Source organism: Lepidochelys olivacea, assembly GCF_965140295.1.
Source record: "Lepidochelys olivacea isolate rLepOli2 genome assembly, chromosome: 10".
NCBI lineage: Eukaryota > Metazoa > Chordata > Testudines > Cheloniidae > Lepidochelys > Lepidochelys olivacea.
The window spans coordinates 36,059,699-36,202,397 of record NC_140420.1 but is presented as its reverse complement, the minus strand read 5'-3'; the positions used below and the strand labels follow the sequence as shown (position 1 = coordinate 36,202,397).

General features: G+C 48.8%; 4 protein-coding genes across 5 annotated transcripts in view; 1 reads left to right on the top strand and 3 right to left on the bottom strand.

Moving 5' to 3' along the window:
* MCRIP2 (MAPK regulated corepressor interacting protein 2) overlaps positions 1–8,050 on the bottom strand; it is a 12,953-nt gene extending 4,903 nt beyond the window's left edge. Inside the window, exons 1-2 of one of the 2 annotated variants that reach the window (XM_084642298.1) lie at positions 7,750–8,050; positions 7,325–7,403 (exon numbers count right to left, since the gene is read on the bottom strand). In XM_084642298.1, the coding sequence (XP_084498424.1) occupies positions 7,325–7,403; positions 7,750–7,804 (134 nt within the window). In that variant the 5' untranslated portion in view covers positions 7,805–8,050. The remainder of the gene's footprint in view (positions 1–7,324; positions 7,404–7,749) is intronic. The other variant, XM_084642299.1, reaches the window with a different exon arrangement.
* A 19,496-nt stretch (positions 8,051–27,546) lies between these two features.
* On the top strand, positions 27,547–41,439 carry METTL26 (methyltransferase like 26). Its single transcript, XM_084640550.1, has 6 exons — positions 27,547–27,855; positions 36,222–36,384; positions 37,286–37,345; positions 38,080–38,147; positions 39,384–39,462; positions 40,235–41,439. The coding sequence occupies exons 1-6, from the start codon at positions 27,659–27,661 to the stop codon at positions 40,280–40,282; spliced, it is 615 nt and encodes a 204-aa protein (XP_084496676.1). The 5' UTR covers positions 27,547–27,658; the 3' UTR covers positions 40,283–41,439.
* A 2,545-nt stretch (positions 41,440–43,984) lies between these two features.
* Positions 43,985–51,019, bottom strand: WFIKKN1 (WAP, follistatin/kazal, immunoglobulin, kunitz and netrin domain containing 1). Its single transcript, XM_084642120.1, has 2 exons — positions 50,254–51,019; positions 43,985–45,826 (listed from the first exon to the last, which is right to left on the bottom strand). Exons 1-2 carry the CDS (start codon positions 50,500–50,502, stop codon positions 44,333–44,335), a joined length of 1,743 nt encoding a protein of 580 aa, XP_084498246.1. The 5' UTR covers positions 50,503–51,019; the 3' UTR covers positions 43,985–44,332.
* Positions 51,020–69,852: 18,833 nt separating this feature from the next.
* RAB40C (RAB40C, member RAS oncogene family) lies at positions 69,853–139,004 on the bottom strand. Its single transcript, XM_084641591.1, has 7 exons — positions 138,908–139,004; positions 136,757–137,129; positions 101,609–101,669; positions 97,438–97,498; positions 76,567–76,644; positions 75,119–75,341; positions 69,853–73,167 (listed from the first exon to the last, which is right to left on the bottom strand). The coding sequence occupies exons 2-7, from the start codon at positions 136,908–136,910 to the stop codon at positions 72,887–72,889; spliced, it is 858 nt and encodes a 285-aa protein (XP_084497717.1). The 5' UTR covers positions 136,911–137,129; positions 138,908–139,004; the 3' UTR covers positions 69,853–72,886.
* Between the last annotated feature and the right edge of the window lie 3,695 nt (positions 139,005–142,699).

Here is a 142,699-nt window from a genome sequence, read left to right as displayed (position 1 = left end):
TTTTCGCTGGGAAGGAAAATGTTGCAATCGTCGTAGGAGCGGCAGAATTGGCAAAATAAATCGAGCCAGAGGCATTTCAGCCGGTGCCTCATCTTTCCTTGGCCAGGAAGTGAAATCCTATGATTGCCAGCTTCTGGCTTCACTGTGCAGCGGCTCACCCCCAACCCCCACTTGGTCTAATAGATCTAGACATTAACATGGTCACTTCCTTGTCCAAGCACCAGCATCGGGTGTGGGCACAGTGTGTGTCACTACCCATTCAAGCCAGTGGAGGGAGCCCAAGGGCAAAATATGTCAAGTCTGTGGGTGCCACTAAAACAGACTGCTCCTAACTGGTTGGGTTAGAAAAGCCCCAGTCAGCCCAGAGAGCCAGCCTGCTGGTCCCCAGTGACGTAGCTGCAGAGATGGTCACAGGCCAAACATGCTCTGGGAGAATATAGGCTTCGTACTCCGAGGCCAGGTCTGCACTAAAAAGTTAGACCCAGTCGCATCGCTCAGGGGCGTGAACAATCCTCACCCTGGACCCAGCCTCGCCCCCAGTACAGACAGCACTAGGTTGATGGAAAAATTCTTCTGTCGACCTAGCTGCCACCTCTTGGGAAGGTGACGGGGGAACCCCTGCCATCAGTGTAGGTAGCTGCCACACTGAAGCACTCCACATGTTATTTCCAAAGGAGTTGAATATTTTACTATAGGCGGAGCTGGGAGCACCACCCAGAGTAAAGGTTGCCTGATGCTTCCCATTATAAGCTCCTGTTTTTAGTTGCTTAGAACTTTGCCAAACTTCAAGCTGTTTAGGCAGAAATTTCCCATACTGAGTGTCTGCCTTAGGCTGATTTTTGGGGGAAGATTTTAGCCAAAATGGCTCAGATGTTTCTAGTAATGAGGCTTGGAAAAAAATATGTTTAAAAAAAACTCGTGACCTTTTCTTTGAAAAGATTTAGCAGGGCCCCCATCTGCTTCGGAGCCATGATCCCCTGACAGGCCCAAGCAGGTAGAGGAAACTGTCTGATCTGAATGTAGAAGTGACAAGAGCCAGACCGGAGGGGCGGTGGTGTGGGCCGGGGGGAGGGAAGGAAAGGGGAGTAGATTGGGACAAAGGGTCTGGGCTGGTGGAGAGAATCTGAGGCTAGAGATGAGGGGAGGATGGAAGGGAAAGGGAAACTAGTGGGCTGGGGGGAGACTGGGATTGCATACCAATGGGGTGGGGTAGGGGGAAGGAGCGGAGGAAGCGGGGACACAGATCTTACAAGGGGCTGGAGTGCAGGGGGAGAACTGGGACTGGCAGGGCAGAGACTGGGACAAGGAAGCAGGGTTGCGGGGAGAACGCTGAGATTGGATAAGAAGCCCAGGGAGGAAGACTGGGACTGGGATCCAATGGGGATGGGGGACTAGAAGCTAGGGTGGGGGTGAGACACAGATCAGATGAGGAACCGAGAAGTGGGAAAGTGAGACTGGCTGAACAAGGAGACCGGAACTGGGGAGCCTAGGACATGCTGGGCAAGGAGACTGGGAAGAGAAGCCTGAGGAGTGGGACTTAGACAAGGAAGCAGGTTGGGGGAAATGGGCAGAAGAGTCTGTGCCCTCTAAAGCACAGTCCCCTCCAAAGCCTGGAATGGAACCCATGATTCCTGAGTCTCTCAATTCCTATGCTGTAACCCAATATCTGTTAAACCCACTGGCAGAGTGTCCCATACCTCTTTAGAGTTGGACCCACGTAGAGGATAATAACCTACTACTGCTATCCGTTACCTCATTAGCTCAGTGGCAGAGGTCTGTGCAGTATATCTAAAGTGTCCAACCCTGCTGATAAACAATGTAGGACTAAATATGATACCACTTGATGGAATTTCTGGGGGCGGTTTAGTTTGATTTTTTTAAAAACCTAGGAAATTACACACAAACATGCCATCTTACACAAGAATATACAGGTTGCTAAGTCATGCATTCAGAAGATAAGACATACCAGAACTAAGGTTGCCCATGCAACCTTAATTTGGCCCCTTCTGCATATGCGCTATGGTACAGTCTTGAGTTACATGATCACATGCTATTTTTTCCCATAGGGCCTAGAAGGTGGAGGGCTCAACGAAGGAAAGAGACTGGGGTAATGTGTTTGAAACTGGAGTAGCTGCATCAATGTAGACCACACTTTACACAAATGCACTAAGTGTGCAAGAAGGGTCTAAACCAGCAGACCTACTAGAATTGACTGGGAATTTGATGGAAAATGCAGTTTCCACCAAAAAAAGACCCCTGATTTTGCAAAAATCTTCAATTTTCTGTCAGGAAAATAGAAATGAAATATTGTGTTTCAGGACGGGTCAACCCACATTGAAACATTTCAGTTTGTTGAATAGACTCAAAGTTTTTCAGGTCAGTATAGTATTAATCTCTTGTCTGCTTGAGCTGCCATAGTATCTCATGGGAACTGTAGTTTGGGTGCCTTATGCCACCATTCTTCTCTATTGAATGGAACCTCTGACTGTACTACATCTCCCATGATGCTCTGTGGTGGGCCCTGTAACTGAACCATTGTGGGAGGGCCTTGTGAGTCACCTGACCACAATGCATCATGGGAGATGTAATCTAGCTGGGGATCCTAGCCTCATAGAAGATAGTAGATCACAAGGCATTCAAACAGACCAAACCATTTGAATTTGGGAATGTGAAAACAGAAACATTTAAATGGAACATTTTGAAGTGAAACTTTTCAGAATTTGCTGTTCTGGGGAAAATCTCCATATTTCAATTTTTCTTCCTGATTTGGGACAAAAACAAATTTTGAAATATCAGAATTTTGGATGGGGCAGAAATTCCAATTTCACCAGCTCTCATAGTTCCCCAAGTCTAGAAATTCCATCATACTCAATGGAACATTTTGAAGTGAAACTTTTCAGAATTTGCTGTTCTGGGGAAAATCTCCATATTTCAATTTTTCTTCCTGATTTGGGACAAAAACAAATTTTGAAATATCAGAATTTTGGATGGGGCAGAAATTCCAATTTCACCAGCTCTCATAGTTCCCCAAGTCTAGAAATTCCATCATACTCAAGGCCTCAGTTAGTAACCTGAAGGCCGGGACCTGCCCTGCCACCATTTGAGACCATCAGTCCTGAAAAGTGCTTGAGACCCTGTCTGACCAAGTCTCACAAAATACTGCTAGTCTATTTTTGACTCCATTGTCTGCCCCTGGGAGCCATTCCCCTGCCTTGATGAATCTGCAGTGCAATAACACAACCTAAGAGATGTCATATGATCCAGTGAGGAAGGCGCTCAGAATGCCAAAGGAAAATTATATTCTGTATAACATTCAACACAGTGTGAATGTTACAGCCAGGATGGTAAATAAGTGACTTGCAATTTTAAAGACGGTAAATGTTTAACGACCATATTGTTTAATGTGTGAAAGACAACTGACAAAGGGGGAAAAATGGAGCTTGTGTGTCTTTTCTTGTTTGGTTCTTGAGGATGGAGAAAAATGGCCAGAAAGATGTTTTGGGATTTTTAGGGATCCCCCAACCTCCAATCTGCATGATTTTCACATTAGACACCAAAGTGTTGTCTGCCCTGGGAAATTCTATGGATGACTAGAGATCTACTAAGATTCTGACACTGAAAATAGAAAAGAAATGAAAACTGATTAATAGAGAGGGAAAGACTATATAAACCTCTGTTTCTTGTTTTAACTCCTATTCAGTATCTCTAGCCCTTTCAGTTAAGAGCAGAGAAAGTTCTAAACCATAGCACTGTGTCATCCAAGGAGTCCTCCAGCAAAAGCAGGAAGACTGACATTCCTGATGTTTCTGAACAACAACAAATATCAAACCCTTCCAGACCTCCACTGTATACCACAAAGAAGGGGCACAGACATAGGTCATCTTGACGGGAGATTCTTGTGGCTATAAGTTAAACTGAAGTCTGGTCAAAATGAGAAACAGCCTTTCATGGTTAATGAAGGCTGTGGTTTGTTTAATAGGATCTAAGGGAAATAATATATTAACTGGTGAAATCAGTGGGTTTGACATCAGCAGTAACTTGCCCAATCATCATATGGCTCTTTTGCATACTGCATTTCCATTGGTTGCAATGCTTTTAAAGTAACTACATTATATAGTCTTCTGAGGCATCATAGCAGTGCAATGTCTAAAGTGTTCCAAAGATGGATTTTTTCTATGAAATATATTATAATGTTTCCCCTAGAGTATAATCCCCTAAACATAATTATATCTATTACCCATTTGGTGGAAGAACAGAAACAAGCAGACCAGTCACTCCCAACCTGTGGTCTGCAGAGCACTTACTGGTGGCTTGTGGAGAGTTGGTTGGTCCCATGGTGCTATCTTCTCCCTGTCTCCAGCTGCTACGCTGCACTAAGAGAAAAACCACTTTCCCTCATGTTAACTTTTTATGCAGGCAATTACCATGGTGGTGTTATGTGATCCTGAATGGGAGGGCAGAGGGAACTGGGTGAATGGTACGGGAAGTACTCACGAGACAATCTCTCTAATAAGGTATGGCCCAATCTATGAAAAGTTTTGAGAGCTTCCCAAAGTAGACAATGCTATCTGCCAGGGAACAATCAGGGCCCCACTATATACATCCCATCATGAAAATGAAGATTCTCCCCACACCAGAGAATTAAGCAGAGGAACTGATGATATCATCGATAGACTAATCCACTCCTTACTGTTTGGAGGTGTGTATCCCTCCCCGCCCACCTCAGCCTGATCTGAATGGATCTGCAGTTTCCTTGGCCTTTAACTGAAACTTCTCCCCCCGCTCTTAGTTCTGTTTCATCTGCAGCTACAGAATAAAAATCAGATCTGATGGCTATGTCGTCACCAGAAATCTGTGTTTAATCATTCCAACAAGGGGCTATTTCTGAAGAACTTTTACAGTACATGCTACGGTTGGTTAAGAGTGAATATAGTTCTGCTGTTTGTAAATGGAAATACTGTCTGATTTCATTTGTTCATTGTTTGACAAATAGCATGTGATCATGTAATTAAAAACCAGTACAGTAATGGTCACTCCCGATAGGGCAGAGTTAAGGCTGTGTGTACAATAGCAACGTTGCAATATCCTGACTTTCAAATGCTTAGCTGTGCATCCCTAAGGTTTCCTTATTGCATTTTTACTGTGTCGAATTTTGAGTGATCTGATAAGGGAGTCCATGCTGGAAAGATATTGGGAAGAAAAGGGGCAGGTGGACAGGTCTGACGAGTGAGAAGGAGGCCACACAGCAAACAGGTGCTGGAAAGATCTTCTAGGTGCAATAAGATTAGAGTAAAATAAGTTTATTTTCATCCCAATTCTATGCACCATTCACAGCTGATAATTTTCCAGATGGAAGGGTTCACTGCATTCATGTACCCCAGACTGTACATGTGGGTGATCCAGCAGGGGGCAACAAAGCATCCATGGGGCTCAACGTGGGGGCCAACGTCCAGCCAGGTGGATCAGACAGCACAGCTGAGGACCAAGCATAGAGCTAAGGTGGAATACCACTCTGCCCTTGGTTATTTTTCCCTGGAGTGGACAACAGAGAGGCTTGGACATGGGCAGTGACTGTGACTTGAGCCAGTGGATTGCAGTGGCTAACTGCCTCTGGCCCCTGCACCACCTCCAGCCTGGATTTCTGGCTATGTCATCATAGTGCCACATGCTGCTCGGACCTTTCCGTCCCCTCATGTGGGCTGGGAAACTAGGTAATATTTCTTATTGCAGGCAGGAGGCTGGGTGGGCCATCCCAATGCACCTTCATTGCCCTTGCCTAGGCCACTGAATGCCTGAGGGCTGGACCCATTCTTATCTTCAGACCCACAAAGAGAGTTTAATTCCTTATCTTCAGGCTACACTATTTGGAAAGAGCTGGTTGGGGTGGGGGTCAGAGACTGGGGAGGGGGTCTCTGCTTCTCCACCATGGGAGGATCCTCTATGAGCCAGGCTGTAAAGGGCTTGAACCCCATCTGCTTGAATCTGTAGTTCCCATGGCCTTTAAGTGAAAACTCTCCTCACTGAGTTGTTTCAAGCAGAAGGGAGCTGGGGGTATGGATGAAGGAACAGAAAGGCTGCATGGGGGGGGGGGGGGAACACCTATTAGTTGCACCTGATCCTGTAATGGCTCATCTGAACCAGGCCATGAACTTCCAAAATGACCTCTGTATTTGGCAGTCCCCCACACCTGCCATGCTCAAGCACAGAAGTTTCTGAAGAGGCTCCCCTGCCTGGTACTGAGCCCCTGGGTGATGTCCTGGCCCCAATTAAGTCAATGGGAGTTATGCCCAGTGCTTAAAGTGGGGGTGGCGTTTGCAAGGTCACAGACGGAAGTTTTAAAAAAATTCTCCAGGGTCCCTGAGGTGTGCACTTTAAGGGTTGTCTTGCCAGAACCACTGCTCCCAGAGTATGACAGACACCACACACACATTCTCCCCCCGCCCCCGCATATCCTATTAGGTCCCAAATCTTGTGGCCCCACTATCCCTACATGGGTGTTGGAGCCCCGGGGGGCTGGCAATTCCAATGGGCTAGTATGGCTCCTTCCCTTGGATGGGGGGCAGCAGGAGGAAGATAGGCACTTAATTTAGCAGAGGCCCTGGGAGCAACTAGTTCAGCTTCAGGGCATCCCCATGCCTGTACTTTGGTACACCCGGCTCCTGCCCCTCCCCCGGTGGGGAGCGTGTGTGCCTGTTCACTGGGGCAAAGGCTAACTCTGGGCAGCAGCAAGAGGGGGAACTGCCAGTGCTTCTGATCTGGCTGGCACCCCTTGGGCTACCAGCTCCACACCTCCACCCCCCACGCTGTCCCCCTGCCCCGCCCCCAGCTCTCTGCCCTCGCCCCCCACGCTCCGTGCCCCCTGCCCCGCCCCCAGCTTGCTGCCTCTCCCCCCACGCTCCCTGCCCCGCCCCCCAGCTCTCTGCACTCGCCCCCCACGCTCCATGCCCCCTGCCCCGCCCCCAGTTCTCTGCACCACTCGCCCCCAGTCCCCAACTCCAGCCCCCCCGGGCAGCGGGCCCTGCCCTAGGCTGGATCCCTCTCCCCGGCCCTTCGCAGGCCTTTGCCGGCCTGGGGAAACAGCGATCGGGGCCGGTTCCCGAGTCCGCTGCTCGCCTCCACCCCCTGATCCTTCCCCGCCAGCCCCTCCTCCTGCTCCGGAGCCATGTGGCAAGGACAAGCCGGGTAACCTCTGCACAAGGTCACCCCTCCCCCGGGCTGCCGCGCCCCGCACCTGGGCACCCCCCGCGGGAGGCTGGAGCCGGGCTGCCGGCGAGCTGGGACCCGGGAGCGGCACGTGCCAGATGCAGCCCGGCCCGGAGCTCACCTTGACAGAGGCCAGGCGCTGTGCGGCGGCTGCCGGCCTTTCAGATCCGCCGCCTTGCTCTCCACCTGCTGCGTGGGACCTGCGGCGAGACAGCGGGGTCAGGGCGGGCACAAGCCCCGCGAGCCCCCAGCCGCGCCTGGGCACGACCCACAGTCCCCCGGCGGCACATCTCCCCGCCCCGGCCCCCTGCCCTCCCAGGGCAGGCAGGCGACGGGGCACGGGCGACTCTCTGCCACAGGCAACGTGGTGCTTGAGGAGGGCACGCAGCCGAGCGGGGCGGGGGGAGAGCTCAGAGGAGCAGCACCGGGGGAGGGGGAAGCAGAGTCCTCCTGGCCCCGCAGGGCAAGAACAGGGGCGCCGCCCCCCCCACCCCCCAGCCTGCTTCCACCGAAGAGCAGCAGCTGCCCATTTGGCTGCCCCCTTACCTGTCCTTCTCTGGGTGGCTAGCTTGCTAGGTCCCCTGGTAATCGTGTACATCATGTGCCCCGCAGCTCCAGCGGATCGTGTGGCAGGGCTGGAGGGAGCGCGGCACCCAGCTTTGCTGTTGCGCTGGGGAAATGCTTGCCCGGCTCCCGGAGCGGGCCGCTAGCAGAAGACGGGTCTTGCCAGAGCTTCCAAAGCCAGAGCTGCCTGTTGCAAAACTCTTCCAAGATGCCTTTGACTTTAACTTCGCTGCGCAGAGCTGGGGGTAGACAGCGATTCCCCTTTAACAGGCAGAGGGAGGCCGTGAGAGACAGCAGCGTGTATGCAACACGCCCCCCAAGCCTCTTAAAGGGGCAGGCGGCGCCTCTGCTTCATTGTCCAACTACAAAACACCTAAGGCGCCCTGGATTCTGCTCACTGAACAAGGGGAATACACAGTGGAGGAAGAAATCGGGCCGGGGCTCCTCCCTGTTCTCTCTGCGTTTGCTGGGTGAATCAAATCTTTGGTGTTGTTTAACGGTATTTTGTTTTCTGTTTTGTAGCTAAGCCTCTTTGGCGTCTGCTGAACAGTTGTTGCCAGCCAAGCAGTGCCTGATATTAATATACAGCCATTAAAAATAGTCCAGGCAAATAATCTTAAAAGCCACCACCAAAGGCAGGACGTTGGGGATTTCCCAGCCCCATGTCTGAAAGGTAGCCGCAGCGCAGACAAATCTGTGCGTCTTGATCTTTATTTACTGCACTCTGCCCTCCAGCATGGCTCAGGGAGCATGGACATAAACTAATAAAAACACCTGGAGGTACATATAAACCTATCCCTTTTCAGAGATGGAAACAGAGCCATTGTGTTGCAAAATGCACACTGTGATGAGGTTGTTTCTGCAGATTGTCATCTGACACAGCACGATTGTGATGATGTGTTGCAAGCTGCAAAGGCTATTTTGGGGCTAGGATGAGCCTTGTGCCTACCCCTACCCCAAAACCAGCAGCCGCTTTTGAAATGGGATGTGCATGAGCTGCCCGCGAGGCCTGGCCAGTCCAACTCCCACTGACATCAGTGGGGGATTGATTGAACCCTGGGTGTGGAGGACACAGGGTTTCCACAACAACAATCCAGATGACCCCCAGAGCAAGGATTAAAATCAGGACAGATGCCAACCCAAGTCTTTCCCTGGTTCTGCCTAGGGTATTGCACCACTCTTGGGATTGCACCCAGTGTAACAGAGAGCCAAATTTAGCCCACCAAAGTCACCCAGCCTTCTGAAAACCCCAGGTGCCTTATCTCTCCATGGGGTAATGGGAAGACACAAGTGCAGCAGCAGTAACTTACTTTGGAGGGTGTGAATCAGACCCATTGTGATGACCTAAAGCCTCTCTAATTTCCTTGCAGTTCTATGGGCATCCTAACCCCTGTATCTAATAGAGCAGCAAGTTCGGTCCCATGCTAAACTAACAACATGTTAGCAAAGTAGCCACTGAGCTTTCAAAGGGTTAAACTGCAGCCAAAAGCTGGTTCCTAGTGGCTTACTAAGTCTCTCCTGGAATGGAGAAAGGGCAGAGCTGGGTGAGACTTAGGTGCTCAGCGGTGAAGGTTACATATAGGACACCTCACCCCAGTGTCTATAGGGGTAATATGGAATGGGAAAATTTCTCTATTGTATTAGCCAGATTGTTTGTGAGACTGTCAGAATATAAATAGGGGAAATGCCATTTTCATCAGTCATGAACTGGGGGGGCAATGTGGCCTAGTCAGGAATCTGGACACAGGACACCTGGTTCCTAATCCTACACTACAACTGTGGGCAAGTAATTTCAGCCCACGGTGCCTCAGTTTCTCCATTGCATCAGGAGTGTAAGAATTCCCAGCTCCCAGGGGCATTTGGAAGCTTAATTTGGTCATGTTTGCTGAGTGCTTGGAGATCAGAAGGGCAAAGTATCATTATTAGTAATGATAATGGGTGGCTTGCTTTCCCAAAGCAACATTAACAAAAAAAATCCAGTCCTCAGTGGTTTTATTTACATATTTGTTCATTCCTTTTATGCAGTTTTTCTGCATTGACCTAACATTTCAGCTCTCAGTAATAAATACGTTGACTCTCAGTTGGTGTAAATCGGTATAGGCCCATTGAAGTCAATGGAGTTAAGCCGAATTACACAAGTAGATGATCTGACCCTTTATATTTGTACAGAGCTTTTCATCCATAGACCTCAAATACTTCATAAAGGAGGTACAGACGGGAAAACTCAGGCAACAGAGAAGCAGTGATTCTTTCCCAGGTGAAACAAGGGAGAAGATGGGACTAGAATGTAGGGCTCCCCTGACTCCTTTGCCCTGGCCACTGGGCACCACTGCCTCGATGCAGTCATTTCACTTCAGGTGTGAGAAGCAGCAAATAAGCCTAAACTCTCAGGGCTTGGCTACACTTGCGAGTTACAGCACAATAAAGGAGCTCCGGGCGCACTAGCTCACTACCTGTCCACACTGGCAAGGCACGGAGAGCGCTGAATCCGCGGCTACGGTGCTGCTGGTATTCCACCTCGGCGAGTGGAATAACGTTTGCTGCGCCCCCGCTGGAGCGCTGTGGTGCCAGTGTGAACGAGGTGTTGCTTTACTGCGCTCTGATCAGCGTCCGGAAATGTCCCATAACCCCCTGAAGTCAAGTGACCACTCTTGTCATTGTTTTTGAATCGCTGCAGGAATGTGGAAATGCCCTTTGAAAGCTCCATTTCTGACAGCCGGCTGCTTATCTGCTCCAAGACAAAGCAACCATTAGTGTGGAATGCTGTGTGGGAGAGAGAGAGGCCAGGGGGGTGAAGAGGGGGGTTTGCTGCTGTCTGAACTTACAAGACACCATGCTGACATGCTCTCAGCCCCCCAAAAACCCACTCTCTCCCCCCACATACACACAACACACTCCCTGTCACACTCTACTCCACCCCTCACCATTTGAAAAGCACGTTGCAGCCACTTGCATGCTGGGATAGCTGCCCATAATGCACCGCTCCCAATGCTGCTGCAAGTGCCACAAATGTGGTCACACCAGTGCACTTGAAGCTGTCTGTGTGGACAGACTGCAGCACTTTCCCTACTGCGTTCTACGAAGGCTGGTTTAACTCAAAGCGCTCTACATCTGCAAGTGTAGCCATGCCCTCAGATTTTAAACCAACTCCCAACATCTATGTATTGTAAAATCCCTACAGCTATTTTGCTGAGAACGGCTTCAGATTTCCTGATTAAATTAGCAGATCTGAGGGCAGAATGTGATCAAAGTAAGGAGAAAAACTGAATACAGATGCTTTGTCTTCAAAATTGAAATAAACAGAAGAGCTTCTTACGTGCTGATTGAAGAACTAAGAAGTGGCTGTAATAAGCAATTTCGGGCCCAAAATTGCAAACCTTTCTCTCATGAGCTTCAACAGGGCCACTGTACTGGCATGAGCACAGGCTGCAGGACTGGGCCCTAACTGGCTTTTAACAGCTGAGGGCTGTCATGGAGGTCTCTGTAAATACAGGGGAGATTGATGCAGTCAAATGCTTTAGCCCCCACCCTTCAGGTGCACTCGAGTGACTAGCATCCAAGGAGCAGGGCTAGTAAGTTGGCTGTGAGAGACTGCATACGCTGGTGATCTTCAGGCAAATTAGTTGGTTGACTGGAGAAAATAAAAGAAGTAAGGCTCCATTCACCCATAAGGCAGAGAAAATACTGTGGAGTCCCTGGCATATTCTCTTCTGTGGGACAGATAATGGAAGAAGACCAGGAGTGTGTGTGTTTCACTCCTTTAACCTCTGGGTCCCATTAGACCTGAATGGATCTTGGGGGATCTGCAGGAGATGCTGTGCCCCCTGGATCCCGTGGGATCCCTATCACACCTGTCTCCAGAGCCCTAAGGTGAGGTCCCATAGCACAGAAGGGGGGACAGTCCAAGTTAAGACAGCTCCTTCAGTCTGGCAGCCGCTGCTCACCCAATGGAGTCTCCTGTGGAGCCAGTGTTCAGGGGGGATGTGGGGGTGTAGGGTGCCTCCATGCAGGGTTGTGGAAGGGAACACAAGACTCTGAACAAAAATATATTTTGGGAGGGAGATGAGCTTCACTCCCCAGGGATACATCTACTGCAAACCCTCCCTGCTGCCCACGCCCTGGAGAAAGCCACTATTTTAACTTCCCCTAACACTCAGAGACACCCACTGGAAAAACCAGGGGATCGACTGGCTCCAAATGCCTGAAAGGTTCCCATGTGGAGAGGGCCATGTCTCATTTGCGTACAAAGACAATAGTCTCTCTGTTTGTGTAACACTTGAAAAGGGCCACGTTCAGATCAGGTTATAGCCAAGCCATTATGTGGTCTTGGGTCAATCTGAGGCATAAGCCATAGGCCTCTTATACAGTATCCACATGGAAGTGACACAGGCTTTGTCCCACCAGGAAGGCTGTCTCTATTCACTCTATACCATGGCACAGGAATACATGGGTGAAAACAGATTAGGTTCCTCTGCGCACAAACCAGTGAGATTAGAAAATGACTCATTTGAAACATAAAAGGAAATCGTTTTGCATACAATGCATAATTAACCTATGGAACTCACTGCCACAATGCATTTTTGAGGCCAAGGGTTTAGTGGGTTCACACCAGAACACCCACCATCACATTAGATAAGATACAACATTGACAAGCAACGGTAGCTCTCATGCTTCAGATACTGTGGCCATGTCTGCACTAGAGGCATTGTAGCAGCATAGCTATGGCACCGTAGCTATGCTAGCGTAATCCTCTAGTACAGATGCAGCCCGCGGTGATGGAAGGGATTTTCCCATCACTGTAGGACTCCCACCTCTCCCAGCTCTGGTCGCTAGTTCAGCGGAAGCTTTCTTCCGTCAACCTAGCTGCGTTGGCTCTGTGTATTAGGTCAGCCGGGCTAGGTGGCTCGAGGGGTGTGTGTGGATTTTTTACACCCCTGAGTGATGTAGCTATGGCAACCTAAATTTTAAGTGTAGACCAGGCCCAAGACAACCTCTAACTGGTGGGGCTGAGAAAGAAAATTCTCCTATGGGAGTTTCTTTCATAATTGTCCACTGTGGGGTTTCTTTCACCTTCCTCTGAAGTAGCTGGTGTGGGCCACTCTCAGAGACTGAATAGGATGGACCACTAGCAATTCCCTCTGTCAAATGTTAACCACCAAAATGCTGGCTCTGGAACGTGATGTCCTAAGACGCTCTGTATGCATTAAGGAAATGTCATTTCCTGGGTCTGCCCCTTTCTGCTGTTGACAACAGGTCCCCGGTCCAGGATCTTCGTCACACATTGCAAAGGTCAGTGTGGTGCATTTGGCCTGAGGCAGGTTGGGAGCCATGGAAAAGTGCATGGTAAACACCAGATTCCTTCCAGCTCCAATCTGGGTTAAATAATCAAAAGAAGGACTTTACCGTTCTGTGTTTACGCAGCAGAATCCTGCTGCTGGCTTGTTTCCTGCTGCCCCCAGGAAGACTAAAAATCCCCAGTGAAATTCTGTCTGGGCTGGAGTAACAACCTGCAGAATCAGCAATGACTTTCAAAGCCCCAAATTACTGAGAGGGGGCAGAAATTAGTAGCCATAATATTCTGCACTTCCCTTTCATTTGAGAATCTTGAAGGTGGGCTCAATATTATCATCCTTATTTTAGATATGGGGAAACTGAGGTACAGTGAGTTGCACAAGGTCACACAATGAATCAGTGGCAGAGCTGGGAACCAGGTCTCCTAAACTTCCACGCTCTTGTTCTAACTACTAGATGATGTCTCCCCCGTCCCACTGCTGGAAAAGGTTATCCAGGGGAACACAAGGCCCCCACATGCCATCCAGCATTTCTTGTGCCCCAGATCAGATCCGGTTTAAAGGCAGTTTCCAGTTCAGACTTGACAAGAAGATGCTTTAGTCATTGGACTTTTCATCAGGTGTGGCCTGCCTTTGCCTCACAGGACATCCAGGGTGACCTTGGGCATTTCTGCTTCTCTAGCCAGTGAGGGCTGGGACTCTGGGAGCACGGCTGCACTGAACCTCTCTCCAGGGGAAGGTTCATTTCCCTGTGCCCTGGGATGGCTGTGAGTGACTGGCATGTGCAGCACGGCAGCCACCACCCTTTCTGGCTGCAATTAAGGCTGGCAGCGCAGCCCAGAGCTGCCCTGTAGGGCAGGGTGCATGGGTACACAGAGAAGCAGAGACCGATTGGAATAAAGGGAGGGGGCTGCCAAAGATCAGGATTCGGACCAGCTCTCACCTCAAGTCGCTGACCCAGATCCTCAAAGGTGTTAAGTGCCTAACTCCCATTGCCTAAGCCACTGCTAATGGGAATGGGAGGTTGTAATACAGAAGGAGGTGCCCTATATGCCCCTGTCGGTCTGGGTAGGACAAAGGGGAAGCCAAGCCCTTTCTCAGCTAGCCAAAGCCCAGCATCTCTGGCAACACACGAGTATGTGCGTATTCCTGCCTTTATTTCACATGAGATCTTGTGTTCTGAAGCGCAGAATGAGGAGCTGCCGGGGTTTCCCCTTGCCCTGACGGAGCATGCAGCTGGGGCGACATGCAACCTCTGGAGTCCTCCAGCCCCGTCGCTCCTGCCCCTCGGGCTCATGTGCTCAGTGCAGCTCCTGGCCAGGAAGGTCAAGAGCTGGGTGAAAGACACTTGGATTCACTCGACAGGCTCAGGGGTGGAGGGATGAGCTCGGGAGCGGTGTTTGACGCCAGCAAGGGCAGTGAGGCGCTGTAAGACAGCATGTACTGCTGGGGAGGATCAAGGTCTCTGTATTGAACACATTCAATGTCCTTCTAACTGAGATTCTCTTACTAATGCTCCCCTGACCGGGTAGGCAGGACGCTCTAGTCCATAAGACATTGACCTGGGAGAGCTGGGTTCAGCTCCCTGCTGTGCCATACCCAGTACTGGGTTTACAATGGTGTCATGGCACCGGGCCCAGGCTCCAAAGGGGCCCCGTCCTGGCCTGCTCTCAGGGCAGGGAACACCCCCACAACCCCAGCCCCCAGCCCCATACCCTGACTCCTGCACCCCCCCCATATCCCCACCCCCACCCTGAGCACCAAACGGGAGCTCCTGCACCCCTCCCCACATTCCCACCTGCACCCCTCGCACCAAACAGGAGCTGCCCCAGGTAAGCGCTCCACACCCCAATCTCCTGCCCCCACCCTGAGCCCCCTCCTGCATCCTACCTCCTGGCCAGACCCTGCACCCCAACCCCCAGCCCGCTCCTGCACCCTAACTCCCTCCCAGACCCTGCACCCCCAGCTCTGACTCCTGCACCCCCCCTCACAAGCCCCCAGCCCCCTGCCCTCCCTGACACCTGCACCCCCCCACCTGCAGCCCCTGCCCCACATTCCCACCTGCACCCCTCACACCAAATGGGAGCTGCCCAGGTAAGCACTCCACATGCCAACTTCCTGCCCCAATCCTGAGCCCCCTCCGTCACCCGAAGTCCTGGCCAGGCCCCACACCCCAATGTTTTTTTACATATTTCTTATCCAAAGCGCTTTACAATCATTAGCTAATAGTAGACACAATATTGGGAAAGATCACTAAGTGGTCCGCCGAGACCCCCAGCGATTTTCAGGTGGTCTGTGGAAAAATAAATTAGAACCGCCCCCAAGCTCCATTCTACCTGGGGCTGGGGCTGACCCCCCAAGCCCTGCTGCCTGACACCTCGTGTCACCACCACCCCTGCACATTCCTCCATGCCCCGCTAGGGGTGCGCACCGGACTTTTTTGGTAAACTGGGCATTTGTTCATTTGCTCTTGCCAACTGATCAGCTGGCAAGAGCAAATGGGATAAATGGCCGTTTTTGTCAAAAAGTCAGGATGGCTGGGACAGAGCTTAAAAAGGGAACTGTCCTGGCCAAACGTGGACGTATGGTCACCCTATCTCCAGGCAAGTGGGTCCTGAGGGAGTCCAGCCAGGGCCAGGGCAGACCCTGACCTGGCTAATCGTGCCACTCCCGAGAGGCCGGAGTGATTCCCCGCCCTAGCACTGGACCGGCCCCGGCTGCACTGCCAGCTCAGCCTGGCAGACACCTTCCCGTTCCAGCAGGCCCGGTGAGTGTGGCCAGGGAGCAGGGTGTGAGGCAGTGGGTCTCTGGAGGTGTGTGTGGGGCTGCTGGCCAGTGCGGGGTCTCTTTGGATTCGGTGGGGGAGGTCTGTGTATTGGGATGCTGGGCAGTGGGGGGTCTGAGTGGGGTGGTGGTGGGCTGTGGGGAAGTGCAAGGGCAGTAGTGGTGTGGCTGTGTATGGGGGTGTGCTGGGCAGGGGTGGTGGTGTGCAGGCCACTGTGCATTTGTGGTGGAGGTCTGTGTGGGGGGCTGCTGGGCATAGCAGTTCCGGGGGCCGCTGGGCATAGGAAGTCGGGGCTGTGTGGCACGGCATGGGCCCACCCCCAATGGGAAGGGGCATACTGGCAGCACAGAGCTGGGCAGGCCAGTGTGTGTCTGGCAACTGCCAGTTTGTATACAGTGCCCTTGCACTGGGCTGGGTGGAGTGGGGCCAGCCCCACCATGCTATGCCCCATTGCCCCTGGCTGGCCCTGTACTTTGAGGACTGACCTCCCCACACCATACTCCTTTGCCCCCATGGGGGCCCACAAATATGTTTGGCACCAGGCCCACAAAAGGTTAATCCGGCCCTGGACATGCCCATAGACAAGCTGGATGACTTGGGGCAAGTCTCCTTGGCCCAGAGCCTCAAAGGTATCTAGGCATTAAAATCAATGGGAATCAAATGCCGAAATAATTCTAAGGATCTGAGTGTTGGTCTATCTGTGCCTCACTGCCTTATCACCCTCACAGGTGTTGCCCGGCTAAAATCCACTAATGAGTGTGAGGTGCTCAGACCCTACAGCAAAGAGGCCAGGTAAGTACATAGCTACGGAAAAACTGGAGCATCTGGGTAGGGGCTGGAGGCAGGGTGGGGTTGGACAAAACTCCCTACAAAGCTTGCTCCACCAGGCCGTCGCGGCAGGGAGAAGGTGCAAGCGGGCTGACTCCATTTGTTTTTTGGGGAGGGAGGTGGTGAGTTTTCATCCATCTTGTTAGGAATTGTTGGTTTAATTTGATGCCCGGACACCCGGGGGTGCCTCCCCAACACACCACAAGAGTGGGGAAGAAACAGCCCCATGCTGATGGCTAAAATAGACAGTACCCATTGCTCTGTGTGTGTTTAGATGGTACATTGCCAACTGTTGCAAAGTACAGAAGGTAGCCGCTTACCACATCACACCCAGCACTCAATCCCCATTGGGGCGGTGGACGGCCGGGGGGAGGGCAGCTTTGTCCAGGGTAGCCTTTGGAGGTCCCAGGCTAGTCCATAATGCAAAGGGATCAATAAAGAAGAATGAGAAGTTGGCACCTGGGCATATGAAATACCATCACATTAGGAACATGGCTCAGTGAGAGCTCAGTGTGTTCTCTTGAGCCAGACGCCAAGAAGAAGGCCAGAAACAGGCCGGAGACTGCTGGGGATTACAAACCTTCCCCACCAGAAATGCACCAAGGAGACGTCAGACCAAATCGATGATATAACAGAGCTGGCAAAGTGAGAGTGGAACAGCAAAGAGTTAGTCTGTGGCCCTGATCCTGTGTATTCTACATCTCTGCTCCTCCAGGCCACGCCCCGCTCTGCGCTGTAATGGAAGCTGAACACATTTGGTATCTCCCAGGAGGCACTCTGCTCCCCCAGAGGCAGGCCCTAACACGACATAGAGTTAAAAACATCTCTGCTGATTTTCCTCACTAAGGGCACTGTGACATACTATACCTTGGGGGAGCATCTTGTAACCCCCATATTCCTCATTTATATATAATTGTGATATTGCATATAAAGCAGGCCATGTGAGCTATCAGGGGAAGGTTATGATCTGCTGAAAGTCATTTTTCTATCTAAATATGTATATCATTAATGCGTATGAAGTTATGAGAATTGGGTTGTATGGTTGTCATTAAAATATTCTGTGGGTTTGGGAGCCACCCAGATACTAGCTCTCCAGAGACAATGAAAAGGGAGGTAATCTGAACAGCAGACATCACCAGTCATTGTCCAGCAAGGGAGCTACAATTCAATGACTTACCTGCATAACGCCACTCCAGGGGAATTGCTCAACCTTGCTGGGGACTCAGCAATGCCCACCAGACATGCCTGGACTTGTATTCTCCAAGCACATGGACTGAGGGTATAAAACAGAACACAGGGGGCCCATGCTTCACCTTTCTCCTTCCCCAATCTATGCTGCAAGCAACAAAGACACTCAGAAGAAGACTGAAGACTCCAACAGAGGAGACAGGCCCAGGTTTAAGGGAAAAACCTGTATATTAAGGATTGCAATATCCAGTGGGGTGAGAAAAACTGCTTAATAGATGTTGCCCAGTCTAATAGGGTTGAGAGTTGAAACTGCATGCCTATTTTTTATTTTCTTTTGGTAACTACCCTGACTTTTTGCCTGTGACTTATAATCTCTTAAAATCTATCTTTTGTAGTCAATACATTTTTTTTACTGTTTTGCTTTACCAGTGAGTTTGTACAGAGCATGTGGTAAATCTGCTCAGATTTGCAAAAGTTGGTGTATATCCACTTTCCATTGATGAAGAGATGAACCAATTAATACATTTGCACTGCTCATCTTGAGCAGTGCAAGATGGTATATTCCTGAGGTACAGTTCTGGGAGCTGGGGGAATCTGGCTGCTGCCTTTCCCAGTGTGATTCGTGAGTGGCTCTGGGAGCATTCACACAACCTAGCTGGGTGAGGGGCTCCACATGCTGTTGTGCTAAGTGATAACAGGGCCTGGAGGGGTTTGCTGCTTGTCACTAGCAAAGCATTGTGAGAGACAGCCCAAGATAGTACAGTGGTCCCACAGTCCCAGGTTGCACCCCGGGAACCCCATCACAGGCACAATACTGCACCCAGCCAGTGGGAGCCCTGGCTGTGGGAAGTCAGTGCAAGCAGATTTGGGGCCCATATAGAGTTAGGGATTGTAGGTTCCCGTGCCACAGCTGCTGATAGCAACACCACCAAGGTATAATGTTCCTACCCGCCCTGCTCAGCTCTAGGGGTCAGTGATGGCATCACCTGTTGCCAGGGCTTGACAGATAGGGGAAGGTGGAACTGAGGGGTAAAGCGGCAGACTGAAATCCAGAACTCCTGGGTTCTCTTCCTGCCACTGACTCCCAAACTGATCTTTAGCAAGTCACTTAATTCATCTGTGCCTCAGTTTCCCAATAAAAGCATGCTTGTTTGGTAAGCTGTTCTGAGCTCCTTGCGGGGAGGAGCTGTGCAAGGCCCTCCATCTTAACCATTAAACAGTTACTTTTAACAGCTGGACTGCTAGTTTGCTCAGGCCATAGCCCACCACGCTGTCTCCTGCTTTCCTTGTGTCTCCCCCATTTGTCTGTGTCCACCTGGGGGCTCAGCTTTCTGTGTGTCCTGGGTGTGCACAGCACCTAGCACAATGGGGTCCCAGACCAATGCAAATCATAAACAATAATAACGTATGCCTGCTCTCATCCTTTTAGAGCCTTCCTGTTTGTCCCTTACTCACTGGGGACCTTAAGCCTTTTTTGCTAAATGCATTAAAAAAGGGAATCCACAGCACAGAATCTATTTAAAAAAAATTATTATGATTATTTGCACGAAATGTTCCAAGGTTCATGCTCCACCGGCCTGGCCTATTTGCACTAGCAGCTGTCATTGCCACAGTGAGATTCCCCTGCCTCTGGGCCAGAGGTGACAAGTGTTTGCTGAGGAAGGCTCCTCAAGGGAGTCAGGAAGGTTCTGTCTATTTGCTTAGGAGCTGTAGCTTTCCATACTGCACCCATTGCAGCTAAAGGCCTGGCTGGTGTCTTGTGTCTGCCCTGGGGCTGTGGCAAAAAGTTAAACCAGTTCAAATGAGGTTTCACTTAACTGTGCAGTGCCTGTTCATCACTGTGTAATTCCACTGGCTTCAGTGGAGCGATACCAGGGATACTGGCTCTGTGTCTGTAGGAAAGGCCCAGTCCTGCACCCATTGAGCCAGATGATTCATCGTTGGCCTGCCCCCGTGCAGTGACGTACATCGGTGGGTGTGAAATGCTCCTTCCCCACAGGATTACATTTTGGTTGCGGTGGCTCCCACAAAGTGCCAGGTGCTTTCCAGACAGGAACAGGTGACCATTGCCTCAGCTTAACGACAGATAGGGAGATGGAGGTCAGGAAAACAGAACAACAAAGAGGTAATTTTTTTTATACATATCAGTGAGATTCCTGGTAGGCAGCAAGCACTGCAGAAGGGAGTCTGGCTTAAACATTGCCAGCGTGGGGGCTTGGCAGGTGAGCCCAGGAAGGCGAGGCCAGGCAAGGAGATGATGGTTGTTTGAGAAAGTGACATGATCAGGAATAGAGATAATAGGCAATAATAACGTGCAATAGTTCTCTAGTATCCTGGGACCAACACAGCTACAGCTGCACTGCATACAAGATCAGCACTGTGGATGGAGTGAGGGACAACCAGAGAGGATAACGGGAGGGGCAGAGCTATGGATAGCCTGGAAGGAGGTGACAAATAGTTTACATTTGAGGGGACAGCAGGCGGAGCTGTAGCTCACGAAAGCTCATGCTCTAATAAATTGGTTAGTCTCTAAGGTGCCACAAGTACTCCTTTTCTTTTTGCGAATACAGACTAACACGGCTGTTACTCTGAAACCTGTCAAGGAGGGGAGTGACCTGATCACTTCCATGGGCTGGGAGCAAGAAGGCATGGGGCAATTCCCCAAGAGACTGGGGTGGCTGCAGAAATGTTGGCAGAGCAGGATGTGGCCTGGGAGGAGCAGAGATGAGTGGACAAGGTAGAGAGAGCCTGAAAGGAGCAGAGAAGGACAACACAAGTGTCTTTTCCAAATTCCTGGTACAATTGACAGTACTGGTACGATCCACAGTGAGGGGTTTGGCCGCATGTGAGATGACATGGCCAGAGGCATGTGCATGCTCGCACCACGGCTGTTAATATGGGGAGAGTTCCACGCTGCCGACACAGTGTAATGGCAACGAGAGGGTCAGAACCCCCTAACTGCGTAACACAGCTGCACCCCCTCCTTGGAACCAGACCCATCCAATGTCACACCATCTCCTGCTGGCTCAGACAGGTGCAAATTGCCTGGCCTGATGTGCAGCTGGTGGGAACCCTCATGTTTGAAAGCAATGGCGTAAGTAGAAAGAGTGGCTGGAGGAGGGTCTGATCCAATGACCCCCTTCCTCCAAGGTGCTAGGCTGCATCTGCCCACAGAGACCCCACATGCAGACATCAGCAAAACGTTAGCAGAGAAATGTTGACTCTGCAGATTTAGAGTTATCATATTTCAAATTCCCAAATAGAGGACACTGCCGGGGGGAGGAGGAGCTGAAGAGGGTGTGTGTGGGGGGGTACAGTTTCTATGGCAATACCATACCATGCCACCTTTACTTCTGCCCTGCTACAGAGTGGCAGACCTGCCTTCAGAGCTGGGCACCCAGCCACCAGCCGCCACTTTCTGGCCACCCAGCTCTGAAGGCAAAGAAAAAGGACGAGCAAGGAAAAATCATGGACATTTGTTTGTATTTTAAAAATCCGCCCGGATGGAGATTGGAGGACCCAAAACCAGGCTATGTCGGGGAAAACCCGGACGTAGGATAACCCTACTCAAACCACCCCATCATGGACTGAGAGAGCAGCAGGCTGCGGCGCTGAGCTTCCAATGTGCTGTGGGGGGCAGTGCTCGACCCCCGGCTCTGCCCCAGACCCCGCCTCTACTTCCCCCCTCCCCCCAAAACCCCACCCCATCTCTTCCCGCCCCCACCCGCCCCCACTCCCACGCTGCCCCGTTCCACCCCCTACCGCGAGTGTGCCATGTCCTCGCTCCTTCCTTCTCCCCCAAGCCTCCTGCATGCCGTGGAACAGCTGATCGGGGAGGGGGGGGGAGGCAGTGATCTGCGGGGCCCACTGGTGGGAGGCATTGGGGGGTGGGGGACAGCTGATGGGGGGCTGGCGGGTTTTTTCCGCATGGGTGCTTCAGCCCCAGAGCACCCATGGAGTCAGCACCTACGCTAGTAGTGGTGGGAGCATCAGGAAGCCAGGCAGCTCTTTGGCTCCAAGCTCCGCTGAGCCATTCGCCTCGGCCCTGACAGGGCCAGTGTTAGGGAGTAGCAAGCCGGGCAGTTGTCCCGGGCCCCATGCCACAGTGGGGCCCCACAAAACTAAGGTGCTTGGGCTTCAGTCCTGGATGGGGGGCTCAGGCTTCGGCTTTCTGCCCTGGGCCCCAGCGAGTCTAATGCTGGCCCTGGGCCCTGAGCTTGGGCTGGTTTGATTTACTTGTGCCTCAGTCACTGAGCACAAACCACCAGCTGCTGTATCTGAGCCAAGCCAGGCACCTCATGCTGCATGTGGGCTAAACTCCCCAGCTAGGGTTGCCAGCCCTCCAGGATCATCCTGGAGTCCCCAGGAATTAAAGATTAATCTTTAATGAAAGGTTATGCCATGTGATGAAACCTCCAGGAATACGTCCAACCAAAAGTGGCAACCCAATCCCCATGTAGAAAGGAGATGGCAGTGGGGCACAGATGTTTGCAATGGACAGGAGCATAGCAGCACCGTTAGCTTGGTGGCATCTTAACACTCTGTGCCATGAAAGAACAAGACCCGTCTGGCTTTATGCCTTTCAGGAGCTGTGACAATCTCAGCTCCTAAGGGAGGGTGATGGTCACCCAAGCCACTTGTGGGCTCAGGCTTTGCATCAAAGGAGGAGGAGGATGGAAGAAAACTTGCCACTCAGCTGTAGGATCCAGACCAAAAGTGAGCATCAGTTCTATGGAGAGTGGAGGGTCTAGACAGGAGGAGGCACCTGAAAAATACACTTGGCAGAGTGGTGGGACAGTGGTTGTTGGCGAAGGGCCAACAATTTTGTCCAGCATTAAAAAAATTCTCTGCGCCCCAAGAAGCATGAAATGCTGACCTGCCACTCCCTGAAGCAAAACTCTCCCCTGCTTCAAGGGGCCAGATTCACCGTTCCTCTGCCCTTTGTGCTGTGATTGACACCAGGGCAAAGTCCTCTCCTTGGCAGTGGGAGTTAGGATTTCAGCTGTCTCATCTAGAGCTGTGAAAGTTGGCGGGGGGAGAAAAAACTTTGGGAAAAAATGTTTTTCCCCTTGAGGCCATATATGGAAAAACTGGAAATTTGGGGGGAAATTGAAAAGAAACTCTTATGTGAAATATTTTCTCTTAGAATTACCAATGAAAGAAGAAGGCAAAACTTGTGCTATGCTAGCATTTCCGAGAATACATTAGCAACTGTGACAGGTAGCAGTTGTGTTAGTCTGTATCCGCAAAAAGAAAAGGAGGACTTGTGGCATCTTAGAGACGAACAGTCTCTAAGGTGCCACAAGTCCTCCTTTTCTATTAGCAACTGTGTAAGTTATATTATACTGGTCATAGGATGGCTGATTTTATCTACAGTTATGACACTTACCGTCTATGTGACGATAATGCACTGTTAAAGAGTCTAGTGATGTTGTAAGGTGCCATTCTCTGAGAGTGAGGCTTCAACAGAATGGTCCCTGCCACTCGGGAGCAGCCTGGATCTTTAAATACCTGGTGCTGCTTTTAGAGCAGGAACAATTCTTAAACAGTGCAACCATTTGTGCTAGGAATCAAACCGCAGCCCAGCTCTCCCTAGGACCAACACACCCTGGTTCAACAATATTCTCATCAAAGCTGTTGTCAGGATCGATGGCCCTGCAAGCCATTATATTTCACTCCAAGGCCAGGACAGATAAACATCCGGCTCATGGGAGACATGCATCATGCTGCAGAGGTTTGAAAGGTCAGGGTGGCCACACGGCGGGTGTGTTAGAAGACAGAATCCAACATTTTCCACTTGGCCACACACCTAGACCCTCCAGCGGGGAATCTGTACTGAATGTCGGATGCTATAGAGTGGTGTTTCTCAAACTTTTGTGACTGGTGACTCCTTTCACATAGCAAGCCTCTAAGTGCAACCTCACCTTGTAAATTAAAAACACTTTTTAATATATTTAACACCATTATAAATGCTGGGAGCAAAGCGGGGTTTGGGGTGGAGGCTGACAGCTCACAACCCCCCTCCACTCCAAACCCCACTTTGCTTCCAGCATTTATAATGGGGTTAAATATATTAAAAAGTGTTTTTAATTTATAAGGCGGGGTTGCACTTAGAGGCTTGCTATGAGAAAGGGGTCCCGACCCCCAGTTTGAGAACCCCTGCTGTAGAGGTCTGCTCCTTGACAGCCTTTCTATTTACTCCAATGGGTTTTACATTGGGCTCTCCCTGCTTAGGTTAGCTAGAACCTATTGCAGGGCCATCATGCAAGCTAAACTCCAGCCAGCACACCTTTCACACGCTGCTCCCAGGACATGGTCTGCAGTGACACCAGATGCCTTCTGAGCAGCTGCCCATTATGTGGATCACTTTACTATTCCAGTGTATTATGCTGGGCTGTTAAAAAGCACATGTCATGTTTTCCAGCTACCTCTGTAGATCCAGAGACACCCTCCCCAAAGCTGTAGCCCTGCCAGTGCCACTCTTGCAAGGGTCAACTCCTCATGCATGCCAGCAGAGAGCATTCTGGGTAAAAAAAAACCCCACTTCTTCCAGAATGCCCTCTGCTCTGCCCGAGTGCCTGCCGCAGCACTACAAAAGCAAAGGAAAAGCTGAGCTAAGGAGAGGTTTGCATCCTCTCTCATCCCCTCTGTCTAATCCACCCATTTGTCTGCACATTATCGATGGCATGGAATTGTTGTTCCTTTGGGCCACAATTGTTAGCCAGTATTGAGGGCCTTGCAGGGTTGTTTCCATTACAGTTAGTGTGAGAAATTGATGACACAAGGCAGGTATAATCTTGATGGACTCTTGTTTATTTACAAAGAATGTCCACAACATCCTATTTCCCTGAACGCAGTAGAAACAAAATGCAGCAGGCAGTTTCTTTGTCCAGAAATCTCAAGGTCTGCCCCTCCAGCGAGCACTGTGCCCAAGAAGCCCTTTGCTTCTTCTCAGAGTCACACTCACAACTGCTTCTCCTGGCTTTTGGCATCCAACGCACACAGCCTGCAACCCCTGTTAATCTACCTGGGTTAGCTCTGGCCAGCCATGAGGCTTAGTGCCAAGGGTGGCTGCCACCAAAGTCTGCAGCTATCTTTACTATATAACAGGACTTGATTTGTTCCTTCTGCCAAACTTGAAAGAGGGGGTGGCAGGGTCTGTGATTATCTCTGGACCCAAGACTCACTCACTGGCAGGCAGCCATTAGCACCTTTCGGCATAACAGTATCAAAGTGAGCTGGCCAGATGCCTCAGATATATTGTCAAAAGCCTAAAACTTCAAATGATCACGTAAGGACTTGGTGCCATTGACAAGCACAGGGCATGTGAAAATGAGGGTCGATGGGAAAGGAGCAAAGGGGATGATGGTCCCTCACCCACCAATGTCAAATGTTCTCATCCTATGTTCTCAGTAAAAAGAAATAAGTATTGGCTTACATTTTCTCATGCACATCAAAATGTTAATTACACCGAGGTACTCGAGATGGCCCATCACATCACTCAGCTTAATGTCAGTATTCCTCCTTTAACGAACAGCATATATAGCAGTTAGACCAGCACGAAAGAGAAGAGGATAGTTTGTTTCTGACCCATGTGTTACTATCTAAAGTAAGCATTGAGTGCAGATTGCCACCTTGCTGAAGCAAATACTGTGAAATTATTACTTTAATATAATTAATTTGTAATAAATATGCAGAAAAGAAAGAAATAGGGTTCAGAAAAGAGCTACCAGAATGAATCAAGTTCTGAAAAACCTCAGCTAAAGAATAAATCAATTTAGTTTCTTGAAGAAATGGTTAAGAAGTGGCTTGATCATGGCAGACAAGTACCTATGTGGGGTAGACATTTCTCATAGCTGGGAGGGCGGGGGGGAAGCATAACAAGGCCCAGCGCTTAGAACCTGAAGCTGGACAAATTCTGGCTAGAAGTAAAATGCAGGTTGTTAACAGTACGGATAATTAACCATTGGAACAACTTAGCTGGGAGTGCTGGATTTCAGTCATTAAATCAATCTCACTTGCAATCCTTAAAAGTTTAAATCAAGACTGGATGGCTTTATAAAAGATACGTTCTCGCTGAAACAGCAATGATGGGCTTCATGCAGAAATTACTGAAGTGGGCAAGATTTGCTGACTGTGCTGTGCAAGAAGTCAGCCTAGATTATCACAATGGTCCCTGCTGGCCTTTGAATCTTGAAATATGAATTTAATCATATTGCATATTGTGGCGGTGAGCTGTTTATACTCAGCCACTTAGCTCACAGTGCATTTCCCAATCTATCAAACCCTTCAGTTACAGACGACAAACACTTCCACCTTAAATTGTTCATTCTAAGTGACATTGCATTTTTTCCCCCCTGAACATTAAAAGTTCGGTGAAACTTTTGGTAAATGCTCTGCTAGTCATCTAGCATTCCTTCTCCTGCAGCACTGGATGGCTACTGCCCTCCTCCGCTCCAGAGATGGCTGCATTTTATGGGCAGCCTTTCTGTATAGCAGAGTCTATAAAGCACTTTGGGATCCTGCAGGATGGACGGGGCTGTAGAAATGTAAGATATATTATCAATCATGTTATTCTTCTATTAATCACGAATTATTATTGTCCCCTATTCATTATTTATCCCTTAGGAAAGACTAAAAGGCGCAGCTGTAGCTGTTGACTGTATTTGCAATTAAGCACCTGAAGTATTTGTTTAAAATGGGGCTTTTCCCCTGTGCCAGGCATTTGAAGGGGGGGGGGGCAGTGACTCTGGAGCTAGTGTGGCGGCTTAAAGACCGCCACGAGAGTCAACTCCCAAGAGCTGCAAAATGCGGCAGAACTGCACAAGGGCAGGCGAGCAGCGGCTGCAAAGCGGGTAAGTACCCGTGCCGGCCACCGCAGCGCTGGGGTGTAACAGGGAGCCCCCTTGCGTCTGTATTCTCCTACACTAGCAAGGCCGTGGCCATCCCGCTGCTAATCCTCGCTAGCCCTGCAGAACAATACTGTGGCGAGCCTATAGATGGAGCTGCGTGGCATAGTATGACAGGATCGGCCAGGAACCCCCGTCGCAAGGCGCGCCGCTGGTGTAGTGGTATCATGCAAGATTCCCATTCTTGCGACCCGGGTTCGATTCCCGGGCGGCGCAGGAAACCATTTTTTTCTTCTCGGATGCCCCTCCGTGCCCGCCCTCACCCTCAGTGCATCCAGACTGCCTGGAATCCCTCTCATCGGCTGCACCATCAGAGCCCCTCTTTAACCTGGCCCCCCTCTGAGCCCCCCTTTTATTTGTCTGTCCCCCTGCTGCCTCCCCGTGTTACTCGTGTTGCCAGCCACCAGCAGCACGGGGGTGCGGGAGTCTGCGGGGGGCATTGCCCCCTCTCCCCTCCTTGTGGGGCATGATCCCCTTTTTCCTTTGTGGGGCTGTCATTTCAAGCAAGGGCTGGAGAGCTCCCCCTGCAGACCCGGAGCGGGGCAGGATTATGTCCCTCCCTTTGGGGGCATTTGCACGAACCCCCTCCCCCCGCCCCCTTTATGACCCCCCCCATCATCTTCCCATGAGAAATTGGCTACGGTCACTTTAAGGTGGGGGGCGGGACAGGGAACCTGGACTGGTGCATTCTGGGATTTGTTGTCTCTTTCCTCTGCCCTTGCCGCGACCTTTCCTGGGATGCCGCACTCTCCGGGACTACAACTCCCAGCATGCCTTGCGCGCTCCGGCCGTCTCCCGCTCTGGGCTCCGCCGCCGCGGCGTGGAGCCGAGGCGCTTTCCCGGCGCTGGGGCTGCGGCGGTGGCGGCTCCCGGGGCCCGCTCCCCGCAGCATGATCGTGGCAGCGGCGGCGGAGCGGAACAAGGAGCCCATCCTGCGGGTGCTGCGGGACTACGTGAGCCCCGGCGCGGCCGAGGTGCGGCTGCTGGAGGTGGCCTCGGGCTCGGGGCAGCACGCGGTGCACTGCGCCCGGGCGCTGCCCAGCCTGCTCTGGCAGCCCTCCGACGTGGACCCCAAGTGCCTCGAGAGGTGGGGGCGCGCTGCCGGCGGGGCCCGCCGCCTCCGAGCCCGGGGGCGTGTTAGAGGGGGACCCCCGGGTGTGGGTGTCAGGGGCCTGGCTCGGGTGTCCGGCGAGTCCAGGGCGGCTCGTGGTGGCGATCGCCTCGGCACCCGGCGAGGGACGCTTCGCGCCCAGATTGGTTCAGTACCGCCGGGCTGTTGTTCATTGACCAGTCTCTGTTCGGCTGCCCCCTGCCCGGCCTCGCCTGCAGCAAGAGTTACCACGATTGTCTTTGCGTTAACGCATCTCCCATGGTCTAACGCGAGCCCTGCCATCCAGGGCGGGTCTGCGGAGTTGGTGGCGGGGTTGCTCATGTGACAGCTCTGTGACTCCACTCCTGTGGATTTCTGGTCTGATCCAGGCTTAATTGCATCCGGAAACCAGACCCATAAAGATCCCGGCTCTGGGTAAGTCCCTTTGCTTGGCAGTAGAGGTGGCTATTGGAGCTCGGCTTCTTGTCTGATTTTAAGTTTTTTGTTGTTGTTTTACCTTTTGCATTTTTGACTAACTTATCCCCTTCTCGGGGATATGCTTACTAAGGAAACAAATCTAAACCAACCCCAGAAACCAGTCAGGAAGATTTCTGGGCATTGCTCTGACTCTATTCCAAATCAAAACAATAGAATATATTTCAGGATGCTTGCAGTCAAAATCCCCATCCCGTTCAGTCTTCACAGATCAATCTCAATAATGTAACTAATTACATTGAGAGGTTTAGCCTAGTAGTCAGAACACAGATCTGGGAGCCAGGAGCTCGTAGATCCGCATTGGCAGGCAAGTCCCTTGGGCTAAGATTTTCAAAAGCTGCCACTGATTTTTGCCTGCCTGGACTGAGAAACTCTGAGCCTGTTTTTTCAGGTGTCACATGGGGCACATGAGAATGTGCTGCCAAGCTGCATGAAGATCTAGTTGGCAACCACCTAGTACTACTGCGTCATTTGAGGAGTGTGGTCTAATAGGTAGAACACTGGATTGGGACTTAAGAGAGCTGGGGTCTGTTCCTGACTCTGCCACTGATCTCATGGGTGATCTTGGGCAAATCACTTCACCCATCTGTGGCTCAGTTTCCCTATCTGTAAAATGGGAATAATGAGTTAAGGCCCAATCAGTGCAAAGTAGAGCAGAAGAGTTACTTCTTGTGTCTTGCTTACAAAGCTCCTGCTAATACATTCCAGAATGTTTGCTTTTTGTGCAACAGTGTTACACTGACTCATGTTTATGTAAGTGGGGGAATGGTCCCGCTATTGTGGGGAACTTTCCTGGCTTCTGCACTACGTGGGTGAAATGGGCTAGCGGAAGGACCTGAGTCCTTGCTCCCACTTCCTTTACCTAGTGGCCTCCCTGCCCTTGAGGACTCCCCTTCCACTCTCCTGTCTGGCAGAGTCCTTGAAACCCCAACAAGGCTGGGCCCAGGATTCCTGGGGGGCTCGACCCCCCCCCCAACCTTGCTGTGGTCACCTAGGACAGGGACTACAGTGTCCCAACTCTGGGGTACTCTCTCTGCACTGGACACTTCCCTGACTCACTGATCATTACATGCAATTTAAAGCAAATACAATTTATTTAATCAGCAATTAATTTAAAAAGAATAAGGGAAAATGGGAAAGGTTAAAGGAAACACATCACCCCACTCTGTGGCAGGGAACATCACAAACAGTGTCTCTGGAATGTCAGGGCAGTTCACAGTCTGTTCCTTGTAGGTCCCAGACCTTCTTCTCAGGCCCTGGCTGTGCCGCAGGGATGTTGCGGGTTGGACACTTGCTCTGGTGGCGGCCACACACCTCTGGGCTTTGGGTGGTGGGACCCTTCTTCCTAACGTCAGCCCCCCATCGGGGTAAGATCCCCTTCCCAGTCTGGCCTGCAAGGACCCTTGGCTGTGGGTGTCTTTCTGTGCTGGGCCCTTTGCCCAGGGCCCCCCCTTGGCTGGCCCCAGTTGCTCACCGCACCCGGCTCCAGACTGCTCCAGCCCCAGCCCCACTGTTCTAGCTCTGGTTCCACTCCGCCTCAGTACTGATGCTGCTGCTCTGCCTCCAGCCCCTTGGGCTGCTTCTCTGGCCCCTCTGGCTCTGTGGCTGCAGCCCTGCTCCCAGCACAGAATCTGCCCTCTCTGGGCTATGTCTCTGGCTCTGTGGCTGCAGCCCTGCTCCCAGCACGGGACTTGCTCTCCCTGGACTCTCTCTCTGGCTCTGTGGCTGCAGCCCTGCTCCCAGCACGGGATCTGCTCTCTCCTTAGCTCGACCCCACTCTGCCTGTCTGACACAGGGCGATTCCAGCTCACATGAAGGACGGGACCTTTTTGACCCCCTGACTCGGTCATTTTCCTGTCTGCCCTGTCAGTCAGGCTGGAGCATTGGCCTCTCCCTGCTGCCCTTGGGGACTGTCAGTCTCAGGGTCCTGGTTTCCTATCGACCCCTTCCCCTTCCTTTTGGTACTGGGACCTAGCCAACCAAAAACCCTCACTGAGTTTTAGTAAGGGGCCAACAGTCCCCTTATTTGTGCTGGAAATGGCCCACCTGATGATCACTTTAGATAAGCTATTACCAGCAGGACAGTGGGGTGGGAAGAGGTATTGTTTCATATTCTCTGTGTATATATAAAGTCTGCTGCAGTTTCCACGGTATGCATCCGATGAAGTGAGCTGTAGCTCACGAAAGCTCATGCTCAAATAAATTGGTTAGTCTCTAAGGTGCCACAAGTACTCCTTTTCTTTTTACATTTACCTTGTGATCCACTATGACACACCCAGATCCCTTTCCAATTTACATTCGGGAAAAGAATGTTTGAAAATGCACTTTAGGAAATTGTTTCTCTTCACCCTTCTGCCAAATCTCCTCTGAAACCCTTAACACACCGGCCTGGTTCACCTTCCCTCTCACCAGCACTGGTTGTCGGTTTAAAAGTGCACATCTTGAAGCCTATGCATGGAACTTGGCCATTTTAAATGTCTTGGTACTGGTTTAAACTCTCTCCTCACTTCCAGCCAGCCTGCTCTTGATTGAAATTCCGGGTCTGTCAGAATTGGAGTTACCAGGCTTTGAAGTTTCCCCGTTGCCATGGCTGCGATGGGAGATTTGCATGCTCCTTTTCGGTCTGTGCCCTCTTGTCTAGACAGTCTCAGCCTGGTGACTGGCTTTGGCAGTCCTAGTGTCTGTGCTGGAACAGCTGCTTGGGGAATGGAGGGACCCTGCTGTGTGTTTGGGAAAAATCCTGCCTCCCTGTTACTGGTATCAGACCAAGCACAGACCTGAGTCTGTTCAGGATTGGCTTCTCTGCTGCTTTTGTGGTGCAGTGCCTCGTTGCTGTGAATCAGTGGCTGGAAGGCCCGTGTCTGGGCTGTCGGAGAGTGTGGGGCTAGGGTCTCCTGTGTGTTTGTAACCTGCAGTGCGGGGGCTCTGTGTCTGCCTCTTGCTGCCAGGCTCGGGAAAAGACACAGAAGACCTGATTCACCATCACCCTGCACCTGTTACAGGGTTGTTATGTTCAAAGGGAAGATGTGCCCCCCAGGACCTTGGATTGCCCCCTCCAATTTTCACAGGTCTCTGTCTTCTGCTTTCTGCCCCGGGCCCAGCTTTGCAGGATATCACGGAATCACATCTGTATGCCAGCCCAACCTCACCCCACCCCACCTCTAGTTTTTCTGAAGAGCTGCCCCTGGCCTCAAATCTCCATTTGCACTAATGCAAAGTGGGTGTAAATTATCTGGTGTAAGTGACGACACTGGGGATAGGCCAGGGCGGCTGCCAATCAGACCATTAGGTTGTAAAACAGGCAAAGTCCTCCAGACCTCATTGACTGAGCAGGGGGGTTGGGAGGGACAGAGTGGAAAATAGGAATTACATTTTTTAATCCCCCACCCCGCTCCGATGTGTTCCTGTTTGTCAGCACAAAGCACTGGGCTTTCCTGTACCCTCCTAGAATGGTCTATAGCAAAGACACTCTTGGGGTTAAAGGACTGGCTTGGGAAGATGGGCTTTGCCACAGGCTCCCTTTGGGCCCTGGCCAGTGTCCCGTAATCTCTCTGTGTCCCTTCTGTAAGATAGGACAAGAATCGTTCTTCCATCAGTCATCTCTATTTAGACTGTAAGCTCTTTGGTGCTATGGTGTGTGTACAGCACCTGGCACAATGGGCCCTCAACCTTGATCAGGGCCTCAAAGTGCTGTCATACTACAAATAGGATTGACTGCGATGCTCAACCCCTTGTGTAGCTGTTCTGTCTCTCCTGATGCAGAGGGCTGGGATGTGTTCCCATTTAAAAGGTGATCTAGCAAGTGATGGTCTAAAATTGACTTGCTCTTAGTGTCTATTCAGTGAGCTAAATAGCTGGATATGGCTATGCATTTCTTTGCAGTTTTGGTACACGTCTCCTCTAAAGAGGACCCCTCTCCTGCTGTCAGAGGGCAACTGATGTGCTCATCTTGAGAGCCTCTAGGTTTGCCCCATAAGAAGTTGAGATCGGAGTGTCTTCAGCAGTAGCCCCTTGATTCTGGAAATGACTCGATTTAATCATGGATTTCTCCATAAAGGTGCATTCTTGTGGGTTGTTATAACCTTAATACATATTCTTCACAACTCAGAGATAGATGTAGGTTTAATTTTTACACACTATACATTTTTAAAGTGATTTATTTTGAACACTTTTCAGATTAGTTTTACAGCTATATCGGAAAATGAATGATTATTTGGTTATTTCATTTACCAAAGGTAATTGAAGCAGATATTTATGAAGTCATTGGGAGGTGAATAATATTTGGAAGATTTTCTTGCCATGCTGTATTAGGAGAACATCACCAGACAGACATTTAAATTGTTTTATTTAACTAAACCAACAATGTTATGTATTCAACAGCAAATCTATAGTATTTTAGCAAAATAAGCATATGAATTTTTTAATTCAGTTAAACATTCAATGTTTTTAAAATCATGTTTGTTTTTGTTAAAATTTATTTTAATTAAAATAGTTAAATGAATTTTAAAAAAACCAACAAATTAAATAGACTGTGTCAGCCTGGTCACCATGAGAAACTTGGCTTCTGCAGCTAACTCAGTAGTCTTCACCTTCATTTTTCTGTTCGTTCGTAATCTGGAAAAGAAAAACAAGTTTCCCTGCTTTGTCAGGTTCCAGATGATTTCTCAGTTTGGAATGAATTAGTCAAAAGGAAGAAAATATTCTTTCTATACTGGCAGAAGAAGCTACTGTTGTTAAAAGTGAGATCTCTTCAACAGTCTCTGAATCTAAGTGCTTAAGTGGCTTCCACCAGTTCACTGGTGTGACTTTCTTTAAAACATCAGCAAACATATATTTCTTGAATGGTTCACCCTTAGCTCTGAAGTTTATTACGGTTGGCATTATGGCAGGATGGTTGCTGGATGTCCATGCCATAGCCAACTCCTCTTCTTCAGCACTTAAGGTTTGACCCTCGTACCGAGTATTGAGAATATTTGTAAGAAAATGAGCTGGAGTTAGTGCTTGTCCCATTCAGTTTTTTTTAATGCTTGTCATTTAACTCTTTCATTGCATATTTCTCTTTTGAAGATCTCACTCAGTTCCTTCCAAATTTCAACAGCATCAGCAGTAAAACAGCTATTTCCCTGCGTTTTGTTCAAGGCTACAGAAATAGGCTTCAGGATACTCAGCATGTGTTCAATATTTCTCTTAAGCCCCATGTTGAGAACGTTGGCTGTGACTGTGCCATCTATTTTTTCACGATTTTGTTCACAAACTGTCATCAGATTAGGCCAGTTCTTGATCTAGTGCTCAAAACAGTCCACTGCTGAGTTCCATCGCACGTCTTGTGAGAGAGTTAGCTTGGTTCCTCCCACTTTATTCAGAGCAGCTGCTGCAAAATGGTTGTTACGGAAGTATTTTGCAATTTCAACATTAGCCTTTATTTCTGGAACACTGAAGTCTTTGGCTAGGAGGTGCATCAAATGAGCACTGCATTCCTTAAAGAAATATGAAATTAAAAAAGTTTTCCAACCTGAAGATCCTGCATGTTCAGACATGTTCCTTTCTTCATCATCATCAACGCAGCTTCCTCCTGAGAAGGGTCACTTTTCATGATGTTGTTTCATTCAGGCAACCAGGCCCTGCATTTCTTTGTTGCACTGTTTGCATTTTGCATGCATGCCACAGGTAGAGGAACTTCATTAAAATATTCCCAAACTGGGTCTGTTTTACGGCCTGCTGCCATTATAGGTTTTCCCTTCCAGTGAGAACGGTATGGTAGATCTCAAATCAATGAAGGCTACACTCAGAAAGACCTCAAGGCTTCTGGAATATGCTGCTCAAACAGTTTCACTTTTGTTTCTGCTGCCTGTCCCTCCCTTCTCACATTTATCTCCAGACTTCTTCTCCTTGTCCAGATCTATTCTGCCTCTAACAATCTTCTATTCATTGAACTTTTTGAAACTTTGCACTTTTAGAGAGGTAAGGATTGACTCTGTGTGTACACAAATGTGCAGAGGGACAATAGGGTTGAGGTATATTATTTCTCACCTCTATATATTTATTGATTTAAAAACCTTTTTGCTGTTAACAAGCATGTTATCTCTGGAGACACAAATCCACAGTTCAAGAACTGCAAAACTAAGCATCTCTGATGGTATCTTATAGACTGAGCACAGAGTCCCATTGGGTAGACAGAAAGATTAACCTAAATAATCTATACAGAAGCCCCTGGAACCCCATAAAACTGGGTCCCTAATCCATGAACTGTTGGAACTCCTTTACAAAACTTTTCTTAAACATGACATGAATATATTGTCTCATACTATAGAATTAGAATTTATAATCCCTATTCCATGATGAGATCTCTTTGAGCTATAATGTATCTTAATTAAAACTATCTTTAGATCAGATTTTTTGATAAAATGCTTTTTGAGGAAAAACTATTTTTTAATCTTTTTTTTAAAATCATTGGTTTTTATCCACCCTGGTTCTCCCCTTAAGCTGTATTCACATCTTATCAGTGGTGAGACCTTTCATTATGTTATCAGATGCATCTGCTATAAATCAGCAACCTGCTTCCAGAAGGAGGTTTTCACTGCTCCTGCCAGGCCAGCCTGGCTCTGGGAAAGAGATCTGGTGTCTGTGCTGCTGTGTGCATCGGAATTGATAACAGGATCCCAAGGATGCACACACCAGCAAGAACTCAGCTTGACTCTCAGAGGCCAGGCTGAGAGTGCAGGGCTGTCGGGTAGAAAAAACATTATTTCACTCATAGGCCTATGCGGGCCATTGAGCCACAAATGCAGGGACCCCGGATGCTCTTTTAAGAGATGCATTTCAGCACTGGTAGCATATCTTGCATTTTGAAATTACTTAATTTTGCAAAGCATTCCTCACAACACCCTGAAGAAGTTGCTAATTACATCATCTGATGCCCCCTTCTACATACAAACAGGTTTTCTGTTACTGTAGTGATTGAAGGCCCCAATCAAGATCAGGGCTCAGTTGTGTTAGGCGCAGGACACTTGCACAGTAAGAGTCCCTGCCCCAAAACAAGACCGAGGAGTTCAACCCCACCTTTAGAGTGCCTTGGGTGTGGGGTGGTTTTCAGAGGCGCTGAGCTGCTGCAGTTTAATCATTAACTTCAGCAGGAGATTGCGGTGCCCAGAGTCTCTGGAAATCTGCCCCTTCGATTATCCCATATTGGAAACCCAAAATGTGAGGAACTCTGTCAGAGGCCCCTTTTTAAAACAGAGGAAGTGATCTGCCCGCAGCTGCTGCGGGAGGGGCTGGGGTGCAGTTTCCACGGCAGTCCACCCTGGATTTAATAGGCTACACTTTCCGAGCAGGATTATGAAAGAGTGACCTGAATGGGAGGCTGGAAGGAGATCTCCGCTTTAACCTGGGGGCCTGGAGGAGGCTCTGACTATGGTGAAGGGGGAGAGAGCTGCTGTTCTTCAGCTTAATAACAGCGCTTATGAGAGGGGACAGCTGGGGAAGTGGGGCCTGTTTTCCCACTCAGCAGTGGGAGGGGAAGTCCATGCTGGGGAAAGGAGTCCTGGAGTGTGAAGGTCTCTAGTTATCCGACCAGCTCCAGCCCCTGCCCAAGAGCTCCTTGCTGAGCTGCAGGGTTGCTTCCCCGGTGACACCGAGGTTAGGGCTGGGATTTGTATTTGTAGAAGCACTCGGGTTTGGCCCAGCTTTGCTCCACTGACTCCAATGCTGGCCCTGGCCCAACCCCCCCCACCCCGTGCTGGATGAGAGAAGGCAGGCACTCCCCTGGAGCAGGAGTTGCATGTGCCAGTTCTGTGGCTGGGAACAAGTACCTGTGCAGTGCTCGGGTCTGGCGTGCCCATCAAGAGGTGCTCTCCTTTCTCCCCCCACAGCATCTCTGCATTCATCGCAGCGCTGAGAGTCAGGAACGTGAGGCCACCGATTTTCCTGGACTCATCGCAGAGCTGGGAGACGTGGGGTGGCGTGAGGCCCAACACCCTGGATCTCATCGTCAACATCAATATGATGCACATCTCTGAGATGAGGTGCACTGAGGTGAGGGCCCTTTGTCTGGGGCTATGGGAATTCTCTGGACCCCGCTGGGCTGGGCAGACGGTCTCTGCACACAGAGTACAGTCACGGGCTAGCTGCCTGGCATCTCAGCTGGCCTTCCCTGGTTAGCCTTGGGTAACCAATATTCGGAAGAGCTGTGGTGCCATCTAGTGGATTATAGATGTTTATTCCTTGATTGTACCCCTGATACTGTCCCTTCTAAAGCACCTTCCTGTCCTAGATCCCAAAACACTTCACAGACATTGATGAACTCAGTCTCACTACCCCCTGGGGCAGCGCAGTGCTTTTATCCCCATTGGACAGATGGGGAAACTGAATTATGTGGCATCTGAAGTAACCTGCCTATAGTCCTCACTCCCAGTCCTGTGCGTTTAACTCCAAACCCATCCTAGAGGGACAAATTTTACTCTTTCCCATTGGTTAATCCTCAGGTGTGCAGGGTCCTATGTCAGAATGAGAGCAAATGAGCTTGAACTGATTCTAGATATCCCCCTCTCCGTCCCCATGTGGCTCCACGGCCTCAGATCGCTTACAAACCTCTGTATATGCTCACCAATGGGCTGTGATGGGGCACACAATATGTACCAGCGAACAAGCTGAGACTCCTTCTCTCAGATGCTGGGATGGGACAGGTGGAGCGATTTTTATTTTCGCATCCACTTCATAAGGGTGAGAGGGTCCCTTGTGCCATGCTGGAGCTGGCTCATGCCCAGACGCTGAGGGGCAGGGTGGGGAGGAACACGACCAGCCATGGAAATGAGGAAAGAGGTGGTCACTGGCTGCCCCCGGTGGGCACTGCAAGGGGCCCGGCCATCGCACACTTGGCATGCGTCCAATTTCTTGTGCGTGGAGGCTCCATCCTTTATTGAGTTTGTTTCCCCAGGGCTTGTTCAAAGGAGCAGGGAAGCTGCTGAAACCCAAAGCTGTTCTGATCACCTATGGGGTAAGCAATGGTCCCTTGGTGGGCACAGCCCAGCTGGACTGGGACACACTGTGTGCCTGCAGTCCAGGCAGGTGAAAGCGCCCCAAGGGCGGGTGGAGTGAGCACAGCAGGTGCTGTGTGTCTGGGTCGGGGGCTAGGCTGTTTGTTAGCTGGCCCAGGCAGTGAGGGGTTAAGCTAGACCCACTAGGGGATGGATTAGCACGCTGGGAGCTTAGCACTTCTGAAAATCTGGCCCTGAGTGTGCTGAGCCCTGGGCAGCCTCCCTTTCCAGCACAGGTGGCCCTGCTCACAGTTTCTGCTCTGTGGTTTGTACGTTTGATGGCTCCTGCAAGGTTTTACACACACGTCCTAGGCAGAACACAAGCTTCCTCCCAGCTTAGGACATGAACACTCCGCCTCCATCCCCCCCATCTCAGGAGTTTGTACCTTTGTGTGAGCACAATCCCCATCGTCCTCCCCTGCCTTACGTACACATCTGGGGTGCAGTCTGGCAGGCAGTGCCTCACCCGTACCATATTGGTCTGGGTGGTTCATGGGTCCAGGTCTGTCTGCTGACCTTGGCATGTTTCCACCTCTGCTCTCTGATTTCTCCCCCACAGTGTTTAGGAATGGGGTGAGGTGGGGGCTGGGCCCAATCCCGACCCACTGGGAAATCATGCCTGGTCTGTGGCATCAAGCTAGTGCATGCCTTGAGTTGGCTCTGTAATGAATCCCTTTACGTCCTGTCCCCTCAGCCCTACGCCGTCAACGGACAGATCAGCCCGCAGAGCAATGTGGACTTCGACTGCTCCCTGAGGCAGAGGTAGGAGAGCCTGGCTCGGGTGTAGGGAGGGAGATGGGCTGGGCCAAGGGGATCTAATGGCCCAGATGCCCCGTGGCCACAGGGGAGGCGCTCTTTGATACCAACAAGGACCCAGACCCAGCAGGCGTCTGCAGAGATTTAGGTCCCAGTTGCTTGGGAAGTGGGGCAGGGTGGGAGGAGGGCACAAATCGGCAGAGTGTACATTTCCTTCCCTTTCCCTCCCACCCCCCGTCTGTGGGACCACAGCTTCCCTTTGCATGGAAAAGGGGTGGGTAGGAGGAGCTAGGCAACACGCCCTCTCTTGTGGCCTGGAGCAGTTACCACCCAGGGTGGGAGGAGCTGAGAGAGGGACAAGCAGGAGACCCCAAGGTGCACCCAGCCAGGCACATACAGAGTCCCACAGGCCAGCTCAGGCCCCAGGGCATTGGTAGAGACAGGGTCCATGGGGGCTGAGGAACTATGGGGACTGGTAACGGGCTCAGCAGCTCTTTACCCCCCCGGTTGGCAGTTTGAATCCCGCCCAAGCTCAAACATGCAGTCGCTGGCATAGCAGGTGCAGCTTCAGCCAGAGGATGGCGCGGTGGATCTCCACCTAGGGCCCTGGCTGCGTCTCATCTCCATGGTGGGTAGTATTGCTCAGCAGAGAGGCCATGGCAAGATGGGCCATGCAAACCGAACTCCCATAGAGGGTAGCGCACCCGGGTAGGGTTGGGGTTTGCTGGGGGCAGCTTGCCCTGTGTCCATGCTGGACCTGATGCTCAGTCTTGGGGACTGTCAGTCCAGGTCCTTCCACCAGCTTAGACCCAGCCATTCCCCTGCCCCACCCCCATTCCCCATGCACCCCCACATTTCACAGGGCATGGCCTTGCAGGTGCCCTGTCATAGGCAGCATACGGCACCTTGGCTCTGATTTTCTCCTCGTGCCTTTGAGCTTGCTCCAGCCACTCACTGACCGAGGAGCTGAAAGCATTACCCACAATACCCCTCTCCCTGTGATCATCCAGCCACCACACCACAGCTGGTGCATTCTGGGGTGACTCCAGTCCTGGGCAAGAACCCCAGACAGGATCTCTTGAGGGTGACGGGATCCCTGGGGCTGCCGCTGTCCTAGCCCCCTTTGTGGGAGAGGGGCTTCTTCTGAACCCCGGAGTCCGGGAGCCCTCAGCACCGTGGGGGCCTGTTGCCATGTGGCGGGAATGATATATTTGCCAGATGTTTGGTCTCTCTCCTTGGCAGAAACCCGGCCTGGGGCCTTCGGGACACCGCTCTGCTGCAGCAGCTGGCCGAGGCCAACGGGCTGTGTCTGGAGAGGATGGTGGGTGCCTAGAGCTGCACTGTGCTGGATTCCCATATACCGAGAGGGCACATGCCTGTCTTGGATCCTGAGTGAGAGCCCAACGGGGGCCTGGGATCCCACATACAGGGGGATACTGCTAGGAGGATGGGACTGTCCACCCTTCAAAGCATGCCTTGGGGTTCCCCTGCCAGAGCTGGGCAGACCGGACTCTGCCCTTTGGCTTGGCCGAAGGTGGCACTTTTAAGGCTGCAGCACTGGGAACAGGCCCGGCTCGTGGGAGGGAATGAGAACTCAGGACCAGGCAGCACTGCACTAGGAGAATCACCGGCACTGCTGTCTGCAGAGTTCCTTCCTACGGCCAGCCGCGTTCTCTGGCCCTCATTTCCTAGCCGTGTGGGGGAAGCACAATTCCTTCTCTGCAGCGGAAACAGGAGTCCGTCCCCTCTTGGGCCCTGAGGTGGAAGGGAATAATATGAACCAGGGCCACCCTCAGTGCTCCCCCCTCCCCAATAGCAGAATCTGGTTGGTGATGGTGGATAGGGGGCTGGCCTCTTTCCAGTGCTTTTGTGGGCATGGCAGAGGTCTGGTGTGATTTGATCATAGTCCACATCATTCCCTGCAGCGCCTCCTGCTGGAGAGGCTGGGGCTGGAGTCTTCCCATTTCCCCCTCCCAAGCATCGGTGACCTTTGGTGCTCTAGGGCTTGTACACAGCTAGCTGGAGCCAGGCTGCCTGGCAAACAGGCCTCTTGGTGCTGCCGCAGAGCTCTAACCCTGGCTTTGTGCCTCTAGGTGGACATGCCCGCGAACAACAAGTGTCTCATTTTCCGCAAGCAGTGACCTGTGGAGCCCGCCCCAGTGGCCAGCCGCCTGCTGAACCACACCCTGCTGCTTTTCAGTGTCCATAGCGCTCTGTGGGTCTTTTCGTGGAGACGCACCACTGGGATTGATACTGACCGACTTTACATGGATGCTGCTGCTAATGTGCGGTGGAGGGACTGTATTGTATGTAGCTCACGTTCCCTCCCCCCAAAGCCCCCAGGGATGAGGCCACAAAACCAGGATCTCTCTTGCAAGCTCGCCTGCACTGCTTGCTTCTACCTACCTGAGCTGATCAGGTCTTGACATCCTACAGCCGCCTATTGGCGTTCCCCAAGGGGTGAGGGAACCAGATGAGGAATAGGCCACCTGAGTGGATATGCAGCTTGGGTCACCTCTCCCACTGGGATGTAGCCTCTGCAGTCGATCCGGGTGTAGCTGTCTCTCTTGGTGACTGTTCTACAGTCCCCAGGGGCCTTGGCATCATTTTACTTATACTTCTGCAGCTGTTTGTTTTTCTCTGCTCAAGCCCTATGTTCCCTGAGCTTGAAAACGGGCAGCGCCCTTTGGCTACCTACTAAGTGGCTTGGTTTCAGGAGCTGAGCACCCACTGCTCCTATTGACTTGTGCAGGTGCAAGAGCCTCTGACCCTACGCCAGCTTATTTAGGGGCCTCGCCTCAAGTACACTGGTCCTGATATACTGCCCCTAGGAGCTGTCAGGCCTAGTCACGTGTGCCAGGGGAGCATGAAACAACCCACAGGCCAGCTCCTTGGTCAGTCTCAATGCCTCCCCCGCCCCGCCAGCGCTTCATGAATAATCCCAGGCTAGCCTGCCAAGGGGGTAATGTGACCGGGAACTAAAATATAGGGGTGGGATTTTCCCAGTGCCTGTGTGATTTAGGGCTATAGGTCCCATCACTGTTTGAAGGGAATTTGGCTCCTAAATCACATGCGCACCGTGGAGAATCTCACCCTAACTATTTTTTTTTTTTTTTAAAGTCCCCCCTGGTGCTTCTAGGCTATGTGAGGCAGGGGCTCCCTCTAGTGGCTCGAATGTGGCACTGCCTTGATTTTGGTTGGGGGGAGGGGTGGCGAGAGGAGGACCAGTTCCTCCATGGAGGCTGCTGCACGGGATCATGTGGCGTTTGGTACAATAAAGAAGTTGCTTTTGCTGGTGTCTGCATGAGGTTGGCTGGAGTGTGTGTTGCTGCAGCCCTGGTCTAACCTGGGGCTTTGTTTTTGCGGGGGGTGTCCCCTAGCTGCAGGCCACCCCCTGCCATGGCATGGCAAGTGTTCAGGGAGTGTAGCCACCCCTCCCCCCGGGGGGGGCAGGCAAAGCATTTCACTCAATTAGCCTGGCCCCCAGCCAACCTGAGGCTTACTCAAGGCCCCTGGGGTGGGAGAGAGGGGACACTGTGGCCGCTCAGAGATCATGCAGGGAGTCTCCACCATTGGCTGGCACTGCCTGGAGGTAAGAGGGGGGGGATGTGGATTTTCTGGACATGCAGCAATGTTGGGGGACATCTTGGGGGTAGAGGGAGCTGGCTGCAGGCAGGGCTTCACCCCCGCTCCAGCCTGGCATCACCCCCTGTGCCCTAGTGTGGGTTTCCTGTTCTTCTGTGCAGCAGGCAGTGCGCTGTGGAAGATTATTAGCAGCTGGTGCTGTGCTGTGATCAAAGGCAGCAGGGCTGTGAGCACTGAGGGGAGCTCCAGTCACCCTCCTGGGCACTGCCTCCAGGGGACCCCAGTATGGAAGGGGGAACAAGGCCATTGCTGAGGGAGAGCAGCTAATGCAGAAGGTTCTGTCCACAGGCCATGGGTGTGAACATGCCTGGGTTGGTGCAGGGCAGCTGGCTTCTTGGGCGAGTCTGAAAGCTGCCTTATAGCCCAGCTTGGGAGCACAGGCCAAGCTGTGCTAGGGCAGCTTTATTCTTCCAGCAGCCTTGTGCTGAACTGCTGGCTACTATGGGGCTCAGCAGCCTGCTGCCTTGAGTCTGGGTCAAGCCTGGCCTAGAGCAGTAGCAATTGAAATGAGGCTCCCTCATGCTTTGAGGGTTCCTGGCTAGTGTGGCTCCATCCCAGGGCCAGTGGCGACATAGCCCCAAATAGTCCCAGCAGCAGGGACTGAAGGAGGCTTTCCCCTAACTGCCAGAGGGTTCAGTTGTGTTGCTGAAGGGGAAATTTTGCCCTCTGCTGTACCTAAAGTTAAAGAGAGCCTGCCACATGTGGGGGATAATGGAGGCAGTGTGGCCTAGTACATACAGCAATGGTCTGGGACTCGGGGACAATTGGGCAACTCACTTCACTGCCCTGTGCCTCAGTTTCCCCACCTGTAAAAGGGGGGTAATGATACAGACCTTGGGAAGGTGCTGAGATCGATGCCTGGAATGTTCTACAGGGGTGCGAGGTTGTGTTATTGCACCTGGACCTGGCCCACCTTGCAGCAGAAGCCTCCTGTTCTCGCCGTGTGGCTCTGCGCCAAAGGGCCTTTGCCACCGTCTCATTCTGGCAGTTCTCCACAGCCAGGCCAGTTGATGTTCACCCCATGGCCTCACTGTTTCTATACCAAAGGGGGTGGACCTGGAGCTCTGCCCAGAGCAATGCTTCCCCCAGCCTGATCTGTATAAAGACACCTCCCCTTGCAGAGGCAGGAAAAGGGGGAGGGTGATCTGCCTCTCCCAGCAATGGGGCCAGGCCCCAGTAAATTACACTTCAGAGTAGTACCATGGGGCTGGAGTAGTTGGCCTCATGGAGCTCATGCCATAGCATCCACGGGCTGGACTGGTCTGGCCGCTGCCTAAAAAATCTCAGCACCCTTGGCTGGGAGGGGGCTAACGCCTCTCTGTTCCCCCGCCCCGTGACCCCCTTTTCCCCAGTTCCCTGGAGAGCTCTGCGAGTGGCTGGGGACTAACACTCACAGTTTGGTGGGGGTGGTGCTGATTTTTTGATCCCTTTTTCTCTGGCACTCGGGAACTTTGAGCCTTTCTCCCAGGGCCTGGTTTCTGGGAGAGTGGGACCGGGACTTTCCAGCCTTCTCTTGCTGCAGCAAGCAAATGCTCCCTGCCCAAGCCAGGACCCAGGCAATGTGCTTGCTGTGTCTTCACGCTGCCCAGTGCCATGCACACAAGGGGTGTTGTATGCACAACCCCAGACCCAGGCTAGATAGGCTTGAGTGCCCCCTACTGGCACCTTTACATGGGTGATCTAGATGCAACTGTCTGGCCTGTAGTGAGCACTCCCAGCCCAGGGGGCCGGCAGATCCCAGGCCAGGTGTGCTCCAGGGGCAGGGCCCATCCCCACACAGAGCAAGTTTAGGTTACTTTGGCCCCTCAGGCAGGGCTGCAAGGGGAGGGGCAGGCAGCGGGAGTGCCTCAGCAAAGGGCTTTCTGCACTTGCAGCCCTGGGGCTTTCTTTAGCACCAGGGGGCTCCCCTGCCAGCCCTTTCAGGCCAGGGAGGAGACCCCCTGCTTAGGAGCAAGCCAGAGCCTGCATGGCCTCCCTCTGGTCTCTCTGCAGTGTGCTGCTGCCCAGCAAGAGGGCAGAGAGCAGGGCAAGACACACCCCTGCCCCCTGACAGTTCATCCAGGGTAGCTCCCACCCTGGCCCCACAGAAGCCCAGGGGGGATTTGATGATTTAGCCTAGTCCAAGTGCAGCGCCCATCCCGGCCTCTTGACAACTGTGCCTCGTGATTGTTCTGAACACGGGAAAGTCAGCAGCCACCTCCCCGCTGGGTCATGCTTTTATTGGTATAGTCTGGCCTCAGAAGGGTACATGGGGCGAGATGTGTGGAAAGATAAATTACAGTTAGACAGACAGACATAGGTAGGTCCGGGTAGAATCAGGCTTGTCGCCACCACAGCCTAGGAATTAAACCAACTGATTACACTCAGAAAAACTGGGCTGTGGAGGTGGCCATGGGGTTCTGGGTGGGACCCAAGCGGGGAGGGTTTGGGGAGCAGGCAGCTCCCCCAGGGATTGCCCCTGGGTGGCTCATAGCCATGACTGGCTTGAGAGAGGATGGAAGGGACTATCTATTTAGCCTGACTCTCCCCTTCCTTGGGCTGTGCCTCTAGTCCTGGAACCTGTTGAGGAGCTCACAGGTTTTCTTCTCAATGAGCTCATAGATCTTCTTCACCCGCTTGTCGTTGGCAGCTCGGACGTAGCTGTTGGGGTCCAGCATGGCCATGCCATCATGCACCTCCCCCATGATAATGAGGGGCCCATCCTCCGTGGTCATGTTGGGGCAGGGGCAACTCCAGTCCATGTCGCTCAAGGTGACCTCCAGGTACTTAATATTGAAGAACTTGAGGCCCATCTTCTCGTCCTTGAGGATGTCCTCGAGGGCGAAGCGGGCAATGCCTGAGTCCTGGTCCTCAATGATCTCCATGAGCCGGCCCACAATGGCAAAATCGCTGCGGCACAGGCTCAGCACCATCTTGCTCTTGAGCCGGCAGGCCTTGCACTGCAGGGTCTTGGGGAAGGGGCAGGCATCCTCACAGGTCTCCTTGCTCTCAAAGTTGTTGTCATTGCCCTCGCAGCCACCGTAGACGAAGGAGTGGCACTGCTTCATCAGGTGATTGTAGGCCCAGCGGGCCTCCCAGTTCTTGCAAGGCCCCTGCACCATGGGCAGGGTGCACATATTGATGGCCCTGCTGACGCAGGCCGAGCGGCACGCCTCGTACGTCTCAAAGTGGTTCTGGTTGGCACCGCAACCGCCGTAGTGGAAGGTGGCGCACGAGCCCTTCTTGGGATCAAAATGCCAGCGCACCTGCTGAGCCTCGCATTCCCTCTTGTCAGGCTCCTTCAGACACTCGGTGGCTGGGACCTGCTGGGTGCTGGGTGCCCTGGACTCCCCCCCGGAGGGCTCTCTCTTGATGATGGAGAGGGGGAAGTCGGCCCGGAGGAGGCCAGCGGAGTTCCTGGCTGTGCAGGTGTAGATGCCGGCGTCCTCTGGCTGGGCGTTGTAGATGACCAGCTGGCCGATATTCGTGACCACCACGTTGCCATACATCTGGTCAGGCCGCATGATGAAGTTCTCCTGGTGGTCGCTCTGCTTCTCCCAGGTGATGTCCGGCCGGGGCCGCCCACTCACGTCGCAATGGAAGCTGACAGTGCCACCCACGTAGACCGATTGGTGGAAGGGGTTGTTGTAGAGGGCTGGGGGGATGGGCACCTCAGCAGCAGCCCCGGGCGTGGGGTGAGCCGTGGTCTCCAGCGGCACCGGGCTGGTGTTTGGCCAGGTGAAGATGTACTTGCACGGCACCACGCTGAGGCTGATGCCCCGGATACAGGCCTCCGCGTCCATGTAGCACTTGTTGTAGTACGTGAGCCCGTCTGAGGCGCATGTGAAGTTGGGCTCCTTCTCACACCTGTCCTTGCACTTGCAGATGGGCTGCCCGTCCCAGATGTCGCAGTCTGAGCCCTGCTGGGTGCACACAAAGCTCTCACACGAGGCCTCCTGCCCCAGCTCCAGAGACGAGACGCTGCCGTCAGCATAGCGGGCAGCCACGCAGCTCCGCAGGCCACAGACATTGGTGCAGCACTTCTCAAAGCCTTCACAGTCCTGAGGAGAGCAATCACCAGCAGGCTTAAAACCAGCATCCTCACTGCCATTAACACCCAACCTTTATACCCTTACATTAGCTGCCTCTCAACCACTTCCACCCACAACTGGAATGCAGCCACCTCTGGGGCGGCATGTTGGCAGCTATTTAACAGCACACAGCAATACTACGCTACAAAGATTCTGCATCCATTGGAAACTGCAGGGAGATTTAGGAATAGAATTTCAGCAGGAAACACCTCTGCTTCTTAAGGAAAGCCCCAGAGGAACATGTAGGCCCTCAGTCTTGCATTTCACTGGGCCACTGGAAGATCAAGGCACTGAAGGAGCACTCAAGGAAGACAGGGCCATTGCAGAGAAACTAAATGAATTTTTTGCATTGGCCTTCACTGCAGAAGATATGGGGGAGATCCACAGGCAAGCCATTCTTTTCAGGTGACAAATCTGAGGAACTGTCCCAGATTGAGATATTAGTAGAGGAGATTTTGAAACGAATGGGTAAATTAAGCACTAGTAAGTCGGCAGGACCAAATGGATTTCACCCAAGAGTTCTAAAAACTCAAATATGAAATTGCAGAACTAGTAACTGTGGTATGTAACCTATCCCTTAAATCAACCTCTGTACCAGGTGACTAGAGGATAGCTAATGCAATACTTATTTTTGAAAACGGCTTCAGAGGTGATCCTGGCAATTACGGGCTGATAAGCCTAACTTCAGCACCAAGCAAATTGGGTGAAGCTATAGTAAAGAACAGAATTCTCAGACACAGAGATGAACACAACATTCTGGGGAAGAGTCAACATGGCTTTTGTAAAGGGAAATCGTGCCTCACCAATCTATTAGAATTCTTTGAGGGAGTCAACAAGCATGTGGACAAGGGTGATCCAGTCAACAGAGTACGTGGACTTTCAGAAAGCCTTTGACAAGCTCCCTCACCAAAGGCTCATAAGCAAATTAATCAATCATGGGATAAGAGGGATCAGTCTAATGGATCAGTATCTGGTTAACTGATAGGAAACGAAGAGTAGGCAGAAATGATCAGTTTTCACAATGGAGAGAGTAAGTAGTGGGGTCCTCCCCGGATCTGTACTGGGACCAGTGTTGTTCAACATATTCATATATAATCTGGAAAAGGGGCTTAACAGTGAGATGGCAAAGTTTGCAGATGATACAAAATCACTCAAGTTAAATCCAAAGCCGACTGCAAAGAGTTACAAAGAGATCTCATAAAACTGGGTGGCTGGCTGACAAAATGGCAGATGAAATTCAATGTTGGTAAGTGCAGAGTAATGCATTTTGGAAAAAACTGATCCCAACTATACATACAAAATGATGGGGTCTAAATTAGCTGTTACTACTCAAGAAAGGTCTTGGAGTCATTGTGGACGGTTCTCTGAAAACATCCACTCAGTGTGCAGCAGCCATCAAAATAGATAGACCGTGAGGAATCATTAGGAAAGTGATAGATAATGAGATAGAAAATATAATGCTGCTATATAAATCCATAATATTCCCACATCTTGAATACTGCGTGCAGTTCTGGTTGCCCCGTCTCAAAAAAGATCTATTTGAATTGGACAAGGTGCACAGAAGGGCAACAAAAATGACTAATGGTATGAAGCAGCTTCCGTACGAGGAGAGATTAAAAAGACTGGGACTGTTCAGCTTAGAAAAGAGACAACGAAGAGGGGGGATGTGAGAGAGGGCTATAAAATCATGACTGGTGTAGAGAACGCAAACAGGGAAGTGTTATTTACCCCTTCACGTAAGGCAAGACCTAGGGGGTCCCGTGATTAAATGAATAGGCAGCAGGTTTAAAACAAACCTAAGGAAATACTTCACACAATGCAAGTCAACCTGTGGAACTCATTGCTGGCAGATGTTGCAAAGACCAAAACTATAACTGGGCTCAAAAAAGAGCTAGATAAGTTCCTGGAGGACCGGCCCATCAATGGCTATTCGCCAAGATGGTCAGGGATGCAACCCCATGCTCTGAGTGTCCCTTGCCTCTGTCTGCCAGAAACTGGGAGTGGAGGACGGGATGGATCTCTCAATAATTGCTCTGTTCTGTTCATTCCCTCTGAAGCATCTGGCACTGGCCACTGTCGGAAGGTACAAATCTGGGCTAGATTCACCATTTGTCTAACCCAGTCTGGCAGTTATTATTAACTGTAATAACTGTCTCCTTTGTGCTCTCCTAGCACCTCCCCTCCATGCAGCTCAGTGCACACTAGAAACATTCATGACCTCAGCCTCGTGGTTCCATGGGACCATTCTCCCTATTTTACAGATGGGGGGAAATGTAGGCACAGGTGGCAGAGTGCTTTGCCCAGGGGGCACGGTGAGCCAATGGCTGAGCTGGGACTGGAGTCCTCAGTCCTCCAGGCTTCATCATATTCATGAGGCGTGTTCCACAGTGGTTTTCAGCCCTATGGCTTCAGACACACACTCCCTGTCCCAAGGCGCTAACAGCCTTTAGTCACAGGCTCCGCCTGTCTGACACCCAGCCAAGCTTCGTGGAGCACCCCAGAAGTCAGGATTCTATCCCTGCCCACTGTGAGGCGCTATAACTAGGGCCAGTGGGAGAGAACAATGGGAACACGCCTGTAACGTCTGTTGAACCTCACAGGCCTGGGGCAGCTAGGTTTGCAGGTATGCCCCACCCCCAGCTCCCATTGGCCAGGTCCCAACCAATGGGAGTGTGGAGTTTGTGCTAGAGGCAGTGAGCAGAGCCCTGTGGGCCCCCCACCTAGGAGCCAGACCCGCTGGCTGCTTTCAGAACCACTGACCGGACTTCTAATGGCCCAGTCGGCAGTGCTGACCAGAGCCGCCAGGGTCCCTTTTCGACTGGACACCTGACAACCCTACGGGCAGCCCTGGGGAGGGACAGAGTGGGGAGTGAGGGCCTAAAAAAATACAGCCTGGGCCTAGCTGCAGCCCCCTGAAACGCCTGCTCTTTATGCCTGCGGGAGGGTGGACTGGGCACCTGGCAGCATTTGGAAGTTACTGTTTTGCAGGGAGCCGCTGGGCAGAGCCTAGTGAGGCTGTTTCCACCCTGCTCTGCAAACCAGTGCCGCCTCCCAGCACCAGTCACCCCATGGGGCACTGGGGCACATGGCTGGTTGCTGGCAGCACTGTCCCCCTGGAGCTGGCAGTGAGTACAATACCTGTCGCACAGGGTCCATGGGCAGAATGCCAGCTTGCTCCCCCTTCCCTCTGATGCAGGTGAAACAGGGCCCCCTTATGTGCACCAGGATCTGGGGGCCCTGCCCCTTCTGGGGGGTCTGAGCCCCTCTCCCTGCTGCCCCATGTGGGAGCCAGGATCTGGGGGGAGCCTGCCCTGCTGGGGGGTCTGAATCAGACAGACAAAGGGTGGGCAAAGAAGCAGAGGCACAAAAAGAGGATGTGACTCACCCACGGTCACCCCATAGGTCAGTGGCGGAGCTGGGAATAGAAACCAGCTCTCGTAGTTCAGCGCCCTAACCACTAGGTTACACTGCCTCTCCACTGCAAGCCTCATTGATCCCACAGCATACGGCACTCCAGGGACTGCAACCGGCACCCACGTGACACAAAACGAACACCAGCCCAAATACAGTTTAGAGCCTCCCAGGCCAGAGGAGACCACTGGATCATCTAGATTGACTTGGGGATTTTTTCCATGGGCTCTAGCACTGTGAGTGAGAGTCATGCAACCAGGCCATCTGTGGGCCCTGCCTTATGTCTAAAGCATGAGGACAAGCCCTGCTGGCTGGCTGGTCCAGGCTGCTTTGCCTACACAATCACATCCACACCTTTTGGCCCTTGAGAATTTTGCCCTCAAACCCCGCCTGATCTGCAGGTGGCTCCTGGCTATTTATTTTCACTGGCCCAGACCTGCTGGGGCTCCCTGGTTTGACGGATTCATTGTCAGGCCCTTGTTAAAGCATTCCCCCCCCCACCCCACCCCCACCCCCGAAGGAGGCGTTGGCTGCGCCTTTCAAGGAGAGGAGTCCTGGCCTGCCTTGCTCAGCCTGCCCAGTCTCCCAAAACAGTCAGTGGGATGAAACAGCCACAATGCCTCCCCCACCCCTGAGAACTGCAGCAAGCAAATAAAAACCTGCCTGGCATCTGCCTGGACTGGCTGAAATCTCACGCCCCAGGAGCCTGGGGATGGGTAAGGCTGCAGAACAGGCCCTTGGCTCCTCGGTGTCCGGCAGGATGTCACCGCAAGCCAGTAGGTGTGCACAAACTTGCCCCCCAGCCCAGGTGTTAATGCAGGGGGTGGGGGGTGGAGGTGGGGCGCAATGAATAATCCCTCAGGACTTGTAACCCTGGGTGCTTGTGCAGCATCTTACACCAGAGGATCAGTGAGCCCGTTGGCCAGGCCTGGACCCCTGAGTGCCAGGGTCACGGTTTGAGCCTGGAGAGGGGAGGCAGCTCTCACCTGGTCAGTGTGGCACTCCCGTTCGCAGGTGCTCTGGGCATCCACCCACAGGTTGGGGTTCAGTTGGTTGGGGCACACCCCCAGATGACTCATTCGGATTGGCTGCAGGCTGGCGCTCTCCGCCAGGACAGGCAGTAGAGACAGGAGCAGAGTGGCCAGCATGGGGTCGGGCTGACCTGCCTCCCGGAGCTGGAGCTCCCCTTTTTTCCTCTTTAATTCCCTTCCTCCAATGAAGCAACAGGAAGGCATCGATTCACGCCAGGCTCCCTCTCCCAGCCAGGAGGGCTCTTCACCTGGCACAGCTCCTGACACAAAAAGAATCACATCCAAAAAGCAACCGGGCACGTGCAGAACCCGGAACTCTGGCTCTGCTGTGCCCAGGGCAAGCTCCGCATGGGCTCTCCAGAGATGACGCCCGACGCACGGTCCTTTTCAGGGGCTGCTCGCTGGCTGCCGAGCCCCCCAAGGCCCTTTAAAGGTCATCTCCCAGCAAAGGATTTCTGAGAGCTCCCAGGGCGCGTGCCTCCGGGGGAGGGGGACCGTTAGAAGAGGAGATTCATGCAAAGAAAGGGGAGAATGGATCCGTCCAGGAGGTTCCCAGATCCCCCCTGACTTCATCCAGCTGGTTTCCCAAGGCGTTAGTTAAACCCCAGCCTCAATGGGTGTTTGGTTCGCAGCCAGGGCTTGAAGCGTGGCTTTAGCCCTCTTGAGTGTGTGGAGCAGTGGAGTATCCCACCGAGTGGCTGTGAGCCTGGTCTGGGGTGTGCCTGTGTGTGTCTGTGGTGAGGGGAGGGGAGGGGAGGGGAGGGGAGGGAGGCAGGCATGTAACCTGAGTCCACTCCTCTCTCACGGATGCGTCTGGGTGTTTGGAATGGAAAAGCCGCTGACCTCAGACTCTAACCCTGTCTGAGCTGATCGACTGGGCAAACAGTGGGAGAACATCAAAGGGCCTGTGGAGCCTCCAAAGAGCGAGAGGGAAAGGGGGGGAACCTCCGCTAGGGAGTGAATTCTTACGGGATGAGAAAATCGCCCCAGCACGTTGCCCATTTGGAGTGTGATTGACCATTCCAGGCCCAGTAGCAAGAGACAAGCACAGACCTTTCACCAGGTGCCTGGCCAGTTTGCTGAGCTGTTCCCCCTGCTTCCTTTTCATTGGAAAGCTGTTTCCAGGGGCCCAGGGCTGGAGTGGTGCTCTCTGGGCTCTGTTTCGAAGGGCTGCCAGATACCGTGGTGATGGGCACCATATGAGAACCCGAACTCAGGAAGTGGGCTCCAGCAACTAACACTGTGTTTTGGTGGGGCCCAACTTGTGTCAGTGAGGGTGGCCCAACAGACATTCGAGTGACTGCCGCTGCCAGGGCAATTCACGGGCGATGACTTTGCTGAGCGACGACCCAGCTGAGTTGCTCTGAAGGGCAGGGGGAGTTGCTCAGGGACAGGCTCTGTGCTTAGCCATGGCTGCGGTAGCAAGACAGTGCACAATGCCTGCTCGCCAAGGGGCTGCAGTGCATTGTTACGCTGCTAATCCTGAGGCCATTCACAGCCAGCTCAGGGGCTGCACTGAAGGCTCGGGAGCTTCAGCCTTTGGACACATCAGGACTGACCCAGTCCTGCGACAGAGGCAGGCCCGTTTGCTACCTTGGCCCCTGTTGTGTGACTGGAGCCAGGAAATAGACAGTCCCCCACACATCACATGTACCATCCACCACCCCATGCAGCACACTAGGAAATGACAACCATACCTAGGGGGAAATCCTAGACTGATGTCTATTGGAGTTTGGCATTGACTTGCTGGGGGCCCAGCTTACATGGTTTTCCACCCACAGATCTGCCAGCCCATCGCAGAGGGGCCAGCACTGTTATCCCCACTGGGAAACAGGAGCCTTAGGGAGGTCAAGCGATGCTAGGGGCAGCTGACCAAGGCCTCCTATAGTACACAGCGAGGCAGAATTTCAAGCCTTCCTAGCCAAAGGGGAAGCTGCGATACCTGGAGCTTTGTTCATCTGGTCCCTGTTGTCCTAAGCTGGCAAGCCAAGGAGCTGGAGTGTGAGGGCTGCACTCAGATCTGGAGAGGAGGGACTGTGTATCTCTAATGGAGAAACCCAGCCAAAATGGCATGTGCTGTGTCCAATACGCCCATCTTCCTCCCAGCACATGCACACCTGCTACTAGGGGCTGCATCCTTGAGACACGGGAACAACATGTGACTGCCTCTGGTCAAGCCTTTGCTGGATCTAATGGTCGTAAGGAGCAGCCGATGACCAGGCTTCCAGAGGCATGATGAAGACTAGCTCACTGCCCGAGAGATGGCTTGGCTCAAAGGATCAGCACCTTGGAATCTCTTTACTGAGACCAGTGTGATCAGCACCTGGATGGATGCCAACAATGCCAATGGAGAAGGAGAAGGTGGTGACATGGTAGTGGACTGAGGATGGGTTTGGGAACCAGAGATTCCTGATTTACTTTCCCCAGCTCTACTCTGGACTCCCCAGGTGATCCTGAGCAGTCACTGCCCATCTCTGGGCCTCAGTTTCCCCATCCATAAAACAAAGCTAACGATCCTGATCTCCCCCCAGGAGAGCTATGAAGACTCGTTCATGTTTGCACAGCCCCTCCTGGTTATAAAGGGCTAAGTGCCATTGTTATTACTCTAGACGAACAGCCCAGCCCTGACGACAGCTGCAGCCCATGCAGAAGGGATGGATTTGGAAAGCATGCCTGGGGGTTTAAGGCAGAAGCCTTTACAATACTGTAATAAATTCACAGCCCCTGGGATGCCTCACAGTTGTTGCTATAGGGCACACTCTGGTCAATCACAGCACTACACAACAGCAGCAGGGCTAGGACTCAGCTCCTCCATCCGCAAAAGTGCAGGCACCTACCACTTGAGCTAAAGGACAATAGTCAGCATAGGGCTCATGACATACAGTGGAGCTATGCTGACCCCATCCAGTAGAGGGCAGTGGTAACACATACTTACTAACCAGTTTACTACTGTACAACAGAGTGTAAGGGCGTTAGATCCAGCATTTAGCTGTGACCCTGTCCATCATTGGTACTAATACAGCCCTTCTGACCATAGTATCTGAGCACAATCTGTGGTGTATTTATCCTCACCCACGCTGGGAGGTGTGGCAGGGCTCTTGTATCCATTGTACAGCTGGGACAGAGAGATGTCAAGGCCTCCTCTACGTTGGGAAATTGACCAGCAGCTATTGTGGAATTAAAGTCACTTGTATTCTGGAATTGAGCCAAGTGGCCATAATGGGATTAAATGGGTTCCCAGAGTACTGCGGGCTGGAGCCGTGCTCTCCTCCCCCCGTCCCTTACTGCCCGTTTTGTGATGCAGCAGAATGAAGCAGTGAGTTCCCCGCCTGCAGTCCTGGGAAGAGAGAGTTTGTTTTTGTTGCATTGAGGGGTCCCTTTACAATAGTCATTATTGCAGAAGAGCTTATTCGGGTCGATTTCCCCTTGCACATAAGGCCCAAGGCCACCCAAGTCTCCCAAATCTTAGGCTAGTGCACTAACCACTGCTCTGTCCTTCCTCTTGGGGAGGCCTGCCACCTGATTGCAGCTGAAGTTTCCAAATACCAGTGACCTCCTCTGCCCAGAAATACACAAGCAATCATTTCCCCACAGCTCAGAAATGTCCTGCTCCCACAGAGATCAAGTGATAAGCAAACCAACAGCAAGGACAGTGCTTTAAAGCCAACTTCTCCAGGTCACGCTGGTTGTGTGTCACTGCCAGAATGAGTGACTTGTTAGCTGACTCAGGCCCCTTCCTGGTAAACATCCTGTATGGGTTCCAGGATGAAACCAGCAGGAGGAAACCATTTCACCCATCCCTTTGGCTCCAGAAGAAGTGATTTCACAACTGCAGGTTCTGAGAATTAAGGATGAAATTAACAACACAGAGAACAAGGCATTTGGAATTGACAGAAATTAGCTCCTTGCTAATAACTTGTAACAGCAAGTTTCCCTAGAGTGTACACTGAGTGAAATCCAAGGAAGATGCCACTATTATCTAAGAGCTGCGCCGAAGTTTCGCCGCACACGTCCGGCTCCTGCAATTGGATCAGCACAAATGGACCCCTGGGGCCAATGCAAAGCAGAATTGAAAGCAATGGGTCTCTGCAAAGGTGCAGGGATCTGCCCATATGGATCCAACTGCAGGATCAGGGCCCTAGTGACTCCAGTTCTGCTGCAAATTCATCCCGTTAAGCAACTTGTTTTTTTTGGGGTGGGTCCCATAAACCAGGATTCACTGGCCCCCCATCTAGGAATCCCTTCACCCAGCACTGAAATGCAGCAATTTCTGAGGTGAGATGTGGCAACACTAGGTGAGATACACTATTTTAAAGGGGGCCTTAAAATAACATAGTAATAAAAATGACTATTTCTAGAGACCCACCCAGATCCATGCAAACGGGACCATCATGGCATCATGCATTGCAATTACACCCTGTCAAACACCGTTACAGATCACTTGGTGCTGTTGCAGCCAAGCACTTTGGAAAGGATAGTTCAGTAGGGCGTGGATTTGGGCTCCCTTGAATAGAGAGAATTCCCTACATCTATCTGAGGGACTAATACGGACCCCGTTATGGTAATAACCTCACAAACCCCTTTTAAGATACCCTGCCTTATTATCCCCCTTGTACAGATGTGGGAACAGAGGCACAGAGATTCAGGCCCTGCCTCCACAAAGAGATTGACTGGAAGAGCCACTGCAGAGTGAGCTATTCTGCCAGCTTTGCCATTCAATTTCCCCAGGTAGACAAGACCCGCCCAGGGTCACACAGGAAGCCTGTGACAGAGCAGGGAGTTAAAAGCAGGTCTCTCAAGGCCAGGGTGCTAAGCACAGGACCAGAGGCTAGGCCTCACCGCCTGCCTGTGGGACAGATCAATGTCTCTTTAGAGATGGGGGAACTGTGGCATACAGAGGCAAAGGGGTTTGGTCAAGGTCATGCCCCCAGCAGAGACGGGGATAGAATCTGAGCTTGCTGACCCTCATCCTATGCATTACCCACCAGAATGCCCTCTCTCAAGTGAAACAGACTGTGACCAAGCTGCCTCGCCACATTCAGCTTCCACTCACTGGACAGGCGGGATCTGTGCCCATCGTTTCCACAGTGATTGATCAGAAGCCACTCAGGGGAACCCCCAAACTCCCCACCCTCCCCTGGGGAGAATCCGAATTAATCTGAGTTTAGATAGTAACTTCCATGCTGCCTGTGACAAAAGCACTTTCCGCCTTTGAGAGACTGTAATTAAATAATTAACCAGAAATGATACATGGCGTATGGGAATTGCCAGGCTGGATCGGACATGGCCAGTACCACCTGCTTCAGAGAAAGGTGTGAGAACCCTGCAGTACTAATCTCATCTAGCTCTTACATAGCACTTTGCATCCATAGAGCTCCAGGTGCTTTACAGACTAGGTCAGTATCATCATCCCCATTTTACACATGGGGAAACTGAGGTGAAGTGACTAACCCAAGGTCACCCAACAGGCCAGAGTCAGAGCTAAGAAAAGACACCCACCCACCTCGGTTTTATCTTAATCCCAAATAGCTGGAGATTGGTTTTATGGCTCTTCCCACATTGTTTTGGTGGCATTACCTATTCTGTCCCTGGATCTTCTGGTTATCCTTATGACTCTTTGAATCTTGCTAAGAGAGAACGTAATTAACCATGCTTGTCTTGAATGTCACCTGTCTTCTTGTAGCACCTGGAGTCCCATCCAAGACTGGGCTTCATCATACTTAGCAAGCTACAAATAGAATAGAAACTGGACCCTTCCCTGAGGAGTTTACATGGTCACTATACTGCAGACAGTGGGAGCTTGGAACATCATGCCAATGGCAGGGAGAACATTCAAATCCTCTTGCCTCACTGGAGCTAAAGGAGAATCTATGTTGGCTACTAGCAGTATAAGGTCTATGACACATTGTTGAGCAGTTCTGATTCCATCCAGTAGAAGGCAGTGGTAACACTGAGAGACTACCCTGCTCACTGCAATATTTACAGAATGGCAGACCACAGGGTACGTACGATAAATGGGTTATGAGTAGGGGAAAGCAACTGAGAGTTCTAGACAGGCATGTTAACGCCCTGTGTGAGCAGAGTGCAGGCCAAGAGCCAAATGTGCCCCGGCCTACTGACCCCAAACTAGTGACCCGCAGCATGGGTGGAGAGAACAGATGTGCGCTCTGGGGCAGCCACTGCCGGAGTGTGTGACACAAACACAGTGACCTTGACTCTGTTTTGATATTTGACGTGCATCTCACTCTCCCCAAACAGCCGGCTTTGCCAGAGAAATTGCTCGCAGGGCCTCGGGTAACCTGCCCTGGCCACATGCGTCTGTATTATACTACGTGTGGCCATTACCAGCACAACCTAGAGGTGGCAAAGGAGGGACAGGAGAGGAGCTCCCTGCAAGTACAGAGCTGGGGTTGGCTCACTAACTCTGGAGGCTGAAGTCCTGCACCCACAGAACAGGTATGGAGGCAGTGGAGTGGGGGGAGCCAACGCACCTCAACCTTGACCTGAATCAGCCCCTTCTAGGGGGACCTCGGAGCATCTCCATAACCTCGCCAGTCTTTGGCTTTTCTGCAGGCAATGCCAACATGACAAGGCTGCTGCATGGAATTGGAATGGCTCAGCTGTGTCATAGGCCTCATACTGCTAAAAGTGGAGAGAGAGTCTCTTTTAATGGAAATGGCAGGGATCCTGCAGGGACTGACAGCTCATTTTAGCTAGGCTACCAAGCAGCCAGCGGATGGAAACAAGGCTTGGCTAGGCTCAGCCTGGTCCAGTATAGGAGCAAAACTCCATGTCCCCTCACTGATCCCTGGAGCTATCAAGCCCCACCATCAATTTCCATGTTATTTCTGCCCATGAGCTTGGACTGCCCTAGAGTCTGTGGGAGATGCCTAGTGGAGACAGGGCAGTGAGCCTCTGACATAGGTTAAACGGATTGAGGCAACACTTGTTAAGGACCCACTGCCTTTTCTATGCTGGCCTTAATACACGTTGGCTAGACTAGGATTTACAAGGTGCTAGCTAAGGACAGGGCAGGGAAGGGTGGGTCCTACTCCCCCAAGGGAACTTACAGGTGTTTTCATGGCCCACGCACACTAAAGCGGTTGTGATGGTTTCAGCAACAGCTCCACAACGGCTGTCTTTGACGCCTGGAGCTAGGCCTGAGTGGCCCTTGCTCAGCAGGGAGGTAAATGGGAAACCTGGTGCTCTGGCAAGTGGTTGCCTTAACATAGTTCATGCAACTTGTTCTATGATAAGAAAGGAAGGGTTATGGGCCGTGACAGCACCGCACCGCATATGGAGTAGTGGCTCTTTCCGGTGACCAGAGATCATCACAAGCTTTCCCCTCCAGAAGGAATTCTGTTCCGACAGGCCACTACGGTCAGTGCTGCCAGGCACAGTACCAAGCCGGGCCTTCGCACCTTTGGTTATGTTACTGCACCACACTGGTCATGGGGCTGCTGCACCTTGAAGGTGCTTGGAAACCCAAGCCAGTTCAGGATGCAGCTGCCTGCTTACTGGCAAAGCTCTTAAGACCAGAAGAGACCGCACTCGTCATTCTAGTCTGAGCTCCTGCCTGGCACAGGCTATAGGATTTCAAAGCTTCCCAAGCGCACGGCCATCAGCTTCCCAGCCATTTTTGCTGTAGTTCTTGTTTCTCTTGCATTTCCTCTGCTGGCTCAGTTTGGCCGTGATAAGAGAGTCACTAACTATTCTGTGCCAGCAGTAGATTAAAGGGTGTGTTCACCTCCGGGGCACACTACTCAGAGAGAACCAGTCCAATCCAAGACAATCGTGGACAGCGGAAAAGGCATGGGCACTTCCTGCAACACTGACAAATGCAGGCTAAGGGCTGAGCTGAGACTCACAGACTCATTTCACTTGTGGCAGTTCAGATTCATGCTCAGATTCATAGCCCAAGAAAGCTAGTTCAGGGAGTTATCTCCCCTCCGAACTGCCTGTCCTTCAGGGCCATTGACAGGACAGCGGTATGGTGGACACCGGGGCCCCTTTTGGTGCAGGGGTGATGGGGCTTCCTGTGTTTACACACGAGTAGCAGTGATACTGGGAGGAAGAATATACTAAGGCGAGCTACTGACACTAGTTGACACAGTTCTACAACCGTGCTTGCATAGCATCCTTATGTTATTGGCTCACTCTCTTACTTGGGGAGTGAGAGACACTCAAAACATAGGGCTCCTGCATTAAGCAGCCCAGCTCTTAACGCTGCACGATGCACACGGGTAGCGTATCCACAGCTGGGAAATACCTACCTTTGGATCAGTGCTAGGGTAGTCTGGCTGGGTCACAGGCCTGCTACAGGTACAGGCCATAGTAGACCCATTGACCCCTTATGGGGGACTCCCATCCCTGGACTGATTCCCCACTGCCCTTGCTCACGCAGTGGGTAAATGGGCTGGATTTTTGCCTAACTGGGCAGCACCCCACCTGTCCACTCTGTCCTCCTTCCAGCATCACGGCACCCCTGTCTGAGCTGAACCTTTGCCCCCGCTCTTATCCCTGTCCTCAGCCAGACGCCGGTGAAAGCAGAGCACTTCGCTGTCCTGGAGACCGAGAGCTGGGTGCCAAGCCAATAGCCTCAGTCCTTCCCCTCCACTCCACCACAGCCTGGCCCACAAGAGGAGGGGGTGACAGGGCCAAGCCTTGCGCACTCCATGAGAGCACCAGGGCAGGTGAGCAATTGCCTGAGTCTGGGGCCTCTTAAATGAAACGTCTGCTCCTGCCAGGGGCTGCTGGAAGGTGAACACCGCCTCCTGGCAGACGGAACCGTAGGCAGCCGGTGGGGCTCCCAGGATCAGCCCAGCCTCCTGCTGCGCTCAGCTCCTGGGAACAGCCAGCCAAGCCAGGGCAGGCTCCAGCACATGCACAGGCTGTGAAAGACGGCCCAGACCTCCCAGCTCACCTCCCCCTGCCCAGCGACACCTTAAAGGACTGCTTCTTGGAGCAGCTAGTCCTGGAATCCACAAGAGAAGAGGCAATTCTTGATTTAGTCCTAAGTGCAGCACAGGATCAAGTCCAAGAGGTGAATAGAGCTGGACCCCTTGGTAACAGTGACCATAATATCATTACATTTAACATCCCTGTGGCAGGGAAAACTCCACAGCAGCCCACCACTCTAGCATTTCATTTAAGTAAGGGGGACTACACAAAAATGAGGTGGTTAGTGAAACAAAAATTAAAAGGTACACAATCAAAAGTAAAATCCCTGCAAACTGCATGGAAACTATTTAAAGACACCGTAATAGAGGCTCACCTTAAATGTATACCCCAAATTCAAAAACACAGTAAGAGAACCAAAAAAGAGCCATTGTGGATAAACAACAAAGTAAAAGAAGCAGTGAAAGGCAAAAGGGCATCCTTTAAAAAGTGGAAGTTAAATCCTAGTGAGTAAGATAGAAAGGAGCATAAACTCTGGCAAATGAAGTGTAAAAATATAATTAGGAAGGAAGGCCAAAAAAGAATTTGAAGAACAGCTAGCCAAAGACTCAAAAAGTAATAGCAAAAATTTTAAGTACATCAGAAGCAGGAAGCCTGCTAAACAACCAGTGGGGCCACTGGATGGATGATCGAGGTGCTAAAGGAGCACTCAAGGGGGATAAGGCCATTGTGGAGAAACTAAATGAATTCTTTGCATCGGTCTTCATGGTTGAGGATGTGAAGGAGATTCACAAACCTGAACCATTCTTTTAAGGTGACAAATCTGAGGAACTGTCCCAGAGTGAGGTGTCATGAGAGGAGGATTTGGAACAAATTGATAAACTAAATAGTAATAAGTCATCACGTACAGATGGTATTCACCCAAGAGTTCTGAAGGAACTCAAATGTGAAATTGCAGGACTACTAACTGTAGTCTGTAACCTATCATTTAAATCAGCTTCTGTACCACATGACTGGAGGATAGCTAATGTGATGCCAGTTTTTAAAAAGAGCTTCAGAGGTGACCCCAGCAATTACAGGCCTGACTTCAGTACCTGGCAAAATGGTTCAAACTATAGTAAAGAACAAAATTGTCAAACACATAGATGAACATAAATTGTTGGAGGGGAAGAGTCAACATGTGTTTTGTAAAGGGAAATCATGCCTTGCCAATCTGCCAGAATTCTTTGAGGGGGTCAACAAGCATGTGAACAAGGGGGAATCCAATGGATATAGTGTATTTAGATTTTCAGAAAGCCTTTGACAAGGTCCCTCACCAAAGGCTCTTAAGCAAAGTAAACTGTCATGGGATAAGAGGGAAGGTTCTCTCATGGATTGGTAACTGGTTAAAAGATAAGAAACAAAAGGTAGGAATAAATGGTCAGTTTTCAGAATGGAGAGAGGTGAATAGTGGTGTCCCCCTTGGGTCAGTACTGGGCCCAGTCCTATTTAACATATTCATAAATGATCTGGAAAAAGGGGTAAACAGTGAGGTGGCAAAATTTGCAGATGATACAAAACTACTCTAGTTAAGTCTTAAACAGACTGCAAAGAGCTACAAAAGGATCTCTCAAAACTGGGTGACTGGGCAACAAAATGGCAGATGAAATTCAATGTTAATAAATGCAAAGTAATGCACATTGGACAACATAATCCCAACTATACATGTAAAATGATGGGATCTAAATTAGCTGTTACAACTCAAGAAAAAGATCTTGAAGTCATTGTGGATAGTTCTCTGAAAACATCCACTCAATGTGCAGCAGCAGTCAAAAAAGCAAACAGAATGCTGGGAATCATTAAGAAAGAGATAGATAATAAGACAGAAAATATCCTATTGCCTCTATATAAATCCATGGTATACCCACATCTTGAATACTGTGTGCGGATGTGGTCGCCCCATCTCAAAAAAGATATATTGGAATTAGAAAAGGTTCAGAAAAGGGCAACAAAAATGATTTGGGGTATGGAACAGCTGCCATATGAGGAGAGATTAATAAGACTGGGACTTTTCAGCTTGGAAAAGAGCAGTCTAAGGGGGGATATGATAGAAGTCTATAAAATCATGACTGGTGTGGAGAAGGTAAATAAGGAAGTTTTATTTACTCCTTCTCATAACACAAGAACTATGGGCCACCAAATGAAATTAATAGGCAGCAGGTTTAAAACAAACAAAAGGAAGTATTTTTTCACACAACGCAGTCAACCTGTGGAACTCCTTGCTAGAGGAGGTTGTGAAGGCCAAGACTATAACAGGGTTTAAAAAAGAACTAGATAAATTTATGGAGGATAGGTCCATCAATGGCTATTAGCCAGGATGGGCAGGGATGGCGTCCCTAGCCTCTGTTTGCCAGAAGCTGGGAATGGGCAACAGGGGAAGGATCACTTGATGATTATCTGTTCTGTTCATTCCCTCTGGGGCATCTGGCATTAGCCACTGTCGGTAGACAGGATACTGGGCTAGATAGACCTTTGATCTGACTCAGTATGGCTGTTCTTATGAGGGCCAACGGGCTGAGAGGAGCTGGTGACCTGCGCTCCCACAGGCTGGTGTTCAGGCCCCCAGCAGTAGGCTATGTACTGTGCTGCCTCTCAGGCCCCATGCGCAGACTGCAGGCTCAGCTTCTCCTGGTGCGCCTCGGATTGCAGCGAGAGAGCCTCAACCCAAGGTGACATTGGCTGCTATGGAAGCAGAGACGCCCAGCCGCAGACACTCCGCTGTCAGTCTGAGCAGCCAGAGCCTGTGTTCCCAGATTTTCAGCCCTGCGGAGCTGCTCCATGGGCCAGAACTCACAGGTCTGCTAAAACTGTATTTACCAGCCACCAGCACGGCCGTGACACAGGATTTCACCACTGTGGCCGGCCAGCCTCAAGGCAAGCTGCTCCTCATCAAAATGCCACAGGGCCCCGGGAGAAGGATGTTTAGGAACAAACAGCAACAGCTGAGGGCAAATGCACCATTTTAGTGATGGTCATCATAGGCCCATGAATGGAGACTCAAGATGTCCCATTTCAATCAGCAGAGCACCGTGTAGGACCATAGAACTTGCTAGTCCAGTATCCAGATGCCCACGGTTACCAGAACATTATTCCAGAGGAAGGTACAGGAAAGCCTGCAGTGGACAAATTATCCAAGAATCTCTATATAGCCTCACAAGTGGATTCCTCCTGACCCCCCAATTAAGAGGTCATCTTGTGCCCTGAAGCATGAAGGTTTATATAGGACAGGCCAGAAACCATGGTACCCAAAGCTGTGTTAACACAGGAAATAACAGTTTGGGAAGAGCCAGACAGTGCTTAGAAACCAGGTCCCTGCTGGTCTCCAATATTTGATTGAACGTGGCCTAACTCCACTGGCCAGCCAATCTGGGTTTAATCTGGAATAATTCTTAGCACCTACACTGGGATTCCAGAGCATTTGACAGAAGGCTGGTAAGTCTCGTTGCTCCTGTTCCCAGATGGTGAAGCAGAGACACAGAGATAGGACATGACATGCTTCAGGTCACAGCGAGTCAGCGGCAGAGCTGGGAACTAGAACCCAGGAATCCTGACGCTCAGTCCCCTGCTCTGGCCACAGGACAATGCTGCTTCCCGAGTTTAAGCAGAGAGGCCCGAGTCCATTTATACTTGGTTTGTGTAACAAGGTTCCCATCCCAGGACAGACAGGGCAAGGCCCAGATAACCTTTCCAGTCCGGCGGGCCAGAGACTTTGTTAGCCAAGTTGTGGGCACCTCGGAAAAGGGGCTGCATGGCTCACCGGTCCCCATCCAATCAAGTCTCTGTACTTTTCCCCTCCAAAGCTGCTGCCTCGTCCTCCAGAGAGCTAGGGGGACGAGCTTACAGCAGTTCGATTCAGCCCACCCCCATCCCCAGCAGCAGGGCCAACAAAACAAATGGGGGGGATGGGTCTTTCCGAGAGTTCTGGATGCAGAGGCCAGTGAGTTATTTGTTTCCAGTTCCTCCTGCCTCACCCAGTCTCCATCACCCGCTCCTGAGCTTTCCTCTTGCCCCAGGCTCACTGGGCAGGAGAGCCAGGATCATCCGGTCCCCAGCCCTGACGGCTCTGATGTGGTAAAGACATTGATCAGTCGAATACGCCGGATCACCTAGTGCCCTCTGCATGCAGCTGGGGGTGCTACACAATGACACACTGGAGGGACTCTTTTGCCCACCGCTGAAATGCAGCCGCTTCTAGAATATGGCAGCTGCTCAACAACCATGCAGCAGTTGAGGCCAGGCTAGTGGGAGGAGAACATTACCGGGGAGGTTGATCCTGAATGCTCACAGAGAGGGGGCTGCATGGGGTGAACACGAGTATCACACAGCGGAAAATGCTCAGGTTTGGGGGATAGGAAATACCTTGGGGACTTTGGGAAATATCCGTGTCTGTTTTGGGTGGCATGTGCATGGCAGGGCACCTCACAGGACCTCTGTAGGGGAAGGCTTGCAAGGGGCAAGTCTTTCTCTAGGGGCAGTGACCCAATGAGCCAGAGGAGAGCAGATGGCTCCCAGCCTGTCATTTCGAACATGTCCCAGAGCTGAGCCTGGCAACCTCCTCCCCATATGTCCTTTGCCTTAGGATCTATCCCCTTCCCTTAGACCTGCAATAGTGACCCAAGGGGGGGGCGCCCAGGGCTCTGTCACACACTGGGGTCTCCCTCCTCTGTCTGATCAAGTAGCCAGGAGATGCAGGGAAATGTCAGCTGCACGGGGCTGAGCTGGTTTTGCTTCAATAATCAGCAGCAGCCTCTTGCCATGAGCTACACCTGCCCGAGTCCCGCCAAGCTCCTGGCTTCCCCCTCTCTCCTCTCCTGTCCCACAGCATCTCAGCTATACCCTATCCTTGATGTGCTGATGTGCCCAGGGGTGCAACATGGGCAGTGCAGCAAGTGACCAGGGTCTCCCTCCGCAGGCAGCCCATGACACACCCAGATCACTGATAGAGCAGCTGCAGCCAAAGAGAAAGAAAGACCTCACCCTGTGTTTATAGAGGCCTGAAGGGGAACCCCAGCAAGAACCAGCAGAAACGCGGTGGCATAGGAATGCTGCCAGCAGCCATGTAACCCAGCTCATTTAACCTGGGAAAGCGTCACAGGTTGTGCTAGGCAGGGCTGGGTAGCTGAGATCTCTGCCCATAGTCCATAGGCTTGCTCACTTTACTGATACCTTAAGCCCTGTCCCACACTTCAGGTCTGTTGCATCCACCCACTGCATCTTCTTTACCTGATTTGTATCTCAGCAGCGTCTGACCCTGGTTGCTGTCCCACTGTGCTGGGCCCTGCACCAAACACACAGGAGGAGACAGTTCCTGTCCCAGAGGGCTCACAATCTCTATAGACAAGAGGCACAGAGGGGAAAGTGACTTGCCCAAGGTCACAGGTCAGTAGCAGAACAGGGACTAGAACCCAGATCTCCCGGCTCCCAGTCAGATACTGGCATTGCTAGCCCACAGGCTACCTCCGGCCTAGGCTGGACCACTTCTGGCCTGTGAGTGCCATGTCCAGGTGCCACTGCTGGACTAACAACAATCCAGTGTGTGAGGGAGATGTGGCCTTGGCACCTCCATCCACACATCCATAGTAAGGGCAGCCAACAAATCCCCCAGTCAGAGCGTGGGGCCGACAGCCCAGGTCTGCAAGCCACTTCTCTCGGGGGGCTGCAGAAGGGTGATAACGATACTTCCCGGGGGAGGGGGGGGGGAGCTAAAACCAATTAGCATCTGCAGAGCGCTTTGCGAACAGAAGCGCTAAGTGCAAAGAGCTCATCCTCAGTGAGGCCACTGCTCTTGCAGAGAGCCACCAAGCCCAAGAGGGAGCAGGCGGTGGGGCAGTGGGCACCACACTGGGGGCTGCAGCACACAATCCCGGCTAGAGAGCAGTATAGCCACCTGGAGTACTTCTGAACGGGGAAAAAAGGCATCACCACCGGAGATCAGCTCCCCCATCTCTTGCTCGCTAGTAACAGCGAGGAAAGGAAGCTGGGAGTTTGCTGCAGAGACTGTGTCAGGCACGGGAGCACAGCCGTGGCTCTCGGCAGCGCAACTGGCTACATAGTGCAGCCCCAGCGCCCTGGCCAGGAGAGCCTCCCAAGGCAGCCCTGTTTCACATGCACCCCTGAGATGTCTCACACTCAGGTCACAAAGATCAAAAGCAAAGGGAGGATAAAGGGCTGACAAGAACCTTTGTTTCCACATGCATCAGGCAAGCCCAGGAGAGGCCCCCAGACCCAGGAGTGATTTCCTCTCTTGTTTGATCTGAAAGCTCCAGTGACTTCTGGCATGACCTTTTGGCCCAGGAGACGGGAGCAGAGATGCCTGACCTCAGAGACAGAGCAACAAACTAACCCCCAGCCACTGGGAAGAGCAGCAGAGGCTAACACTCCAGGCCAGGGGAACACTTCCTCTGGGCTTGCAGCAGCTCCGACCAAGCCTGCAGCTCCGGGGCTCACATGCAGATTCAGCAAAGCAGATGCTTATGTCGTCAATGGGACTGTAAGGCCTTGATTCAGCAGCACAGTCAAGCACATACTAAACAGCAGAACGTGTGGCTCTACAGAGCCTAGCATGTTGATTTTGGTGGCATGCTGTGCACACCTGTGGCTATGTCACTAGCTCACTCACTCTTGCTGTTGGCAATGTTAAACCACTTACTCGCAGTGGCTGACAAACCAGCCCCCCGTGGGAAGCAGCATGGCTTCAGTGCCGGTCGCTTCCAGCCAGAGGTCAACACCCAAACACTCCCTTGCAAATCCTTAATACAGTGAAATGGGTTTAAAAGCCACACGGGTGAGAGCAGGGCTCTTACACCTTCACTATAGGTTACACCTGGTATTGGCCACACGCATGAGAGCCACAAATCAAAGCACCTAACCAAGGCAAGGACCAATAGAGAAGATGCTTGGAGTTAGGTCTGGGAGCTGTCCTTGAAAACCAAGGTCCTGCCTGCTCTGCATGGGCAATAAAATCCCCTGGCACTGCATGTAAGACCAGGAATTTGCTGATGTCCTTGGCCAAATCCCCTTCCCACTGTTATGCAGGGTGTTGTGCACTTGCTACTTCTCCACCCCAGAGGTGGCTGCATTTCTTTAGTGCTGCATATATAGAGGTTACAGAGCCCTGTGGGATGACTGATGTATCGCACAGCTCTTGACACAGGCACATCAGTATCATTGTCCCCATTTGAAAGATGGGCAGACTAAAGCTGAGGAAAGTGAGGCACTGGGAGAGGCTGTGTGTCTTTGGTAAGTCCCTTCAGTCAGCGGCAGAACGGGGAAGTGAGCCAAGGTCTCATTCCCAGCCTCTTTAAAGAAGGGTAATCTCTTTACCAGCAGGAGAGTGAGTTTGTGTGTGTATGGGGGTGGGGGGGGATGTGAGAAAACCTGGATTTGTGTTGGAAATGGCCCACCTTAATTATGCACATTGTAGGGAGAATGGTCACTTTGGATGAGCTATTACCAGCAGGATAGTGAGTTTGTGTGTGTGGTTTTTGGGAGGGGGGTGAGGGGTTGAGAGAACCTGGATTTGTGCAGGAAATGGCCCAACTTTATTATCATGCACATTGTGTAAAGAGTTGTCACTTTGGATGGGCTATCACCAGCAGGAGAGTGAATTTGTGTGGGGGGGGTGGAGGGTGAGAAAACCTGGATTTGTGCTGGAAATGGCCCACCTGATGATCACTTTAGATAAGCTATTACCAGCTGGACAGTGGGGTGGGAGGAGGTATTGTTTCATATTCTCTGTGTATATATAAAGTCTGCTACAGTTTCCACGGCATGCATCCGATGAAGTGAGCTGTAGCTCACGAAAGCTCATGCTCAAATAAATTGGTTAGTCTCTAAGGTGCCACAAGTACTCCTTTTCTTTTTGCGAATACAGACTAACACGGCTGTTACTCTGAAACCTCTTAACTAACGTATCTCGGCTTTGTACTGGAGTCACTAGCAAGATAATTTGATTCCCATGTCAGGCTTATTGAACCTTCCATGCTCCAGTGCTTTGGAATGCAGGTAGAAGCTAGCATCTAGCTACTCCAGTGCTGGGCACGATAGGAAACCCTCAGCTACAGAGACAGGACTCCTAAGGGACCTGCCAAGCAAAAAATTGTGAGTTCTTTTTGCATTTTATAGTGTAGAGAGGAGGCCTGAAAAGTTCAACACTTACAAAATTCACGCTCCTAAAATACACGGGAGAAAAAAAAAAATCACCATCTGTTTTCCTCCACGGAGGGAGGAGAAAACATGCACTCCCACTCTCTAGTTCTCTGAGGAGACCTCCAGAAACTCCCCTCCCGCCAAAAACACCAAACCAAAAGTCAAGTCTGGGCTTTTCTGACATTTCTTCTGCAAAATAATCCTTAAAACAGGGCCACCCACCCTACCCAATAGAACTTCAAAAATAAATTTTCAAGCCTTTGTACATCATAAAGAGCAAAGGCTGTTTTGTTTTTTAAAACATACACTTTTCCAAGTCACCAGTACAGAGCCTTCTCTTCACCACTGCACCATGAATTCTAAGACTCCCAGGAGCGTCAGAGCCTCTGGCTCTCTGTAACATGTCTGTGCACCTCTGGCCTGTGTAACCAAAAACTGTTCTTGCTGTACCTGCTTAGAAATCACAGCTGACTTTGTGCCCTTATGACCTCATTTTCATAAGACGATTGGCTTACTCAGTAGGATCTTTTGCAGGGAGGGGGTGCTCAGCACCTTTAAAGAGCTGTTTATTAGTCACCTGACTTTCACAGGTCATGGAAGCTATTCTGCAGTTCTACCCCAGAGCTGGCTGCATCTCAGCAGTGATGAAAGCAGTAGTGCCAACCCACAGCATTCAAAACTCAGAGGAGCCGGGCGCCCCCAGATTATGAGAGTTAAAGAAAACAACACAAACACACAACTTCTTTTTTAGCCCAAGTAATATATTTTGGATTTTTTAAAAATTTTCTGGTTCTGAGCCTTTCAGCTGTACTCAGGTGTCATTGGCAAGCTTCTCTCTGCAACCACAAGGATAAGTTTGTTTAAATGAAAACCATTTCTTACCTAGTGACATGACTCCAGAAACTGGGGCTTTCAGAAAACCACCAGCTATCACAAGAGTTGGGAAACTAGTAAAGTGATCCCAATGCAACGTGCTCCTTCTGCCTACTTCTCCGCGGCGAGTGAGGCTCAAGGAGCTGTTTGTGAGAGTCATTCGAACTCGGGCAGAAAGAAGCTAGCGGGGCACAGTGTTAATCAATTTGTCCTGGGCGGTTTTCTTGCCTTGTTCTTTCCGAACAAGGACATCTGCATGAAAACAGAACCTGCTGCTGGAGAGTCACTGACTCCTGCTGATCCTTCCGCACCTGAAATCACACAAGTCCTTTGTTTAGGCTCCTGGGGCGAGACAGCACAGGGCACTCCGAGAACCCGCCTGAAAAACATGAGGCACGTTTGCTCACTCCTCCCTGACCAGGCTTTTACCCCATGATGGGGTTTTCCATGCTCAAGCCGATCTGATTTCCCTCCCCAAGCAAGCTCTAAACTGCTAAAACAAGCCTGACCAGCCAGGTTCAGAATGGAGATATAATCCTACAGAAGTTGGGGAGAAGGAGAAGAGGCAGGTCTAAGGGAGGGCCAGTATCCCCCGCTCCCTTAGGGGATGAATGAGAAGAGGATTAGGCCAAGAGAAGCTGTCCCTCTCCCAAAAAGTGACTGCTTCTCTGGGATCTAGGATCCTCATCCCCAGTGATGACCATACAGGCCATTCTTCTAGCTGGGGGCCTTGGCATGCTCGGTGACCCCATCTCTCTGATTGCCCCTGTTCACTCTGGAGTGTAGTCACTGCAATATTTGCCATCGTTACACAAAAACAGAAAGTGAGGCAAACTATGAAGTCACAAGACAGCGCCTCTCCTTTGTCTATAGCTTGCTTTCAAAATTCACTTTGAAGCCATCTTTATACCAATTTCATTAGCAGCTTACTCCAATTTGGATAGTATAGGTCAAACCCTGCTCTCCGTTACAGCTGTCAGAGGAGTTACCCCAGATGTAACAAAGCAGAAGTAGGTCCCTACCTGGGACTGAAGCTCTGGTGGCTAGCAACTGATGTAGCTGCACAGGGTGAGTTTTACCCCACTTGTAACACGAGTCAGAGCTTATATGGGCTTGACGTGGAGTTTACACACCTGCGTTGCGAACGGTTGTAATTTTCTCACAAGTCTCAGGAGAGTCAATGTTTTTCTTTAAGCACTAGCTCCTGAAGTCACGTGATTATGGGAGAATTTCTGCTTCCATTAAAACCAACAAGTTTTGGAGACTAGACATTTGAAAAATGACCCTAAAGGTTCAAAACACCAAAAGACAAAGAATAGAACCAAATGTAAATTGAAATGTCATAATTTGTAAGCCAAATCTTGTGATTTTTTGAATGGCTGGGAAGGGCAATCCTGGGAACACTGGTATAAAGGCCCCCCCTTTGGCAAGTTCCCAATCAATCACCATGAGCTCTGCCACATCCCACCCCCACCCTTGAGCAACCCCAGAAAAACCCGCTTAAAGACCTGCTAAAACCGCAGCCCCACTTGAAACTGACATGATTACCAGGCGGGATGTGGACAGTTTAAAACAAAAGACTTTAATTTATATAAAACAAAACATGTATATCAATTGAACAACATTGACTGTACAAAGGAATAAAAGAGAGAATCCAAAACAACATTGGAATGGTCTGAGTGTCAGACAGCAGCTAAAGACTAGTGTTGATATCAGATGCCAGAACGGCTTTCTTTTCAAATGAAGAAAACAAGATGAGTTCAGTTTTGATCAGCAGACATTCCAGATCAAGGAATCTTTCCTTTGGACAGGATTTGCTGAGATTGTACAGGGGAAAATGTACAGTGGAGAAGAGACGGGAGAGGGTTTATTTGTAGGGCATAAACCATCCACAGGTAGTTGGAAGAGTTTCTAGACATGCAGAATGGAATCTTCCATCTCCTCCCCATCCCAGCTGTGTTACCAGATATTAGATACGGAAGAGGCAACATAGGTGAGTTACAGGCTGCTGAGGCGCTCCAACAACTAACTGTTTAACGGAAACCAAATTCAAAGAGGGTTTTACACTGACGGATAGGGGTGTGTTCTGCCTGCCGTCACCTGTTAGCCATATATCCCTAGGCTGCCTGGCTGCTTCTGTTCCCTGTTAAGTGACATGGAGCAGTGGGTGTAATACTGCTGACAGGTTCTAGAAATTCCCTGGCTTCCCCATGACGGCACTGAACTTGACTACAGCTTTAGTTTTTAGTCTGAATCACAGCCACAAAAGACACCCCCAGCCCTCGGTTTATTTTCTCCTTCTCCCTCATTTGAGCTTCGTTGGTGGCCCGGTTTATTGCCTAGCAGCTGGGCTATCTGTGAAATCTGTCCTCCGGGGTTTGAGAGAGTGCAGAGACTCCTTCGTCTCCAGGCCCTGTCAGGGAAGGAAGGGAAAAGCACAGCAGGGAGTGTTGCTGTGGGAAGGGGCTGTGCCATTTCCCTGCCACCCGTCTTTTAGTTGCTGCTTGAACAGAGTGGGTGGTCAGCTGTGCAGGAAACGCAACAGCTTCATCCTGCCCATGTAACAAGCTGCTTTAGGGTGACAGACTAAGCCTGGCCTTGGGGAACTGCTACTAATGGGAGACAGGCTGTAACAGTAGAGCACCAGCATCCTACAGCAGACACGTGCCCGGTTTAGTTTCCTAATGAAGAGAGAGGTATAATGGAGGCAGAACAGAGCAACCAAAAGCAGTTCATACATTGAAAAACTACACGTCCTGATGGCCTACAAGAACCTACCACCATATCTTTGTCTCGCTCACCTATGACTGAACCTCACACCGAACTGTAATCAGCCTCTCTAGCTTAACAAGGACTGGGCACTACTTCTGCTGGAAGCCCTAGTGGAAAGTTAGAAGTCCTATTGCTATGGGACTAAGTAAGTGAAGCTGCTGCTATTGTCCTAGATGGGATTTCTCTAGCATCACATGCCTATCCCAAGCAAATTGCTAGCTAGAGAGATTGCTTGCTCTAGAAGCTGTGAAAACCTAGGTGACAATAAAAACAAGCCAATGCATTTGCCTTCACATTTTCCTGCCACTGAACAGCAATCATGGCTGTCTGAGGGTACAGCAAGATAGCTTTGCTTGGTCATCCAATGCAGGCAAACTCCAGACTAGCAAGGTTGCATTTTAACACCACTTAGAATGGTTACTAGTGTTCCAGTCTTGATCAGTTCTAATATGCCACACTCCAGTGTGAAGTGTGTTCTCCCTTCTCCTGCCCCCATCTAGAAGAGGAGCCATGGGCAATGCTTGAAGATTAGATGTTCCTTGGAAAGGTGAAGTGTGTATTTACAGGTGCAGGAAGGACTCTGGATTCAGGGCCTGCTCAAAGTCCTCATGCCTATGAGGGGGTTGACCTCATTGCCCAGAAGAGTAGGAGGGATAAATAGCAGTATTGGGGAAGATGGGGGAAGGAACAGTGACCCCAGAAGGGTAGCTTGTGATCAAGCTTTCTGTTTCTCTCCACGCAGGCCCAGCAGAAGTGTTTTACTTCTATGCCTGCAGCTCCTCAAGGCCAGCAATGATCAACAACCCTCACGTGAGAAGATGCTGCCTGTCATGGGAAAATAAACCTGGTACCAGCTGACTTTTGGTCTCTAATATTTGGTCTGACCAAATCTTTGTCTTCAGGCTCCTGCAGGCCATGGCAGCCTCACAGCTGCAACTCTATTTGGGTTTTGATTTAAGTGAGAGTACAATCAGCCTCCTCCTAGGCCCTCACCCTTGTTTCCAGGAATGTTCAGAAAAGGAAGGATCCGGCATGTAGCATACAAATCGCTCTCTCCTTTCACATAGATTGTATTTGAAACAAACAAACCCAGAGCAATCCTGTGAGGCTATTTGTACAATCCCCCAAAGTGTTTGTAGATATTCACCTCAAAAACCCCCTCTCCCTTTCTCCCCTTTAGCTGGTGCACTGCGAACAGAGGTCCCATGCTTCTATTTACATGGCTGTATAAACTTTCCCTGACTGCTTCTTTAAAAAAAAAAAAAAGTTAGAAAAAGTGAGAGCTCTCTATATAATTTTGATATAAATAAGTGAAAACAGCAAGCAGGACTGCTTCCTTCAGATTCCCAATCGGCCAACTCTTGCCTCTTTTTTGGCAATGGCAGGTTAAAGTCCAGGTAGAATTTGCCTTCATCTATTCCCTGTTTATTCTTAGAAGTCCACTGTTCGCTATCGCACCAGCAATCCATCTGTGAGTTCAAGAGTTACAGTTGCAGCACAGACTCTCCCTTGACCACCCCCTAAGCCTCTTGATCTTCCGCTAAATCCCTTCCTCTGCCAAGACTGGACGAGCTTGTCCCTCCCCCATGCCAGCAGCTGCCGAGTTTTCCACCCAGGCTGAGGAAAATCCCAAAGCATTCCTGAACGTTCACTTGGCACCGTCCCCTTTACCAGCGATGTGGGATCCAGTCGATATGATGGTCTGAACGTTAAGCTGAACTCGTTTCCCAAAGCTATGCTCGTCATCAAAAAAGTGACCCAGGAACGTTCAAAAGGATCCTATTGAAAAGGGTTACGTGTGCAAACATCTGTACATTGGTGGGTGGGTGTGTTTGGAGCTCACAGTGTTACAGTCTTGCTAAGAGATCTTGCAGTTGTTGCGTGAGCAGTTCTGTGGGGGGCTCTGCGGCGGGCGGATCGATTTGGATCTCTTCAAGCTGTTACCTTTGCTGCTGCTCCCGCCCCCACTGCTAGCCAAGGAGTATGACCGGCCGTGCATCATCACCGCGTTCATTCCATTGGCCATGGAGAAGGATTTCAAGTGGCTCTTGATGGTGACAGGCAGTGGCAGCTTGTCGATGAGGTGGACTGGTGTGCAGGAGACTATTGCACGGCAGCAGAGGTCCTGTAAGCTGAACACTGTCAGAACAGAAAGAATCAAGTACAGTCAGAGAGGCAAGTGACACCCAGGTTGTACCTCCAAGGGGAGAGCTTGCCCTAATGCACATCTCGCCTGCACTGTACATCACCAATTTCTTAGGGAGGGAGAAACTAGGGGTGGCAGTACGGTGCCTCAGAAACTGCGGATCTGATGGTGAAAACAAGGAACTAGGAGACAGGACTCCCAAGTTCTCGGAGCGCTGCCTCCAGTCCTCGGTTTAACCATCAGCACAATAATTAATCCTTCCCCCATATATAGTGCTGGGAGGCCTCATTTACTCAGTATTTGCAAAGTGTTTGGCAGTTCAGTTGCACAGCCCCCTTCTCCCCACTCCAAGATACAAAGAGCAGACGTGGTCTGGAGGACGGCAACAGCCTTGCTGGAGCGAGGCAGAGCACATTCCTATTTGGGACCTGTACAAGTCTAGTGGCAGGGTCTTGTGAACTCTGACCCCATCATCCAGCAGACCTGCCAGCCTTATACAGCTAGAGCAAGACTCAGCCTCTCCCTGAGAGGACCCTTACTGCCATGAATTCAGTGTAAAAACATGTGACACAGCTTTGTGAATGCCCCAGCTCATGCGGGATTTCCTTACAGCTGGCCACACGGGGGCACACTCTTATCTTCAGTTTACTCAAGGACTGAGCCTGCAAAGCCACGAAGCAGTGCTAGGAATAGGACACAAGAAGCTGGCAAGGATTGTAGACCCTGCCCATGGAAGGCGTTTAGGATAGATTTGCAGCGCACAGAAGACTTCAGCTTTAAATCTTCACTGTTTTGCAGGGCAACAGAGCGACCAGAATGGCTTGAACTTTAAATCAAGCCAGCTGTGTATGCTGGCTCTCAAAGCAGGGAAAGCTTTCACTGCAGAGCAAGGTATCCCCCTGCAGAAACCGCAGCATTGCCTTCCGCCTCAAGCAAGATTTGGGTTTGAATCCCCTCTAGTATCTCACTGACCCTCCATATGTATCAAACAGCAGTGTGCCAACAGGCCCAGCTGCAGGGAACTTGACCATTGCCTTGGAAGAGAGGGACACTCTCATCCCTTCTGGCTGAAGCAGCAGTGCTTCAGTAATGGCTAGTCAGTGCCCAGGACAGAGTGGGGAGGGTCTCAGATAATGGGACCTGGCCCACACTTGGATACCCAGGTTCATTCACCACCACCCCCATCTGCAGGAGGAAACGTGCCACCATTAAAGGGGAAGACAGCCTATTTCTTCCTCCCCAGGGCACTGTGTACCAACAATCCCTGCCACCTCCACTGCAGCCCCACTGCACTGCAGCTACGTGGGGAAGAGGGCGGAATGAGCCTTACCTGGAGTAGAGCCAGCAGCCAAGTGCTGCTTCTCCCCCAGTCTATCAAAGGTCTGAGCTCATGCACCACAGGCCAACTGAGGTGCTGCTTCTTTTAAGCTCACCACACAGAGTATGTATATGGAGCAAAAGGCCTGTAGCGCTGGAAATTCAGGGGTGGATTACTTAAGCCTTCTCTGGCTTGAACTGGCACTATTAGGCTACCGCATCAGACAAAGTGCGTTCAGCTAGTGAATCACCGCAGCTCGGAGCAGTCACACAGGTGTGCTCAAATACAGCAGCAGCATGGCCTAGTGGTTAGAGCTGGGGGGACTGAGTCCAGTCTCGTGGGTTCTAGTCCCAGCTTTGATAGCAACTGATTCTGTGACTGTGGACATACTACTTACCTTGTGTGCCTCAGTTTCCCTGCGTGAAGGAGGGCTACAGTGTTTACCAAGCTCACAGAGGTGTGTGGGGACTGAGGCACTTTGTGTTTGTGAAGCACTTGGAGGTCCAGATGGTTATTAAATACTGCCTCCTCCGAGCAGGAAGGCAAACACCCACCCCTTCCACGTGGGCAGTTTCTTCTGCCCTCAGAGCACCTCATCAGCACAGCGAGAGCAGGTCTCCACTCACCTCTGTTAGGTCTCCAGATCTTCTCCATGCCATGCCTCATTAGCACAATGCGCGACAACTCCGTAAAGGACTCGGTCACGTTGAAGTTGCACAGCGGGCTGACCTCAAAGAACGTCATGCAGTTCTTCTCAGCGTAGGAACGGGCCTGCTCCGTGGGCACCTGCCGCTTGAAAGCTAAGTGAAGCCTGTTTCCAACCAAAATCCGGGGGACACCTGGAGCATGCTTTAAAAGAACATAGTCCATCTTTAGAACAGAGCATCAAAAACTCACTGACACCAGTGAACACGGATCATACCTAGTGGGTTGCTCAGCTTAAAGTATTGAAGCAACTGTAAGGAAGGGAAATTGCCTCTGCTAGGACTGGCTACTGTGATATAAACGCTGGTGTCTAAGCAGGGACTCCTCATACAGATTACTCCATTTCAGACGCTTCCACTCATGATTTTACAGGGCGTTGCCCGGAATGCCTTGGTTAACAGGCTCACAACTCAGCTGTATGGATATCCTGCTCCCCATTGCCTGCACAGTTTTAGCCTGGTAGAAATGGATAGCAAGATAGAGGCTTTTCTTTTCTTCTCCAACTAGGGAATTGCAAGTACTTCCTCTGCACAGGGTAGTCCTTCTTTCCCCCCAAAGGTCTCCTGGACATAGCAGAGATTTCGACTCCTCTGCATCAGACCTTGGTTTTGTGGCTCATTACAACAGTTTGTAACATACCCTACTGCCTGCTAACCCTCAATTGCCCACTTCATTTTAAGTGGCCTCCTACAGCATACATGAACCCCTTATGCTGAACGTCTGCCCCAACCTGTAGTTAGCCCAGGCCTGGTCTATCCTAGGAAATTAGGTCACTAGAACTACAGTGCTCAGGGGTGCGAAAAATCCACACCCCTGAGCAATACAGTTAAACTGACCTAACCCCCAGTGTAGGTCGATGGGAGAATTCTCACGTCGACCTAGCTACCGCTTCTTGGAATCCAAGGCTGGATTACCTACGCCAACGCCAGAACCCCTCCCATCCGTGTAGGTACCATCTTTACTGAAGCACTGCAGCGTTTTCAGCGTAGACAAGCCCACAGATACTCTGGTTGCCTTTCCTGGAACCGAAGAAGAGCTTTGTGAAGCTTGAAAGCTTGTCCCTTCCACCAACAGAAGTTGGTCCAACAAAACCAATAAAGTTGGTCCAACCTCACCTACCTTGTCTCTTTTGATTATATTTTTAATCTCTGCTTTCCAGCAAGTGCCATCTGTGGGGCTCAGTAAAATCAGAGGTGTCAGCATCAACAGGCTATTCAGCATCCAAGGAGACCTGCCACTTTTACGGCACAATGATATTTCTGTGCTGGCACCAGAAGCTGCAGTGTTTATATTACTGTAGTCACACCAGGTCCTATTGTGATAGACGCTGCACGAACACATCCTAAACCAGCTGCAGTGTCACACTTACCTCGTCTATTTCTTTTATCCAGCGGTCTATCCCATCGAAGGACCAGCGGTTAGTGATGTCATACACCAAGAGAATTCCCTGTACGGAAATGAACGTGAACCTGGTGAATTTCATGCTATGCAAACTGAAAAGGGAGATGCAGCTGGAAAGACCCCTCTCCCCTGAATTTTTCAACTGAAAGAAACTGACACTCAGCACGAGACGCTAAAGACTGTTTACCTTGGTCCTCTGAGTTTAAAGTATGGAGATACTGTAAATTGCCCTGGGGAAGACAACCAATTCTATTCTGACTTCCGACATGAGCAAGGATGAACACAGTGGGACTGACACACCAGTCCAGGAGGCACGTTTACAAGACTAGTAGTTTGCGGTGGGGGTGGGGGGAGGAGTTGCCAAGTAGCATGTTTAAATGGAATATCTGAAGCAGAAACCAAGTCATTTTTGCACAGAACAACTTCACTTGAAGATATGTTGGTGACAAAGTTAAACCAGTACAGCACATCTAGTGCACTGCCTGCACTTATTTTGCCAAAAATGGTTTCACTCTTTGTCCAGCCTTTCTTTTGGTGGAGAAAACTTTACATTTGAGTGAATTCACCAATTAGAAAAGCAAGGGACTAGACTAAACAAGACATGGTACCATGGAAGCTCCCAAACAACTGTCACTTGTGCATGGTGTGCAGGACAGATCACTATTCTGAATGCATCCACGTGGGACAAATCAGGCATCGGGACATTCCCTAGGTCACTCTTTCGAGTTTTATGAATGGGCTCCCTGTCTTGATCTTTTGGTTGCTGATGGCACTTAGCTACAATGATAACGAGGGTCCTATAAATGCCCATGACAGACAGGCCTGGCTTTGTAAGACTTTGCTGTACTAGAGAGCATTAAATAAGTCATGCTACGTAAGTTAATACAAGTTCAGAGAATGCTCTTTATACTGTGCTAGTGTCTTAGCTTTGGCCCTGGGGCTGGTGCGTACACTATCTTCTCTAGAAATGTTTTACAGCTCAGTTTCATTTTTGATAGTTCACAATAAAACTTCCTCAGTCCTGCAGTCAGAGCAGAGCAGCCTTCATTTAATGGATCTTTGGTGTCCAACAGAAAGACAATTTTTAAGCTCATGCCTTCTTCCTGAGGCTGTGACAAAAGAAAGCAAATAAGGTGGTAGATATAAATGTGACTGTGTGTGATGGGAGAGGAGGTGACTTTGTTGACAATCCCTTTGGATATTTACACTGAGTAACCTCTAGCTATTTCTGAAGATTCAAAGGACCAGGCCACACATCTGGGCCGAAGGGAGTACACTTTGCAGGACATCCTGTTTAGGTTTAGGTTGCGATAAGCCGTCTTGGTGTTGGGAGACAGCAATTGTGAAAAGAAGCCAGCCTTGGAAGATACATCATCAAAAGGTAAAAGCATTAGAGTCAAAACAGAGAATATAAAGCTTACGAGGAAGACTAAAGATGGCCCAGAGGGAAGAATCTCAGGTTAACCACAGGTACCGTAGCATTTAAAAGCATCCCAGTCACCAGCTGATGAGAACATACATCCCAAAGAAATCTATCCCCTCTTTCAAAAATAAAAATAAAAGCATGAACTATTTAATCAGAGGAAAGGGCAGAATTACTGTTTTCATGTACTGCAACAGCCTGCTGCTTGCAATGGATTGGCAAGACAGCTACACAATGCTGCTTTTAGCTCCAGGTAGTCCACTAAAATTACAACTATCACTGTCAAAAAGCTGCCAGTTGCTAACAGTTACTACCTAGTAGGTAAAATATCACATTTCCCTCCCTGTACTTTCATCTGGAAGCAATAATGGTTGCTATGTGGTATCTGTTGGGAAAATCTTGCCTTTTTAATGGCAGCTACTACAGGAGGAGTCCATAGCAATACAGTGGAACATATCAGAGAAAACTCAGATTAGCATTTCTTACTGAATTAGTCCAGTTCCAGGTTTTCCTGTACTCCCAGCACCAGGTGATGTGTGTCTAACCCTACAAGCACACATTTTACCACCTCTGGTTTCAAAGCATTTACCAGAAAGTGAGCAGACATGTAAATGATGCAGAGATTCTTCTTAAAGGGCAGCTAAGGCCTGACTAGTGCTTGCGTCTACTTTATTTGTTCTCTCTCTCCCCCCTTTCACACCAAGGGTATTTGAATGAAAACAGGAAGTTCAAGATAATCTACTCCTACAGCTCCACTGCTACTGTTATTGTAACTGGGTTGCATAGGAAGAGTCACAGTGGAAGATACTGATTGGAACTAGAGTAGGAACAGATGAACCAACATTATTATGACACAGAGGCTCAGCTGGAAATAACTACATCATAAGGAAAAAAACCCAGCACTGATACAAATGGTCAGAGGCCAATGTAACTGCAAAACAAACAGGTCCAGGCTACAAAATCCAGGTCTTGCAGCAGGCATAGTGTATATAGCCAGGCTTCTAAGCAAATGCAGCCTGATGTCCCCAAAGGACAGTCAGCTCTGGGGTTAGAGTTAAAGGGTGTGCCCCAAATCAAAACAACTCAACCCTTAGTGAGAAAAGAGAGTCTTGCCTCACCCTCCACCCAGCATCTGTAGGCAGTGCAGTGAAGTTTTGAAGACTGCACTGACATTTCAGTGTAGGGGCATTGCCAGCAGATCGAGGGACGTGATCGTTCCCCTCTATTTGACACTGGTGAGGCCTCATCTGGAGTACTGTGTCCAGTTTTGGGCCCCACACTACAAGAAGGATGTGAAAAAATTGGAAAGCGTCCAGCGGAGGGCAACAAAAATGATTAGGGGACTGGAACACATGACTTATGAGGAGAGGCTAAAGGAACTGGGATTGTTTAGTCTGCAGAAGAGAAGAATGAGGGGGGATTTGATAGCGGCTTTCAACTACCTGAAAGGGGGTTCCAAAGAGGATGGCTCTAGACTGTTCTCAGTGGTAGCAGATGACAGAACAAGGAGCAATGGTCTCAAGTTGCAGTGGGGGAGGTTTAGATTGGATATTAGGAAAAAACTTTTTCACTAGGCAGGTGGTGAAACACTGGAATGCATTACCTAGGGAGGTGGTAGAATCTCCTTCCTTAGAGGTTTTTAAGGTTGACAAAGCCCTGGCTGGGATGATTTAGTTGGGGATTGGTCCTGCAGGGGGTTGGACTAGATGACCTCCTGAGGTCCCTTTCAGCCCTGAGATTCGGTGATTCTACGTACCAACTGGTAGAAGTCAACTAATCTACAGGATATTCCAACATACTGGGGGGTTACTGGTGCTACTGCACAAAATCACTGCTTCATTCAATTAGAAGCACAGGATTTATTGTACCAGATCATACCGCTACTCCACCTAGTCTTCCAGTATTTTTGTTCTGTGTCCAATACTTTAAACAAAATCCCACAATGCACCAGGTCAACTGTACAAAGCTATATAGGGAGGGGGGTGGGACTTTCCTTCCTGTTCTCCCAGGGCAGGAGCAGAGTGTGTGGTTTGGATTACACTGGAGTGATGCCTGCTGGGACATTTTAGCTATGCCAGTATTTGTAACATGTACCACTGTTATTGTCTAGTTTAGTCAAAATTTGCCAGCCGTTTTATTAAGCAGTTACAATATTTACCTCCCTTCTGTAGTAATGGATAGCACAAGGCAAACATATGCTGGGTGCAGCAGAACATGTGTTTTCACAATGGACTTCCCTTTAAATAGGTGTCTCCTTGATTATGGAGAGAGTTTTGGAGGTGGGGTTGGGGAAGGTTTGTCCCTGTTGAGGTTACAGGGACAAACCATCCCGATGAGTCGAAAGAATAGTAAATATGGCAGGCGACCAGCTTGGCTTAATGGTGAAATCCTAGCGGATCTTAAACATAAAAAAGAAGCTTACAAGAAGTGGAAGGTTGGACATATGACCAGGGAAGAGTATAAAAATATTGCTCGGGCATGTAGGAATGTTATCAGGAGGGCCAAATCGCACCTGGAGCTGCAGCTAGCGAGAGATGTCAAGAGTAACAAGAAGGGTTTCTTCAGGTATGTTGGCAACAAGAAGAAAACCAAGGAATGTGTGGGCCCCTTACTGAATGAGGGAGGCAACCTAGTGACAGAGGATGTGGAAAAAGCTAATGTACTCAATGCTTTTTTTGCCTCTGTTTTCACTAACAAGGTCAGCTCCCAGACTGCTGCGCTGGGCATCACAAAATGCGGAAGAGATGGCCAGCCCTCTGTGGAGATAGAGGCGGTTAGGGACTATTTAGAAAAGCTGGACATGCACAAGTCCATGGGGCCGGACGAGTTGCATCCGAGAGTGCTGAAGGAATTGGCGGCTGTGATTGCAGAGCCACTGGCCATTATCTTTGAAAACTCGTGGCGAACTGGGGAAGTCCCGGATGACTGGAAAAAGGCTAATGTGTGCCAATCTTTAAAAAAGGGAAGAAGGAAGATCCTGGGAACTACAGGCCAGTCAGCCTCACCTCAGTCCCTGGAAAAATCATGGAGCAGGTCCTCAAAGAATCAATCTTGAAGCACTTGCATGAGAGGAAAGTGATCAGGAACAGCCAGCATGGATTCACCAAGGGAAGGTCATGCCTGACTAATCTAATCGCCTTTTATGATGAGATTACTGGTTCTATGGATGAAGGGAAAGCAGTGGATGTATTGTTTCTTGACTTTAGCAAAGCTTTTGACACGGTCTCCCATAGTATTCTTGTCAGCAAGTTAAGGAAGTATGGGCTGGATGAATGCACTATAAGGAGGGTAGAAAGCTGGCTAGATTGTCGGGCTCAACGGGTAGTGATCAATGGCTCCATGTCTAGTTGGCAGCCGGTATCAAGTGGAGTGCCCCAAGGGTCGGTCCTGGGGCCGGTTTTATTCAATATCTTCATAAATGATCTGGAGGATGGTGTGGATTGCACTCTCAGCAAATTTGCGGATGATACTAAACTGGGAGGAGTGGTAGATACGCTGGAGGGCAGGGATAGGATACAGAAGGACCTAGACCAATTGGAAGATTGGGCCAAAAGGAATCTGATGAGGTTCAATAAGGATAAGTGCAGGGTCCTGCACTTAGGACGGAAGAACCCAATGCACAGCTACAGACTAGGGACCGAATGGCTAGGCAGCAGTTCTGCGGAAAAGGACCTAGGGGTGACAGTGGACGAGAAGCTGGATATGAGTCAGCAGTGTGCTCTTGTTGCCAAGAAGGCCAATGGCATTTTGGGATGTATAAGTAGGGGCATAGCGAGCAGATCGAGGGACGTGATCGTTCCCCTCTATTCGACATTGGTGAGGCCTCATCTGGAGTACTGTGTCCAGTTTTGGGCCCCACACTTCAAGAAGGATGTGGATAAATTGGAGAGAGTCCAGCGAAGGGCAACAAAAATGATTAGGGGACTGGAACACATGACTTATGAGGAGAGGCTGAGGGAGCTGGGATTGTTTAGCCTGCAGAAGAGAAGAATGAGGGGGGGATTTGATAGCTGCTTTCAACTACCTGAAAGGGGGTTCCAAAGAGGATGGCTCTAGACTGTTCTCAATGGTAGCAGATGACAGAACGAGGAGTAATGGTCTCAAGTTGCAGTGGGGGAGGTTTAGATTGGATATTAGGAAAAACTTTTTCACTAAGAGGGTGGTGAAACACTGGAATGCGTTACCTAGGGAGGTGGTAGAATCTCCTTCCTTAGAGGTTTTTAAGGTCAGGCTTGACAAAGCCCTGGCTGGGATGATTTGGCTGGGATGATTTAACTGGGAATTGGTCCTGCTTTGAGCAGGGGGTTGGACTAGATGACCTTCTGGGGTCCCTTCCAACCCTGATATTCTATGATTCTAAGGGCCAGGGCCTGGCCAGTTTTTACTATATTCTTCAAAGCAACTCTAAAATTCCTCTTTCTATACAGTCCAATAGCCCTGATCCATAGTATCTTTTGTCCTCTACAAAGTCTGCCCACTCCTCATCATTAGTCTCCACTATTGGGGAATTTCTGTTGCCTGCAGAACATCTATCCAAGGCCCATGTGCCAAAGGTTAAGGTCATGAGAAAGTTGTTAAAAATCACCATCATCTGCATTATTTACATCACCTAAATGGGAAAAAGTTAACATTTTAAAAATCGAAAGTTTTGCCTAAGGCACCTGATTGATAATTATTTTCACAGTTATATATAGTAGGCAATGAGATCAAGAAAGTGTATGTATGTAGGGGGAGAGGGAGGAGGGGGTAGAAAAGAAAATGTTCAACAATTTTGCAAAGTTCCTACCAAGTAAGGATTAAAAAAAAAAATTAAAATTTAAAAAATCACTCCAGTTCTGTGGCCTTCTATGGAGTCATCCACTAAAACAGAGAAGACAAAAATTAAGGTGCTCCCAAAGTAAACATGCAGGGTTTGGGGTTGTTTATTTAGGGATGGGAGGGAAATGGGGGGGAAGAATTTTTCATGATTTCTTCATAAATCAAAGCAGCCAAAAGAGAAAACAACTTTTCCTTTATGAAGCAGAAAGTAGGATTTCTTTTTTAAAAAAAGATTAAACTGCAAATCAATTAGATAGAAGACATTATGCAGCGGTCTTGTTTACTTGTGGACAAAATTGCCTTAGCCAGTAGAAACAATCATGAGGCCTAATTTGTCAAGAGAGTGTTTCTGCTGGACACATGCTGTAGGATAGCATATTTAAGCACTTTAAGGAGATCTTGGACCACAGCTCCCAAAGAGGAATATCAATGCAATACATCACCAGGAAGATGGTGCCCAACTATCTGTAGTTGAGTGAAAGATCAAGGCTATACTTGCTTTGACTTCAAGAAAGTAAGTAAGTATTCCTCCACTGTCAACATAGATACTTTATAATTCCATGCACACGTGGACTGAGTTTAGGTTGCCAAGTGAAACACACACAGAGAATCATAGAATATCAGGGTTGGAAGGGACCTCAGGAGGTCATCTAGTCCAACCCCCTGCTCAAAGCAGGACCGATCCCTGACTAAATCATCCCAGCCAGGGCTTTGTCAAGCCTGACCTTAAAAACTTCTAGTGAAGGAGATTCCACCACCTCCCTAGGTAAAGCATTCCAGTGTTTCACCACCCTCCTAGTGAAAAAGTTTTTCCTAATATCCAACCTAAATCTCCCACACTGCAACTTTAGACCATTACTCCTCGTTCTGTCATCTGCTACCACTGAAAACAGTCTAGAGCCATCCTCTTTGGAACCCCCTTTCAGGTAGTTGAAAGCAGCTATCAAATCCCCCTTCATTCTTCTCTTCTAAAGACTAAACATCCCCAGTTCCCTCAGCCTCTCCTCATAACTCATGTGTTCCAGTCCCCTAATCATTTTTGTTGTCCTCCGCTGGACGTTTTCCAATTTTTCCACATCCTTCTTGTAGTGTGGGGCCCAAAACTGGACACAGTACTCCTGATGAGGCCTCACCAATGTTGAATAGAGAGGAATGATCACGTCCCTCGATCTGCTGGCAATGCCCCTACTTATACACCCCAAAATGACATTGGCCTTCTTGGCAACAAGGGCACACTGTTGACTCATATCCAACTTCTCGTCCACTGTAACCCCTAGGTCCTTTTCTGCAGAACTGCTGCCGAGCCATTCGGTCCCTAGTCTGTAGCTGTGCTTTGGATTCTTCCGTCCTAAGTGCAGGACTCTGCACTTGTCCTTGTTGAACCTCATCAGATTTCTTTTGGCCCAATCCTCCAATTTGTCTAGGTCCCTCTGTATCCTATCCCTACCCTCCAGCGTATCTACCACTCCTCCCAGTTTAGTGTCATCTGCAAAACTTGCTGAGGGTGCAATCCACACCATCCTCCAGATCATTTATGAAGATATTGAACAAAACCGGCCCCAGGACCGACCCCCGTGGCACTCCACTTGATACCGGCTGCCAACTAGACATGGAGCCATTGATCACTACCCGTTGAGCCCGACAATCTAGCCAGCTTTCTACCCACCTTATAGTCCATTCATCCAGCCCATATTTCTTTAACTTGCTGGCAAGAATACTGTGGGAGACCGTGTCAAAAGCTTTGCTAAAGTCAAGGAACAACACGTCCACTGCTTTCCCTTCATCCACAGAGCCAGTTATCTCATCATAGAAGGCAATTAAATTAGTCAGGCATGACTTGCCCTTGGTGAATCCATGCTGACTGTCCCTGATCACTTTCCTCTCCTCTAAGTGCTTCAGAATTGATTCCTTGAGGACCTGCTCCACGATTTTTCCAGGGACTGAGGTGAGGCTGACAGGCCTGTAGTTCCCAGAATCCTCCTCCTTCCCTTTTTTAAAGATGGGCACTACATTAGCCTTTTTCCAGTCATCTGGGACCTCCCCCGATCGCCATGAGTTTTGAAAGATAATGGCCAATGGCTCTGCAATCACATCCGCCAACTCCTTTAGCACTCTCGGATGCAACGCATCCGGCCCCATGGACTTGTGCTCGTCTAGCTTTTCTAAATAGTCCCGAATCACTTCTTTCTCCAGAGGCTGGTCACCTTCTCCCCATGCTGTGCTGCCCAGTGCAGTAGTCTGGGAGCTGACCTTGTTCGTGAAGACAGAGGCAAAAAAAGCATTGAGTACATTAGCTTTTCCCACATCCTCTGTCACGAGGTTGCCTCCCTCATTCAGTAAGGGGCCCACACTTTCCTTGACTTTCTTCTTTTTGTTAACATACCTGAAGAAACCCTTCTTGTTACTCTTAACATCTCTTGCTAACTGCAACTCCAGGTGTGATTTGGCCTTCCTGATTTCACTCCTGCAAGCCCAAGCAATATTTTTATTCTCATCCCTGGTCATTTGCCCAATCTTCCACTTCTTGTAAGCTTCTTTTTTGTATTTAAGAGCAGCAAGGATTTCACTGTTAAGCCAAGCTGGTCGCCATATTTAGTATTCTTTCTACACATCGGGATGGTTTGTCCCTGTAACCTCAATAAGGATTCTTTAAAATACAGCCAGCTCTCCTGGACTCCTTTCCCCCTCATGTTATTCTCCCAGGGGATCTTGCCCATCAGTTCCCTGAGGGAGTCAAAGTCTGCTTTTCTGAAGTCTAGGGTCTGTATTCTGCTGCTCTCCTTTCTTGAGAAATCAAGAAATACCAAAGTTAAGGTTGTCTGTGACCCTTAACTCTGCCACTACTCCCCCAACATGTGCATTAGGATAGAATAAGCACATACTCTTTTTTTCCTGCACAGGATGGATGGTACTGTCTGCATGAGGCACCTGTTTCCTTTTGAAAAATCCTGTCTTTTGTCCTGCCCAACGCCTGACACCCTATAGACCATGCAATGAGTTTGGCAGGCGTGCTTTGGAAATGAGCTTTGTTTATTACACAACCCTGCTTCACTCACTGTTAATTTGGAACAAAAAGTAGTGACAGAGCCATATTATTATGCACACACATGCAAACGGAGCCTGGGATAGAGCCACACAGGCAATCCTAACTTAGACATTGCTTCACTGATTGCCTCCCTTTTCCAATTTACAACTGCACTAAATAATGTTCTGTATGGCATTTCTTAGGTTACTGTAAAGAATAGAAGAATGCCATAATGTGCAACTATTTGTACAGTCTGTCACTCTAGGTACTTATACAGTTCTCATCATCATACACCTCACAGGGAGGAGAGAGAGAGAAAAAAAAAAAAGATATGTAACCTCATAGTGCTCCTGAGAGGTAAAAGATTGTTATTAACCCCATTTTGCAGATGAGCAAATTGGTAGGAACTGAATCCTGATCTCCTTACTCCCAAGGCAATACATTAGCCACTGGATCATCCTTCCTACCTGTCCTGCACAATCCATTCACTCACCTTCATCTCAGATGAAAGGAGGCTGATGCATTCCTAAGCCTGCCTCATTCCACATTTTCTGATGCATTTTGAAAATGAAGTTCTGCTCGGCTTTTTGGCATGTGTACGTATCACCAATACAGCACAGAGAAAGAGTGAATGTGTGCTTGTCTCCGCCCCTCTCTATTAAGTGGAAGTGTCCATGTCATGTATATGTGCACACACATGCAATGAAAAAGGAATGGTCATTTGTTATTGTATAAGAAAGCAGTGTGCTTACACATTTATTTTTAAAGCATTTTAACTGTGCTAAAGTTAAAGCTGATTTTCACTCGACCACCAAAAGGCATTTCTGCATAACCAAGAGGAAGCATCAGGAAAGTCCTGTAATGGCAGGGGAAATCAGAGTCCCAGGGAGAGCTGCTGCTACTGCATTAGCTAGAGAGGACTAGATTGGGCCTACTGAAGAGTAAGGATCTATGAAGTCTTGACAGGGTGTTTGTTCTGACTACCAATGCAATGCACGTTATTTCTGCTATGGTGTTTTGAATATTTAATGAGTGAGCAAATTGTGGCTTGGAAAACAAGCTTTTGAGACTGTGAGAGAGAAGCATACAAGAGAACAAAGAGAAAAACAAGGCACTAGGAAATTACGTGATTGCAAAAGGACTCCGCTTAACCCAGGTGCATGCTATTTAATAGTATGATTGTCTGGAGTTTGATACTCATTAGCAACCCTGTCCCTAGAAGGCTGCTGGGAAGGAAGGCTTGGAAGAGCACCTATCCTTCTCTCTGGTTCAGAGGAAGCCGCATGTAAGCTGGGTAGAAAAATCCTCTGAACTGGAGGACTGAAGGCATTTACTGCAACCAGAGCAGTTACATTTTGTCCTTTGCCCCCTCCTCTCACCTTGGCTTGAGTTGAATGATTGACACAACCCATGTATCTGCTGTGATCTAACCAGCTGTAAGGCAGAGCCCAGCCAGCATCTGAGAAACAGCAAAAGGTGCCAAAAATTCCAGTATCCCACCAAATACTGTTAAACCATCAACTGGGTAAACAGGCAACCCATCAGAAATGTTGTTACTAGGCAGAGCTCAGCAATATTTTTATTGTGTTATGGCTGCAGCTTGGAGACTCCGATCCAGGCTGCCCATGGAATAATCTTAGAATGCATATTAAAAATGAACTGCAGACAGCTGTCTGGAACAATTTATGTAGCACATTCTTTGAACCTCTGTGTATTACAGCCATGTGAAGGGTGGCTGGTCGAGTCTCCACAGTCTGCGGAAACAAGTTTAGTTATTGGCATGCGCAAGGGTGCTGAAAAGAATAGCTCCTCCTCAGACTAGAAACTATCCAATACTTGAAAAAGCCACATGATTGCTGCAATGTTATTTACTCCCATAACAAGCTTAGGAGCACTAGTTGTGAGCATCAGATTAGAACGATTTACAATAGAGAAGGGTAAAAGACTAGAAGCCAAAATGGCATATAGATTTCTGTACCATCTTAAACACGGTTAAATATGCTATGTGTACCGTATGTGACACTGCAAAGGTTTAACAACATTAACAACTATTTTGTTACATCCCCCTGAATGTTGGGCATTATTTTTAATACATACCCATGCAAATAAAACAACTTCAAAATCAAGATTTGCATTTCTAAAGGACTGGTGATTTCCTAACAGGATGCAATTTCTGCTCATTAGCGTAAGCGGAATCTGATCTTCACAGGTATCAGAGGGTCTCAAGTGAGAGTGTCGCCCAAGCTGTGCCATGAACAAGAAGGCAGTTTAGAGTGCCAATCCCCTGGTTGCAGAAGGGAGGGGAAGACTGGCGCTCTACTGATTGTTATTAGACCACAGCTAATCAGAATTCTGAAAATTCAGCTAATGAAGCTGATTTGTTCTTCGTGCTTAGTGCCCAGTTATGTGCCACAAGTTACTGCTGTCAAAATGCTTCCCAGGTCACTCTGATCTGGCAGACTAGATTGTATTTGCACCACTGTCAGAGATGTGAAAGTGTATAATGATAGTAGGCCCTTGCTCAAGTTGTTTGCTTTTAAGCCCTGAGAAATGCTATTACACACACACTAGGCTGCAGACAAATTTAAAAGTCAAACAGTAATCTGCTGGCCCCTATGGAATCCGCTACCATTACAACTGCAATGTGCACACTGCCACATATCCTACAATTATTCAAATATGGTGAAACCATGGCGGTGCTTGCTAACTGCACCATGGCAGGCTTAACATGGATCAGTTCAGAGGCAGTCAGATGCTTCAAGGTATGCTACAACTGGCTATTTCTCTTCTGGGCAAAGTCTATTTTCTTTAGCATGTGGTCTAACAGATGGAGTACAGGACTAGGTAGCCTGATCCCTAGATTCTGGTCTTGACTTTGCGACATTTTGCTGGTCACCTTGATCCAGTCACAGTTCCGCTGCCTCAATTTACCCACCTATAAGATGGAACTAAATGTCCACCTTGTTGGGGGTAGAAACAAGGTGTTTGATGCTTGACTGATGTTTATATAGAAAAATGCTTTGAGATCCTTGAATAAGAGGTACTACTGAAGACCAAGCCAAAAATTCCAGAACTGATACCTTGGTTAAGAACAAAAAGTCAGATTAACCTGGCAGAGTGAGAGATCCTAATTCACACACTTAACCCTTTAATGTCAGGAGCATCTTAGCGTGAGGTACAAATGCCAACTAGCAAGAGCCCTAATAGTGACAGTTATAGGTCTACTGAGGGTTTTTGCTAGCTCAGAGCCAGGAAAACTATGGCCTGCGGGACCATCCTGCCCGGCCCCCGAGCTCTTGGCCTGGCAGGCTCACCCCCGGCTCCTCTCCCGCTGATCCCCCTCCCACAAAGCCACGCCGCTGCGCGGGCAGTGGGGCTGCAAGATCCTGCTGCTCTGAGTGGTATAGTAAGGAGGTGGTGCGCGGCAGTGTGGGGGGGGGGGGTTGGGTAGCGGGTCCCGGGGGTGGGGGGGGCGGGGAGCAGTCAGGGGACAGGGGGCAGTTGGATGGGGCAGAGGTTCTGGGGAAGTCAGGGGTCGGGGAATGGGGGGGTTGGATAGGGCGTGGGAGTCCGGGGGGGGTTGTCAGGGGACGGGGGTGTGGATAGGTGGTGGGATCCCAGGGGGGCAGTTTGGGGCTGGGGGTCCCAGGAGGGGGCAGTCAGGGGACGGGAAGTGGGAGGGGACGAATAGGGGATGGGGGTCAGGCTGTTTGGGGGGCACAGCCTTCCCTACCCAGCCCTCCATACAGTTTCGCACCCTGTCATAAATATAAAGGGAAGGGTAAACACCTTTAAATCCCTCCTGGCCAGAGGAAAAACCCTTTCACCTGTAAAGTGTTAAGAAGCTAAGACAACCTTGCTGGCACCTGACCAAAATGACCAATGAGGAGACAAGATAATTTAAAAGCTGGAGGGGGGGAAACAAAGGGTTCTCTCCGTCTGTGTTGTCTTTTGCCAGGACCAGAGAAGGAATGCAGGTCAGAACTCCTGTAAAGAGTTAATAAGCAATCTAGTTAGATATGCGTTAGATTCTGTTTTGTTTAAATGGCTGATAAAATAAGTTGTGCTGGATGGAATGTATATTCCTGTTTTTGTGTCTTTTTGTAACTTAAGGTTTTGCCTAGAGGGAGTCTCTATATTTTGAATCGGATTACCCTGTGAGGTATTTACTATCCTGATTTTACAGAGGTGATTCTTTTACTTTTTCTTTAATTAAAATTCTTCTTTTAAGAACCTGACTGCTTTTTCATTGTTCTTAAGATCCAAGGGTTTGGGTCTGTGTTCACCTATGCAAATTGGTGAGGATTTTTATCTAGCCTTCCCCAGGAAAGGGGATGTAGGGCTTGGGGGGGGGGGGGGGGAACGTTTCCAAGTAGGCTCTTTCCCAGTTATATTTGTTAGATGCTTGGTGGTGGCAGCAATAAGGTCCAGGGACAAAAGGAAAAATAGTTTGTACCCTGGGGAAGTTTTAACCTAAGCTGGTGAAAATAAAGCTTAGGGGGTTTTTCATGCAGGTCCCCACATCTGTACCCTAGAGTTCAGAGTGGGGAAGGGACCTTGACACACCCTGATGTGGCCCTCAGGCCAAAAAGTTTGCCCAGCCCGTGCTAGCTGCTCACACTTCTGATTAGAATACAACCTTGTAGGATATTGAACATCTATGTACAGTCCAAACTCACTAGTCCCAAGGTGTTAAATCAGTATGGTGGGTCTAAGTAGCTGAGGGCCTGTCATACTTATGGCTAAACTGGCACTGATGTGATTGATGCAGCAGTGTTGATTTAGTGGGTCTGGTGAAGACCCACTAAGTCAGCGGAAGAGCATCTCCCGTTGACACAGCATGGTGTAGACACTGCTGTAAGTTGATCTAAGTAACGTCGACTTCAGTTACATAATGTACATAGCTCACACAGCTTAGTGTAGATCAGCCCTTAGTTACGTGAGTGGCAGATGAAGTTGTAAAAAGACATGAGAAAAAAAAGGTAAAATAGGAACTGGAACAGCTAGCTGTCAAGCATGAAGAGCAAAAGCCCTCACCACCCTCCGATTTCAAATCAGAAAGAGCATGCAAGGGTAGGGTGGGGAAAAAGCAAGCCAGCCCCAGAAGGTAGAGATCAGTTTGCTTTTCCAGACATCTTAGCCTGTCAGTTAGGAGCACTCCTCTGACATGACAGCAACTGAGTTAGCCATCACCACCACTTCTTTCCTATTTATTTTCTCTCCCTGAATTCCTGAAGCCTGAGCTGCACTGACAGTATCTGCCGGGAAGCTGCTCACACAGGTTTCAGTGATGCTTCCCCATTCTTCCTAGCCTCTGATCTCACTACATGAATTTAAATTCTTGAGGCAGGGAACACTGAGGTACTACAGAATAGCTTCCATGAAGACCTTTCTGCAGTAGAAGCAGAAATTGAAGCTGGAGAGAGGTCAGAAAGATTAGAGCGCTATACCCTCAAGTGGACAATTATTCCAGGTGGTGAGCTACCTGGCACAGTTACGACATGAATGGCAGCCCCTACTACACAGATGCACAGCCCCAGGCTGTGATTTACATGTTTTGGATCTTCCCCATCCCAAATATGGGAAGGGGCAATAGGGGACTGTTCAAGTTAGGACACTATCAATCACACATTCTATCTGAACAGTTTGTAACTATTATTTGTACCATCCAAGGTCACTATTACCAGAAAAGATTAGAGACAAAAGTATTTCCAGTTAGGTTATTGAGAGTGTGTTTAGCAGAGCTTTGGGTAAAGTTTACAAGAGTACCTAAATCTCCCTGACTTTCACAGTGCTCAAATCACTTTGAAAATGGGACTTATATGCTCTTGAAAATGTTGCCATTTGTGACTACTCTGCTTTTCTGTTTCGTTGTAGTCAGTTTCCCCTGTCTGTATGCACCTTTCATCCAACAACGAAGAGGAAAAATGACATTCTACCACTACAAAAACTGGCAGGGGCCTCAGGCCTCAGGGCTACTTAAAAAGAGGCTGTTAAAGTATGGGATGGGGGGTGGGGAGAGCCCACAGCAACCCTATGAGGATTTCACAGATGAGAAAATGGAGGCACAGATAGGTTGGAGTGCCTTGTAGATCTCTCACATTCAGGAGCAGAATTAGGACCAGAATGCAAATGTCCCGAGAGTCACCTGTTCCAGCCACTAGGCAACATTGCCTGCAACAGGCTACTGCTAATTCTGATGAAGACCCAGTTAGGGAGAAATGCACGATTCTTAACTAAAGAACACTAACAGACAAAGGCAGCATGTCAGACCACAGCCTAAAGAATTTAGCCTAATGGTCTACTGGCCTACATCACTGTTACTGCATTTTAAAGTACTTTTGGCTACACTCTTAAACCTGCAACTTGGTACCGCTTTCCTTCAAGCCTAAACAAATCTTTTACCTTTTTAAAGCAGTAGGTAACAAAGTGAGTTAAATCACCTATTCCTTGTCAAAGGAGATAGTGTGGCTTTGTCACTTGCCCTACTGTACTCCAATCATTTGTCCATGGCTCCAAGCACCACTTAGTCAGGTGGGCTTGTTTGCTTAGGCTGAAAAGGGGACTATTCATTGCCCAATATCTGAAATGGATTAATTTTGGACAATGAGGTTTGTCCAATCCTGATACTTCCAATGACTGACTTTTTCCAGAAGAACAATGCATGTGCCCAATTGAGGTGACCCATAAAAGTATGTAACTTTGTTTACCAAGTCCAGTAACCAAGACACGCTGATAGTGCGCAATCTGCAGATACTGCAAAGTGTTCAAGACACATGCCTCCTTGTTAATGCGGACTAATCTCCTCTCACAGTCCAGAGCTTGGGCTGAATGAGAAGATGTACAGTATGGGAAAGGGAATCGTCAAGGCAGATTCTCTTCCCATTCTGAGATTGCTTCCCAGTCCATGGTAATTAGGGCCAAATTTCTTAAGGAAACTTCTACAGAAGTTTTGCTCTCCCCACTCCATTCATTCTCCGCACCAGAGTCAGGTGCAACCTCCCTGAAGAGGAGATGCTTCTCAGACCAAGCAGCTGCTTGGCTTTTATAGCTAGGAGCCTGAAACTCAGCTCTTGGTGAATGGTAGCTTTCAAACAGAGAAAAGGGCAAAGATGACAGTCTAGTGCCAAGTCTGTAGGAGCCTTTTCAAGAGCCAGAAGGTGGTGCTAAGAAATTAATGCACCAAAGCCCATCCTTGCAGAAAATTCTACCTTCTGGTGCAACCAGTCCCTTCCCTTTGCTTGGCTACTTAAAGAGCAGTTTAAACTAGGATGGCCCTTTTCCTGAAACATGTGGCCAGCTTCATGAGAAAGAGCAAGCATGATTTATTTAAAGGGACCTCATTCTGCAATGTTTTAGTCTCGATACAAAGACACCCTGAGATCTGCACAAATATTTCAGCGAAAGCTCAGGCTACACAGTTCATTCTACCATGAAGGACAGTAGGCACCAAACTCAAGACAGCCGTTAAAATTTAGAATTAGTGATCAGCCTATGTTAATCTATTCCTCTACAGAGTAGGATTTCAAGAACATCATGCTGTGTGTCGCTTTGAATCCTAGAACGGCTGTTGAATCAGTGTGAACTGATGGAAACAGCTACAACCACAGTTAACAGCTATTTTTGTTTAGAATATGACCAGGTGCAATCACAGGGATTTGCCGTCTGAAACTGCCTAATTTCTAAATTCTCAGCTTTTTTTTTTTAAACACATGACTTTACAAATTACAGCATGGGCTTTCAGCTACTAGTATTGAATGAAGGGTTATTACAAACCACACAGTGGAAGGATCCCTGGGCTTCCTGTCCTTAGCCTCCAAAAAGTGCCCAAGTTTCACATACAAACGCTTGTCTCATGAGAACAATGCTATAAGGTTGCAGTGGAAATTGAATTCACATGCTGCAGAGAGGTTTTCATTTCGTATCCTTTTGCTTTTTAATATGTCAGCTCACTCACTATTTACACTCAACCTTTAGGATCACTAAACAAGCAAAAGAGGTGCACCTGTGGAAAGGGAAGTTACAAGCTACGCAGAATCCGGAAGTTTTGAGGAAGACAGAAGTTGTACCTTGCTACATAAGCCCCCTGCTGACTGGCAGCTCTATCTACATCCCTGAACACAGTCCTTTGTCTATACTAAAATGACCCCTGCCACCCAGATCAGCTGTAAGGTCTGGGCTAAAAAAATTTAAAAAAAAATCAAATCACATCCCTCACAGGCTGCTCCCTGGTGGCAAGGTATGCAGGGAAGGTAAGTGAGGCATACTTTCCATATAGATAAACACTTTCAAGCTTTTGTTGGTCACTGTGGGGTGCTGGTGCAGGCATTGTTGGATGTGTGCAAACACCAGCAGTTCCAGACTCTGCCATTCAAAGGAAACACCCAACACTCTTGTATAGGGGAGGGAGGGAAGCTACTGCCTAAGAAAATGCTCCATTTGAGACTGAAAGTCAGCTCTCCCAATTCAGTTTCAATAAGAGGCTGCCCCTCTGTGGCACCTTATCACACCACAAGTCACTCCAACAGACAGCAGTGCTGAGGACAGGCCTAGTTACAGGAATTAAGTGGTTATCCAATGCAGCCATCTTGCATTATTTATTTTGATTTCTAGTGGTATAACTAGAGTGATCATATTTCCCAAAGGGAAAAACAGGACACCACACGGGCCTGAGCTGCTCACCCAAGCCCTGTATCCCCCGGCCCCCTCCCCCATCATTGTTCGCTCGAGCCCTGCCTGCCCCTTGCATGGGGCTGGGGATGGCGTTGCTGCACACTCAAGTCCTGCCTGCCCCTTATGCGGGGCTGGGATCGCCGCTCACTCAAGCCCTGCCTTCCCCTCCCAGAGGCTGGCACTGCTGCTCGCCCCCACACGTTCTTCCACACCCTACTTTTTTGACAAGAGTGGGCATTTGTCCTGTTTGCTGGTGCCAGCTGATCACCAGTTAGTAAGAGCAAATGGGACAAATGCCCACTTTTGCCAAAAAAGTCAGAATGGCTGGGACAAGGCTTAAAAAGGGGACTGTCTTGGTCAAAATGGGACATACGGTCACCCTAGGTATAACTCCATTCCAGTTCTGACATGGTAACAGGTTGCTACACACTGCAAGGCTGCTTCTTTAGCCTTTTGTTTCTCCTTCATTTTTGTACTTGTATTGTAGTAGTGCCTAGAGGCCCCAGTCATGGATCAGGACCCCCTTGCACTAGACACTGTACACTGACCTAGAGATGTCCCTGCTCCAAAAAACTTTGATTGTAAGTTAGAAAGCTTCTAACAGCAATAGTTTGGAGAGCAGCTTGTATCTTTGAATCCTCCAGAGTGAGGTAGGAGCTGTCAGTTGGTGTTTCCTGTCAGGATGATTAGGAAATCTAGAGGGACTCATCGTCTAGTTCTAACCCTAGTTTGTAATCAGCCATCTCTGTCTGTCAAGAGTTTGGTTTGTGCATTTGACTCTAATAAGGTTTCAGGAACAGGAAAAGATTGGTTTTGGTCAAATTTCATTTGATCATCAAAATACCACATGGTATCAGAAGTTGGATGGGACAAAGACCTGTCCTGACTACACATGTTTTAACAGGAGTGGAGTTCTTCTAGAGCCCTCTGGAATGCAACTTTGGGGCAGAACTTGCTCAGGGGCAGGAAGGGGAGTTACTCTTAAAGTTCCTGTATTATATTAGGTGTGCATGTACAGGAACTCTGTGCTCCCCCATTCCACACACACACAAATCATAGCATGAAGTGCTGCTGCTCCTCATTGAGAAAGCCATAGAGTTAGCAGCAGCCAGAGAGACACCCCACAGAACCATCCACAACACTAGAGATTTGTACATAAAAGAACTAAATGTGACACTTGGAGGAGACCACGCATGGTATGCAGTCTCGTGCTCGCATGTCTAGATCTCAAGTACATTTGTAGGAAGTCTTAAGGAAAGAAGGCATGATGGCCTTCCCAGCTGGAGAAGTAGCTTAACAGCTCTGGGTAGTGAAATCCAAAGAGCAAAAACAGTGAGAGATTAAGTTGAAGTGGCAGAAATTCAGAGGCTGAGGCCGTAGGTAATTGCTGGATGTACTGGTCCAGTCAGTGAGCCTTTAGACAACAACTGGTTCTTGAAAAGGCGTCAGAGGGATATTTTCCAGAGCCCCTCTGGGCCAGAGAAATGAGCAGCCTAAGTTTATTTGGCTTAAGGGGACTTTATTCCATGGAGCATATCATTCTACCAGAGAGATTTAGTTAGTGATGCCATACTGCTGTGGTGACTAGGGACAACTATTCAGAGAACTGGGCAAGGTCTGAGTCATGAGATCTTAGATGTCAATGAGAGATGTTGGGTTAGACTGAGTCTCTACTCTGGAGCTGGGCCCAAAGCAGAGGTTCACATTCTACACTTGGGGGAATTCTGTGCCACTGAGGAATGCAGAATTTTGAAGAATTCCCTGTTTCCCCCGCAGAATTTCTGGCCTCCATTAGGGGCCACTGGACTCTGCAGAGCTCAGCTTCCAATGAGCAGAACGCCCAGCCTGGCAGGGCTGGAGGCTGCACGTTCTTGGATCCTCATTCTCCCAGGAAGGAGAGGGCCTGAGGGACCCAGCCAGTGACAAAGGGTGAGGAAAGGCAGGGCTGCACCACACCACGTCCCCTGGCGGAACAGTAAAGAAGTTGGGGGGAGTAAAGGCTCTGGGGATACTGGTGTCTGGGCTGGGGGTTGCACTGCAGCTGGGCTCTTGCGGGAGGGGGAATGTGGGTGTTTGGGCTGGGAGATGCCCAGTGGCTCGGCTCTGGGGGGGATGGGAGATGCGGGTGTCTGGACTAGGGGGCCCTCACACAGTCCCCTCCAGCACCCCAAATGAAACTGGATTGTTGTAGGTGTTTCATTAACTCTCTACTCCTGAGGGAATCTTTTTTGCTGTTATCTGTACTGTTGAGATACTTGTTGACAGTTATTTTGAAATCAATTACCAAAATAATTGAAACTGAAATTATTATATTGCGTTATTCTGACAAATAAAATATACAGAATTTTAAAATATTGTGCGTAAACTTCCCCCAGCAGTAACATTCTAAGCCTTCACCCCCACATTTTAAGGGCTGAGATACCACATCTAAACCAGCCTTCTGGTTTAAGGCCCAGGTCAAGTACATAAACTGAAGAGGCTCATTTTCTGGAACTGGAACAGACTAGATAAAGCTGGTCTCGTGAGTTTCCTGTCATTTGAGGCTTATCAAGTCAGCTTTCAGCCAAAATCCTGAACTCCAACCTAACCCTAACGCAGATCCAGTGCAAAGACTGCCCCACATGATCTATACTAGTAACCATACCTCCGCAGACCACCTACAGTGTGCTATCTAGTAGAGTGGAGCACTGTTTGTATTCCACTGCAATAGTATAAATCAACCCCCTAGAGAAAGTCTCCCCATTTGTGCATATGCTGATCAGAAGGGCAGGGCCAGGACATCAGAAGGGAAACATGAGATGCTGGATGGTGCTGTTGGGCATTAACTTGTTTCCCATTCGCCTGGAGAACTTTGATGGTGAGCAGGCCTAGTCCAGGGCAGCAATGCTGGTAGTGCTTACCTGAGCACCTCTGGAGTAGGATCTGAAAATGGTGCAGAATCTCCCCTGGCCAGATGTGTCCCTGAAACAGAAAATCCAACAAATTGAGAAGAGTTAGACGAGTCTCTCGTCAGTAGGGGGTTCTCCAGACTTAAGTATGAACCAACCCATCAGATAGTCACACCTGATCTCTTTGTATGTGCATAGTACCTGGCAGCTGGAGGGAATGCGTGCTGCTCTGCAAGATGCTTTTACGTGATTTTGGAAAGTTTTTCCTCCCCAATAGGTGACCACCTTTATGATATACCAGGAAGTCCCCTGCTGTAGTCATCATCCTTCCCGTGGAGCAGTACTCTATTTGCACCTTCTCAGCACTACTCCATGATTAGGGCTGCCAATTTATCACAGCATTTTTAAATCAAAAGTTACAAAGCAGTCATGGTAAATTTAATAAAAATCATGGATTTTGAGATTTTTAATAGAAAATGTTGTGATTGATGAGGAGGGGGTCACAGCAATGGGGCTGAAGAGCAAGCCCATCCTGCACTCACCCTGCAGCGGCGGCTCCCCACTCTGAGCATGGTGACCTGGCACACAGGGTGACAGCACCACTCAGGTTTGGACTGGCTGCCCCCTTGTCATGATGGGTGGGCCAAACAGGAGCGGTGCTGTGATCCTGCACACCAGGTCACCATACCCAGAGTAAGAAGCCGGAGCCAGGCCCAGTCCCACAGGACAGGAGCTGTCGCTGCAGGGTGAGTCACCGAGACAAAGACAAGTCAAGGACAAAACAGGAAAATCAACATATCCATAACAAACCTGCAGCCCTCTCCATGACGAACCAAGAGGCAAACCAAGTCACTATTCAAAAGGGCAGGGCATCTTCTCTTTAATTTCGCTCAGCTCCAAGTGAGACTGGCCTAGGAATCCCTTCTTTGGCAATGGTGCAGACCTAGCCTATGCTCTTAACATTTGTATTTAAACTTTTTTTTTTTTTTTGAAGTGGCAATGAGAAAGTCCTCCTTGAGCTCATCCATTCTGAAGCCCTTTTGAAAGGAAGCTGTATCAGTGACCCTTTCTGGCTATAGGAGAGACCTTTACACCCAGTCCTCCTTGAGTGTAAATCCACCATGTGTGCAGATACTTCACAACACACACCATTGGGAACAGCACACAGCAATACAACGTATTCTGCAGCACACAGGCACGACAGGGTGCGTTACAGACACTAAACACCTCAACTCTTTATTTGTAGGTATAAGTCATTCCTTGAAGTTTATTTAAAACTTGACATTAACACAGAATTTCAGTGAGCACTTGTGGACATCTGGGAGATTATGCTGGAGCACAGCATAGTGATCTAAGCAATGTCTACTGAAGTACAATCCGAGGTCAGGCTAACCAGACAGTGCACTGGGAGATCTTCTGGGCCTGTTGTGTCCATTCGATACTGATCTGGGAGGTGCACGTCAACAAGCAATGGGAATTCTGATCACCCTGGATCAAGTTTCCCAGAGACTCAATTTCAGACTCATCAGCTGCCTGATAGACTCAGATGTGCTTTAAGTTTCAACACAGCACTGCACTCAAATTAAGCTTTGAAATGTCACATTATGGAACCTGGGCATCACTGTGATAGCTCAATGTAGACTTCTGCTTAATGTGCAGCTGTGGTCAAAAAAAGCACACGAAATATTAGATTGCAAAAGGAATAAGATGGTGATTAATACTGAGATTATAATAATGCTGTTATATAAATGAAAAGGTGTGGCCTCATCTGCATAGTGCATGCAGTACTGCTCACTGCATCTCCAAAAAGATATTTCAGGATTAGAGGGGTTCAGATAAGGACAATGAAAAAGACAAAAGGCCTAGGAAAATTCTCCTCTGAAGAATTACTGAAAAGACTAGGACTGCTATCTTTGAAAGATGGCGAGTAAGAGGGGACATGATACATCGGGATTGCTATCTATATAAGCAGCAAAGGAAGACTGGGAACTTCTGTTCTCCCTGTCACATAACAGTGGGACAGTCAATCAAATGAAAAGGGGAATTCAAAGCTAGTAGAAGGAAACATCTTTTCACACATGTAATTGAACTATAGAACTCAGTGCAACAGAACACAGAGTCCAAGAACTTAACAGGATTCAAAAAGAGATGAACATTTACAGGAACAACAAATATCCAGTGTTTTCATAATGGTACACAATTTGTGGAAAGGATATTAAAACCTCATGCTTCAGGGCTTAAGTCAATCTCTATTAGATCAGGGTGAGACCTATATGCTTCAGGGTTCTTAGATGTTTCTCTGAAGCACCTGGTGCAGGCCCCTGATGCAAGATACTAGACTAGATGGACCACAAGTCTGATCCAGTCTTGCAATTCCTACTTGCCCACCAAGGACTCTTCATGCAAATATCATAGAATCATAGAATATCAGGGTTGGAAGGGACCCCAGAAGGTCATCTAGTCCAACCACCTGCTCGAAGCAGGACCAATTCCCAGCCAAATCATCCCAGCCAGGGCTTTGTCAAGCCTGACCTTAAAAACCTCTAAGGAAGGAGATTCTACCACCTCCCTAGGTAACCCATTCCAGTGTTTCACCACCCTCTTAGTGAAAAAGTTTTTCCTAATATCCAATCTAAACCTTCCCCACTGCAACTTGAGACCATTACTCCTCGTTCTGTCATCTGCTACCATTGAGAACAGTCTAGAGCCATCCTCTTTGGAACCCCCTTTCAGGTAGTTGAAAGCAGCTATCAAATCCCCCCTCATTCTTCTCTTCTGCAGGCTAAACAATCCCAGCTCCCTCAGCCTCTCCTCATAACTCATGTGTTCCAGTCCCCTAATCATTTTTGTTGCCCTTCGCTGGACTCTCTCCAATTTATCCACATCCTTCTTGAAGTGTGGGGCCCAAAACTGGACACAGTACTCCAGATGAGGCCTCACCAATGTGAAGGCCTCATCACTCTAGACCAATCACTCTCCATTCTCCTATACCTAGACCAATCACTCTCCATTCTCATTGTTCTCTGCTACAGAGTCATGTTATTGAAGTAAGCCCTGTTCAAGAAACTGAATGCAGTCTATGCCCTTTTAGTTTTGGGGTCTGTTCCCTTCTCATCATAGGGTTCCCCCTCACTCCAACTCTTAACCTAAAGGGTGGAAGCCAGGGCCCAACAAAATCCAGGGCCAGCTCTCTGAAAACAGACGTGGAGCCCCACAACTAGGTTCCTTTCCTTCTTTCCCTGTGTGATCTGGGAAGCTAGGCATTGTAGCCGAAAAAGGATTTTTTTTTTTTTTTTTAAGCGCGGGAAGGTTGTGTGGGAATCGGGTGACATGCTGGAGGAGGATGAAATGAGACCACACTGGGAATAGAGGATGGTGGTCTGGTTGCTGGGACTGGATGTGCAGATGGTGTCGGCTGACTATAGTTTTAGAGTGTGGGAATCCAGCTAACAAAAAAATTTGGTTATGTATCCCAAATTTTCATTAGTCACACACTGAAAAGAGGATCTGTATTAATGCTACAATGTGAGTTATATGATGAAGAGGGACACTAATTGCACCAAAGCAGCTTAGGTAAACTGTCTTGTCATATCAAGTCTTGTAAATGTCAGAGGTAAATGTCAGGGACTGGCGGTGGCTGATGCAACTAGGAATTGTGTTTCTTTTTCATTTGCTTAAACTGATGAAGTCTTTAAATGATATCCATTTAAAAAAGAACCTCTTCTGTTCAAAGACTCCTTACAATGGGGAGCTCAATTCAGTTATGCTTTCCCAGATTTCTGTAGAAGAGTGTTTTCCAGGCTATTCATGCATGACTCAGGTTGCAAAACCATTTCCCCTTGCCTGCTCCTTGTTTAAAAGTTTCAAGAACTCACCATTAGGAGGTGTTCGCAATACTTAGACTCAGACTACAACACAAATGTTGTTTAAACTCTTCATAAATCTGTTAGTCTTTAAGGTGCCACCGGACTCCTTGTTTTTGTGGATACAGACTAACAGGGCTACTCCTCTGATTCTAATGAAAAGGGGAATGAGCAGTAGGCTAGCATTTCTTACAGCATTACAAGTGAATTGAAGCATGCTTTCAAAAGCTATCTATATTCCCTCTTCAGTCACGCAGAGACGTCACCATGTTCGGAGACACTGGGCCTGCTGCCAAGATAGCTTAGAAACGTAAACTCACCAGAGTTCCAACTTGACCCTTCTGCCATCCAGCAAGATAGTGGTGGTCTTGTAGTCAATTCCTGCAAAGAAACGAATAAAAGCTGAACAAACACTGAGCAGGTCTTTAGAGACACAAACATGCAGTCTACTTTCCCCAGCTGCTGACAGTTCTATGGTTCAAAGGTTTGCAGAAGATAGTGTATCGGAAATGAAGCAGCATCAAGTACATATGGAGTGCTTGGAAGTAGAAGAGTGATCACTAAAGTAGCTCCACTGGAAAGCACTTTGCTTTGATGCAAGAATTACCCTTCCCCCAACCATGTTTAACCCTTTTCATCGTATCCAGGTCTTCCAGTCTTCGAGAAAAAACTGAAGATCCTGGTTACATGGAATTTATAGACTTGTACCACTACCCTGAATGACAGTGCTGAGTATTAAGTTCAAGCTTTTATGCTGATTAACTGGAGCGTTGGCAACTTTACATCAGAGGAGCTTTTAATTTATTTAGCCTGAGAACCAACAGTCTTCCTTTCAGCGAAAGGACATCACCTCCCGCAACTTTCACTAAGTGTAACTATGATCTAAAATTGATGCTGAGAGGTTCACCATGGAGACTGATTCTATGTTCAAAAAGATGAGACTGGAACATGCAACAGAATTGAATACTCTTAGAGAAACTACTATTGCAAATGTACTTCCAGGAAAAATGAGTTCTTATCTCACTAAAAAGTCAGACTTAGTGACAAAGGCACTCGCTCAAATTTCACTGTATTAGAAGAACAGTTACCGCCTCCCTTATCACCTACATCAGAGGTGGGCAAACTACAGCCCGCAGGACCATCCTGCCTGGCCCCTGAGCTCCCAGCCTGGGAGGCTAGCCCCTGGCCCCTCCCCTATTGTCCCCCCTCCTCCACAGCCTCACCTCACCGTGCCACCAGCGCTCTGGCCCGCTGCTCCTCCCGGGCAGCGCAGTGACATGGCTGGCTCCAGCCGGGCGACAGGGTTGCGAGCTCCTACCACTCTGAGCGGCATGGTAAGGGGGCGGGAAGATTGAATAAGGGGCAGGAGATCCTGGGGGGCAGTCAGGGGACAGGAAGGTTTGGATGGGGAGGAGGTTCAGGGGGTGGTGGTCAGGGGATGGGGAACGGGGGTGGGGGGGAGGTTGGATAGGCGTGGGAGGCCCGGGGGGGGGGGGGCTGTCAGGGGACAGGGAGAGAGACAGGGTTGGATAGGCGTGGCAGTCCCAGGGGGCCTGTCAGGGGACTGGGAGCAGGGGGGTTGGATAGGGGGTGGGATCCCGGGAGGGGGTAGTCAGGGGACAAGGAGCAGAGGGGGTTGAATGGGTAGGGGGTTCTGAGCGGGGCAGTCGGGAATGGGAGGGGGCGGGGGCCAGGCTGTTTGGGGGGGGGGGCACAGCCTTCACTACCTGGCCCTCCATACAGTTTTGCAAATCGCAATGTGGCACTTGGGCCAAAACGTTTGTCCACCCTGACCTACATTCATGTCACGATAAGGAGACTGCAACACACACTACAGGATCGCACAGCATTACATCAAAATCAGTTTGAGAACCATGCTCCAAACCACAAGGGGCGAGTCCAAAAACTCCTACGGCTAAATCTGCTGAGAAGTCAGAAATGTATTGCAGCACCTCATGGCTGCTTTGTTTCTGCAGAAAGGATCAATGTAGGAGAGTCATCTCAAGTCTTGTAAATGTCAGGGACTGGTGGTGGCTGATGCAACTAGGAATTGTGTTTTTTTTCCATTTGCTTAAACTGATGAAGTCTTAAAATGATATCCATTTAAAAAGGAACCTCTTCTGTTCCAAGACTCCTTACAATGGGGAGCTGAATTCAAAGTTACGCTTTCCCAGATTTCTGTGGAAGTGTGTTTTTCCAGGCTATTAATGCATTGCTCAGGTTGCAATACCATTTCACCTTGCCTGCTCCTTGTTTAAGTTTTAAGAACTCACCAGTAGGAGGTGTTCACAATACCTAGACTTAGGGCATGGCCACACTTGCAGATGTAGAGCGCTTTGAGTTAAACCCGCCTTCGGAGAGCATAGTAGGGAAAGCGCTGCAGTCTGTCCACACTGACAGGAACAAGTCCACTGACGTGGCCACATTTGTGGCACTTGCAGCGGCATTGGAATTAGTGCATTATGGGCAGCTATCCCACAGAGCACCTCTTCCCATTCTGGCGCTATGGCTTGTGGGAAGGGGGCGGGTCATTCTGGGCCCTGTCCCAATGCCCCGTGATGCATCGCTTCGCATCCCAGCAATCCCTGTGCTTCCATCCACATTTGGCACCATCTTTCAAAGTTTTTTGTACTGCACGCGCTGTCTTTCCTTTCGGTCTGCGGGAATGGAGCCTGAACTGCTGAGGAGTATGCTGATGAGTCTTGCCAGCACGTCACATTTGTCAGTCGAGTTATTCCTTATGATCCAAAGTGACAATGAGGGCTCCGACGATATCAACTCGAGTAACGCATATGACACGAGTTTGCTTGTGGCATTCACAGACATGCTCATCACCGTGGAACACTGCTTTTGGGCTTGGGAAACAAGCAATGAATGGTGGGATCACATCGCCATGCAAGTCTGGGATGACGAGCAGTGGCTGCAGAACTTTCGGATGAGAAAAGCCACTTTCATGGGACTGTGTGAGGAGCTTGCCCACACCCTGCAGCGCAAGGACACAAGATTGAGAGCTGCCATGATGGTGGAGAAACGGGTGGCTATTGCAATCTGGAAGCTGGCAACTCCAGACAGCTACCGATTTGTCGCTAACCAGTTTGGAGTGGGAAAGTCGACCATTGGAATTATGTTGCAAGGCCATTAATCACATCCTGCTCAGAAGAACCGTGACTCTTGGAAACGTGCATGACATTGTGGACAGCTTTGCACAAATGGGTTTCCCTAACTGCGGAGGGGAAATAGATGGCACGCATATTCCAATTCTGACACCAGCCCACCTAGCCTCCGAGTATGTTAATCAGAAGGGGTATTTCTCCAAGTGCTTGTGGACCACCGTGGGCGTTTCACTGACATTAACACAGGCTTGCCTGGAAAGGTGCATGACGCACGCATCTTTCGTAACACTGGCCTGTTCAAGAAGCTGCAAGCTGGGACTTTTTTCCCCAGACCAGAAGATGACCATAGGGGATGTCGAAATGCCCACTGTGATCCTTGGAAACCCAGCTTACCCTTTAATGCCGTGGCTCATGAAACCCTACACAAGGAGCCTTGAGAGCAGCAAGGAGCAGTTCAACAACAGGCTGAGCTGGTGCAGAATGACTGTGGAGTGTGTGCTTTTGGCCATTTAAGGGCTGCTGGACCTGGCCGATGACAGCATCCCCGCGGTTATATCCGCGTGCTGTACCCTCCATAATATTTGTGAAGGGAAGGGCAAACAATTCACTCAGGCATGGAACTCTGAGGTTTAACACCTGGAGGCTGAATTTGAACAGCCAGAGAGCAGGGCTATTAGAGGGGCCCAGCACGGGGCTGCAAGGATTAGGGATGCCTTGAGGGAGCAATTTGAGCCTGAAAGCCACCAGTAATGTCTGGTGCCCTGCACAGGAGTGAAGTGCAGTGGTTCCAATATTAGTAGGAATCTGTGTTTGCTATGCTGACTTGCAATGCCTGTTTCTTTCCTGGGCTAAAGTATCCTTTACTTTATGTAATAATAAAGAATGTTTTCAAAGCCAAAAAAAATCCATTTATTGAAAAGAAAATCCATTTATTGAAAATAAAAAACTGCTTGGGAAACAGAAAGGGCAAGGGGGTGGAGTGGGTAACGGTACAATCATAAGTTTCTGTATGTCCTGTTCTCATACTCAGACTTTCTGTCTGGAGTGCTGTGCAATGAGTGCTACACTTCAGGATGTTATACTGCATGGTGATGGGGGTTGAGTGCAGTGGGTAACGGTTGTAGTTTTCAAGGCTGGGTGGTGAAGCTACAGGTGTTGGAGGCAGTTGGTGGCAGTAAGAACCCGGATGTTGGGGAAAGTGGGTAGGAGGCGACATGGGTGCACAAGGGAAAGAGTTTTGGGACAAGGGCTGTGGGTGGGGGGGAGGGGTAGTGCTCAGCCTGCATGGCTCTGAGCGCTGTGATAGAGTCCGCTTGGCGCTCCATTATGCTTATCAGCTGATCCATGCTTTGCTGCCGAAGTACTGCGCTTTTGTGCCGGTGCTCCTCATTCTGCTGGCAGATCCGCCTTTCACTGTCCCGCCACTCCTGCACTTTTCGATTTTCATTACCTGAATGCTGCATTACTCCATGCAACATGTCTTCCTTGCTTCTACGTGGCCTCTTTCTGAGTCTTTCGAGTCTTTCAGCCGGTGATAGCATGGATGGATGAGATCTCAAGGTTGCATCTGTAAAGGCAAAATGCAACACTTAACAGAGGCAGCATTCTTCACACCAGACAGAGCAATGATTCCTTGTACTTAAGGGCAAGCACAGTCTACACAATAGCATAATTTGCCCGTTCCAAAGTGAGCACACAACTCACAAAATGGTGAGTAAGCACAGGGTCAAGCGTGACTGGTGCTGGTGATTGTTTCACGGCTGTACTGTCCTCTGGGTTTCTGTGCCTTGGGGAGAGCCAACAACGGCAGGGGGCCCCTATACTGAACACTGTCCCCACATTTTCCACAGGAGTTTGTCCTGGAAGATATCTTGCTGCTGAGGGTGACCTGGGAAGCAAGGGAGGGTCTTCTACTGCAGTGTGGCTTCTGCCCTGGCCCAGATGCAGCTTGCCTGTGTGCAGTAATTGTCCCCCCACCACTCATGGCACAGTGGTGTAGACAAGTTGTCCCAGTAAGGCTAAGGACCACAGTGGCTCTCCCGAGAAACCTGCGCAAGTGCATTGCCCATGTTCTGGATGAGACCTTTGAAGAGATCACTGAGGCCGATTACCGCGATGTGAGAGAGCACATCAACACCCTATTTTGCATCTAGGCATGCATGCAGCCCAAACCCTCCTCGCCCCAAGAGCCCGCACCGAATAACTTCCTTCCCAAAATAAAAGCTGCTTACCGGGAACCTCCTCTCGTGTTTGTCCTTCCACAAGCACCGGCCACCATGACTGGCTACCTTCCTCCTGGCTTGAGAGCAGCTGCTGGCTGCATGCATGCATCTAGGGATTCCAGGGTGTCTTCCTCCATCTCAGCACCCTCGCTCCCGCTTTGCTGCTCCTCCTCCTCCCCCTGCCTTGTTGCACTGGACTCTGAAGTGTCGATGGTGGTCCTCGGAGTGGAGGTGGGGTCACCCCCATGTATCGCATCCAGCTCTTTGTAGAAATGGCAGGTCGAAGGGGCAGCACCGGAGCAGCGGTTTGCCTCACGGTAGGCATTCCGCAGCTCCTTCACTTTAATCCTGCACTGCAGTGCGTCCCGGTCATGGCCCCTTTCCATCTTGTCCCTTGATATCTGACCGAAGGTATCATAATTCCTATGGCTGGAGCGCAGCTGGGACTGGACAGCTTCCTCCCCCCAAACACTGATGAGGTCCAGCAGCTCACCATTGCTCCATACTGGGGATCGCCTGGTGAGTGGAGGCATGGTCACCGGGTAAGATTCGCTGAGAGCACTCCAAGCCTGGCTGAGCAAACAGGAAGGGAATTTTCAAAATTCCCAGAGAATTTAAAGGGCAAGTCTGACGGTTGGTCACCTGAGGGCAGGGCAGTAGAATTCAAAGTGATGACCAGAGTGGCTAGAACACGCATTGTGGGACACTTATGGGGGCCGATCAGAGCACACTAACAGACCAGGGTGTCCACACTGGTGCCGCGGTGCTCCAGCGGGGGCGCACCAAATGTTATTCCACTCACCGAGGTGGAGTACCAGGAGCGCTTCAGCTGCAGAGTCAGAGCGCTCTACGTGCCTGGCCAGTGTGGACGGGTAGTGAGCTAGCGCGCTTGGTAAATGCACTCCTTTAATGCACTCTAACTTGCAAGTGTAGCCAAGCCCTTAGACTACAACACATTGTTTAAACTCTTCATAGTTTAGTCACTTGGCAGTGAAAGTTGTTAGTCTAAGATGAACCATGCGACTCGTATGCTACTTGGGTCAAGTAGGGCAATGAGCACTCTTCCTCTAGAAATGCTTGGAAAAGGATCAGTCTGAAGTAGGACGTAGTTTATAAATGTTGCTAAAAATCTGAACCAGAATTCTATTGAGCCATAGGCTCAACAGCATAGAAATACCCAAAAAGTTCCTGACATAGACCATGTTTAACAGTTAAGTCCCATTTATGTGAAGACGTTTGAAAACTTTTGGATAAACAAGGATTTTTGTTAAAGATCAGGGAGTCAGTCTGCTTGCCGTGTCCCTCAGTTTTAGAGGAAGCTGAATCTCCTTCCAAAGTATTTGAATGGAAAAGGCTACAACATTCCCAGTGAGCACACCCCTCCCCTTTAAAACTAGCCAACATGCTGTTCATCACACCACAGGTATGTGGGGAACAGAGTGCATCCCACAAAGCCAGCTGGTTTCAGGTGTGGAGGGAGCCAACTTGCTGCTCTTCAGTGCTCTGGATTTAGGGAGCCTGGAGGGTAGTGAAGTTTACATTCCCAGTGGCAGCACTGTAAAGAGAGCTTAGGCTACAGTCCAACCCTGTTTAACCAAGCAGAGTGCCATCTTCATAGACAGAACCTACCATGTTAGGGCTCAGCCTTTCTTCCCCTCCAGCTAGATTTCTCAAGTCTGGAATTAAAAAACAGCCAGCTGTCAAGTTACCAAGTGCATTTCCTCTCTCCTGGAACAAAAGTCCTTCCCTGATAACCTATTAATAGCCACAAGTTTGGTCAATAAAGCATTCCCCCCCCCCCCCCCCCCGTCATCAGACTTCTGCTGATGAAAAGTTAGATTTGAGCTCTGATTGGGGGGCTATAAAAAGCCATAAAGATAATTATCTTGAATTCCAACTATTTCCAGTACTTAACCACACAGTACATACAGTTTATATTTTAGCTTCACCTGGAGACAAGCTACTGATCTGGATTTACTTCCATAGATAAAGATCTCTCGAGTCCCAGTCCACACGCTACTTGAGAACTGTCAGTCCAGTCCCACTGCATTAATGCTGGTGAAAGCTTGCTCCCGCCCATAAAGGACAGACACTGTAAGAAAACATCCTACCAAATATCCCTTAATGGAACACTGACCACCCCAGACACAGCATTACTCTGAGGGGGTTCTGTTGGGGGACAGAACTAATTAAGAATGCTGCCTTGTTTCAGCTGTAATGCCCCTGGAGGCTCTGCTGCATACAGAGGTGCCCTGCTGTTTTTCATGCGCCACAGCTCTTTGCATGAGGAAAGCACTCAGACGGAAAGCCCTCTGTGCCAGCATTCAATTGCATTAATGGAACACTTGTAAAAGTGCTAAACCAAGCTGACTACAGGGAATAGCAGCATACTCTTATGGGTGCAAAGGCCATGTGTTTCCAAAATACCTTTGCCAGGGTGAAACTAATCACTTGGCTATTGTTTCTTTTAAAAGCTAGCAGTGCTTGATTGGTTCAGGGAGGGTGGAATATGCAGGCTCGAATACAAACAGCAAAAATACAAGCCCATTAAAGGAAGAAAAAGCGCTATATGTAGCCTCCACTTTCATTAGGCGCCTACTCTGTACATGAAAAAAAAATTCCTAGTACATCCTGAACAGGCAGCAATTACCCTGTTGTGAATTTATGCTGGTTAGTCATAGCACCAGCACTTGCTGCAGTTCTATGTAAAAACAGTCTGTGTACGTTAAAGAATCAAAACAGACTAAGAGAAGGTCTTTGGGCCTGAGCACATTTACAATAAAAGCATTAAGCAATGGGCAAACATCTCTATCAGGAGGTTACCTAGCAGCCTCTTGCACTCCTACTTCAGACATAGGTGTGTTAGATGCCTAGATAGAGGCAGAGGGTTAAAGCAGTAGCCCTTCATCTCAAAGCCTTTGTTCAAATGAGTGAGTTTGGGGGGTTTCACTTTAGCCTCCCTCCCAGCAGGCCTCTTACCACATGACTAAATCAGACACTGCTAAGACACAGCTGGCAGTCTGGGTCTCACTCAAGCAAACAATAGAAAGAGTGGGCCATGATAGAGGTACATTGGCAAAGCTGTGTAGCAGAAGCTAAGAGCACCTGCTCCCACTAAGCCTGACTCTAGGCAAATGACAGTCTCAGTCATTAAAACAAGTAAAATAGAAAAATTAAGTGTGTAACAGAGATCTGGCTGGTGAAAAATGTGATAGCATTCTCCTAAGACTGTACTAAAATAGAATCAGACCAGACATCTGAACGTTTCCTCTCTTTTTAGGTGATGGAGTCCCATTTCCTGCCAACTGAGGAAGGGTCCCTAGAGTATTTCTAGTGCTTTGCTCAGTTAAATTTTAAATGTCTTATGCAATGGTACACAGCAAGGAAAGTATCAAGTCTGCCTCCAACTCTGCACTTAAAGGTTCAGGCAGCTGCCCATAATTTCTGTTTACAACAGTTTAGTTAACTCCTAAAGGCAGCCCATATATTTTTCTGTGGTGCTTATTCCTTGGTATTTAAGTGCTGGAAAGGGAAATTGCATTTAGTGTTGCATACCAGCCACACCCATTGATCACTATCACAGCACCCTGCAAGTTTGAGAAGCCAGGAATTTGTATTAGACCAAGTCAAAATCAAGACACTTCTATATCTGCTAGACTTTTCTATTAAAATATATTGGTGTCTAAATACTAACTGGTAACTTGAGTCTTAGTAAACTGAACCACCACTACAGCTTGCATAGTTTCAAGTGCTCTTGCTGACCTTATCACTAATCATGACTGGCAGTCACAAAATTTCCGCATCCTGTATCAACACCAATCTAAAGGTACCTGATCATTGTTGGTGGGGGTGGAGGAATATATATGTTACATGCAATTGCAACATTTCAGAGGTGTCATTTGGAAAAACATGTACATCTGCACAGAGCTGTATAGGTCTGGCCTACAGGACTAAATAAGATTCCTTCAAGAGCGTTAGCCTGCAAGATTGTGCCTTTCATGCCCTTGTTGTAGGTAGCTCAGTCTGTTCGAGCAGTATGCTGCATATGTCTGCAGCTTCCTGCTGGGCTGGCGGGAGGCTAATGCTCATACGACCGTGCAGGAACACTGGCAGCCCCATCAAATCCATGGGTATCCCTTACTGCTCCTGGGAGTTACAGTCATGGCAGAGGCACCCGAAGTCCTATCTTGCAACACTGGCACAGCCAGGTGCAGGACCCACCCATCTGTACTTTATTATTTGTTTTTAGAGAAACCATCAACCAGAGGCAGCAGATGGGTCATACAGCTGAATAACTGACAGAGTCCACATGTCAACCATTGCAGGAAAGGGGAATTGCTAGACTGGTACTGACACAGCCTTGCAGCAGTAATCTAAAGTCTCACTAGTGCACAACAGAGCAGAACACTCCTTTAAGGTTTTCGAATCTGCAGCCCTGTTCCATACACGTACCCATACGTACTACCGCATTCCCGTCTGAAACCGAGACGCACATCACGCTCACTCAACTCAACAGTTACCATTTTAATTTTTAAAAGATTATACACGTTTTAATCCTATTAGAGCAGAGGTGTTCCCTTCGGCAGTATGTGTCCAACTACAGCTACCAGGCGTTTGCTCCCCATTGAAAGCATCAGGCTAGACCAGACAAGTGAGCCAGGTGGAGTCATGCTTGATTTGCTGCACATTTGCTACAACAGATCCACAGTTCAAGTGTGCAGGGTTATGCTTTTCTTTTTGTCCCATTGATTTTGCAACTGAGAGATGAGTCAGGACACAGTATTTTCATGTTCATCTGCCACTAGATGCCACTGTCGCACAGAAAGTTTTGGCAATGCAACAACCTACTGCTCAGCCATGCCAACGGGTCTAGAGGAGGGCTGATCTTAATTGGTCAGCTTCTAAAGAAAGTTTGAAATTGATTTCGGAGAGAGTTAAACTGTGGTTACAGAGTTTCCCCCCCTTTGAACGTACAGTCTATCAGTAGCACACTACAGCTCATTTTGAAATAGGTGTCTCATAGGTTAGCCAGAACTAGTTTTGATTCCATGCCGAACATATCTACTAACAAGCCCCATACTTGCTACTATTGTGGCATATGCAATATCTATGAAACAGTCCGATAGCTGTGGCTGCTAGGTAGCCTTTTCCTACCCTCAGGGTGCACAATACCATGAAAAATATATTCTGATGTAAGGCTTATGTCTTTTTATTGGTTGAGGATAAGATCACTTAATATCTTGTTGGAAATATTTTGGACATGTTGCAATGGATGAAGCCTGAAAAACCAGTGTGAGCTGTTGTCTCTAGGCCAGAGTGCATGCTAGCTCTTCTGCTATCTTTCTAAGTCAACTACAGCCCGTTAGACACTTGAAATTTTGTAAGTAACTAAAACTATTTGGCATAAGACGCTGTAACTGAAGGTGAAAGACCACCATATCAGACACATTCCTCCTATGGTTGCCAGGCATCTGGTTTTCGACCGGAATGTCTGGTCGAAAAGGGACCCTGGTGGTTCTGGTGAGCACTGCTGACTGGGCCGTTAAAAGTCCAGTTGGTGGTACAGCGGGGCTAAGGCAGGCTGCCTGCCTGCCCCGGCTCCACATGGGTCCCAGAAGCTGCCGGCATGTCCCTGTGGCCCCTAGGCGCAGAGGTGATCAGGGAAGCTTTATGCACTGGCTCTGCCCCAAGCGCCAGCTCCGCAACTCCCATTATCCGGGAACTGCAGCCAATAGGAGCTGCACGGGTGGTGCCTGCTGGCACAGGCAGCTCACACCATACAATGCACAGAGCTGGCTAGCTGCCCCAGTGCCTAGGAGCTGGACATGTCAGCTGCTTCTGGGAGCCACATGGAGCCAGGAAGCCTGCCTTAGCTCTGCTGCACTGCCGACCGGGAGCCATCTAAGTAAGCACTGCCCGACTGCAGCCCGCACCCTGAACCCCCTCCTGCACCAATGCCCTGCCCCAGCCCTGAGCCCGCTCCTGCGGTCCAAACCCCTTGGCTCCAGGCCAGAGCCCCCTCCCGCATCCTGAACCCCTCATTTCTGGCCCCACCCCAGAGCCTACCCGCTCCCTCACCCCACCCCCCTGCCCCAGCCGGAGCCCTCACCCCCTCCCACACCCCAGCCCCGTGAAAGTGACTGAGGGAGTGGGGATGGAATGGGGGGGGGAGGAGGGGACTCAGAGAAGGGGCCTCAGAGAAGGGGCAGGGCAGGGCAAGGCAAAGGTGTTCAGTTCTGTGCAATTAGAAAGTTGGCAACCCTAATTCCTCCCCTTTGACTAGTAAATTTTGAATCCCTGATGCACTTTTAGGTGGACCAGGGATTACCAGTATTATGGAAGCTTTCAGACCCTGCTCCTAAAGGATTCCAAACCCATGTGATTTCTTTTGGTTTGTCTGTGATAAGAACAGCCATTAGCTATAAGGAAAGTTAAAGCCAGCATTTTTCATGGGAAAATGCAGCCACCTTCAGGAGAGCGGGATCAGTCATACATTGCAGGATTCTCTGACCAACATACCAAAACTGAACACAGGACCCTTGATGGTAAAAGGGACATCAACTTTAGAAGAATTACACTTCCAAAATAAAATTGTGTACCTGCCAGTGTTAACTCCAAGACTTAAAATGCCATGCATTTGGCAACACTTAATAAGTATCTCTGGTTTTGATTGCCAGTTACATCTCCACAGCTGTGCATGCTAATGGACGAGCTCATCTATGTACTTTTACCAGGCCCTTCAAGAGAGTTTGGTTTGGCTTGCTGCTGCAGCCAACAGGCCGCAGGCATGTATGTGCACAGAGCAGGATGGTGGTGGTGGAGACAGAGAGGGTGTATGCTCCCAGGCCCATCCTCTCTCCCTTGTTCAAAATATCTTTAAATAGATCAGGAGGGAAGCGTGCATGTACACACACACCTGTCCCTTAAAAAAGAAAAATCAACTCCAGCCAGAATACTGAATAGGTGCACTATCAAATCAGATTCTTTTACTCAGTTAAAAAATATTTTAGTTGACGGTCCCTGTAAATACTCACTGCTCTCAGCCCAGTATTTGCTCAGAAGAACAGAAGGTCTTGTTTTTGTTTTTAAAACTTTGGATGCTTTAAAAGGTGAACTACCAACGTTTTTTGTTGTTGTTGAATTGAAGTTGTGCCTTTTACTGGTTCTCATGACAGGGACCTGGCAAGGATACTCTTCCCTTTGAAAGAAATCAGATTAAACTTTTAGGACTGAAAAGGTTTTTGTCCAAGTCTACGGCCAGAGCAGTAGAAATGAGTGCATGCCCTTTTTCTCCTTTGTACATAGAATCATAGAATATCAGGGTTGGAAGGGACCCCAGAAGGTCATCTAGTCCAACCCCCTGCTCAAAGCAGGACCAATTCCCAGTTAAATCATCCCAGCCAGGGCTTTCTCAAGCCTGACCTTAAAAACCTCTAAGGAAGGAGATTCTACCACCTCCCTAGGTAACGCATTCCAGTGTTTCACCACCCTCTTAGTGAAAAAGTTTTTCCTAATATCCAATCTAAACCTCCCCCACTGCAACTTGAGACCATTACTCCTCGTTCGGTCATCTGCTACCATTGAGAACAGTCTAGAGCCATCCTCTTTGGAACCCCCTTTCAGGTAGTTGAAAGCAGCTATCAAATCCCCCCTCATTCTTCTCTTCTGCAGGCTAAACAATCCCAGCTCCCTCAGCCTCTCCTCATAACTCATGTGTTCCAGTCCCCTAATCATTTTTGTTGCCCTTCGCTGGACTCTCTCCAATTTATCCACATCCTTCTTGAAGTGTGGGGCCCAAAACTGGACACAGTTCTCCAGATGAGGCCTCACCAATGTCGAATAGAGGGGAATGATCACGTCCCTCGATCTGCTCGCTATGCCCCTACTTATACATCCCAAAATGCCATTGGCCTTCTTGGCAACAAGGGCACACTGCTGACTCATATCCAGCTTCTCGTCCACTGTCACCCCTAGGTCCTTTTCCGCAGAACTGCTACCTAGCCATTCGGTCCCTAGTCTGTAGCTGTGCATTGGGTTCTTCCGTCCTAAGTGCAGGACCCTGCACTTATCCTTATTGAACCTCATCAGATTCCTTTTGGCCCAATCTTCCAATTGGTCTAGGTCCTTCTGTATCCTATCCCTCCCCTCCAGCGTATCTACCACTCCTCCCAGTTTAGTATCATCCACAAATTTGCTGAGAGTGCAATCCACACCATCCTCCAGATCATTTATGAAGATATTGAATAAAACCGGCCCCAGGACCGACCCTTGGGGCACTCCACTTGATACCGGCTGCCAACTAGACATGGAGCCATTGATCACTACCCGTTGAGCCCGACAATCTAGCCAGCTTTCTACCCACCTTATAGTGCATTCATCCAGCCCATACTTCCTTAACTTGCTGACAAGAATACTATGGGAGACCGTGTCAAACATCATACTGGAAGCCCTATTCACAATGGAAAAAGAATGACCCTATATCCCTGTTTAAAGATGACTGTTACTAGCACCATGATAGTGCTTTTTTTGGATCAATGTGAACAGATTGTTCTTCCCTCCCTCAAGGGCTGTGCTAAGCCAGCCCCTAAAGGCTAATAGCCCTAGGTAATACTTCCCGCTTATATCTACACAGCATGTTTACAGAGGAGGGCAAATATAATTTTGCCGATGGGGAAACATGCACAGAGGTAAAGTGACTTAGACAAGCTCAGGGTAAACATAATCCCCAACCAGTCCCTTGTCGCCAACCCCACAATTTGCCCGCCTGGTTTTGACCTGCCCCATCGCCAATGGTCCCTGTTGAGCAGGTATTGGACCAGGCAAGGTCTCCGTGCAGCCAACCAGTATCGCTCGGGCTTTCGTGACAGCCCTTTGTGCAGTTGTGGTGCAGTACAGGCAATGACGCACAGTGTCGATGAATGCCTGACGACTAGGGTCCGCGGTGGCCTAGAAGAACTGCATCACGCCACTGAAGATGCCATCGCTTAGCTAGACGATGAACAGTGGTCTCCATGCTTTATCTACAGGACCACACTGCCTATAAGTAGTCTACAAAACACTGTAATAAACAGTTCTAGCACAGTTGTTTGAATGCTGCCATAGCCTGAAATTTCTTTGAGCAAAATGGAAAAAGCTTTATAGCTTATCTATCCATAAGCCTGGGCCTGGAGAGACTCTTAGCCATTGTGATGTTCTGGACCAAAGAAAATAATCCCCAAAACCCCACCCCAAAGACACAAACCAACCCTCCTTGTATTGGGTTATTTATAGCTTTAACATATGCTTGCTTTCTTCCCAGAAATTCTTAAGTCATTTGTTGCTGGGGAATGTATATTTGTTGCATGAATTGTACATTGATCTGAAATGCTTTGTTACATATGTTCACATACATGCTTTTTACCACTCAGGGGCTGGTGAATCTGGTCTTCATAGTAGTTTAAATTTAATAAAATTTTTGCATTAGCAAAAAAGCCAAAACCAAAACATCTCCGCTAAAATTCATTAAAAATAAAAAGCCTAGCTCTTACATATCACTTTTCAACAGTAGATTTCAAAATGTTATACAAAGACACAATCTGCAAAATAAGAATCGTTCAACTTCATAAATAAACTATTATTCATTTTGGCTCAGTTAGAAATCCAGAAGGAGAAAAAAGTTAATTGGCTCATTTGACTTTATCCTATATAGGATCAACATTTTAAAGCTTCATTGTTCTACCCTCCTTAGAAGAGCAAAGGACGACCCCTTTTAGTGCATCAGTAAGCAGATGGGAAATAAGGTAAGCTAAGTAGAATTCTGTAACCTAGTCTCGCTCATATGGCTCTCTAGAACTAGCAGATTGCTGTTTAAACAGCAGACATAATTAGAGCAGAAGGTGCACGACTCCAGGACTCTAGAGACAGCTACTGGAATGGATTTGGACTCTCAGCTGGCAAATCCTAATGAACAACATGTGGCAAGCCCACTGAGCCTCTGGAGAAGGAATCAGATGCACTGGGATGTATTATCCTTGCCTCACAATCCATCTAGTAGTCTCAGTCACAAGAGGAAACAAGAGATGCTGTGACAGTGCTCTGCTGCAAAAGGAGGAAGAGACACTGGGTAAGAAGAATATAAATATCCTGGGAGCCAAGGTCAGTTATTAGAGAGAAGGTGGGTGAGGTAATATCTTTTATTGGACCAACTTCTCAAAGAGCTCTCCCCAACAGAAGTTGGTCCAATAAAAGATATTACCTCACCCACCTTGTCTCTCTGAACTTTGCTTAGACAGGATAGTTATGTTATTAATATTTACAATGCCAATGAGCTACTATACTGCAGGTCAGAGTATGGGGAAATTCTCAGGAAGGTATGAAAATAAAAGTGACTGTGGGTCCTTGGTACAGACCATTAGCACTGGAAGAAGAATGGTTACTGGAGAGTTTGGTCCAGAAATCCTTAGTTATGTTTTATTTCCTCTGTTTTGTTTTAAACCTACTCAGATACCCAACCATGTTAACATACAATCAAACATGTAAAGAGCTAAATGACACAGAACTTTGGGATTCCCTATTTTCTGGATCACAAAGGATAAGCGATCCTGGATCTATTTCTTTCTTACAAGGAAGAACTGATTCAGAGCCGTATGGAAAATTGCTACCAGTGACCACAGGCTATCTGAATTCATCACTACAAGGAATATATTCACAGAATACATCTGTATAAGGGTAAACTCTTTGAGGTACGCACCATACAATGAAACAAATGGGAAAGTCTCTGAACTTCTAGTCAATGGAATTGTGATCAGTAAGGACAGGTGTATAATCAGTAAGCCTCGACAGTTCTCCCATTACCATCACCGGACCTGAACAACAGAATTAGAGGTTAAAAGGAACATTATATAGATTTGATAGTGTTACAAAAATTTCTTTATGGAGTCAAAACTTGCAGTACAACTGTAAAAAAGTAGCGATGTATCAAGTTGGGGGAAGTGCTAAGTGGGGCACAAACGGGGATTTGAGTTAGATCTCTACTGAAGTTTTCATGAATATCTGAAATGTTACTAAAATTCACATCCTTAACTGGGAGATACTGTCAGTCTCAGGGAGGACACATACAAGAGGGCAGCTAGGGAAATATGAACAGAAAGTAGATGAGTCACATTTTTGGAAGAGATGCTTTCCATGTCTCGTGGCTTGCAATTTCAAAGATCCTGTGGGAGAGAAAAACCTAATTTCTAGCCCTAGAGTCCAAAAAACAAGGAAGAACAACAGCGAGCATGTTAGATGTGGGACAGCAAAAAAGAAGCCAATGCAATTTTGGGCCCCATTGGAATGTCATGAAGCAGGGAGTTAAGACAGAGTTTCCTAAACTGTGGACAACTGGTAATCCATGGGAAACTGGCTGGCCACATGGTAAAAAAAATCTCCTGGTTTCCAGTACAGATAGAGCACACCTGGGAGATTATAGAAGGGACACTTAGTGCACTAAAGCAGCCACACATATTCTTTCTTGATGTAACTTTTCCCTGTAAGTAGTTTTTGTAGTTGTCACAAATGTTATGATTTGACAGTGAACAGGAAAAGTGGCAGGCCATCTGATTGCAAATGGGAGTGGAAGCAGCCATAAGACCAGACGACACTATATGGCCCATGAAAGGGTTTGACAAATCCTGCTTCTACCACATATGGCTCTGGAGCAAGAGCATTTGGAATACTGCATTCAGTTCTATGTACCACATTACCAAAAAGGCTGACAAATTTAAGGGAATTCAGAAAAGAACAAAAGTCAGGAGACGGGGCTGATGAATGAGACTAGATTAGAAGAGCTAATGATACACACTTTGGTTCCTGGTCAATTTGGGAGTTGGAGGAGTGAGGAAGAAGAGATTGACATTGAACTCCAACTATTTGAATCATGTAAACATTGAGAAAAGAGGAAATTGAGGTGATCCAATGGGAATTAACTAGGAATAATTGGATGAAATTAAGAAACATGAATTTAGGTTAGGAAGTTTTTACAGCTATCCAACAGTGAAATTGATTAGACTGTACTTAAGGTCAGGAGTGGAAGACCAGTCTCTTGAGACATTTAAACAATGGACTGGAGAATATATTAGTAAGTGTACAGGAGGGAACAATTTTACATTTTCAGAGAGTTACAACCTAGATCTTTTCCTTCAGATTTCTGAAAATATTGTCACTAATTGGGAATAAATCACTTGAGCAAGGAATCTGTGTGCAGCTCAAGCAATTGATGGAATGAACAAAAGGCATATTTGCTCGCATTTGAGAGGTGTACTATGCCTCGGCAGAATCCTTCGGGAAATGTATGTTTACTGTATGCACTAGATTCAAGCAGCTGAAAATTCCCTCCCCTCCTTTCCCCCAGGAGTACTTATTAAAAAACAAACACTTCATCTAAACTAGCTCCTCCTGCATATCTAAAAGGCTACAGCACTGTAGCAGTCACTTGTTCTCAGTTTTAAATTTCTGCTTTAATGTAGGCTATATTTAACTATTTTCTGTCCAATGCAAATTATAGAGCAACCAGGGATAAACTCTCCACAAATTCATCTGTGCCTTTTATTCAGATTCCAAGAACTAGAGGTTACAAAGTATTAGCCTTAGAATTACTGTGTGGTGCTTGGAGGCTACCTTGTTTTGTATTGTCGTGCCAGTGTCAAGCAGAGCATAATCAAGATGAGGACCAGAAAAGGAAGGCTGTGCGATTCTCTCTCGATGAGCTGCGAAAGAGGTGACCTTTGAGAAAGCAAGTTTCAGAGTAGTAGCCGTGTTAGTCTGTATCCGCAAAAAGAAAAGGAGTACTTATGGCACAAATACATTTGTTAATCTCTAAGGTGCCACAAATCCTCCTTTTCTTTTTTGAGAAAGCAACTGATTTTTCAATATAGAGCATGTTGAGTGTTTCTTGCAGGTGCAGCGCCATTGTGAAGGTCTGTTAACAGAATGTATCAAATGCAGGAGATGCCTTCTGTTCAGAGCTTGCAATGTTAGGAATGTTCAGTCAAGCAAGCTGGCAATCTGGTAGGTAAATATTCCCAAGTGCTTTACAATCTATTGCTTTTCAGATGTTAAGGACAGAGTTTCACTAGTGTGTGTAAGAGCAGCAAGGTTATTTGAAGGTCAGACTTGTAGCAAAGGTGATGTTCTGGATGGGCTTTCATAAAGCCAACGACTTTGCCTTATTAACAAACTGATGGTATCTTCACTCCAAGCCAGTCTTGTTCATAGGCCTTGCAACTGAGTGACAAGTTCCAAAAGCAAATTTAAATACTTGATCCTCAATAGGAGCACTTTACTGGCTGCTCAGGACTAATTCATATTAAGTAATCTGGTCACAGACTTCTCTAATTCATAGCTGATGGCAGAGGGACAGAGTGAATATAATAGGTGACATTTACACACCTGGGTTCAGAAGGCTCTTTCTAACATGAAAGGGTAATTTAAAAAGGCATTTTCGCAGCTTACAGAATTTGAGTGAGTTTTATATGTAATGCCGTAAAATGGCTCTGCTTAGGGACACAGAAAATGCTATAGTGGATCAGACCAATGGGCTGTCTAGTCCAGTACCCTACAAGCGGCCAATATTAGACACGTCAGAGAGAAGAGCAAGAAACCCAAAAAGGAATATTCGCACACAAGGAAAGGTGTTACTTCATCTCTCCACTTAACTAGCTTATGCTCTGAAGCATGAGTGTTTATATCCCTTATTTTTAATTCTCATGCAACAGCAGAGGTTCTCATTATCCACAAAGTGTCTAACCCATTATGTGGAACTGTGCTGAAATATTGGACTATCTTAGGCTGTCAGTTCCACCAGCTCATTATGCTTTTCACACAGTGACAGACTCCTTATGCCACATGTTGACCCATGTTCTGGATGACAGAGCAAAATTCAGAGACTGTTCATCCAAAACTTTAAGTTAGGTGAGTGACCTTCAGCAGTAGTCCCTCCCCCTGCTGTTCCCCCTCCCCTGCAGCTACGCCATGAGGGCAGCACTCTGGGTGGCGGAGCTGCGTGCTCCTGCCAGGGAGAGTGGCAGCGTGTCTAGCTCTGGCCGGATGGCACGGCTGCCAGACATGCTGCTCTGATTGGCCTTGTAAGGGAGCCGGGGGGCGGTTAGATGGGGCGGAGGTCCTGGTGGTGGTAGCTGGGGGGGTTGGATAAGCATGGGAGTCCTGGGGGGCCTGTCAAGGGGTGGAGGTGTGGACAGGGTTCAGGGGATGGGGAACAGGGGGGTTGGATAAGCATGGGGCCCCAGGGGGCCTGTCAGGGGGTGGGGCCTTGGGGGGCAGTTAGGGGCGGGAAGTCCCAAGAGAGGGCAGTTAAGGGACAAGGAGTGGGGGGGTTGGATGGGTTGGGGATTCTGAGGGGGGCAGTCAGGGGGCAGGAAGTGGTAGGGGGTGGATAGGGTCGGGGGCCAGGCTGTTTGGGGAGGCACAGCATTCCCTACGCGGCCCTCTATATATAGTTTTGCGACACCACTGTGGCCCTCGGGCCAAAAAGTTTGCCCATCCCTGTGGTAGCAATAATTCCAAACACCCAGGAACTGAGATGCTCAAAGCAGAGCTGGTCTACAAAAAGCCATAGACTGGCTGATCCCCAAGCAGCAGTCCTGGCCCCAGCTTCTCTATCATGTCCAGCATTAATGATGCTCCAATAAGTATGTATTAAGTGGGGTGGGGAAGAAGAGGTGCAAGATTATACATGCAACAAAAATGAGAGCAATCAATCAGTATTTCACATGTCATCTATATGGAATGATCACATTCCCCACAAATCCTTTAATTTGATACTCTACAGCAGGCAGAAGCCACCTGGGAACCATTTTCCTGCATAATGACTGTATTCCACAAGGAAGTGGAAGCTGTAACAGAGGGCTGCTTTGAAAAGATGGCTGTTCCCCATGGAGTCAGAGAGGCATGCAGTGAACAACAGGAAGCGATGTCTGCTGTTATGGGGACTTTCTGCACTGGCAGCAGGAAAGATTCACTACCTTCTCCGCCAAAGGTCCACAGAGGCTTCAAAGTTCCTTGTAATTATTATTTCCTTGGCACTGTTTTAGGAAAGTCTTCCTTTGCACCACTACAGATAGACACACTGTGGTAGCATAGCCCTCAGGGACTATAAAATAAAGCATGAAGTCAGATTCTAAAAATGGCCACTCATCTGCCGTTCTTCTGCATTTAAATTCTCACTCAGAGGAACAGTTTCAGTGTGCATTACCTGGCACACAATATGGCCCATTTTCCAGGTTTGTACATTTTCATCTGAGCTTTGTTTGCTTGTTTACAGATCTGTAGCCAGAAAGGTCCATGGTAAGATTCACTCTGAAGTAAAACAGATGCATCAGATCAAACAAAACAGAAGGTGAACCCTAAAAGATCAGGAAGATAGAGTTAACGCTCAAAATCCTGACTGATCTTCTACTCCTAACTGCTCCCCTCTTGTCTTCACAAGAAAGTGAGTGAAGGAGGGAGTTATCAGTCTTGGTTGTGAGACTGAGCTTTGAATGGTTTCTTGCTTGTTTGCATAAGTTAACAAAACATTAACAGTTTGTCATTCTATTTCTCTAACAGAACTGTCAGAGGAGTCCATATGGCCCTCCTCACTCTTGCACACTGACAATGAAGCTTACCTGCTATCAGTTTAAAAGGGTATTTTACACTATGGTATGCAATGAGTGCTAGTTATACATTCAGAACTTTCTATCGGCTATGAAAACAGCTGATGGGAATGGTATAGATGCCCCATCTGCAGACAGGATGCAGGTATTTAGGTTACTCCCTGATAATGGAGTAACAATGCTATTACTTAGAAAATATTGCATGGCATAAATGCACAGCAAAAGAAAATGCAGTTAACTTTGAGGAGCTACTTTCCAACTATAGATCATAAACTGTGAGTGACCCTAAGTCTTCCAGAAAAATGCATTACAAATAGATAAACGTGTTGAGTTAAAAAGGTGAAGCTTTATGTTAAAATAATGGATAAACACTGAGGACATCTGAACCTAGATTTACCAGTGGTAAGGAATTTCTCAGCTCGGAATTATAAGCCACAGAAAGATGGGGTTTCCAATGGATTTACAGAGTGACAGAAGCTTTATTACAGCCAGAATCATGTTCATATTCATCCAATTTGTGTACTCAAATATATTTAGTAGATATAGAAATACTCATCTTCACTGCCAAGTAACAGGGTTCTCCACGGGTCTGTCTTTTAAATGCAGTGTAGTTGTAGCCATGTTGGTCTCAGAATATTAGACACACAAGGTGGGTGAGGTAATACCTGAAGAAGAGCTCTGTGTGGCTCAAAAAACTTGCCTCTCTGACCAAAACAAGTTGGTCCAATAAAAGATATTACCTCTCCCACCTTGTGTCTTTTAAACAGGTTAACAACCACAACCAGTCAACTCAGGCCTGTGCTTTCTATGGTCAAAATAAATACAACCAAGGTTATATTTTCTTTTTAAAAGATACAGTAAAAGTTCCCAGGTAGGATAATATCAGAATAATCCCGGATAGCGCATGAAGTGCTAGGACTGAAATAGCAGTCAGATTAGAAGGAGTGGAAACTATTTACTGATAATGTCACTACACTGGAAACAGTTCATGAAGCCTCTTTAATTTGATAGCAGCAAGGGAAGGTCTCAGTCTACACCAAGCATTCTGGAAGAACCACAGTGACTATGACAATTATGCTCTCTTACCGTGCAGCATGTTGGTTTCGGTCTCTTGCCTGGTCTATCCTGTAGCCATTTGCTCTAAAGCCTGTGGCACTTCCTGCTTACCAGAACATCAAATGCAAGATCTATTCTTGCTGCAGGTCATGATGGGCTGCAGCTGCAAGGAGCTTTGAGTCTTAATTCTTCACTCTTAAATTCTTTTGTTACTACAGGTGCCCATTAGGAATTACGACTCTTCCGCTTTTGAGTCTAGGAATTTATCCCTAGAAGTGGTCAAGTGGCAACATACCCATGTTTTGGAAGGATCTGCAGAAGCCTCATATTAGCTGCCTCCAACTAAAGTATGAATGGCTTGGACTGCAATGCACAAAGTGGGCTTGGGTCTGGGAAACTGGGGCACACATAACAAACTGACAAGAGGCTTAGCATCAGGGGCATCAGAAGATCCTGGAAATGAGGGATAGCAACTTACTTGCTGAATTGGAGTTACTACAGTTATGAAAGATTTTAAACAAAACATGCTCTGAACTCTCCCCGTCTGTATCCAACAATTTTTTTCATCTTCCACTTAAAAATCTAAACTTTGGGGGCATGGACTGTCTTTGTTTTATGAGAGTACAGCACCGAGCACAATGGGGTTGTGGCTCATGGCAGGGGTTCCCAGGTACTGTACAATACAAATAAGTATTGCAAATTGGGTTTTGTACATGGACAGCAGCAGAATGCATGTTCTGACACACCAGGTAAAGAGTCCAGATTTGTAGAATACCTCATTCTTTAGTTTCTCTCTCTGCAATCCAGCGGAGAGAACTTAAGCAGCTACAGTTTCCATTCACAGCAGAACTTTGTTCAAGGCCTCATTTAAAGATGGCAACTGCATCTGAAAATTGTGTTCTGAGCCAGAAGCAAATCTGTTCCTAAAGCTCCAAACAATTTCAGTGAACACCCAGGAAGCCAGAGAAACAGTCAAGACTCATTCTAGAATTGGGAATGGTTAGTGGATTTGGTCTTTAAAAAAAAAAAAAAAAAAAAAAAAATCAAGACTGATTTTATGCACAGAAGCAACACACAGGTTTTTTTCAGGATTTACAGTTCAGTTCGCCATAAAATTATACAGCTGCATTTGGTAACAGACTGAGTGAAATCAGAAAGCATCATAACAATCTGCATTGTTAGATTACAACACAGATGCAATTATAGATCTGTTCTTAGACAAATATTCAGTATAGTCAAAATAATTTCAGGGGAACACAAATATTGGTGTTTTGGGGAAAAGCTATGTTCCAAAGCCTGAAACTTTAGAGATAAAGTTTGTGTTTCTTAAAAAAAACAAAAACAACAAAACAACCTGAACGCTGGACAGCATGTAGTACTTTGGAAGTGTGGAGCACAGGCACCATGCAGAATTCATAGATGTACGCTTCAAAACCTGTGTATGGCATCAATGCCTAGTTTGGGCAACGCAGCTGATGCAAATTTCCTGGGGAATTTCAGGTAAATTGGTTAGGTCTGGAAAAGTATCAAAAACATCAGATTTACAATGGCGTTATAATTATGGAGAGACCAGTGTGTTCATAATGAATACAGGAAGAGATTGGGACCCTTACTCTTGGCTGCAGTTTTCCTTATAGCACCCTCTATGGCTCCCACAGTTGGAGGACTGTGACCTACCTCTACATTTGGCTTACGGGAACAGGGGTGTGAGTGCAGAAGTTTCACACATCAGTTTGCATTTCCAATTGCTGACATAGGCTACAACACTGCATACACCACTTCAAGGTATTTGACCCCCCCCAACTTGCTCTAAAATTAGAGGTACACTCCTTTGTATTCTCCTTTATGAATTCTGCAGTGTTCCAGCAATATTGCTTCATATCTGAATAGGAGAGACTTGGTTTCCAAGCAAGCTACTCTCAAGCAGAGACTACACAGTTAATTAAGACCTCCATGAGCCCTCCTTTTGATCTATAGTCAGGGCACAGCTCTGGCCTGTGAAGAGTTCAGTTCAGTTTTCTTTGGTTAAAAGAAAGAATAAAAGTGCAAGGTCTCTTTAGGGATGCAGTAGTGTCAAGGAAGGGAAAGAATGGAGAGAATTAAGATGCATGGGGGCAGGCAAAGAGAAAAAGAGCCACTCATACTTGCAATCATAGAACTACTTCCCTAACTACTTCCCTCATTTGAGAGGCTAAACATTTGTTTGGCTGTAAGTCTAGATGATTCCAGTGTTTTAAGTTTTAAAGGAACATTGTATATTTTAAAATTGTACTATGAGTTTTTAACCTAACGTTAAAAGCAACACCTAAGAGGACAGAGGCTATGGCTTCACTGCCAAAAAAGGTGTGTTTTTACAGTAAGATAATTAACATGTAAGCTATCTCATTGTAAAATCCTTGTGGAAACAAGGCTCTAATTTTTACCATGATGAAGCTATGCGAGCTCATCTGCGTATGGGAGTGTTGACCTCACCCAGCTACATCACTGTAAAAACTACCTGCGCATTGTTTCCACTGGACTTTCCAGCAAGGTAACTAATGCATATTAGTTCTCTCTAAAAAAAAAACCACCTCTTTTTGGCAGTGGAAACAGTCTAAGATGAAACAAACTTGAAAGAGAGGAAACAAAGTGCATTGCTGTTAAATAAGTCTTTGTATTTAGTCAGTTTCCCCAAGCTCCTTGGGATGCAGACTGCATATCGCTGTTTGTTCTAGACTCTTGACTAAAGGGGTCCTGATGCCAACTGGAGTCTCTGGACTCTTCTGTAAATCAAAAACTTTGTAGCTTCTCCTGTGTGTCGATCTCAAACAGCAGAAGGGAGAAAAAAAATAAAATCAACATTTTAAAAGACAGTAAAGTGGGATTGTAAAATCGCAAGTGCTGGGAGGTGATTCAAGGGCTAGTGTTAGGGTGACCAGATAGCAAATGTGAAAAATCGGGACGGGGGTGGTTGGTAATAGGTGCCTATATAAGAAAAAGCCCCAAATATCGGGACTCTCTATAAAATCAGGACATCTGGTCACTCTAGCTAGTGTAGAACCTGGAAGTATTTAACTCTTAAACTAGATTCAATTGAAGTCCCTTTAGGAATACACAGAAGTCTGAAGGGTTTGACAGAGTAACTAAGCATGAACCCAGAATTGCATTGCTGCTTTCCATTTAAACATTGTCACTTGTTTAATGCATCTTTTTCAATTCTTATTTTAGTGTGCCTCCCTCCCTAAAATGGCCCAACAGCAAATATAGTGTGTCAATCTTAACAAAATCCTATCACAATAAATACCAGGTCTTATGTTGAGATGACCACCACATCACATAGTATGGATGACAAACAAATCACTTCATGATACATCTTAATGCGAACATCAGCTCCCAACATTGTAAAAAGGGTACAAGTTTAATGTCAAAATAGATCAAAATATTAGACATGGCAATAGATGCCTGTTCAGAAGTGTAAACAAAGAAATAAAGGATCTTTAAGAATCATGTATGTTTTAGCATTATATTTTAATACCTTAATTAATGGGGGGATGATATCTGCAAAAAAGAAAAGCCTCCCACAAAACAGAACTTCGCCCCAAATGCAATCACCAGACTTCAGGCACAGACCACCATTCTCTAAGGAAATTCCTTTTAGTGTATGGGGTTTCAGGTGCCCCCCGACATGCGCCAGAATATTTATAGGAAGGGAAGGGACACCAGTTCCAACGCTTTCCAAGTTAGACAGCTTCTTCCTACTCACCCAAAGCCTGGAATAGGCTAGAAGCCCAGGTGACGTAATGCTGCTGCTAAGAAAACAGATAACATACAGAAAGTTTCTGAGAAATAAGTCTGGAGGGCAGTGGAAGGTAGAAGAGAAAGAGAGAGGCACAGACTGACTTATCAGGGGAAGGAAATGCAGAAGTGAGCTGAAGGGAAGTCTGAGAGCCACACTTATTGCTACCCACAAATGTATTTCAAACTTTCTGCATGGCTACTGCAAGTACCATTACAGATGCAACAGGAAGATGCCTTCCCCCTCCCTCTGCAAAGAGTAGAACTTGAGGAAAGAGTGTCGGGAATTGCTTGGTAACAGAAGCTGACTGAGAAGGAAGACAAAGATTTTCCATAGCAAAGTGCATGTAACTTTTGTGTTGAGCTTGCAGCCCTTCCACAAAGAACTGGGCAATGCTGTGTCAAGACAAAGGTTTAGCTTTTTCATCAAACAAGCACTGCTTGGTTAATAGGGATGTTGTAAGAGCAAGATAGCAAAAAACAACACACAAAAGAACACCACTTTTCCTTTTAATTATTAAATATACACCTCTAACTTCAGCTGTATAAGCTATAAATCCATAGTGATATGATGCAGGGGTCTTAATCACAGATAAACAGACATATAAAAGGAGGTGTGTTATAATCTGTGATTCATTGTATTAGCATTTCCAAGCATCCATAGAGCACTTCCCCCATCCACTGCATTATAAATCTGTTCCGTAACTCTAAAACCTACCTTCAACCAGTCCCTTCCAAAGAGGTAACCTCAGCCCAGTCCTATAATGTGCAGAGCACCCTCAAAAATCCTCAATAAGAGTTGAAGACTTTCAGGATCTTAGAAGATGTTCAGCACCTTGCATGGTCACACTCCTAATAACTTAAGTGGGAACAGGATTGCCTATAACCTCTGTTTAGAATTAGCCCCACCCAACTCACATCAAGCAGAAAATAGATCTTACAAGGAGTGCAAAATCTGAGGAACGTTTGCTCACACAAAAGAACTAAAAAAAGGAGACAAGGAAAAACTAGAGGTGCTGGAAATGGTTGGATTCAATGCTCGCTCTGATTAGATTAGAGCTCTGTTCCCCTACTGTAGTGGAGATAAACATTTCCTTGAAGGGAACAGGAGTGAGTGCTATCAGCTCAGCTATCAGGAAGGGATTACTGTAACAATTGCTCTCCACTTGTCCTGTACTTCAAGCGATTGCAAGAGAAGGAGATTCCTAGAAGCATGGCCAATGCAGCCGCACTGAAGAGTTCCCTGCCTATTAAATCTGCAGCCACTGGCCTGTTAGTGGGCCAGCCCAAACTGACAGCTGATGTCTATATCGATATGGAAAATACTGTTCTGTCAAGACACCATGAAACACATCCAACCGCATTCAGCCAGGAAAAAAAGATGGGGAAGCAGCAGAGAACAGGTGTCAAGACAGCTGTTCCTTCCCACTTCCCCGACATGCTGCTGATGGGTCCTTGATGCATCACTGCAATATCGTAAAGAAAAATCCACTTGGGTCCAGATTTCCAAAGGTACTTAGTTGCCCAAATTCCACTGAAAAAAAAATCAGAATTAGGCACCTAAATACCTTTTAAAAATCTGGGCCTTGGACGTACAAGTCTGCCCAAGCAATGCAACAGCATCTACGCCTAGAGAACTGGTGCTGGTCAGAGAAGAGGGCACTATATCTTGACTGCCCCATTCCAAGATTTTAGTAAACACTGGGTGTAAGTCAGACAGATGCTTCCTGTGCACCCCAAAAGGGGAAGGTTAGACTAACCGCATGCTGACAAGAAAAAAAGGAGACAAAGGCCTTCTTCTGAAAGAGTTAGCAGTCCACGCAGAAATCTTAAACAATTTAACTTGTCTGCTAATATTTCTCAAGTCAAACAGTGGCAGAGCAGCACTTCCACTCACTGTAGGACTCTGCTCCAGGAAGACCTCATGGGAGTGGGGTGGGGGGGCAACACATACAATGGGAGGAGAAGGATGCTGCCTCTCTCTCGTGGATCTCAGAAGCTTGGCAGGAATAGGCGTGTGGAGAAGAGGATGAAGCTCTTCGGTCCTTACTGTAAGGAGACAATCTTTCCCTCCTTTCCACTCCTGCATGCACTGATTGCAAGAAGGATATGTCTTTTGGCTAGGGACCTATAGGATAACTTGAGGATTGCTACATAAACCATCAAAATATGCAGCTAATGCACTGAGTGATGACAAGGTGGAAGGATACCGGGGTACTGTAGGTAAGATTATGTTTGTTTAGAGGATATTTTAAAGGAGGATTTGAAGCAGAGGGTGAAAGCCCATACGACTTAGTAAAGAGGGTAGTTCCAAGAGTAGGGAATTACATGGAGACGGGTCAGAGAAGGGGACAAAGGGAGCACTGAGGGATAGCTCAGTGGTTTGAGCATTGGCCTGTTAAACTCAGGGTTGAGAGTTCAATCCTTGAGGGGCCCATTTAGGGTTCTGGGGCAGAAATTGGGGATTGGACTAGATGACCTCCTGAGGTCCCTTCCAACCCTGATATTCTGCGATTCTATGCGACTTGGGCAGAAGACAAGATCTGCTCTGGAGAACAACCTGAATGGATTACTGCTGATTAAATGAAAGGAAACTTTAATTGAAGAACATATGGGGTTAAAGATAGTGTGGTGGAATCTGCAGGTATTGGGGGAAACCTCATATCACAGTGAAGTGCCCTACCCCCTCTTGGGGATTCACCAGCACATCCATCTATTCTCCATAGCAACAGTTCTCAACCAGGGATCCAGGGCCCCCTGGGGGGCCACAAGCAGGTTTCAGTGGATCTGCCAAGCAGAGCCCGTGTTAGACTCATTGGGGCCCACAGCAGAAAGCCAAAGCCCTACTGCATGGGACTGAAGCCCAGGGCCCCAAGCCCCACTACTCAGGATTGAAGCCAAAGCCTGAGTTGCTCTGCCTGCCACCCCGTAAGGCCAGCCCTGGCTTCCATATGCAGAAAAAGAGTCGTTATGGCACAGCTGGGCCGTGGACTTTTTAATAGCATTGGGGGGGGAGAAGAGGCTCAGAAAGAAAGAGAACCCCTGCTCTACAGCATTACTACTTGCCTGCCCTCTTACCCAGAGAAAGCACATTAGAGTAACACTGACCTAGATTCTTGCACCTAGTGAAGTCAAAGTTCCAGCCAGTAGCATCCGTGTCCACCCTGTGCTGAGTTTTATTATTTCTGTAACTGGCAAGTCCGCCGCTATATCCTGCTTCTCTTCGTACCCTAGTCCTGGCCAGCAGCGTACACAGTTGTATAGAACTATGACCAGACCCTACATTGGATACCTCAAAAAGAGTGGAGAACATAGCATGAAATGGAAACAGGGAAATCTCATTTTAAGTCCCCTTAACTTGTTTAGTTGAGTTTTACTAGAAAATTACTGAAACTGGAAAGCCCACAGAGAGAAGGAAAGAGAAGAGGGGTATCAAAAATAGCACACCCCCTAAGCTCAATTAAATCTCTCTTTTTTATTAAGTCTAATCATTTAGGACTGAACAGTTTCTCAGAGCAATGGAGCCCGTGAACAACTATATTGTGGAAGGTCAGAATCTGACTCTAGTTTATTTTAGTTTTTTCCACATACCCCCACCTTTGGCCATTTTATAACGAAGACCCTGCTGGAAAGCTCACTACAGCCCTCTGAATAAACGTGAGATGCCATATGGGGTTCTAGAGCACGTAGAAACGGTGCTTCTCTCTGTACTGTAAGGGTTATTATATCTAGCAGACACCTCTTTCCCGAAACCTGCTCAAACTGATGCTCAACACTCTGATCCAGTAGGAAAAGAAAGCTTCTTATCCCATTCCAGTCCAAACCCATCTGTGTAGGAAAGGATAAGTCAGGTACAGAGTAGAACAGGTTCCCTATGGGGGCTAGCAGCAGGGACAAGGAGGACCCTTTTCCAAGGGAGTGTGCAAAATGTTTTGAAGCACGTGCCCACCAGGAAAGCATGCTGCAGACAGGTCCTCACCAGCATTAAGACAAACTATTTCCTGTGGATGCTGATCACCTGCTCACATGGCAGCACTGTCACTTGTGCACACTATCAAGTAATCCAAAGAGAAATTAACAAGACTCATCTGGTTGTGACACAGCACATAACAGATCAGTCTTCTCAGCCAAAGGAACAGGCTGGACAAGATTATTTAAGTGCAAGCACATGAGCAGCTTGAATTTCAGTAAGAGGTTTGATTTGTGACACAGCATTATCTAAATGACATGCATTCCTGCAAGGAACAAGCATCTTCCCAGCTGAACAGATCTGCCTTTCACACCCTGGCTCAGGGCTATACACACACACTGCATCCACTTGCCCAGACGCCTGACAGCTCTGAACAGCCAAGAAATGCAATCGGGGCATTTCTGCTGTGCTTTAGTACTCCTGGCTACTGCAACATTTGTGGGGAGGACAAGGACAAGACAACTATGTGATTCGATTAATGCAAACAACTTAATTAGTTTTAAGAGGGGGCTGGACAAATTTATAAATGCACTGTATGACAAGTTGCTTGTGATGATAGGGGCAGGACTCAACAGCCATGGGACTCATTTCCAGTTAGTTTTATGTTCCTAAACCAGTGGTCCTCAAACTGTGGGCACGCCACCTTAGGGAGGCACGGAGGAACGTTCAGTGGGGTGTACAGCAGGGCCCAGGGCAGCCCCCATGGGGAGCAGGAAGGGAATGCCATCCAGCCCAGCTCTGGCCCTGGCCCAGTTTTGTCCTCATTCCCTTTCCACCCCCAGACCAGCTTTGCCTTTAGCCCCAGCTCTTCCCCCATCTTCAGCCCTGCCTTCAGCCCGAGCTCCTCTGCTGAGCCAACTGTGCAGGAATGGAGGGGGACGTGAACAGATTCCATTACTGCTAAGGGGGATACAACAGGAAAAGTTTGGGCTCCACTGTCCTAAATACTCTGCCTCAGGGTGGCAGCCAGTCATCTGCAGGGGTCAGGAAGGGATCTTCCCCCACCAATGTCTTCTAGGTTTTTGTTTAATCTCTTGACTTGGAAGCATCAGGGATGATCATAGCAGAAGATGGGACATTGGACAGTGAGGGTCAGGACTCGGAGAATATGCTCAGCACCACCTCAATCTGTCAGGATCTAACTGATCACCATATGTGGTGTCAGGAAGGAATTTGCCCTCAGGTCAGACTGGCAGGGACGATGGCCTTCCTCTGCAGCATGTGGGTATGGGTCGCTTGCCAGGATCATCTGGGTCTCTCACTTATTCATTTCCCTGCCACTATAGGGGCTTCAGGCATTGGTGCACCCCGGTTCCTCCTGTTCTCTTCCTGTGGTACAGAACAGTCTAGTCTCCTGTGGGCTGTAATACTTTGGTCTCATTGTGGCTTTGGCTTTCATGTGCGGCAACTGGGATCCTGTGCTATACAGGAGGTCAGACTAGATGATCTCATGGCCCCTTCTGACCTCAAACTCTATGAAGTGACAGATGTTCAGGGCACACATCAGTCACGCAGGACAAGGCACACGGCTTTGCTTTTAGTCTAGCTAGTCTATCTGCAACACAGGCTGCTAAGCAGGGCTCAGAGTGCAGGTGCCATGCTAGCCTCTCTCTGCCCAAGGTAGCAGGAGCAGAAGGCAGAGAGGAAAAAGCATGTGTAGCCTCGAGGGAAAGGGTAGGCTTTGTACCCCTCTTCGCAGGTTCCTCTAGCTGAAAGGAAACAGGTAGGCTCCCAGGGCGTCCTGCTTCTGCAATAGGAGGAAGGCAGCCTGTAATCGTGGGGTGGGGTATAAATCAGGGAGAACAGGAGGAAAGACCACACACTCCCTCCATACCTCCCAGCATTTCAAGTGGCTAAAGTGGGACTGCCCACAGGGGGTGAGAGACCCGGGGAGAGGGTGTTGCGGAGTAAGCCCACCTTGCACTGGCAACTCCTGTCCTGTGAGGCTGGCTGGGCTCAGTTTCCCACTCCATAACCTCACCCTAGGGGGTCAGGCGAAACTGGAGTGGCACTGTGTCCCCACGCACCAGGTCGCAAAGCCAGAGGCAGGGAGTTGAGCCGAGCCAGCCCCTCAGGACAGGAGCCACTTCAACTGGGATAATGAGTTGGGGGGGGGGGGGAGAAAGGGTGTAAAAACAGTTCAGCCCCTTGAAACCTGGGACTGTTTAGACGTATGCCCTCCCCAGTCTGCATTGGGCTTTCTTTGCCCAAACATTCCAGGGAGGTGATTGCTTCAGAACCTTTGTATCCAAACGGCCCATCCTGGAAGGAAAGCCTTTCAGTTTGGACCAGACCAAGCAGCCTGTCAGAATGCAGTCCACACCCACAGAAGAGGAGCTCTATGAACTCATCCTCACTTAAAGTATTTCCTTTATGAAATCAGCCCTCGTGACAGACGCCAGTAAATACACCCAAGGAACAGGCCAGGGCCCTAGGAATGTAACTGCCCCACAGGAAGCAGGGGGTGCCGCAAACATCAGGGACACCATCAGCCTTTACATTCCTGGTGGCTGACGTCAATTATTAACTGAAGATGAACGGCATAGGGAACACCAGGGGAAGCTTCCACATCACTGTGCCTCAGCCCTGATTTCAAGCTGCCACCTTCTAGGCCCGGCAAGGCTGTTCAGTAGCCCTGGCTCCTGCAGTTGTAGACTGCTCAAGGGTGTGTGTCAGTGCCAATGCACAGCAGTAACCTGCCATGGGGCCACCTGTCCAGAGCTAGAGTCAGATCCACCAATTCATTTCACAGAGACCAGCCTCCAGAGTTTAACAACTATGTCACTGCATACATGCTTCCAGGAAGGATGCAGTCCATTCTACATATCAAAGGCCCTTTAGCTGCTGCACATAAACAGGAATTGCAGCTTCTGAGGTTCTCTCTCTCTTATGGTCTGCATAGTCAGCTGCAATGAAAGCAGACCCCCCCCCCCCAACTCAGTTGGGCCCCATGTCAAGTCACTCCTATAGACTGCCAAGAAGTCTCCTGGTGCAGGCCTTTGCTCAAGTCAGATAGGGTAAGGGCAAGGACAAACCAAAGCTCAGCTGCATAGAAGGCCCTGGTCCTAGGCCACAAAAAGGAATGATCAGCTCTAGAATTTTTTTTTTTTTTTTTTTAAGTTTCTCTCTCAATATTTGAGTGTCTTCCCCACCTTCCTCCCCACAGGTTTTCCCATCCCACCTCAGAGTCCTGCATCATGGTAGCCATCCTTGGCAAAGGATGTGGAACTGCCTGTTGCTCCTTGCTCAGGAACAGTAGCCACCAGGAAGGCCACTCCCCACCAGAGGTTAAGCACATGGGCACTGCAGAACTCCCCCCAGGACCCAGCTGGGGCTAGGAGAAATGAGTTGTTGCGCTAACCACAAGGCCAGCCCATCAAAGCTTATTCCTTTTTCTCAGATAATGGTAAGTTCTGTTTTCTGGACAATTAAAATGAGAAACGGATGGCACAATATGAACATCTGCTTATAGGAAAAAGAGCATGTGTACAGAAATTGCTAGGTTTTACACAAGAGCCTCTGCATAATGTTTCAGTTTGGTGGGTTTTGGACAGTATTAGAAATGTGTCTCGAGTTTATGACAGATGGTTTGAGGGGCTGGTAATGGAATATGCAGTGTTTCACCTGCAGATCATTGGTTTGAATCTGGACCAGTACTGGCCAAACTGGATTGCTCTTCAGGGGGCATATATGGAGTATTTAGTGATCTCAGCCAAGTTCTCAATGGACAAGCACTAACACCACAAACATACAAAATTAACCTTAGCTGCCAGTTTCAGGAGAGAAGCCCTGAACGCACATGGAAGCTTAACTTCCTTTACAGCTAGAGATGGTCCCTGCCTGGTCACAGTTGAGGCATGTTGGCAGGGTTTTGTGGGTGCACCCTAGCTGCTATGGAGCCAGAGGAATTTGATTGCCAGGACTGTTAAGATTGTCTAGGAGTGAAATTCACTCAAATTGCAAGGCTATCCAATCCTATTAGTCACAGGGTATGTAATTTACCAAGATGAACCATTAAGCAGTGTAAATACCAAAAATGCAATAGCATTGAGTAAGACTCAAAATATGACAGTAAAATTAGCTTCACAAAAACGGGTTCAAGAGCACACAGAAAGCAGCCATGGGAAATTTTAAAGCTATTAGAGGTATTTTGAGTTTTCTTTAAAATAAAGAGACTTGTAGTATTTTCTGGGGTACACAGTTCAGAGTGCAGGAGGCACAGCCCATATTGATAGATTCCTGATATATTGGTTTCTTTCATATATTTACTGTAATGGTTATAATGTAAAAATCAGGCCAAGTTACTAGTTCTTTTCCTACATTACTGGCTTCCAATTGATTTGAATTGCCTTATCAAATAAAAGATTTTTAATTACATTTTTCAGACCTTAGAAGCACCTGTTGAAATTATTCCTGCTGTATTTTTCATTTGTTTGTCAGTCAACACTAGGTGCAAAGTACACCAGTTCTCGATGACACAGCACTCTCACTTAAAGCTGGGTGTGGAGCCCTTTTTGCAGGTACCCAGTACCTCACAGAAGCAACCCTTAATATATGAATGCTAGCGCTCATGTCAAGTCTTGTCTACAGCCTCTTAATTTGCTACTATAAGTCTAGATCTCACAGCTATCCTGCCCTCTCCAAGCCATCTATCTGCTGCACAGGTTTTGCATGTACTCGTACAGCAACTCTTATAAAGACTATGCATAAACTGTCAGGAGTCAAGCTGTGCCGCTCCTCCAAATTCTGAACTCAATCTGTCTCACCGCAAATGTTAACAAGCACCTGATTCTCTCAGACTCCTGTCTGCAGATTAAACTGCAAGTGCCAACTACTACAGCCCCCAGGCTGGTCCTGGAGAAGATACAGAGTTCCGGGATCTGAATTAGATTGCTTCTGTCAAGGCTTGGAGCCACAATTTTCACTGAAAATGGCGAGAACTATGACAGATTGCAAGTCACCACAGGACCTACACCCTGCCAGGCAGCATTACATTATACCTACTGCGAGGGGATGCAGGAGAGAGAGCAGCACCACTCCTTGGCTCTTAATTATAGTCTTGTGACACTATAGTTAATGGTCTGTCAGGATTTCCATTATAAACCTTGATTTTGCAGGAGGTAGAGAGAGTAAACTTAGGCTCCTGAGTACCCAAGTAGCAACTCACCAAAAGCTTTAGATATGAGCTAATCTCATAGTTCTTTTGGTACAAGTGCCTGAGTACTAACTGTGAGTATAGTTTAGTGCCTGTACTAACCCTCCAACAATGCTCCAAAATAAAACTTTTTTTTTATTAAAACGATGTACAAGAAGTGCCATGTTTGTGAACAGTCCTTCTTGCACATCTAACGAACGTGTCAGATAACAGGACACATGTTTCTGATCATTTCTCCATTATGACACTGGGAGGCAGATTTTTATGATTTTAAGGAACAATGTCACAACACCTTTGCATTAGCACCAAAGAAAGTCCCATGAAGCTGAACTGATAAGCCACCAAGCCAAACTGTAGCAAAGTACAACGCAAAACATGGGACACATCCATTGAGCATCATGTACTGTACAATTCCTTTCCTCAATAAGTCAGTTTGTAAGAAAAACTCAGTAACAATTAGAAAAAAGGTTTATCAATAGCTTCTTTATAATTATGGCTGCCGTTTTACCGGGTACAGCATCCTCCCACCACCCCTTCCAAAATCCTTACCATTGCTATAGGCGTAAGGGGATTCAGATGCTCCATCTTGAAGGCTCTCCAGGATTTCTCCTTTCCCAACATCACTGTCTCCTACCAACAGGAACTTGAGCAGATAATCATAGCTCTTCACAGGGCTTCCCTGGGTTCCCATTCTCCCTCTCATTAGTGAAGAGGCACAATCCGCATACTAAACATGTAGCCAGACTGAAAAGAGCACTAATGCCAGCTTCCTCACTTTTAGAGAGGCTCTTAGGAGCACAGGTTTTTGTCTCCCCCTTCAAAGGGGGGCAGGAAGGCTAAGGAAGAATGAGTCAACCTCAGAATGAACCTTTCATCCTTTCCACCTTATGTCTGGTCTTCTGTACCAAGATATGCTGGGAGCCTGAAAGAAAAGAAAAGAGGGTCCTCATTTCTTTGCTTGCCTTTAGCACCTTTTCAATATCCAGACACAAATTATGGTTAAATTCTCAAAGCTGCCAACAAAGAACCCACACTTTTTTTTTTTTTTTTTTTTTGGAAAGGCAGCTAATTTAGAATGCCAGGTTCTAGCATAAAGGTTGTTTTCCCTTCAGACTGCTACAGCCCTTTGGGACAAGGTGCAATTATTGGTAAAAATGCTCACACAAGAAGCTAATACTGCTCAAAGCCTCTGAGTCAGAGGTTTACCTATTCTGAAAAGGCATAAATCCTGTGATACAAACAAAACAGTCAGGCATGTGGGGAGCAAGTGTGGCCGCTCCCTAGCGTGGAAAGAAACCATTCCTGGACCACTGGGGCTAAGCTTCACCAGAAAAATAAAACGGCAATTTGCATAGGTAGAAATAGACAAGCAGATGGCTAACTTCTTAAGCTTTTCCCATCTCTCCCCCACCCCCTCCATACTACCTCCTTCTCCAGCCTACACCCACCTTTAGAAAACCTGCTGTGGTTGTTTTTAAATGCTGAGGGAAATCAGATCTGTTAAGATTTAACTGCCCAGATCAATCAAGTGGCTAATTTAAATTCATGCCCATCTCCCAGCAGCTGTGCTATCCTCACCTCATTGTTCTCTTCCCTCCCACAATTAAAGGTGCCTAATCCCCCACTCCAAAACAGAGGGTCCCCTCTACACACATCAATCTGAGCCAGGAGACCGGAGGCCAGGCACTCAGGAAGCTGAAATGAAGTGGCAGAATTTTCACACCTCCCCTTCAGGTAGATGTGACGGGGGCACAGCCATACCTGGGACAAAAATGAGGACACCAAAAGACAAGCCCCAAGGGGAGTCAGCCACTGCAGACACCAGCTGAGGGTGCCAGGCCCAGCTAGCGCAGCAGGGCTGAGGATGCCAGGGACAGCTCAGTTGGGGCAATGCCAGGCCCCACAGAGATAGGTGGAGACCAGGGGCAGCCAGGCCCTGGGGTAGCAAGACACAGGGGGAAAACGATATTTGGCATGCAGCCCCCAAGGACAGAGGGATGGGGAGTGCCAACCCCAGGGGATGGGGGAATGGAGGGAAGTATAACAAGAGGGGTGCTCCCAGGGCTTGGGAGGGGGGGTCTTTACTCTGGAGCAGGGAGCCAGGCCCAGTGGTGCCAGGCCCTAGGGCGGAGAGGGTCTGGGCAAGCTGGGGATTGGGGTGCCAGGCCTGAGACTGATCTAGACAGGATGGGAGGGTCCCGGGGACCAGGCCTCAGGGCAGCGGGAGGGGGAGCTGATGGGGGCATGGCCGGATGCCGTTGTGGGGCCGCTGGGTGCCAGGTCCCAGGGCTGGCTGGAAAGGGGGTGGTCAGTGAGGCAATGCCAGGCCCGAGATCAGGCTGGGCTGGGGGGACAGGACCTAGACAGAACAGAGGTCCGAGGAGGTAGCGGAGGGCCAAGCCCAACGGGGAGGGGCAAAACGAGGTGGGGGGCGCGAGTCCGGGGAGGGGGAGGTGGGGGGCAGTTCCGGGCCGGCAGGAGGGGTACAGGAAGGCGGGGGGCAGGCCCCGAGGGTACGGGCGGAGGAGGGGTAGAGGGAGGTGGGGGGCAGGCCCCGGGAAGTCGGGGGAGGGGAAGGCGCCGAGGGGTACAGGGAGAGGCTGGGGGCAAGCCCGGGGGGGCTGGAGTCTGGGACCCAGCCGTGCTGGAGGGTCCCCACCCCGAGCCGACATGGGCCAGGGCGTTCCCGCCGAGACTCACCGTCCAGCCGGGCCCACCGCGCTGACACGAGCCGGGGGAAGCGGCTGTTAGCTCCAAGCTCCGCCAGCCCCGGCGCTGCTCCTCACCGCCGCTTCGCCGCGCCCGCCCACTGCCTCAAGCCCATAGGCCAACGCCCCCGCCAATCAACAGCACACCCGCCCTATCCGCGCCCCTTTCCGAACTTCCCCGCCCTCTTCCGGCATCATCCTATCAGGAACCAGAGGACACTACCTCATTTGCAGGAAATTGAGCCCATCGAGAGCGTAGGGCATGACTACAGACCCCGGCATGCAACGCAGCACCCTGCTCCAGGTCATAGGGTCGGGCTGAGCGCAGCATGCGGGGATTTGTAGTTTCAGCTGAGCCATCAAACAGGATTAATAGCTGTGTACCACTGTGGGTCCACACAGCTGCCTGCGGCCAGGGTGGCAGCTATGCTGGGCTGCAAGGCTGCCACCGCGCAGGGTGAGCCGCCGCGCAGGGCGAGTCGCCACCACCGCAGTGCGACAGGGGTGCCTTCAAGCCGGGAAAGGGAAGTTTTATGAACCTCATTTTACAGATGAAGAAGGAAGGCTCTGAGACTGCAAAGCTGCCCACAGGCCGGGCTGGGAGCCATACGGCTCTGCACGTGACTGGGAACCAGTGCTGTGCAGCCGTGAGACTCAGATGTGTTTGTCCCCAGTGGAAAATTTCAGGAGATGGCAAATTTCCATCACTAAAGTCTGAATTCTAAGCCCAGTCCATCTGGCTTGAAAAGCATCATAAAGCAAATGTTTGTAAATTCACAAAAAGAGGGGAATAGTGAGTCTCCCTCTGGAAGCTGGGAAGTTAAAATCTGGGGATGATTTAGGAGCCCACCAGAAACCAAGTCTCAGGCCTGGTCTACACTACTGGGTAGATTGAATTTAGCTGCGTTAGGTCGATTTAAAAATGACTGCGTCCACACAACCAACCCTATTCCGTTGACCTAAAGGGCTCTTAAAATTGACTTCTGTACTCCTCCCCAACGAGGGGAGTAGCGCTAAAATCAACCTTGCTGGGTTGAATTTGGGGTAGTGTGGATGCAAATTGAAAGTATTGGCCTCCAGGAGCTATCCCAGAGTGCTCCATTTTGCCCGCTCTGGACAGAACTTTGGACTCTGATGCACTAGCTAGGTTCACAGGAAAAGCCCTGTGTACTTTTGAATTTCATTTCCTGTTTGGTCAGCGTGGCGAACTCAGCAGCACTCAGCAGCACAGTTGGCCATGCAGTCCCCCCAGAATCGTAGAGCGTAGAATGTTTCTATGCTCCCCCATTATCTCCGTCCCTGAGGTTATCACAGATTATAAGATGAAAAAACCGCATTTGCGATGACATGTTTTCCAGGCTCATGCAGTCCTCCCGCACTGATAGGGCATAGCTTAATGCATGGAGGCATTCAGTGGCAGAGGCCAGGAAAGAATTAAGTGAGCTCGAAGAGCAGCGGCAGGACATGATGCTGAGGTTAATGGGGGAGCAAACGGACATGATGAAGCGTTTGTTGGAGCTGCAGGATAGCCAACAAGAGCACAGACCCCCCCACTGCATCCGCTGTATAACCACCTACCCTCTTCCCCATGTTCCATAGTCTCCTCACCGAGACGACCAAGAACGCCAGGGGGAGGCTCTGGGCACCCAGCCTCTCCACTCCAGAGGATGGCCCAAGCAACAGAAGGCTGTCATTCAAACAGTTTGATTTTTAGTGTGGCTACACTATAATAAGCAATGTGGCCTTGTCCTTCCCTCCTCCCCCACCCCACCTGGGCTACCTTGTCCATTATCTCATTTTTTTTAATTAATAAAGAAATAAAGCATGGTTTCAAAACAATAGTTACTTTATTTTGAAGGGGGGAGGGTGGTTGGCTTACAGGGAATTAAAATCAACAAAGGGGGCGGGTTTGCAGCCAGGAGAAACACACACAACTGTCACACCGAAGCCTGTCCAGTCATGAAACTGGTTTTCAAAGCCTCTCTGATGTGCAGCGTGCCTTGCTGTGTTCTTCTAATCGCCCTGGTGTCTGGCTGCTCAAAATCGGATGCAGGCCATTTGCCTCAACCTCCCACCCTGCCATAAATGTCTCCCCCTTACTCTCACAGATATTATGGAGCACACAGCAAGCAGGAATAACAATGAGAATGTTCGCAAAAAGAAAAGGAGTACTTGTGGCACCTTAGAGACTAACCAATTTATTTGAGCATAAGCTTTCATGAGCTACAGCTCACTTCATCGGATGCATACCGTGGAAACTGCAGCAGACTTTATATATACACAGAGAATATGAAACAATACCTCCTCCCACCCCACTGTCCTGCTGGTAATAGCTTATCTAAAGTGATCATCAGGTGGGCCATTTCCAACACAAATCCAGGTTTTCTCACCCTCCACCCCCCCACACAAATTCACTCTCCTGCTGGTGATAGCCCATCCAAAGTGACAACTCTTTACACAATGTGCATGACAATCAAGTTGGGCTATTTCCTGCACAAATCCAGGTTTTCTCACCTCCCCCCCACCCCCATACACACACAAACTCACTCTCCTGCTGGTAATAGCTCATCCAAACTGACCACTCTCCAAGTTTAAATCCAAGTTAAACCAGAACATCTGGGGGAGGGGTAGGAAAAAACAAGAGGACACAGGCTACCTTGCATAATGACTTAGCCACTCCCAGTCTCTATTTAAGCCTAAATTAATAGTATCCAATTTGCAAATGAATTCCAATTCAGCAGTTTCTCGCTGGAGTCTGGATTTGAAGTTTTTTTGTTTTAAGATAGCGACCTTCATGTCTGTGATTGCGTGACCAGAGAGATTGAAGTGTTCTCCGACTGGTTTATGAATGTTATAATTCTTGACATCTGATTTGTGTCCATGAATCTGCATGAAAAAACTTGTACAGATACAGACAGACATCATCTTCCTTATCAGATGTCAAGAATTGGTTAGGTGCCACAAATACTCCTTTTCTTTTTGCGAATACAGACTAACACGGCTGTTACTCTGAAACCTGTCACAATGGGAATGTTGGTTGCGCTTAGGTCTGACCTAGTCAGCAAACAGCACCAGCGAACTTTTAAACGTCCAAAGGCACATTCTACCACCATCCTGCACTTGCTCAGCCTATAGTTGAACTGCTCCTTAGTACTGTCCAGGCTTCATGAGCCATGGGAGCAAGGGGTAGGCTGGGGTAGGTGTGACCGTGCGGTGCTGCCGGCTGGGAGAGCAGCCTGAGGCAGAAGCCTCCAGCTCGCATGGTATTCCAGGCGGGACTGAATCTCCATGAGATGAAACTTAAAGAAGAGAATGACCTGGAGTCTCTGGCTCCCATTTGGTGCTCTAAGAGGAGAATAGCCATGTCTGTACAGGCACCCCTGATGGACCTCACCGAGGTCTGCCAGGAGCACCCAAGAGACGTACAACGGCTAACCGTCCTACTGCACCATCTGCCGCAAAGACAAGGAGCTGCTGCTGTTTAGCAATGCAGTACCGCATCTGCCAGCAGCACCCAGGAGATGTACGGTGACGGTGAGCTGAGCAGGCTCTATGCTTGCCGTGGTATGGCATCTGCACGGGTAACCCAGGAAAAAAGGCACAAAACGATTGTCTGACATTGCTTTCACGGAGGGAGGGGGGCCTGATGACATGTACCCAAAACCACCTGCGACAATGTTTTTGTCCCATCAGGCATTGGGAGCTTAATCCAGAATTCCAATGGGCAGCGGAGACTGTGGGAACTGTGGGATAGCTACCACAGTGCACCGCTCTGTAGATCGAT

What these genes read in the sequence shown, in the direction of transcription:
- METTL26 (XM_084640550.1), top strand. Translation starts at nt 27,659, where the DNA reads ATGATCGTGGCAGCGGCGGCGGAGCGGAACAAGGAGCCCATCCTGCGG. An exon ending in GACCCCAAGTGCCTCGAGAG is followed by an intron (nt 27,856 to 36,221) that starts GTGGGGGCGCGC and finishes CTCCCCCCACAG; the next exon opens with CATCTCTGCATTCATCGCAG. An exon ending in GGCTGTGTCTGGAGAGGATG is followed by an intron (nt 39,463 to 40,234) that starts GTGGGTGCCTAG and finishes TTGTGCCTCTAG; the next exon opens with GTGGACATGCCCGCGAACAA.
- WFIKKN1 (XM_084642120.1), bottom strand. Translation starts at nt 50,502, where the DNA reads ATGCCTTCCTGTTGCTTCATTGGAGGAAGGGAATTAAAGAGGAAAAAA. An exon ending in GGGAGTGCCACACTGACCAG is followed by an intron (nt 45,827 to 50,253) that starts GTGAGAGCTGCC and finishes TGCTCTCCTCAG; the next exon opens with GACTGTGAAGGCTTTGAGAA.
- RAB40C (XM_084641591.1), bottom strand. Translation starts at nt 136,910, where the DNA reads ATGAGAGGGAGAATGGGAACCCAGGGAAGCCCTGTGAAGAGCTATGAT. An exon ending in CCCTTACGCCTATAGCAATG is followed by an intron (nt 101,670 to 136,756) that starts GTAAGGATTTTG and finishes GTTTCTTTGCAG; the next exon opens with GAATTGACTACAAGACCACC. An exon ending in GATCTGGAGACCTAACAGAG is followed by an intron (nt 73,168 to 75,118) that starts GTGAGTGGAGAC and finishes CTGTTCTGACAG; the next exon opens with TGTTCAGCTTACAGGACCTC.